Genomic DNA, 115,638 nt, shown 5'->3' with positions numbered 1-115,638 from the left:
TTGATATAATTCACCCTTCAACCAAAAGAAGATATTTGGTATTATTCATCCTTCAACCAACCAAAAGACGATAGAAGTATGTGCATAATAGTATTAGTATTGTTCTCTGAATCGCAGACTTTAGTTGCTAGGAAAAACAATAATGACATTATACTAAATATTTTTTTTAAAAAAATCATATGTTAATGCAATGCAAGAACTCTATACTTGTTGTGAGCTCTTCTTTGTACTCACAATTCCTTTTCAGAAGTTCTCCCTTGCAATGCTCTTGCAATCCTAGATTTTTTCAACTCTAAGGTAGCCTAAGCATAAAAAAGATTGCAATTATCCTCTTTAAACAACTAAAATATCATTTGTGGTGCTACAAGAAGCTTACAAATTGACTACAACAAACTGTGCTGTTGCATCCTATATATCCTTACCTTGCCAATTTATTTTCGTAGAGAAGAACCTGTTCTTGAACTGTGCTGTGTCCAATTCATACTTTTGGTTACATGGAATTGTTGCACTCCCTGCAGTAAGAACTCAGGTCCATATTAAGGCTAAGTACAAATGTCCCACCATCCCTATAGGTTGCCTCCTCTTGCAAAGATGGGAAAAAAAACTATTACCAGCTTATTGCAGTGCTTCAATTATCCCATTGCAATGCCATAGTACTAACTATGCCATCCGTCAGAACTTCAGAAAAAAAAGCTGAGAACTTGCTGTCTTCTCAAAACGAGAAACTAAGAATAAAACCCTCCCATCAGTAATAAACTATTTTATGTGAAAGTAACAATACTTCATGTAAAACTTTTGTTTGTTGAGAAAACCAGTAACGAGAAATAGAATCATCCTATCAGTAAATATAAACCGGTAAAATATGAGACACATGATTCGGTGAATTTACAGCCTACTCTTTGCAATACAAACTGCACCTGGCTATTCAGATAACATGGTTCAGTGTTTTATTGTATAGCATACTAAATGGAATCATACATCAATGAGGAAAGCAAGAAGAGGAACCTACCAACCTTGTGGACAACAGTGTCACTGAGGAAAAACTTCTCGGTGAATCGAATCTGCCAATGCTTACAACCATTGCCGATCCTGTAGAGTCATGAAATCCCTATCACCTATCACCAGATTAAATGATTTGTCACTAGACCCATATGTCATAGACACAAGAGGGACCACATATCATAGACATCGAGTGGCAAAACCTTAATTGCCACATCATAAATATAAAAAATCAACTGCATCAGAGCATGCATCTCTGCTTACATATAGTGCTATCTGTCTAGATCAGGTATTGGTAGAGTAATCATACACCAGCTTTTTGTTCACTCCTTTGCTTACAGCCCCATCGTTTGGCCTAAACAGCCAAAGAATAAGCCAAAATTTGAATTTTTGAACTTAATTTTGAAGTTGATTTTGAAATGTTTTTAACGTAATTTTTGTTAATTTTGGCTTTTAAGTCGCTACGAACAAATCTACAAAAGTTTTACTTATAAATTAATTTTAATTTTCTAATAAGCCAAATAAGCCATTTTAGTTAAAATGGCAACCGATGGGAGCCTTACATAGGAAACGAACATTAGAAATCCCATATATGTACGACGGATGGTATCATTTCACTTCAACAGTGGCAGCGTATGTCTAACATTAAAAGTTTCCTTTATCTCCCAGCAATATATCAAAAGAAGAAAAGTCAGAGAAAGTTATGAGTATCATCTTGCTGTGAGGCATTGTCACGAGCATCTCGTATGCAGCGGTCCTTCTCGTCGTGCTGCACTCCTGCATCCCTAATAAACCTGGAAGAAAACAGGAGTTACCTCATGGACTGCTGCAGAAAGATCAGGTTCATTCAGGAGCTGAAGTCGACACTCCAATCGATAAGAAATAGACTTCGAATCAGCTCGCAGGATCTCCATTACCTCCTGACCATGGCTGATCCAATACCTTACCTGCCCGTTTATCTCCATGAACTCCAAGAGAGGAATCAAAACATCAGTGTTCAAAGAAACAAAGAGTCAGAAAGCAACGGTTGATCAGCTAAAAAACTTGTTAACTTTTATGAATTAGAATTTGTTGAACAAGAGATCTTAAGAAACTGAAAAAAAAAACACTGCAATATATCTGTAGCAGGACGAGGATCACGCAGTGCCGTCTCCCCCTGCACTGGTTGGCTACTGTTGCCGTCGTCGTCGCTGCTGCGCTCTGGCGGCAGGGGATCAACAACGGCGCTTGAGACGACGATGATCTTCGTGGCGGAGAATGCGACGGCGCCTGATGGTGGAGAAGGGGATGTGATCTTCACTGCGGGGAGGAACGTCGATGGCGCACGGCAGGGAGTGCTGGGCGCGCGGATGAGCGCAGATTGGTAGGTGAAGGGAAATGGAAAGGGGAGGAGATCGCGCAGATTGGCGTGGAAGGAAAGATCGCGTCCGCGCGGAAGGAAAGGGAAAAGATCACGCGATTCCTTCGCCCGGGTTATCCCTACGCCGCAGCGATCATTTGATTTGGCCGGATGATTTTCGTCCGTCGGATTTGATGAATGAGTAATGTAGGTGTAAGAGTGAGTTGGTGAATTATGGGTAAAAGATTCGTAGAACCAAGCCACCCTAGTTTTAGGAGAAAATATAAAATCTTGACCACCCTATTGTCCAAAATAGCTAATGAGCGAATCGCTCGTGCTCACCACGCAAGATTAGATTTAAAGTTCCTTTTTTGGCACAACAAACTACATACGGGATTGTTTAGTTTCTCTTTTTGGCAAATACGAGCAACAATTTGATTAATCACAGGCTCTCACTTATTTTTTCTAGTTAGTGTTTTCTCTTTTTGCTTGCATGTTTTCCACGGAAGGCCCATCGAGCAGGCATGCCATGCATGTGGTCTGCCCCAGGTCCATCTGGATGTTTTATTTTTATTTGTTTTAATTTTATCTGCATAAATTTTGGTACGAAGATATTCCTATGTAAAGTTTCCATCTATAAAGTTTCTATATATAAAGTTTGAATGTATAAAGTCTCTCTCTATATATATTTTCTGGGCAAAACAACAGTACTATTTATGCCGAAAATGTGAATTTTGAATGGCCGGGAAAAAGTCTTGTGCTCGCCCCCGCGTCGCCCACGCGTGGGCGACCCGGGGGGAAACCCTAGCGCCTCCGCCGCCACTCTCTCCTCCTCTCCCTCCCCTCGCCGCCGCCGGAGCGCGCCGCCGGAGAACCGCGTGGCCAGTCGGGATGGCGGCGGCGAGGCCAACCCCCGACGGCGCCCCGTCTCCACGCGTGGATGGCGGGCCGGCGCGCGGTGTAAGGCTGACAACGCGGCGTGGAGACGGTGGATCCGACGCCGCTGCGGCCGGATCCGGCCTCCCCGCGGTTGGATCCGGCGGATCCACGCCGGATCTGGCCGGAGGCGGCGGCGGCTGGCGGCTGGCGGACGCCGGCGAAGGAGGCCGACGTGTGCTGAGGACGCGGTGGCGACGGCGAGGCCACGGTGGCGGAGGCGGTGGAGGATGGCGCGGGGAGACGCGGCTGGAGGCTGACGTGTGCGGAGGCCGCGAACGGCGATGCGACTGGAGGCTGCGGAGGCCGGCGTGCGTGGAGGCCGCGGTGGCGACCGCAGCGGAGGCTCGGCCGACAACGGCGGAGGGCGACGTGGCATAGCTCCCGACAGGGGATGGCTGCACGGCGCGATGGATCGGCGGTGGTGAAGGCCGTCGGCGGTGGTGACGGTGAGGCGATGGCTGCGGTGAGGAGGATGGAGGCGACGGCGATGCGACCAAGCAACCCGTTGACACAGGCGGTCTGGTCAAGGCGGCAACGACGGTCATGCTGTGAGGGTGGGTGTTCAAGCCTGTGGCGAGCTTCCTTCCAGGCGTCTGCCCTCTTGCGGTGGCGGCTTGCCGCCGAAAGATGGCCACAGTGGACGAGCGAGTGCGGGGGAGAGGGGATCCATTCTTCTCTCTCACCCTCTCCCTCTCCAACCCAACCACGTGGATGGATGTGAAGCACGGTGAAGGTTGGGACTCTTCTTCGATGGCTAGCCGGCGGCGAGGCGTCGGCGCGGTGGATGCGCGTCGAAGGGGATTAGATGGTGGTTCTGCTGAACTGGCATGCACTTTTTAACGCGGGAGAGTAGAACAACGGGCGAAAGCCTAGCCTTCGGGCCGGCAACGGCGACGCCTGCGGGCGCCGTTTTCCCCTTGGGGTGTTGCCGTGTTTTCTATTTTCCCAGTGGGTTCTTCAAGTGAAAACCTCGTCCTGGTTACCTAGGACGAACGGCGGCGGCGCTTTTGGCGTCGTTTTCCTTCTTGGAGACGTCATTTAGAAGTCCTATTCCTTTGAGGGTGTTGTGTGCTTGTTTTGTTTTAAACAATAGGATCAGACGTATAAGCGTGGTGTGGTTGTTTATTTTCTTTTTCCTGACTATAGTCTCCCAGGACTATAGGCTTGTATTTTATTCCTTCTTTATCAATAGAAACATCATACTATCTTATGCGGGTTGTTTCAAAAAAAAATGGCCGGGAAAACAAAACAAGGCTTTGCAGACAATTTTTTTCTAAACCACACGATAGTGTTCATTGAAGAAAACAAATGTGGGCTAAGAAAATGCCTGAGAAATAAAAATAGGCTAATATATGGGTTGTTAAATAGGAATGTCCAAACTGAAGTCCAACAAACACGCATCCGCACATGGGGTTGTAGGATCGTGTGATCGCGCGGGACGTTGGACTAGCGATCGATCGTGCAGTAGACTTATTACCCCTCTATTGCCCCTATTTATGTACTGTACATACTTGCATACAGTAGCAGTTTCGGAAGCATCTGCTGTGTACTCGTCATGCCACAGAACCGGTCGTCGGCGTCTTTCTTCCTATACACGCCAATGGCAGTGACAGTGGCCCCCACACGCAGTGCGCCAGTGCCTATATATAAGGCACACAGGCTCCTGGCACGCCGCGCCATGCACCGCAAAGCGACACACGCGACACGCCGCCTCCACCTGTATCCCTCAATCACCGATTCGTCGATCTCCCCTCCTCCTCCTCCTCCTCTCCCCGACGGCGGTGGCGGTGGCCTCCCCCAGCATGAGAGACAGATCAGAGTGCTCAGCTCCCCACTAGGTAGGTAGGTGTGTTGCCGCGTGCGCCGGCCGGCATGGACACGTACGAGAAGGTGCGGAGCATCGGGTCAGGCAACTTCGGGGTGACACGGCTGATGCGCAACCGCGACAACGGGGAGCTCGTCGCCGTCAAGACCATCCCGCGCGGCAATCACCGGGTCCGAGTCCTTCTACCCTCTTCACTAGCGTAATAGGGTTTTGGGGTTGTAGGCTGGGGTTTGGTGGGTCTTGCTCGTGTGGATCCGGTGGCCAACATTTGGTTGTTCTGATGGGGCTTTGGATTGGTTTTTGCGTAGATTAACAAGAGCGCGTACCGGGAGATCATCAACCACCGTTCGCTGCGGCACCCAAACATCATCCAGTTCATAGAGGTGTCAACCACCGTTCGCTGCGGCACCCAAACATCATCCAGTTCATAGAGGTGTATATCTATTGTTGTCTTGTTGATGAGGAGCAAACATTTTTGGTTTAGAAAAAATGGGAGCAGATAGTCAAGGATTGTTCACTCATTGTTTTGTTCGTCTGGGTTAATTGTCTGCTAAGCCATGATTTACTAGTTTCTTGAGCATGAATATTGAATGGGTAAGGATTCGATTTTGTATTTTTTTTTTCCTCCCTAGTTTGATGGGTTTTGGTGATGTGTTTTCTATTTGAAGGTGACAATTGTGGAATGTACCATGTTTCTTCTTCATTCTAATCACTTTATGGTTTAATCTCGGTTTTATGGGTGCATTTAAGTTTGATCTCCTTTTGATCTAACTCCTTTCTCTCATAATCCCATGCCGTGTGGAACAAAATAAACAATGCTTTGTTTTCAATTTGCACAGGCGATCCTAACTCATACACATCTTGCAATCGTGATGGAGTATGCATCTGGTGGAGAACTCTTTGATCGGATTGTCGATCTTGAGCGATTTAGTGAGGATGAGGTCACAATATATAATCTCTGGTTTTGATTTCAATAATATTTTTTAAAGTTTTATGCTTCTAAAGTTTGTTTCTTCTACTTAATGCAGGCCAGATATTTCTTCCAGCAATTGATTTGGGGTGTAAGCTATTGCCATCACATGGTATGGATAAACAATAAATTGGTCTTATCTTATCAGCACATTCAATAATCTAATGTTCCATGTTGCTCTGTAGTATGTGTAGTAGAAACTGCTAGTATGTTTTCTCAAATAACGTGAGTGGGACCTGAAAAAATGCTTAAATATTGCAACCATCTTCGCTACTTTCTAGAAAATATGCCATAGAGATTTGAAGCTGGAGAATGTTCTCTTGGATGGCAGCGCAGCTCCGCGCCTGAAGATATGTGATTTTGGGTACTCCAAGGTTGTCTCCAATTATTCAGAGTTTGCTCATGCTTTTAGTTCTTTTTTAGTTTGAACAGGAATAATTGTTTGCCATTTCTAACAGTCATCAATGTTGCATTCAAGGCCCAAATCAGCAGTTGGGACTCCGGCATATATTGCACCAGAGATACTAAACCTCCAGGAGTATGATGGGAAGGTGAGTTAAATAGCTTCTTGTTTACCTATGATATGTACTTTGATGTTTCTTTGGTAACATTTATCAGAAGCACGTCATTTATCTTGGTTCCATATATGGCTTATTTTCTTATTTTCCTTTCATTATGGCATGCATATTAATACTTTCCATGTCAGCAAAAACCTGGAACTGGAAGTACAAGTTGATTATTTAGATATAGAATTATTACTTTCTAAGCACTTTGGCATTGCCTAATTAACCTAGACTATTGCACAGATATGGTTTGATGTACCAAGAACCATCACATTAGCAAGCCATATGCGAATAATGGTATACGTTCATGTGCTTTCATCACAAGAATAGTTTTGACTTACAGAGTATGATATCGTTTCTAGTTTCAACACAGTTACTATTGATTGAATCATGGTACTAGTTACACTAACTAAAATTGACAAATTGTGGATGACCTTGTCATTGTTTTTTTTTTCCTTTGAGATAGGTTTAGTTCCTGTGTGTATAGCATGTTAGATTCTTCTTGAAGATGATTTTGGAGTAATGTTGTCAACAAGAGAGAAGTTCAACCAGCGTTAGTGTGCTATACTCTACTATGATCTCTTAATTCATAGTACAGTTACACAGTTTTGGAAAGATAAGCACTGCAGGGCTGAAATGAACTTTTAGTAATGATTGAACTGATTGGTTGCATACTTTGTTATCACCAATTGAAAACTCAGATAGAAGATATATCTCTTACTTTACAATGGTACTCCTGTGTCACACCCTGAAGTTCTTTTCCCAAGCCTAAATTGAATTTATAAATCGCCTTGAGAAAATATCGGTGTAAAAGCAAGAGAGAAACCCTAATAAATTAATGCAAATAATAATCGGAATTGGCATGTGGAATTTTTCTTGAGTTCTACATGTCGAAATATGCTAACAAGATTTTTAGTGGAATTTTCAAAGCTCTAGAAATAATTTTAACCAATTAAAAACGAGCACAAGCAGTATTTAATCCCAGGAAAATTCATTTCCTTCCTTTTTTTTTCTTTTTCCTTTTTCCCTCCTTTTTCCCAATGGGCCGCCAGCCCATATTCCTCCCCCTCCCCGCTGGGCCGGCCGAAGGCCACGGCCCAGCCGGCCGCCCAAGCCCCCCCTCCTCTCTCCCGGGGTCACCGACAAGTGGGGCCCACCTGTCGGGTCCTCCCCCAACCTCCAGCCGCCGCCGCGCATCCCGCAACCACCGCCGCCCCCTCGCTCCCGCGCCTCCTGGGCCACGTTGCCCACATCGCCGCCCGCGCCCGCCTTCCCCGCGCCCACTCCCTCTCTCTCCCGCCCGCGCCCGCGCTCGACACGTCCAGGATTCAATTTTTGAATCCCGCCTCTCTCTCCTCTCCCCCTCTCCCCACTCCGCTGGCGAAATCGCGGCCATCCCGGCCACGATCGACCCTTGCGAGCCTATATAAAGCACCCCCGCTCTCCCCTCTCTCTTTTTCTCTATTTCGCCGAGCTCTCCTGTGCCCTCTATCGCCCTAGCGCCGTCGCCCTCCTCTCCGCCGCCATCGCCGCCGCTCCGGTAGCCGCTAGCCGCCACGCCGAGCCGCGTCGTCGCCGCCGTCGGGTTCGCAAGCCCGAGGGCCACGCCGTCCGCCTCTCCGCCACCGCTTTCCGCCGCGGGAACCCCGTTCGCACCGCGCGCCGGTGAGCTCCGCCATGGCCACCGCCTTCGGCCGGCGTCCTCGCCCTCTTCCATCTTCCTCTCTCTCTCTAACCCCTTTCTTCGTGTTCGCTAGGTGGTTCCGGAGCTCGTCCCGCCGTCGCCATCGCCCTCCGTCGCTCGCCGTCGTCAATCGTCGTCGGTGAGGCCCCTCCTCCTCTTCCTCTCTCTCTCTCTCTCACCGCTTAGCCGCCGCTGTCGCCGTCCGCGTCGCCACGACACCGCCGCCAGCCGGTCGCCGCCTTGCGCCGCCGCCTTGCGCCGCCGCCGTGCGCTATGGCCGCCGGGCCGGCTTGAGCCGCCCGTGCGCGCTGGCCACGCGCTCCCGCCACCGTCCGATCTACCCTCGGGTAGATCGGGGCCATCCAACCCCGCCGCCCGCGTGGCCGCCACGTGTGCGCCGCGTCGACGCCACGTGTGCACCACGTGGTGCGCCGCTCCTTCCCCGGTCCACTGCGGACCGCCCCCCCCCCCCCCCCGAGTCACTGCCATGTGGGGCCCGCATGTCGGCGCCGCCCTCTCTCTCCCCGAGATTTTAATTATTGCGCAATAAATCAATTAAGGATTTTTCTGGTTATAGTAAAAACACAGCGAATCTTCTAAAATTCATATCTAATTCATCCGAGCTCCGTTTAAGCCCATTCAAGTCTCAGTAAATCAAGAAAAGTGCATAGAATCCACTAAAAATGGTTTTGTTCTCTGTTTTAGTAGTCTTATAGCCTGTTTGTATTGTTTGCTTTGTATGTCGCTTAGATTCCGGCTCTCCCGACGCTCCGGTGTACTTTGAAATAGTCGCCGAGGTTCCTCTAGCAGCAGAGAAGGCAAGTCATGCTTGTCACTTGAACATGTTGATCCTATATTGCAAATGCTCTACCGTTTTCCTTTAAATACTGCATTGTTTTATAATGATACTATGGGATGTTTACCTACTGTTACAGCCATGCTACTTTTGTACCATGCTCCTTTGTTAGCTTGGGATATAACATGACTAGAGATTGGACTAGGGATTGCTTAGCCATGCTTAGTTCAATTAGCACACCGTGGGGGAAATCACATTAATGCATAGACTTCAGGTTCTAGTGTTGGTGTTGGATTAAAGCCACCGTCCTGGTGTTAGTCAATTAAAATATACCTTATGGTGGGCTGTGGGTGCATGGTTTTGATGGTCGCGCCCATGGCACTTAAGGACCGGTTCACGGGAAACCCTGGAAGAATTCCTCGTACTTACCACAAGCCAGCGTGGGCAACGGCTGGGCTTGTAGTGTAGCTTTCCTTTAGTTGACGCATCCAAGCAAGGGTGTGCGTGATGGAGCGGGGCGGGCCCTGCGACGGCCTCTGTCGCTTCCGGATTCACCTAGGCACGAGAGGGGACTGCCCATTGCCCGCTGGGGACGGGAGTGAAACCTAAGGTGTGGTGTGCTTGGCTAGAGGGGGTTAGCGAAGGGTCCTGTCACGGCCTCTTTCCGGTATGTTGTGGTGGCATGTCAGCGCACGGAAACGTGTCGTGGGGCTGTGTCTTGTGGGTACAGTTGTACACCTCTGATCAGAGTGAAACTATTCGAATAGCCGTGCCTGCGGTTATGGGCGGTCAACCAGATTCACCATGATTAGCCTCACCCTAGTCTAGTCTAATGGAATTGATTAGTTCAGGTGGATGGTGGGGCCTGTTGCAACGTGGTGTAGCGTTGGACAGTGGATGGTTAATATTGAGTAATTATTACAACTGTTTTACTGCTTTCAACTACCGTCTTTAAATGCTCGCTTTATGCAAATGAACTGCTCAAGCTGTCCTTCGATTATATCCTGCATCATACCCTATATTCCGGTATGACTTGCTGAGTACGGTGGTTGTACTCAGTCTTGCTCTATTTTTCCCCAAACCCCCAGAGTTTGTGTGCGTGACAGATGGTGGGTTCTCCGAGGAGTAGGCTTCGTCCGTGCCGTCGAGGATGCATGTGGAGTGGTGTTCCCGCTGCAGTCCAAGTCAAGGCTTATCTCCATTTATCTTTTAATTTTCCGCTGCATTTATGTAAGACTTTTATAATGTTTGTAAGACGTGGATCTGTATGTCGACTTTGTCGTTTGTGTACCCCGGCCGGTCCTCGACGGGGGTTTTAATGCACATTCTGCTTGGAATTCTATTCGGGAATTTCTGGGCGTGACATCCTGTTTTTTAGACAGCACAGTTAATTAATTAGTGACAAGTGTATTTTTATATTGTAGCTTGCAGATGTATGGTCGTGTGGGGTTACTCTCTATGTCATGCTTGCGGGGGCCTACTCATTTGAAGACAAGGATGATCCCAAGAATATTATGAAGACCGTCAAGGTGATAGCTCAGTCCTATAATCTCATGGATATATTTCATTGGCATTTCTGTGAATATATTTGCGGTCTTGTTTACACTCATGAATTCCGGCGGCTTATCTTCGTTTGCAGCTAATAAAAGCAATTCAATATGAGATACCACAGCAAGTCCACATATCTACTGATTGCAGAGAACTCATATCACGAATCTTTGTCAGTGATCCATCGAAGGTAATGAACGCAAGTTAACATTTATCTCGGTTTCCATATTGATATCCATAAGTGACTTTATTTTCATGTGGTGATTAATTATGGCATGTGGTAAACCATACTAGTGAATGAGCCATATCGAGCTGTGGTCTTACTCTAGAACTCAAGTTCGATGAGCTCTTTTCTTTTCCTGTATAGAGAATCACCATGCAGGAAATAAAGAACCATCCATGGTTCTTGAAGAATTTCCCGAGGGAGCTGACAGAAGAGGCACAATCTATCTACTTCACAAAGAATGACTATTTCCCTACTTTCTCAGCCCAAACTAGTGGAGAAATCATGACTTTCATGGAAGAAGCGCAGAAAATACCCAAATCATTCGGCGATGGCTATATTGATTACAGATCAGATGAAGAGGAAATGCAGGAAGAGGAGGAGGGGCCAGAAGAGAACGAGGAAGAGGAAGATGAATGTGACAAGATTCCAAAGGGAGGTCCAAGAGAAGGAAACTCCGAATATGAAAGCACTTAGCATCGGCTAGATGGTGCTACTTGTAAGGTCGGGCATGTTGATAATTGCATCGCTATGTAGTTTGCGTTTGGTAGGTTGTATGCAATTCTGGCTGCAGATACAATGTAGTCTAAATTATACCTTTTTGCATCTTGGAACATAATTTTAGTCGAATATGTATGTGTGATCTTAAGATTCACTCTGAAGGAGAGATGATTTGTACATGAATCCATCCGATTGTCTTTTGGATAAAGAGATTTTCCATTGTGTGCGGCAAAGCATCTCTTAATAATCTGGATAATTTGGAGTGAAATTTTTCTATGCATACGACCCAATTGTCCGATTCACGTACGATTGGATTTGATCAATAGTTGTAAACGGCCACAGTGCATATGAAGATGCTCTCCTTTAATTGATCTATGGTTGCATGTCTCTCGTTGTACAACTAGGTCGTACGTATAGCAATACTCTTTGGAGTGCATCTGTGCATCAACATAGCTTTTGCTTGGTTAAAAGCCTAAAGAAGATAGATCGCTACCATGTTTTCAGGTCCATCCAAAATGGTCGGTGCCATGGTTGGCATGACCATGAACAGTAGGATCGACCTACTTCCTAGATTATTTTTTAAGAGAAAATCCATGAAATACCATCGACAAGCACCCTAATCCCAGAAATACCATCGACAAAAGCATCTTCCCAAAAATACCATTGCACAAACCTCTTTCTTCCAAAAATACCATCACAGTCAAACTGTTGTTAACATCTCTCTGTTAAGTTGTATGAAAAGACAATTTTACCCCTAGGCAACCATTTGCTCACACAACATCATTTGCATTGTTTGCTCACACAACATTATTTTGCATTGATCCATATTTCTGTTAGCATCTAAATTCAGACATCAATTTTGCTATCAATCAAATTATTTTAGAATTAAATTCACATAAATCAAATTCACAAACCAATTTCACACATTCGCCTCGTCCGGACGCGCTGCACCTCCACACGAGGAGGAGCAACTGGCAAACACCACTGCAGAGGCAGCAACTCAGTATTTCTGCATCGGAAGAGAAATCCAAAAGAAACTTAACCTACCACTGGACATCGGCGGGAAGCGAGCACAAAGAGAAAGAAGAAACCCCGAGGCCAATGTCATTGCTCCTGGTTCGTGAGGCGAGTACGGCGGCGGTGCCATCTCCACTCCGAGGTCCAGTGGCTATTCTCTGGGAGGAGGAGCAGGGACGGAGCCATCGGTGGGGGCTTCCGCCGCTAGAAACCCGCCTCTCCCTTGCGGCCGCTGTGGACCGTTGCGCCGCCGCCGTGGACCGTCGCCGAGCCCCGCGCCATCGCCGCTATGGATAGCCGCACCGCCGCCTGCGACCTCCTCGCCGCGTCCTGCCCCATCGCTGCTATGGACCGCCATGCCGCCACCGTGGACCGACGCCTCATCGCTGTCACCGAGCCCTGCACCGAGCTGCCGCTAGGAGAGCCGCCTGGATCAGGATCGTTCTAGGGTTAGGGTTAGAAATTTTCACTGTTTCATCTCTCTTTTTCTTTTACCATGAAAACTGGGTATATTCTGCACTGAGGGAAAAATGGTCATTGTTAAAAAAAATAACGGTTGTAATGGTGTTGAATTGACGGTGATAGTATTTTTGGGAGAAAGAGGCTTGTGCAATGGCATTTCTAGAAACTAGGAAGTTGCTTTTATCGATGGCATTAATATCTCGATGGACAACTAAACACCAGATGGAAATGGAAAATGCTTCGTGTCGCGCGTCCGACGGGAAGACAAACATCGGACGCCAGCTTCCTCCTCTATACTAGTCTAAAATTGATTCACCTTTCCTGATGTTTTTCCTGGTTTCTCTTTCTAAGTTACTTTTACTCAGCCGTATGCATGCACAACTTGCATGCAAGTATATAGGAACATGCAAATTGAGACATGATCTTTAAAACTATTTTTCTTCCAAACTAATTATGCGATTCATGATCCGATTATTGTGTTATATTTGTTGTTATTAAATCTTTACAATGAGATCTTGCATGATTATATTCTGACGAAAAAAATATATATGTTTCAACTGTTAAAATTCAGTGTTTCACTCAATGAGAAACAAATGTTTCAATTAGATATGGACTATATTGCACTTTAAAGGTTTTTTTTTGTTGCAATGGGTTTTTGAAATGTCACATATGGTACTACCTGTTGTTGCAATAAGCATTTCATGATGTTTTAGTAGTTTTTTATATCAACATATAGCCATGTGAGATCTTGTTATAAAGATTTTATTATAACAAATCCAATGATGTAATCAAATTACAGATCAAATATATATTTTAAGAGAAAAGAGTTCGAAGAATAAAAATATGTGTACATTATAATATAGTGCTAGTAGCCAATGTAGTGCTAGGTGCACTGCTACTAAGGGCTGTGAGAGGCGGCCGATATTTCGTTTTTTATTAGACGTCCGATGGTAACCTCCTCCGATGGAAATTGGAGACACTTGAACCAGCTAAGGAGTCTCTCTGTTGTGGTCTTTAACCAAAGCAGGATTATACCTCCTCGGTGCCCATGGCCCATGGCCCATGGGAAACCACGCAGCCACGCAGGTGGTTGCGAAGGTTGGTGGGGGTTCGGAATTTTCTTCTCCGACCCCCGTCAGTCGTAATCCGTTCGGCTACGAATCGAGATTTCGATGGCGAGTAAGTAGGATTGTTCTACGGCCCATGAAGCGGCCCAGATGGCTGGGCCCAAGCTGGGGCCTTCGCATAGACTTTTCACGCCTTAATCTGGGCCTGGGATAGTAGTGATCAAACGGTCATTTGATTGCCTCGGCTCGTAGCGGACGGCAGGATCATTCACACCCTGATTGAGTGATTGTGTTGCTTTCGTTGGGAGATGCAGAGCAGCAGAGGAGCACACTGTTCTACTCTTCTCGTATATGAACCTGGTTATACGAGGCTCTTCAAATTATTATTGGAATAAAATGATTTACAGGTTTAATGTTCTTGTTTCGTCATTCGGTAGTTTGGTTCTCTACGTACCCATTTGTTAGTACTTAGTAGCGTTAAAATCTTGGTAAAATTTGATATCAGAGTTCATAAAATATCATTTAAATCTTATTTGCATGTACTTTTCAGTGCAACATATTGGCTCCGATCATGGGTTATTCTACAAAAGTGTGATGATGGCACTAAATTAATAAAAGTTGCATGTCGCAAACTGGAGTCAACCGGCCTCATCTTTTCGCTTATGCTTATGCTTATCAACGAAAATTTAAATTTTCAATCTTAAATTTGAAGTTGATTTTTGGATTGTTTTTTCATCGAAGTTTATCTTTCAGCCTTAGCTTTTAGGTTGCTAAGAACATACTCCCTCTGTTCCATAATATAATGTATTTTGGAGGGATGTGACACTTCCTAGAACTATGAATCTGGACAGGCTCAGTGTCACATCCCTCTAAAATCTATTATATTATAGGACGGAGGGAGTATATAAAAGTTTTGTTTACAAATACTTCTCGTTTGCAAATATGCCGTTTGGCTTATTAAACAATGAGACTGAACGGTTGTGCAACTTTTCGCCAATTTTGGCTGGAGGTTCACAAATAGAATTCAATAAGTGTGTGTTTTATTTTTTTTCTATTGGTGTTAGTACCGGTGTGCGTCTCCATCAGTTTGGATGTGTCCCTATTATGTCTTCTTTTGAGGTGTGATTATGTTTGAAACTTTTTTTTAATAATTAGCTGTAATTCTGTGAGCAAAGATCAGGATTATATTTCATTATCTTAAAAAAAATAATGTCAAATTTCGTTCAATTGTGAAGAAATTTTGCCACATTTGCATTACCATTGGCTTCAAACAAAACCATTATATTTTCAATACTTGTGAATTGCCATCACACTACTTATCACAGATTGGAAAAAATATGAGAAATCATGCCATGTGTTTATCCCATTGAAAAAAGTTCTTCCTCTTGTGGTGACTCTGCCTACCTAATAAGCAAACAGATAATATGAAAGAGAATGAGGTGTACTCCGAGAAAAGCTTCATAATCATACAAGCTTCTTTTATTTTCCCCTTTTCTTATCCCAGAAGAAAACCTTTTTTTCCTCAATTAAATCTAACACAGAAAACCTTTTTATAGAATAAACCAAACCTTGTGAAGCCAAACTGCAAAAACTTGTGGGGGAGAAGAAGAAAAATAAAAACTTCGTCGAGAAGGCAAAGCAAATCAAGCCAAGATAACGCGGAAGGGAACGAGAATATCACGGCTATTAAGACCTCGGAATCCACGGGTGATGAAGACCAAATCCTCGAGCGTTCTCAGCAACTCCTTCCCAATCCTCCTCCTCATCTTCCTCGCGGCGGCAGCATCCGTTCCCCAGATCGCCATGTCGGCCGAGCAGCCGGAGCAGGCGGCCCCCGCGGCGCAGGAAGCGACCGTGCAGATCGTCTACCTGGACCGCCCCGCGGACGCCGACCCCGAGGAGTTCCACATCCGCACCCTCGCCCCCGTCCTCGGCAGGTATACTCGCGGAATTTGGATCCCCGGCCTGGTTGTTTCTACTATTTGTGCGATCTATGTTGCTCCGGTTGTAGGAGTTTGGATTCCGGTGGTTCGATTGAGATAGAAACTTGTGTCCTTCTGGGGGCTCGATTAGCTCCAATATGACCGTGGTGATACTGGGTAGGAATAGGGTTTTCTGAGAGGTGTGGATTGTATGGCGATTTGCTGATTTTGGGGTTGGTTGATTGCAGCGAGGAGAAGGCAAAGGAGGCGGTGCTCTACCACTACAAGCACGCCGCAAGCGGTTTCTCTGCAAAGCTTACTCCCCAGCAGGTCGAGGAGCTCAAGAGTGAGTACTCTATCCTATTTTTCTTTCAGAATTATGCCCGTTTACCGTTCTTCTATATCTGGAAAATGAAACGAGAGGAATAAATCTGGTTTTTGGCTGGCACCAAACCAATGGATGAACATCGGAGTCTCAAATTCTTATTGGAACATAAATGTATCATTTGTCAATCTGTAATACAGCGGCCGTACTGAATAACTTCCATCTTGTTGAGTAAAATTAAGTATGATCCTTAAGCTTTTAGATCTTTGGACTTAGGTGTGATTGATTGGTGATGTTCTGTGGTAATGTTGATGGTTATCAAAGTTTCTTTCACACTGTAGTCTTCCGTTGCAATAATTGCGAAAGCAATCATTCTTTTCTCTTACAAACCCAGGTTCAGGCTTAAGTGCACACTCACAAATCATAGGATTGTAAGCTACTAAGAACCTGTTCGGGGATTGTACATTATAACTATAACTAATTCTTCATTGCCCCATAATAATGTGCTTCAGTCATATTTGTCATGTAATATTTGGTACTTTGGAGACCAGGAAGTACAACATTTCCTTTGTAGACCAGGATGTATCAATTTACATCCTACTTATCCCATATAGTATGAACAATCCTATTGAAGGATATTTGTGAATTCTGATGCTCTTAGCTGTTATTGTAAGTATTTGCCAAACTGATAAGATATTTGCAAATAAAACCTATTCCTTATGAACTGGACTTGCATCTGTTCATTTTCTAGGATTATATATGCAAGGTTTTTCTTTTCACCGTGGATTTTATTAATACCATTTTAACTTATATTTCTAACATGATTCGATCTTACATATACGCTATCTATGACCAAGCAGCTACCGGATTTCTTAGTGTACTGTTTTTTTTATCATTAATCAAGTAAGACTTATCTAATGTACATGCCAGTGTCGTGTGGTTATAGATTACAATACAGCACATGATTTCTTTGGATTTTGGTAAAGTTTCTGAAGTATGTATGCTAAAGTCGCCAATAGTGCGAATCGTACTTGGGCCATTTGCACTTCTGTTTGTATCCTTACGTCTGATTTGGCTCCTGCCTCTTTTGTTGCAGAGCAACCAGGTGTTCTTCAGGTTGTACCAAGCCAGACATACCAGCTCCATGGACCCGGGGCTGGCACTGGCACAATGAACACCTTTAGTCTTGTGTAGTGTACCGGCCTAGCTGATAAGGTAGTGTAATGCAAGTGTTTCTGGTGTGTGCATCTCATGGCATGGTTGTAATACTATATGGTAGTAACAATAAGAGATGCAACACCTGTACATCCCCAGTGGATACAATGATCTTTTAGCTTGTATCCTAAGTTTGTAATGAGTATTAAAAAAAGGCTGTAATGCACTAATGTATAACAAGATCATTTGATACTATATATAACTATGTGTTGATCTAATGTTATTCTCTTTTAGAATTTTGGGTCTTCATGTTGCTGAGTTTGCACCTGTGGAAGACCTTCCCTGTCTTCGTATTTGCTTTGTTATTCACATTCGCAAAAGTAGTACTCCCTCCGTTTCACAATGTAAGACTTTTCTAGTATTATCCACATACATATAGATGTAATGAATCTAACACATACATATGTTTAGATTCATTAACATATAAATGAATGATGAATGTAGACAATGCTAGAAAGTTTTATATTGCGAAACGGAGGAAGTAGTAACAATAATCGTTTACGACAAAAATACGCATGGGCCCACTAGTCAGTGTCTTCCCAGCTCCGCACAGTGGGGAATACCTCTCGCAAGGTGGGCCCCACCAAGCGCCCATTTCTTAACCGACGAAACGGGCTCACGTGTCTGACCATCGCTCGCAATCGCAATTCGCAAGTTGGCATCCAACTCCGTCCCGTCCCTCCCTCCCCCCCAACCCGATGGGAAACGCGGCCGCCGGCGATTCGGCCGCCGAGCTGCTGCTCCGCGCGGCGGCGCTGGTGCCGCCGGCGCACTACGCCCTCGCCGCCCTCCTCCTCGCCTGCGCCTTCCTGTACCGCTTCCTCGAGCTCCACCTCATCGGCGACCTCCTCCGCGGCCTCCGCGGGGGCCGCGTCGCGCTCACCTTCCACCCCGCCTCCCACGTCTACCACCGCGTCGCATCCAAGTGCCGCTCCCTCCATGGCAGGTGAGATGAGAGAACTCCGAGTTGTGTGGATTCGTCGGAATATTTTTTTGCGATGTCACCGCTAACATCGGGAACGCTGGTCGGTCGCGTAGGTACTTGGCGACGCCGTGGCTTGCGAGCCCTCATTTGCAGACACTGTTCCTGAGCATCTCTGGGAGACCCCCTTCGTTCACGTATAGGAGGTAGGAGTAAATTCATGTCTTGGAATTGTGCATTTACTCGTTGCATTTGTCTACGGTCTCTCTGCACCAACGTGAGTATTTGTTTGATTGTACATTGGTATGAGATGTTAATGGACTGTTCTGATGGCTCAATGGCCTAACGGTATCACTTGAAACTTCTCAATATGGATATGCTTGTGCGGTTTTAGCTTCCTTTTTTCCCTATGAAGTTATGATTGTTGCGCACCATTTTGTATAAAAATAAGGGGCAATAAACTTTTGTGCGAAATCTGGTATATGCAGAATTGCGGCATGCTGTTCCTTTATTATTATATGATATATATTGGTATTTAGTATTCTCATGAGTTCCAGTTCCAAGTTCAGTAAGATCAGCTACTATAAGGTAGAGACTCATGTTCTGTTTTGGTTGGACATTACAAATTAAACTTGGAACGGTGCTGCAGCTAGTTATGACATTAGTTTGCCATATTTATTAAATTCTTAGTTATGAAATTAGTTTCCCATATTCATTAAACTCTATAACGCAGGCAGCTGTACACAGTTCGCGATGGTGGGACCATTGCTTTGGATTGGTTACTAGCCTCTGATTGTGAAGGTGCTGATGTTTTTGTTGGATAGCTTCAGATCAATAGGCTAGAGATGCCTGATAGTTAGTTCTATGTTGCAGAAGAAGATGTTGGTTTTTGTGATGGAGTTATCTCTAGGGATGATTCGACGCCTCTTGTTGTTGTGATACCTGGATTAACTAGTGATTCTACTGCTGCTGTAAGTCCCTATGATTTCTCTACCAAACTTTGGTTTAAACACAATCTGGAATTTTCCATAAAATCAATTTTAGGTATTTGGGCTACCTTCCCTAATTGTTCTAAACAAGATGCAGCTGTCTGTTGCAGTATGTGAAGCACTTGGTCTTTTCTATGGCAAGCAAAGGGTGGAATGTTGTTGTAGGCAATCATAGGGGTCTGGGTGGCATCTCCATAACTGTAAGTTTCCTCCTATTCTATAGTGATATGCAGCATTGAAAAATCGATGGTGTCATCTGCTTTAACTGATTGGTTTTAATAGCCATGCTTGTCTAAACTAAAGTCCAAAGACAAAAGGATGATAAAATGAACTACAGGGCAGAAGTTTCGAGAGAGGCATTGCTGAAGCTTACTGTCGATCTGCACCTTCCGTACGAGGACAAGCAATTAATTAACCAGTGTCATAAGATTAAATATGGTGGAAAGCACATTTGTTACTTGTGCTCCCTTAAATTCTGTTAGCTGAATGATTCATGTTTGTCTTATAAGGTAGATATTAGGATTGATAGCAAATGTAAAGACACTGCATATTCCTGTTTTGAACCACTTGAACATTTTTTTTATTAAGCTTTTGAACCATGTGGTCCATATTCCCAGTCTATTACATGATATGTGCATGAAAGTGAAAATGGGTGAAATGGTGTTAGGCCTAAACCATCAATCAATGATGCTGATGTGGAAATTAGAAAATCCTTGAATACATGTTCTGACTCCAGGAAAATTATGTCCCAGAATCATCAATTTGGTAGCAGTTGATGAAAAATGTTCAGGTGGTACTTGTTCCTCAACCTAGTATTTATTCTTGCAGTCTGATTGCTTCTACAATGCTGGATGGACAGAAGATTTCCGTGAGATTGTCAATTACCTTCATCAGAAGTATCCACAGGCTCCATTATTTGCTGTTGGGACAAGCATAGGTGCCAATATTCTGGTAGACTTTGTCTGTTCTTAAGATCTTCTGTTTTGTTTTGCATAATCTCTCTTGCTTGCTCTCACTCCACGCATGCACGCACTCTGCTATACACTGTAGTTAATATTGTAAAAGTGAGCTGCAATTTGTTTATGTTGTTTTCATCTGTTGCCCTTTTAGGTTAAGTATCTCGGAGAAGAAGGTGAGGGTACCCCTGTGGCTGGTGCTGTATCTATTTGCTCACCCTGGGATCTGCTGGTCAGCGTCTACAGTTTTTTTTTTTGAATTTTTTGTTTTATGGTTCTATAGATATTATTTTATGCATAAATAATTGTTTATTTGTTTTGAAACACAATTTTGCATTATGATACCTATATTTTTGTTTGCTAACAATTTCGCTGTGTCTCACTTAATGAAATAACAAATAGCAAATAATATCCTCTTCTAGTGTTTCATTTCACACCAATACTTCTTAATTGTTTTCTTACATCTATCCGTAATATTTTGTTATATCAATCAATATTGCAGGTGACCAACAGATTTATTCAGCGCAAGCTTGTGCAACGATGTTATGACAAAGCTCTTGCAATTGGTCTGAAAGGATATGCAAAACTGTATGTTCTCATTACGCTTCTTTACCAGCTAAGCATTTAAACAAGACTAACATTGTATACAACTTGCCACAACCTTTATTCATTGAATTGCTATAGTTTGTGCTAATCAAGGTTTAGTGATTATCAAATAAATCCTTTTTCAATTTATTTGATTTGCATTTCAAATAAAATACAATGGCAATGATGGTTTGCGTTTTGCACCTTTAGCTAAAGATCCAAGTTCTTGCCTATATCAATTGAAATGTGTGTTTATGATCTTTGTTAAAATTAATTTCATTGTGGACAAATCAAGATGAGACACTATTCTTGAGCTCATGGTATCAAGGGCCTGCATCCCATACAATCTTGTGGACAATTGTAGACTAGTATCCTGGGTTAGAGTTTATATGTTAGGTACAAGCAGTTTGATTAGTGTGGCTTTGTGATCATGTTGCTCATTGCGACAGAACCCACATAATGGTCTTACTCGTTGCCTATCGTCAAGTGCTGTCTTATGGGGATTTGGAGGGTCAAGAGGGCTTTTTGTTAAGTGGTAGGAGAGAAACCAGCACTAATTGACAAATATCAAATAAGAGAATGAGGAGAGGGTGGGACGTCCAGTAAAGAACTTCTGCTTGCAGTCAACCAAGAATGATTAAATTAGTAAATATGAAGTTTATGTTCCCTGAACAGTTGTTTTTTTGTATTTCTTCTGTCTTTACTCTCGAGAAATTTACTGTAGACCACATCTCCCTTATGGCTTTGCTTTGATGGTGACTGATGAGTTTCCAATCCCATGTGAACCCTAAGGAAATGTTTGGACCTTTCTGATGAATTGTTGCTTAAACTTGTGATCTGATACTTGAAGAGCAAATAGCTGTTGCTAGCTGAACTGTTAAGGCACTCGACTATTCTAGTGAGGTCCAGACTACATTGAAGGAATTTTCTCATAGTTATGTGATAGTTGGAGTAATCGGGGTATTTCATATTGTGATCTGTAACTGATCTGTGCCGTAAGAAGATACTAGGTCTTGTAGCAAATTCTTGCAGCACTAACTCTCGAGTAGTTACCATCTTCAGTTCTAGTACAAGTGCCACAACTGCAGAATGTACACTCCATTTACTGATAATCTGATTAGAGGACAATAACTTGAAGTACTACCTCCTTACTAGATTCATAGTATTAGGATATGTCCACATCTAGTAATAGATTAACTTATTCTGGGACGGAGGTAGTACATGTTTACATTCAGACCATTAAACCCATTTCCATCTGCATTAACTCTGATTTTTCTTACTTTTTGTAATTTCTAACAATGTTAATGAATTTAATTGATACATAATATACCGAATATGCAAATGTCCTGATAAAATGTTTAGGCTTAGCAGTCTCGCACCATCATCCAGAGCAACGGATGTAGTATAAGCCCGTGCTGCGTAATGACAACCAAAGATGGTGAATGCACTTTTTCTTCATACTCAACTACTGAGTTTTCTTCCCATTTTGTTTTTGCAGACACCAACCCGTCTTGGCAAGACTTGCTAACTGGGAAGATATTAGAAAGGTACATTGACTGACTGACCCTGTTGTTCTATTATCTCATGTGTATATAGTATGTACTGTACATTGGAACTTTCCCTGTGAACCATGACAAAGTATTGAGTGTTGTTTCAGTTTCCATAAAAAAGGGTTATATATTGTAGTTCACAGAGGCTACAGTAGATTACTTTTAAGGGTCAAAAGAGCAATTGTCCCTTTAAATTAATTGGCTGGTTACACAAATTTGTACTTATCCTATCATCTTCTATTTCATTTTTTCAGTCACGATCTATCAGGGAATTCGACCGTCATGCCACTTGTGTGGTTGCAAAATATGAGGTATTCTTTCTAATGCTAGTGTACCTGCTAAATATTTTAGCATTGCTTAATATCATGAGTTAGATACTTAGATCAAATCAAATAGCATTGTGCTGTTCCAATTACATTTGAAGGTAGAGGTGGACTGGCAAAGCAACATACAACTATTTGGTTCAAACATAAATGGACCAAATTAATTTACCACCTTTGATTTTCAAAGGGATGTGATCAGAATTGAACATAAGCTAGTGCATCAAATCCAATTTTGTAACAAATAAGCAAAATTCAAATTGAACTGCCAGTAAGCCTCTTAATCTACTTTTAACACCAGTAAGCCTCTAACTTGCATCAATATAAATTTGTCAGACAGTGGACACATTCTACCGTCGGTGCAGCAGTGCAAATTACATTAGTAATGTGTCAGTGCCCCTGCTTTGTATCAGTGCTCTTGATGACCCACTTTGCACAAGGGAGGCCATTCCCTGGGACGAATGCAGGTAAGCTTACTTTTCTTTCAAAAGATCACCATCCTAAAGTTTTATTGTGTATTGATGAGGTCCACATTGTGTGATTCAGGGCAAACAAAAACATTGTTTTGGCAACTGCACCTAACGGTGGCCATCTTGCCTTTTTTCAAGGGCTAACTGCTGGAAAGCTGTGGTATGTTGTTTGCCCCTATTATGAATAGTAGGGACAAAGTACCGTTACCTTTCTGTTCATGGTCTAAGAAACTTGAAAATAGATATTTGTAAGGAATTGCGATTACCGGGGAAAGCTTGTTTTAGTTGTAGTTGATAATTTGTAGGATATTTTAGATAAGTAGAAGTAATATACATTTATAAACACAAAAATTATGTATTTTGAGGTGCAAGCGGCTAAATTATACTATTTTGTGCGGGGATATAATTGGGCAGGGATGAAAAGACAATTCTTTAATCCGCTTTCCACTCACACCTCCATTTTTCACTTGTGATGTTTCTTCAATATACATTATTATCCAATAGCGATTAAGTCAGTGTGTTCCTTTATGAATATTTGGTAGGTGGGTGGGAGCTGTTTCTGAGTTTCTACTTGCTCTACATGATAGCCCCTGCATGCATCGGCAAAAGGTAGAGATTATTAAATCGCAAACTGGCGTACGATAGCATGAATACATGATATAACATGTAGTTGAATGCAGGCACAAGAACACAGCTTGCACACTTCGTTGGAATCATCCATTGATAAAAGCCCATATGTGAATTTCATGGAAGATGGGATGGTAACTGCGGTGACAAATGATGATGCCAACAATAGTGACTCAGATAATCCTATTTCCAATGAAATGGAACTCCGCAATGGCATGGTTGGTGTGCAACAGGATGGAATCGCCACAGAAATACAGAATGAGTGTGACGGTAATAGGTCACAAGAGAATGTGACGCCAGCCCAAGGTCCTGTAGGATCACAGGAACAGCCAAAACAAAACATAGATAAAATCCAGGATGCTATTGCTCCTGTAAAGATATCCATTAATCAGCTCATTCGATCGCACGGGAGATCTGTTTGGTTGCTTACTTACATTGCTTTTGTAACATCTTGGCCTTTCCTTGGTGCCCTGGGTTTTATCTTGTTTAGGAAAAAGTTCAGGAATTCTTTGCCTGCTAAACGGTTATGAAACTAAGGCAATTATGCTTACAGTACATACACATAATTGTTTCACGTGTAGTATGTAAAATGCTGGCAACAACAGTTCATATTTGTGTATCAGTTCCTAAGAAAATAAATTATATAGGTGTAACATGCTGTCATGCAATGATTCAATTCCTCTGTAATTTTCTGTAGTTGGAATTACTAAACATTTCCCAGTATTTTACTGGTTCTGCATTTCTTCTACTCTGCACTACTTTGTTATTCTAACTACATTTACAATGTTTATAGGGGATCAGTGAGGGATTTAGCTAATGTGAAACTTCTGTGGAGAGGTAGGGATGGAAGTGGATCCACCCACGGGTACCCCCACTAACTTGTCTCTATTTAGTTTATAACTATAAGAGGTCGCCATGTATAATTTCACGGTAAATACAGCTAGCACAAGGATGCAGTTTGCAATTTATCACAATCGATTTTAAATAAAATTACACATCCATGTTCGTGGCTACTGAACCAAAACATGATGAAATCAGATACTGGGTCTAGTATTTCTGTTTTTAGCTGTTACTAGAGTTCATGAACACCAGAATATAACCGACGCAGTAAGTTACTAGCAGCAAGCAACTGAAAAACATCAGGTGATTAAACACCAACAGTTACAATTCTAGAAGACGCATGTCTCTAATCATTTCTTCTACCAGACTAAGGAACCTTTCAGTCAATCCTGTTTGTCACGAGCAAGCTGAGCCCGATGCCTTAGTTCTGCTCTCTTCCATTTCACCATCAACCGACATAATGTAATAAGGGAGCTAACCTGGAATAGTAAAAAGTGTTCAATATGCATACAAGATGAACTGCAAATAGATAGAGAGCATAACACCAACTAATTAATAAGGACTTTAATAACAGGGAATGGAAGGTCTTTTACTAACCACAATGACCATAGATATGAAGATAAGGGGACCCGACCAGACGACAGAAACAAAAACTCCAGCGCGGTCGAAGTAATTTCGTGTGGCAATGCTCTTCCAGTGCTCTGCCATATAGCTATTTATCTTTTCAGCAAGATAAACTCCTGAATCTGCAGATAGGCAACCATGGAACCAATCAGACAATTAATCAAACCAAGCAGCCTACTCTGATCAATCAAACAACCAGGTTTTTATTCTAGATAATTTACTGCCACCTAACGTCCTGAGATATCCGTTGTCTCTTCCTAATATCAGAATTGAGAAGATACCAATTATAGAAACTCACAATAGCCACAAACTCAAGCTCTGTAGTAGACTTTGAGTGGCACACTAGCAGACACCAAGAATACTCTAATTCTACATTATTGACAGAATAATAAAATGTTGATCATTTATAGTGCACTCCCTCTGTTTCATATTACAAGTTTCAGCCTTATGCATTCCTTTCACATTACAAGTTTTAGCCTCCTGACATAATTTTATCACATTCTTTCCACTCAAACCCTTATCATAGTTCGCATTGCGATATCCTGAATATTTGTCTTGTGCCAACTGCCAAGGCATCACATCTTTAGAAAGGTTTAGTGGCCAATTCTGCTTTAACTTCTTTGTGCTCAAAGCAGCATCTAGGTGAGTGCTGTATGTGCTAAAGTTTAAGCAAATGCAGTAACTCGGTTAAACTGTTAGTTGCTATTGACCCAATTACTACGACAAGGTTCGGTTTATGCAAATGGAAGATTATACTACCAAAATATTATTATACCCTAGCCTCTCTTCTCCGACGACAATGTCTCAGTCCTAAACATACTGCAAAAATATGCAAAAAGAAACAAGAAAACTCACAGGCAAGAAACAGCATGAAGAGCTGGAAATTGGCATTCCTCCTCAACCCGACGGCCGTGAGCAACAGAGTCGCATGGAATACCATCAAGCAAATCAGCCATGGTTCCTGAAATAGCCTCAGTGCCACAAGCACAAGGCACGCGAATCATCAGCAAAAGAGAAAGGAGGCGGCGCGGCGCGGCGGCTGGAAATCGGTGATCTCCGCTAATCTGGGGATCGGGGAGTTAGTTACCGTCCAGTCGACGGCGCGGACGAAGGCGAGAAGGCTGTCGGCGGCGGGGCCGATCCCGCGGCGGAGCTCGGCGGAGAGCGCCTGGACGAGGCCCGAGACCTGGTCCAGGTGCGCCATCACGGCGGCCTGCGCCTCCTCCATCGGATGGCGCGTGCGGCGGAGGGCGGCAGATTGGCCCAGAGTACTCAGGAAGAAGAGGGGAGATGTGCTGCCGAGAGTTGTTGCGATGATGCGGTTGCCTGCATATTTGCAACGTTTACCTTCGCAAATTTTCTCCAAAATTTATCATAGAGATGTTGGATGACACATTGACACGCATAGTAAGGCTGAGTTCCCCGCACGAGAAACGGTGGGCCATTTTGGTTTGATGCTAAAATGATGCCCTATTAAATTGTTGGTATTTTGAATAGTAGTTTGGCTAGTGTTTGGTTTGCTATCAAAATGTGCCAATAAGACACATAAGTTGCCAAAACATTTGTTACTACCAAAATTTGCCTATGATTTGGTATTGCCAATATTTTGGCATGGTAGCAAACCAAACAAGCCCGGTGTTATTAAGTACTTAAATATAGATAATATGATTTTTTTAAACAACTTTCCTATAGAAAACTTTTGCAAAAAATACAGCCGTTTGAAAAGGCATGCTTAAGGAAAGAGGAAGATGAGCTGAGAAAGAAGGGGAAAGAACATATCTTAATAAGTAGACAAATCCAAGCGTGATTAACTAAGTATTAGTCTAAAAGAACTTGAAAATAGAGTAGTATGATTTTTTAAAGCAACTTTCATATTAAGAATTTTTTAAAAAAAACACACCGTTTAACAGTTTGAAAAGCGAAAACACACGTGCAAAAAAAGGAACTGTGAGGTAGCAAAGGGGAAAAACACAGCATAAGTAGGCAGATCTGTTATTTGACAATTGGTGACCAGGCTCTGTTTGGCAAGACTGCAACTCAAGAACTTTTGCAGAAAATAGAGTTTATTATGAATAAAGAAATCCAATAATCTGATTTTACACGAAAGTAAAGAACAGTGATGATCTTAATCTGGAGCTCCATAAAAACTCGAGTTAGAGCGGTGCCAAACAGCGGTGCATAACACAGTATACGACAATCCCAACAGTTATTACTGCTTCAACCAGTAGAAGACATGCATAGATGAGATTTACTCATAAATCCACTCAAATTATGTGATCTAGTCTTGAGTTTCTGGCAGCGTATCTATGAACGCATTACACAGCAAGTCATGGAGTTCTCTTACAAACGAGCTGCTGCATAACAACATTCAGATGAACTAAAATGAACGATCGTGGGGGCAAATCAAACTTGACGCCATTCCAGCCTGCGTATATTAATACAAGGAAAACAGCCTGCAGTAGGCATAGCTCAGCGTTTCAAATTAATCCCCCAACAAGCGACAAGCTGAAACAACAGCAAAAGATTATCTTCACCTATTTCCTTTCGCTTGTATCCCCCCATGGCAAAGAAAAGTTGATGGCCCAGAAGAACATAAAAGAGTCTGGCAGGCAACAATAAGCTAATCAGCAACTGAATAGCTAAAGCCAGTGCTGTGATATATCTTTGATGTTACTAGGAACGGAGCATTTTAACTTTGGGCATGGACTTCTTCATCTGACGAGCCCTTTCTTTTTCCTCTTTCTTGCGGAGTGCCTCGGCGCTCAATTTGGCCTCTGCCTCTTCCATAAGTTTTTTCTTCTCAGCCTTCTTCCTTTGAAGGGCTTCCTGCCTTAGACCCTGTTGCTCCCTGAAAGCCTCCTGGGCAGCTTTTGTTCTTGCAGCTTCAGTTTTGGAACGAGCCTGCAATTACCATGAATAAGAAGAATTAGACACTGTAACCGAAAAATGGTTGTGGCCTAAAACAAAGATAGAGGAGATACTCACATGGTTGCTGAGCTTGTAACGCCCCACCAAATCAATGTAGTATGGCACGAGAGCAACTAATCTTGTCATCTCAGCCATGTTGCTTGCATCTGGCAGTACAAACTTGAAAGAAAGGACTTTCTTGTAAGAGCCTGCCAGTTGATCTGAAAAATGAAGTGAGATGAACCATTTCCCAAATTTCTCAAAAGCTTTGTCACCAAGGACCTGCAGAGAAACAGGTTGTAAAACATTATATATGTATGCCACTGTATAGCATTGCTCAGTCTTACTAAAGACATGCGGATCATATTGAGCCAGCCCATAACAAAATTCTGAGCAAAGCTATGTCAATCCTTAATTACTAAACCTTCCATCTAATTTTCTTTATCATAGCATTAAGACAGGCTACTTCAGTCGTTAAAAAAAATATAGATGGCGACTTTGGTAGAACTCTAGCAGTCAAAAATTCAAGGTACTCCCTAAGTTCTTCACTATCCAAATGTGCAAAACATCAACAGCTAGGAACAGTACCCCGACTTTCCCAAGACAAATATGGCATGTTCAATATCAACACTGCCTTATGCAAAAGCCTGATGATATTATTAAATTACAAACATAATGAAATGATAATACAAGCCATCATCACATTACTTGATCCACAGTTACTGTTCTGGGAAAATCTTGGTACAAGAATAGTTATGAACATAATAGAATCCAATTGGTGCCAATTCACCCAAAAAGTAAGAAACTCAGATCAATTCACAATTTAATTCCTTTACACTTCATCCATATTGAAGTTAGTGATTAATGATATAATTGAAGGGAGTGAGATGTTTCTCGAATGTCGAATATTGCACCTTTCTCACTTCCAAATTATTCGATGATAATTTGTAATATATACCGTTTCGTTTTAGAAGGCACTTACCTATATTACTTTCATAAAAGAATCAACATCAACAGGACACCTCACTATATCATCTGTACAATCTTACCAGAAGAACCATTTACCCAGTACCACCGAAGCTAAAAACAGCAATTCTAAAAATAAGTAAGCAGGTTAAATCATCACCTGGTCCAGCACGGCTTCAGTAATCATATCCCCAGCAACCTCCTTTGACTCGGCCACTACCGCAAGCTCATCCGCAACCCATCTCCTCCCAGTGGGTGCCGAGATCAGAACCCCGGCAAATTTCTGCAGATCCCTCTCCTCCTTCTGCATCGTCTTGGCCGCCTTCTTCCTCGCCACGGCCAACATGACGTGGTCCATGGCTTCCTCGTTCATCACCACCTCGAACGTGATGGTGTCCTTCCTGGGGAACACCAGCTCCACCAGTTTGGACAGCAGGTCGTGCCGCGCGCGCATCTCCATGGTGGCGAGCATCCCCTGGCAGTACCGCCTCCCGCTCGCGTAGAACTTGAACACGTCCTGCCCTTCCTTCATCAGGAGCGGCGTGTCCTTGCCGTCGCCGGTGCCGAGGAGGCTGAAGTTCTTGTCGAAGATGGAGTCCCTGGTGGCGAACCTGGTGGCCCAGGCGAGCGCGATCGCCTCGTTCTGCCGCTTCCCGGTGAAGTAGTTGAGCAGGAAGCAGATCAGGAAGCTGACGCACGCGATCTCGACGGTGTACGCGCGGAGCAGCTCCGCGGGCCGCCGGGGCGGTGCCGGCGCCGCCTCGGCCGCGGCATCGGCCGCGGGATCTGACGGGGCGGCTTCCGCCGGCGTGGAGGATTCGTCGGAGGAGGCCGCTTCCGGGACAGGGATGCCCTCGAACTCGTCCTCGTCCCAGAGATCGAGCGTCGGGGTGGGGTTCGGCGGGGTCAGCGTCGGGTTGGGATCGGGGTTAGGGTTTGGAGCGGAGGTGGTGGTGGTGGTGGTGGTGACGGGAGGGGAAGGAGTTGAAGTGGAGAGGGAGATGCGCGGCGGCGGCGGGAGCTCGACGTCGAGCCCCTCGTCGTCTTCATCGTCTGCCGAGGCCGCGTCGGCGTGGGCGGAGTGGAGGTCGTCGGAGCCAAAGCCCTCGAAGTGGGCGGCGAGGGTGAGGGAGAAGGACAGCGCGAGCAGGAGGAGGACTAGCGCCGCGCGTGGCGGCCGGATCGAGCTCGCCGTCGCCATGGACGGGGAGGTTTGGACTCTGGAAGTGGGGATAATTCTCCTGTTCTTTTTTTTTTTTCTTTTTCGGGTGGACGCGTAGGGAAGACGAAGGAGATGTTTGCTACTACAGCGGCGGCCGGCTGCGATTTGCGAAAGGTGAGAGATAAAGGTAGGCACTCGATTTGGGCGCTGAAGGCTTGTAGCGGGAGGTGGAGTAGTTGATCGTTGGACTTGGATCTGATCGATCTGTGGTTTCTCGAAATTTAATGACACTTCGCTACTAAGTGCACTTCGAATGGTAGGATCGAAAAAAATAAAGGTATAAAAAACACATAATTCTGATAAAAAATAAATGTAAATCAGAGTTTTATAAAACACAGAAAAAACACAGGAATTGCCGTTTGAGTGAACCACATAAAAAACATAGAAATCGGATGAGAAAGATAGACTCGAAGAAAATTTTCTAAGAGGTTGTAGCTCTTGCTAAGATTCCTCCAAAATCCATATGCAATGAGCCATTCCATAGGAATTTCATAGAATTTGGAAACTTTCTTGAATCAAATGATCACACAGAAAAAATTCCTATAGGATTTGAATCCTATGAAATTCCTACATAAAATTCTTTGAATCAAATGGCCCTAAATAAATTGTGTGAATTCCAGCATGCAATTGGCAATTGCAGTTTTATGGTGCAGATCAAATTCTCAATGAGAAAAAATGAGTGAATTCCATAAAATTACTGTTTACTATAGTTAAAGTTAAAGAAAATATAAAGTTCGACATCTAACACATAAATCTAGAATCTACACCCTCCGTTCAAAAAACCAATTTATATGGATGAACATAATGCTTGCGCAGATTCATTCCTATAAGTTATTTTTTTTATACGAAAATAGGTACTACAGCTCACATAATCACACTGTTATCAATTATTTTTTGTATTCTCAACATTTACAAGTTTAAAAGTTACATTCCAATCACTTAAAGTATTTTCGCAGGCATCCCTCTCTCACTCAATCTCTCATTTCCTCTCTCGCCCTGCACCTCACTACAGTCGCATGTTTCACCCTTGTTCTCTAAACTGTTTAGGCCGAATAGGGGGGACGACATTTAACACCCCCCCACCCCTCTGCTTCAACAAGCTTAGTAATAAGTTCACTCTAGATCCCTCAGTTTGTCGCCTAGTCTGATTTTCATCCTTAGTCCAGAAAACCAGATACAACGCATCCATCAACTCACAAAACCGTGCAGAAGAGGTCCCTCAGCAGTATTATGCTCAGTTTTGGCTGACATGGCACCTATGTGGCTCCCTTTGACTAGATCCTCATCCCATGTGGCATTGACGTGGCGCTTACGTGTGTTAACGACCAAATTTGGCAAATCATAGATCGGATTCGAAGTTAAAATCGAAGAGGATTTGGAGAGAGTTTGCTTTTCAAAAGCAAAGTGTGTGTTTTTTGCATCAACAACGTGTCAATTGGATCCCAAAAAATAATAAAAACTATAGGACCCACATGTCAACCACACACAAAAAAGTTTAAAAAGGTGAGGCCCATGTAGTCCCACATGTCATCCTCCCTCTTCCCTCACCCCCCTCTCTCTCTTTCTCCCCTACACTGCAAAAGGCAAGCGGCGGCGCAAAGTAGTGGGCGGAGCAAAGGGGCAGCGAATGGAAGTGGAGTGGTGGGCGGAGCGATGGCGGGCGGCAGGGTGGAAGCGGAGCAACGGCGGGTGGAAGTGGAGCGGCGGAGGGCGGTGGGCAGAGTGACGGCAGGCGCCAAGCGGAGCAGAGGGGCGGTGGGTGGAAGCGGAGCGTTGGCGGGGCGGTGGGCGGAGCGACGGCGGGTGCCAGGCACCGAGTGGAACATAGGGGCAGTGGGCAGCGTCGGGTGAAGCGGTCATTCTCAACATCGAAGCTGCCATCTCCGCCCCTCCACCGCCGCCGCCGCCCCCTCCCCCCCTCCCCCCCCCCAAAAAAAAAAAAACCCGACCCTTCCCCGTCCACCAGGGCTTGCCCGCAGGCACTGCTAGCATTGACCCTGCTGCCCTCGCCGCCTTCCCCACCCGCGCCTTCTCCTCCTCCGTCGCCACTACTGGTGGTAGCCGCGTCGCCCCGATGCGGCTCGGCCTCCTCCTTCGGCTCATTGGCTCCCTCACCTCCATCCTTTTCTCCGCCGCCGGAACGCCGCAGCTCCCTCCTTGCTGCCTCGCAGGCCACTTCCGCCGCTGCTGCCTTGCGTCGCCATTGACCCCCATTGGGACCCATAGGGGATAGAGAGAGGGGTGAGGTGGAGGTAGTACGACCCACTTACATATTTTTATTTTGTTTGACTAATATATGGGCCTCACATCTTTTGTTGTAATTTTTTATTTTCCAATTTTATTTTTTCCGGATCAAACTGCCACATAAGTGCCACGTCAACGCCACGTAGGACGAAGACTTAGTCAAAAGATGCCACGTATCCACGTCAGTCAAAACCGAGGTCAATACCACATAGGAACCTCGTTTGCACTGGTTTTGTAAGTTGGGGGATGCAATGTACCGGTTTTTCGAACTGAGGATGAAAATCAGACTGGGCGACAAATTGAGGGACCTAAGGTGAACGTATTCCACAAGCAGCTTATTACCGCGTTCACTTCCGTTGCTAGCTGGGCCAGGCCCGATGGATTAGGCCTCTGTCTTTGTTAGTGCATTCTTGGGCCCTGCTACGCATGAGCACGCGACAGTTTACTTCTGCGCCGTCGTTTAAGTTGTGGTTAGTTTGGCTTAACACTGTCAGGCGTTTGGTAGATCGGTGGCTGACGACGCCGACCCGTGTTTTGGCTGCACCTACTCTTCTAGTGCCTCGTCTGCACCCAGATTTGCTGCCATATATTGGTCACATGCAGCGAAGTGCCAAAGCTACAATGCACCCGTGTGATCGAGAGTAGCTAGCGTACGTACGAGCAATCTTCCCTTGTAAGCCGTGCCAGTCATGATTTCTCTTGCTGAATAGCTGACACGCACGCACACGCACAAAATGGTTTTCGTGCATCGTTGCTAGTAATCGCGCTACTATACCCCAAGCTTTTCCCAACCATGCATAGCAAGGCAAAACTGAAAAGGTTGCTACGCAATTTAATCATAAAAGCAAATACTTCATTATATTACTTATTTGCTCGTACACGGTCGATCGATCGATCGATCACGACACGCCACATATATATGCACACACATCATACATATTCCAAGTAGCAAATACGCGATATAGCAAAGCTAGCATGCATATGCAAGCTACATGCATGCAGGCACGAAGTAGGTAGCACATCTAGCTAGCTAGGATCATCACAAGGTTGCCGCCATGTATCATCACCGGTCGGTTGGATAGCAAAGCGGCGGCGCGGTGATCGAGCGGTGATATATTGGTCGAGATGATCAAGGGCACTTGTGGCGGCCGTTGTGGGTGGTCATGTTGGCGTAGCAGGGGCAGACGTTCTCGTTGCCGGAGGTGCCCGGCGGCACGCAGCCGCAGCGCTGGCAGCAGGTGCCGCACGCCCTCAGGCACATCTTCGGCCGCCCCGACTTGCTGCACCGGTACCCGCACTTCGCCCCGCAATCTACACCAGATTACATACATTTGCATGCAACTCATCAGTTCATCACACTCACACAGATCAGAAAAAAAGGGAAAAGAAAAACTGAACTAGATCACGCATTGCTTACCGATGGCGTAAGCTTGTCCATGTGGAGCAGTAGTCTGAAGACCAAACAAGAAATAAACAGGATCGGATCAGTAACTGAAATATATACAATTCAGGAAACCGTTTCGTTTAGGTTAAAAGATCAGTTTGAAATATCTGATTAATTACCTCGACGAGGAGCAGGATGGCGACGAGCGAGATGCACAAGAGCGACTTGGCCATACTGGCCATGATGATCAAACGACTGAACCTGAACGAGCCGAATTCAACTGAATTTGCAAGGTGAAATTAAAGTACTGGTTCTGTTTGCGAGGTGGAGGTGATGAACAAAAGACGCCGGCCGGTAGCCCAATTTATAGGGCGAGAGGTCGGATGGGGCTGCCAGATCTATCACACGGTGTATCCCAGGAGGCACGCATACGCAGCAGCAGCACGCAGCACAGCAAGCTCTGCGTGCGCCCCCCTTCCCTGGTGGTTCCGTGTTGGGCTCTCCACGTCGCCACACCTTGCATGCATCAGTCGCTTCTGTGATCAGATCAGCGTGCAAACAATTTTAATTATGTCTTCGATGAGAAATCAGCGGCTGGTTATATTAGTGATTAGTTTTCTGACGAGCACTAAGCTTGCATGCGTGCTGTAATCTACACGCTCCCCGCTGCTGAACGGAGAAGAGTGAGTTCACTTTTTGGCCAAAGATATACCCCATCAACGCGATGGACTCCACTAAACCTGAAAATATGTGTCATGTGGTTTCACCATTTCAGCAAGTTTACCTTTGGTTTTAAGCATGCCAAACACCTGAACTTTTGTTACAGGTGTTGTTCTGCCCATCTTTTCTGGGTGTTATACACTTGTACTGTTAACATCACTAGCTGCCGTCAAAAGATTTAATAATCTCGGCCAAATCAATTCAGGAAGTAAGTACAAGCTCGCAAAGGGAAGGGCAGTACGTAGCCACTAGCCAGTAGGAGGAGAGTCTACTTAGAGCCTGAGGAGTGAGGCCCAAATAATTCCTAGCCGGACTTGCTATCGGAATATGGGCCTCATGCGCATATAGTACGTTGGAATTCATTTAGCTCCCTTAACTTGACAGCAAGTTCGGTCTTCTCCCCTCAATTGTTAAAACCAGTGCAAATAAGATCCCAAGACGGTTTGAATGACGGTTTTGATTGTCGTGGTATCTACGTGGCTAATTCGACTTGATCCTCGTCCTACGTGGCAGTGACATGGCACTAGAAGCAAAAAATAAAATAAAAATATGGGGCCCACATGTCAGTCAGACAAAAGATATCATCAACCGGCTACCGCTGCCGATGACCATCGCAATGAGGGAAATCATTGTCGGCATCCCAACGACGAGATCCACTTGAGGCCCAACGAATCCACTCTCCCTAGGGCCGGCCACTGCTCCAGCCGCCACCGCCACTAATGCATGAGGAGAGCGTCGACTGGTTGAGGATTCACTCGTGGCTGACATGTGGGGGCCCGCGTGGGTCTCACGCTAACTCAAACAGTTGATATGTGGGTCCCACATGGTCGCCACTGTTTATTATTTTTTTTTGTTGTAATTGATATGTGGGCTCCATGGGTTTAAATTTTTTTCCGAGATCAAACTGTCACGTAAGCGCCATATCAATATCATGTGAGATGAAGAACTAGTCAAAGTAGCCACGTAGGTGCCAAGTCAGCCAAACCCGGTAATAATACTGTTGAGGGATCTCATTTGCACTGGTTTTGTAAGTTGGGAGACTTGTTGTATCTGGTTTTTGGTTCAAGGTTGAAAATCGGACTTGGTGTCAAGTTAAGAGACCAAAAAATTAACTTATCTATACTATCTATATAGTTGATGCCTACTAACTTCTAAAGATCAATATGCAAGTGTGCCACATCATCACTCACTATTAATTATTATCTAAAGTATTTTAAATCACATACATACAAGTGTGCCACATCATCATCCACTAACAATTATTATCTAAAGTAGTTTAAATATAATGCAAACATGACAAATCATTTATAATTTTGTTATTTTTTAGAACTCAATATGCAAGCAATGTTAAATCATTATCTCCAGATCATTTTCACATTATTTAAACATATACATTATTTTCCATTCTATGCCATCGACAAAGCGCGGGTTCTACAATATGCCATTGACAATGCTCGGTTCTACAATATACCATTGAACGACTCATTTTCTTCCTTATATGCCATCGGTGTTAGTCAGTCGTTAGTCATACACCGTTAAGGGAGAAAAATGACAATTTTACCCCTAAGATAAAATTGAGATTTTGCACAATGTCATGACTCATTAAATAATCTTGGAGGATAAAAAGACAAGTGATTTCTATTTTTCATCAATGAGAAGAATTAGTGGATCGTGACCAATGAAATCTATGAGTACGCATGATACCCTAGGGGTAAAATGGACATTTTCTTCCTCTTAACGGAATTTGACTAGCTGTTGACTAGCGGTGATGGTATGTAAGGAAGAAAAATAGTTGTTCAATGGTATATTATAGAACTGAGCTTTGTCAGTGGTATATTGTAGAATCCGTGCTTTGTCTACGGCATAGAATGGATTATCTCTTTTTATAATGTATAACATGCATTTTATCTACATATTTTACAACAAAGTGCGGGGTATCAACTAGTTCCTACTATGTTCGTGGACCGGACCTAGCCATCTGGCCATGCCTTGAAAAGACATGTCTAGCCCTTTCACAATGCAAGTACGTGGCGTGTTACCTGGTCTACGTGGAGGAAAAAGCGAGTGGGCCCCATAGCTATGATTGGTTTTCGCATCTCTAGAGGAACGAGAGCCTGGCGCCTTGCTCTGCAAAAAGGCCGGTGCAGCCTTGGTGGTGAGCGTGGCCGTGGTCCTCCAAAGCCGGTGAAGCTGCTCAGCCGTCGGGGTTGCCGTCGCCAAGGGTGCCACAAGCAGATCAACCGTGCGCCACTGCCGCTCGAAACGAGGGCGCTCCAGACCGCCATCGCCGCCTCATCGGTTTGAAGTGCTGTCATGAAGGGAGAGGAGGGGCGCCGACCGGGGGAGCTCGTGAAGCTGGTGGAGTCGCCACCGGGGCCCGCCATGACTGTGCCACCGCCGCCGCCGATGACCACGCCTCCCTCCCGTTAGCCCGTCAACGACGCCACCGCCCGCCACGATCGCACCTCCCTCCTGTCATCCCGTCGACGACGCCACAACCGCTCGCCATGACTGCTCATGGTTGTCCTCCTCCTCGCTTTGAGAGGCGGCCTCGGTGGCGGATCTCTACATCGCCAGTTGCAGATCTCGAGTGGCGGTGGCGTCGTCCTAAGTCCCCGTGCTCCACTCCACTTCGCCGACCTCGGTGTCGCCCGGGAGCTCGTCGCCATGCTGCTGGGTAGCTCCCCAACCACCACCCTTCTCCGCCTCGAAACGGAGGCCCTAGTGAGCTCTTGCGCCGCTCCGATCCGCGCCGTCGAGGCTCCGCTCGGCGCTTCCTGGAGACGAGCATGAGGACACCGTCGCCGCTCCACTCTAGATCCGCGCTGCCGCTCCAGATCCGTGGCGCCGTCATCGCCCCTCCGCCGCTCGAAGCTGGGACGAGCCCGAGGATGTCGCCTCCTCTCTGCTGGGCGCCGGTAAATGGGGGAAGTGGGAGAGAGAATGCGAGGAAAGTGGGAGAGAGAAGCGCCGGTAAAAGGGAAAGGTAGCAGTAGTTGGGTTGGGGTGGTTGGCTTGGGGATCCCGTGAAAGTAACTTGCACTATGAGATGAGTGGATTCTATATGCATTTGTTCTACGTGACATCTAAGGTAACTCGAATTAGAGACTTGCATTGGTTAGATCGAAGCCGAGGGAACCCCGGCCTTGTCCGAGGATGTACACCGCAGTAGGACTGGAGTATCGTACGTCCTCTCAAAAGGAAAGGTACAACGTAGTACTGCTACTGTAGATTAGTGTGCACATACAGCCCAACTGACCTTCCTCTCGGTACAAAAACGTTCAAAACGAGAATAATCTGCCCGTCTGGCGTCTGCTCATTTTGACCAAAATTCGTGGTGGAGAACCGAGGCACCCAAGATGCGTACCGCAGCTGACGCTGACAGCGTACTGCCAGAGCTCGCGAGTCCTAAGCACGCAACGTCGCCAACACCAGCCAGCCAATGAGCCATGTCCGGCGCCCGCCAACACTAGCCATGCATGCATGTCCGGCGACCCACGGCCCCGTCACCGGCCACCGGGCCAACTGGCCGCTTTGCTTCACGCACCCGTGCGTATAACGGGCCGTTTTGGACATTAATTTTGACAATTTGACCCTTTGCAAAAACTAATTTTACAAATGAACCGCTGCCAAAACTTATTTTAAAAGTGACCCTTCTGTTCAGCGCCAAATCGTGTAGCGCTGAATTTAGACACCTCAACGCCAAATAGCACGGCGCTGAATATACGTTGGCACGCTGACTCAGCCTTCCATCCACGGTAGCACGGCATTCAGCGCCAGGTGACGTGGCGCTGAGGTGTCTAAGTTCAGCGCCACACCATTTGGCGTTGAAAAAAAGGGTTACTTTTGAAATAGGCGGCGGTTCATTTGTAAAATTAGTTTTTTAAAGAGTCAAATTGTCAAAATTAATGTGTTTTAGATTAGTGCTAAAAACTTGCCCTACCAACATTTTGGTAGTTTGAATAGTGTATTGGTGGTTTTGGTTAGAAGCCAAATCATTGGCAATGCCAATGTCCAATTTGATATTTTCTATATTCCACTCAAAGCTTAGTTTTTAAATTGGCCTTAAACCAAATACAACTCTACCCTACCAAAATATTGGTTGTGCCAATACCAGTATTTTGGTAGGGTATTGAACCAAACAAACCTAACATGCGCGACGCGTGACGAGTGCGACCCCTCGTTCCATAGTACTAGTAGTGAGAACTATTCCGTCTTGTTTAGCGCAATTTCAAATATCAGATCCACGATAGAATAGTGATTTAAAATTTTATTTAAAATAAACGCAAAATAATTATCCAAATATTATCAACATAATCGTATTCACATATCAACATAATCGTGTCCGACTCTATCCGATATGGCGCGGCGCGGCGCGGATCTTTATTTCTAATGCTGGCTGCTTCTGCCAGCAGTGATTGGTCCACGTGTCCTCTTTCACATGGCACATAAATCCGAAGAGCACAAAGAAAAAAAAAAGAACTGAACAGTTGTGCGTCTAGGAGTACGAAGGAAGTACAGGGTTGTGGCAGGCCAGTCCTCCTATGCCGATGAAAGGCTATTCTGGAAGGATCGATTAGGCAAAAGCAGCGAATGCCTATGTCAATAGAGCTCACATGCTCTACATATGTATAAGTACTGAGGTAGTACATTAGTATTACAAAAAAAATGTTGAATGCATATACAACTACTCAGTTTCATACATATCAGCATCTTTGAAAAATTGAGTTAGCATATCTCAAAATGAAAAAAAAATATTTTACTTCTCCGAACTAATTCGATGAATACTATTAAAAAATCTATTTTTTTCCTCATCTTACCTCCTAAACTGATAAAAATGGTTCACTTTACTCTTTAATAATATTTTGTAGTTTTCTTACTTTAAGCTGAAATTTGTTGGAGTCATACATTAGAATATTATCAAAGTTCAAAAATATTTTTCAAAATGTGGTTGTTTGCTTGAACTTAAAATTTTGATGTTTAAATCAGTCCTATGTACTTTCAACCTACATAAACGGTGGGAAAAAAATTAAAAAGAAATGTTGAGACTTATGTCGCAAATGCAACTACGTTCTACCAAATTAGAGTGCAAAATATGACTTACATAGAGAGATAAAAAAACAAGAGAAATAGCATTAGGAGAGTAAAGTGAAACATTTTCAATAGTTCGGGTTGTAAAATAAGAAAAAAACAATTTAGTATGTTAACTACTCCGGTGAAATAGTTCGGGAATTAAAATTAACTTCTTTTTCTTCTAAAATCAGCGAAATCACCACATGCAACTCATCATCAACGTATATGTCACCCATCACTAATTAGCCATCAATACAAACACCTATACAATGTTTATGATTTAAACCCAATTTAGTATTGTTATGTCATCAAAACAAATGATGAACATTGTGGCTCCTAACAAAACAAAAATCTGAAACACTTTTTTTAAAAAAAACAACACCAATTTTATCATTAGTAAATAATTTAATTATAATTTTAGAAAAACAATGGAATAATTAATAGTATGGATTGAAAAAAAGAGAAAATTTGACGATTTTCTCAACAATATGACCTGTTATGTTAAACTTAAACTCAAAAAATTCCATTCCTACGATTTTTTATGAGTTTCAAGGAAATTAAATTGATTTCTATATTTTTTTATGAACAATGTGCTAATTAATAACACAAAAATAATATAAATGGGATATAAATCGAGCGCGCCAACTGGCGCGCTTATTTTCTGTTGAGATCCATTCCCGGCCGATTCTCATGCTGCTTTGCTTATTTTAGCCGCCGCCAAGCCAAGGTGTGAGTGAGTAGGCATTGACTGCGAAAGTTTCGGCCGAGCTGCGGCTAGTTGTGTGCGTGAGAGAGAGATAGAGAGAGAAAGCGAGCTGCCCATATATATAGAGTGTCAAAGCCGGCCGGCGACGATGCCTTCCGGCTCCGACTCCGGCTCCTACGACCCGCTGCTCGCACTGGACGACGGCATGGCGGACGGGGATGTGGCCGCCGCCGCCGCCGCCCCCGTGGACCACCGCGGCCGCCCCGCCCTCCGCGGCGCCACCGGCGGCTGGAGGTCGGCGCTCTTCATCATAGGCAAGTAGTGCGCTCGATTGGCAGGCCAGAACTGAGAATCATCGATGCGTACGAGTTGTGTGGTGGTGAATTTGACATGGATTATTGGGGGATCTGCAGCGGTGGAGATCGCGGAGCGGTTCGCGTTCTACGGGGTGTCGGCGAACCTGATCACCTACCTGACGGGCTCGCTCGGGGAAGGGAACGCGGCGGCGGCGGCGGCCATCAACGCCTGGAACGGCGTCTCCCAGCTGCTGCCGCTGCTCGGCGGCGCCCTCGCCGACTCCTGGCTCGGCCGCTACCGCACCATTCTCCTCGCCTCGCTGCTCTACATCCTGGTAAATTAATACCACCAAAACGCCATTGTTTTTTTTCTCTTCTTTTCTCTCGTCTGTTTCTCTCCTAGATATAGAAAAAAAAAGAGAGAAAAAAAATTCCCGTTTGTTCGGCATGGGCGAGAGATCTCAGGAGTGCGCTAGCGCGGGGCCCACGTGTCAGCAGCACACCGGAGAGCTCTGAAAGCTATCCATGGCTTGGAATTGGTTCTTGGCTCGTGACTCGCGTGAGCATGTTTCTTCCATGAAGATATTTGTTAAGCCAGTAGCAGCTGTAGCACTGAGAGTTATTAGGAGCCAGATCGCAAAAATTATTCGAGTGGTTGGTGAGGTCTCGTCGGGGATCGACTAACCTACTCGTTTGATCGTGGAACACGACGAAGAGGGTCCCTTTCTATGACGAAGGCAAATCAAGCCATCAACTTTGATTTTTCTAGAGGGAAATGATCGATGATTCTATCCCAGGAGAGAGAGCACATCACTGATGAGTTTCTGGGCAAATACGGTTACGCACGCCCTGCACATTAAATTCGCAATAATACCAAAATTTCTACTTTCAATGTAAAAAAAACCAATCTAGCAGCCTCATCTTTTTACATATCCTTATGCTTATAGTAGCATACCCGTGCTAAAGCTACGGTAACATTTGGTAATGCACGTAGTCACGTTATATATATATATATATATATATATATATATATATATATATATATATATATATATATATATATGTAACAAATAATACATAATCATATTCGCAAATAAGTCGCGACCGAAATCGTTCATCAAAAATTTCGAAACATCTAGGAAACAACAAAATACAAAAAGTAATTATGCTAGCAAACAACTAAAAAGCAAAAATGCTTAGAGATGTTATATTAATTGATCCACTTCTTTTCTCCGACTCCGACCGCCTTACATGATGAGCACATGATATTTTGGCTGCTTGATACAATCTCTATAGCACATGCTGGCTGCAACGGAGGAAGTATTATTTTCATTTGGATGTATACAAATAAAACTCATTACAATTTGCAGCTGAGGTGAATCAAAAATACCATAGCTTGGCCTTAGAAAGAGAGAAAATCAGAATATTCTAGACCAAAAGCTTTCTAAATCAGCATACCTGATATTATTACTATATGAAAATAATAATCCATGACCATCGACAATTATATATAATCACTTCAATATACAATATATGTCCACACAAAAAGAAACAGTGGAGTTATTTTTATAGATATTCATATAATCTTCTTAGTTTTGACAAGTATAATTCAAGACCAGAATCTGGATAATTTTTCACACGATTTCCATGATCCGCATCAGAAAAACAAATAATCCTTACCCGAAAATCCTAGGCAACTTGGTAGTCCTACCAAAACCGATCCTTGTAAGTTGCAACCTGAAATTTATCGGATCTGAAAAATAAGAATGCTAATATTAGCCATAAAACAACATTTCCAATATGGCCCATGAAAATATATACAACGTTTGATGTAATTTGGTAGAAAAGCACTTGGTAAATTACCATCATTTTCTTGATTTACCATTGTCACAGTTGCCCAAAGGAATTTTACTGAAAACACCTTAGCAAACAAATGGTGTATGTAGAGCTTGGCAAACATCTTGGCAGATTCACATCTTCCAAAATTCGAACAGTGTATTCATATTTCTCATTCTAGTTGAGAATGCCAAAAAAATCTGGCGTTCTCTCTCATGCTCCTCCCTCTCAAAGAAACATGTATTCACAGACAGCACAACGCCACACTGCCCTGACATGTTTTCCAGTACAGAATCCTCAGTAGACAAACTACCAACAATCTGGCACAGGAATTGGCAATCTGGGAAGCTTGAGGTTACAAACAAAAGAATAAAAAATAATATTTCAGTCGATATAACACTCCATATACTGCAAACTCAAATTGTTGAAGAATCGTTGATTTGTTTCTTACCCAACAAAATATGAAGGCGATGGATCGACGGCAACCTGATGTCAGGGTGACGGAGACCCCAGCAAGCCAGCACCCTTGACCACATAGGAGAGATTCCCTACACTATTGACTGCATTTACACCAGAAAGGCTATATATATGATTTTATGATTGCAATTTTTTTTTCTGTTACCACACATACAAATTTTCATCATATATTTTCGCTAAACAAAAATGATATATGAGCAAAAGACGACGCTATAATTGGAAACATATCTACAGAAACTCTCCAATTGGAAACAATAAAATTGGGGAAATTTGACCTGATCTCAATGGAGACTAGCAGCACAACAGGGGAGCACAAAGATCGTTAGAGCTGCCACACAGATCGGTCGCCGGGGAGCGCCATGCTACTGTTCAAGCCGCCACTTGCCAACGAGGAGCACAATTGCCGATGGAAGATGGAGCAATGGCGCTGTGATGTTGCCGAAGATCCGCTGCAGTCCACGTCATGCCGGCGAGGCGCCTTTCGCTCCAGCCACTGCGCCACCTCGGACAGAAATGCCGCGCTGCGCGTCGATTTCAACGGAGATCACCGCGCCACCGCTTCACCATCGTCGAGGACTCACAGTAGGCGGCGACAGGGGAGAGATGAGGGCGGCGATGGAGACCACGGCGAGCCGGCGCCCTTGACCACGGAGGATTGAAGGCGGCCGCAGCAGGGGAGAGATGAGAACGGGTATGGAGATTGCGGCGAGCGGCGCGAGCGGGCGCCCTTGACGACGAAGGATCTAAGGCGGCGGCACGTGGCAGGCGGCGATTAGGGCGGCGGTGTGGTTAGGGGCGGAGAGGAGACGTGGATCTGGGAGAGCGAGAGAGAGAGTGGGGCGTGCGCGATTCAGGAGGTGGGAGGTGGAATCGGCGATTCCGGGAGGGGGGAGGTTGGATCGATCTCGATCGTTCGATTTTACATGGACGATCTGAACCGTTGAGTGATGAATGTAAGAGTGTAAGAGTGAAAGATGAGTAAAATGAGTTGGTGAATTATAGGGTAGATAAGTCAAAATTTGAATCATTTGCTTTTAGATCACTAAAAACATGTATATAAAAATTTTATTCATAAATCATTTCTTGTTTGCAATTATGTCATTTGGCTTTTTTCCTCAATAAGCCAAACAATGACCCTGTAGATTTGGATGGGACATCACCTAGTACTTTGTTGTACTCGGGCTATTTATATTCATCGTTTACATGATAGCATCTGGTAAGGTGTACACTGGCCCGTCGCGCCATTTGTGTCCCTCAACTAATGAATTGTTCACTTCACATCCCTCATCACCGATTAGGATTCCACATCAGCCAAAATTGCCCACAAACCACTAAGAGAGTCTATTTGCACTGGTTTCATCAGTTGAAACCCGTTATATCTGTTATTATGGTTCTAAGGATGTGATTTAAACTCAACCTCAAGATAAGGGATACAAAGTGAACTTATTCCTGTTTAATTACAGATGAAGTTGTGGGCCGATATGTGCATAAGTTGGGCCTTCAATTCTTTTGCATTCCTCGATAAAATTATAAAGGCGAAATTTGCTGTAGGACACCTAAAAAATGTGTAATTAGCTGTGGGACATCGCAAAAACGTGAATTGCCTAAGGACACTCTAAAGGTGTGGTAATTTGTTGTAGGACACTGCACGCATTAAAATATAATATCCACCTAATTGATGAGAGAGAAACCACATCAAATGACCATTTTGCCCTTATCTTTATCTTGCTTCTTCCGACGTTTCTAAAAAGAACAAAAACCAAATCACATCAGTGGGGTGTACCACTGTGACCTTGAGCTTGAGAACCTGCTGCTTAACTAGGCTGAGAACCTCCGACTTCGGGCTCAGCACAGTCTGCTACCATGCGCGCCCCGACGAGCTCCTCCACACCGCTTGTGGCACGCCGACGTACATTGTCCCCGAGGTGCTCGCCGGGTGGCTACGATAGCACCAAGGCCGACCTCTAGTCCTGTAGCATCATCCTCTATTGCTCGCCGGCACACTACTGTTCCAAGACGAGAACCTGGTGTGCATCTATCACAAGATGCGGCAGGGTGACTTCAGCTGCCCGACGTGGTTGACAACGGACGCACGGAAGCTCATCAAGATGTTGTTCGACCTCAACCCAGACACCTGCATCACCTTCACCGGCCTCCACAAGATGCAGTGGTTCCGGAAGATGGCACATGTTCTGTGACCCATCTCACCAAGCTCGCGCAGGAGCTAGTGGACATGCTTGGCAATGTCGACAACGACAAGGATGAATTGCGCAAGGTGCTGAACGCCTTCCACCTGATGTCCCTTGACTTGTCGCCGTTGCTCGTGCGTACGACCCTGCCGTGTCACAAGGGCGAGCCACGGCGCGCATGGGTGGCATGTGATTCACGACGCGCGAGCCGGCGAGCGGCGAAGTCACGCGATTGGAGGCGCTCGCGATGGGCAACACCATGCCCGTGCACGTAACGATGAGCAGCGTGTTCAGGGTGTGCCTCAAGTGTGAGGAGCCATGGGGCGGCTCGCCGGTGCATTTTATTTGGTTTGGTGTTTATTCTTTTCGGAAGCATCGGAAGAACAGCAGGAAGAGGGGAAGAAGATAAGGGCAAAACGGTCATTTGATGTGGTTTCTCTCTCATCAATTAGGTGGATATTATATTTTAATACGTCTAGTGTCCTGCAGCAAATTACCACACTTTTGAAGTGTCCTTGGGCAAATTCACGTTTTTGCAATGTCTCATAGCTAATTACATATTTTTTAAGTGTACTGTAGCAAATTTTGCCAATTATAAAATGCTTTACTATTGTTCCCTTTCCAACTTCGCCGCCATCTGCGCGCGCGTATGGCAACGTACTACATCACTGATCACTCAGCGCGATACTGCGTGCAGGGCTTGGCCATGTTAGCTTTCTCGACCTTTATCTCCACCGGCGGCAACCAATGCAGCAGCGCCGCCGTCGCCGGCGGCAAGACCTGCCCACCGTCGACTCTGCGGGTGGCGTTCTTCTACATCTCCCTCTACATGGTGGCCGTCGCGCAGGGCGGCCACAAGCCGTGCGTGCAGGCGTTCGGCGCCGACCAGTTCGACCCGAGCGACCCCGAGGAGTCGGTCTCCAGGAGCTCCTTCTTCAACTGGTGGTACTTCGGCATGTGCGGCGGCACCGCCGTCACGCTGGTGTTCCTCAGCTACGTCCAGGACAACATCGGCTGGGGCCTCGGCTTCGGCATCCCCTGCGTCGTCATGGCGTGCGCCCTCGCCGTGTTCCTGCTCGGCACCAGGACGTACCGCTACTACGTCTCCGGCAGCAAGAAGGGCGTGGTCGCTCGCGCCGGCGAGGCACTCGCGGCGTGGCGAAACAGGGCGAAGTCGATCCCCCTTCTTCCGCCGGCTTCGCAGGAGTGCCATCCAACGGCGACATCGGCGCCGGAGTTCAGGTAAACCAGTAATGCTCGCTGCAATGCGTCTTCACGCATCTGGTAATCTTGCACATATGGTGTTCGATAACATGATTTTTTTTGTCTGCAATTTTGTAGCACGGGAGTAGAGGAGGACGAACAGGTGGTGGGCAAGGCGGGCCTCGTGGAGCAAGCGAAGGGCATCGTCCGGCTGTTCCCGATCTGGGCGACGTGCCTGATCTACGCCGTGGCGTTAGCGCAGTCGTCGACGTTCTTCACGAAGCAGGCGGGGACGCTGGACCGGCGCATCGGCGACCATATACAGGTCCCACCGGCGGCGCTGCAGAGCTTCATCAGCATCACCATCGTGGCCATCATCCCGGTCTACGACCGCGTCATCGTGCCGGTGGCGCGCCGCTACACGGGCGTCCCCTCGGGCATCACCATGCTGCAGCGGATCGGCGCCGGGATGGTGCTGTCCCTGGTGTCCATGGTGATCGCGGCGCTCGTCGAGACCCGCCGGCTGCGGGCGGCGCGGGACGCCGGGCTCGTCGACAAGGCGGGCGTCCCCGTGCCGATGAGCCTGTGGTGGATGGTGCCGCAGTACGTGCTGTTCGGCGCGGCGGACGTGTTCACCATGGTGGGGCTCCAGGAGTTCTTCTACGACCAGGTGCCCGACAAGCTGCGCAGCCTCGGGCTGGCGCTCTACCTCAGCATCTTCGGCGTCGGCAGCTTCATCAGCAGCGCGCTCGTGTCCGGGATCGACCGGGCGACGGCGGCGAGGGGCGGCAGCTGGTTCTCCAACAACCTCAACCGCGCCCACCTCGACTACTTCTACTGGCTGATCGCCGCGCTCAGCGCGCTCGAGCTGCTCGCCTACGGCTACTTCGCCGTCACGTTCAAGTACAAGAACAAGAACAAGGGAGCTCTCCTCGCAACTTCTACGTCCTGTTGATGATGCACACAAATTGTGCTTTAGGTATGTACATGAATCAGCTGGGTACATATCTACATATTTAAACTTTGGGGAGATGTTCTTAATTATGTTATTAGTGTTTTCCGAATATCAGCCTTTGATCTATCACAGTAAAGATGAACATATTGTTTTTTTTATGGGAGGGGAATGTGGTTTTATTTTCGCGAGCTTTTGAATGGGAATGGGGCCGTACCACTTCGAAAATCCTCCACGTCGGGCGCCGGCGCGGCTGCAAAAAATCGGGCGCCGGGCGCCAGCCCTGGCGCCTCCCACCGCGCGCGCGCCCCGCCCCGCCACCTGTCCTCTGCCGCCCTCGTCACGTGTCCCTACATATACTCTGTTACAACAAATTACCCATATATTTTCGAAACTCTCAATTAAAGGAATTCGTTTCATTTTTTTTTCCACAAAAAATATTTCACCTAGTGTACTTATAATGTTTTACTATGTATAGATCTAATGTTACAGTGAATTGAAACATTCTTTTACAACAAATCACCCACATATTTTAGAAACCCTCTATTAAGGGAATTCGTTTTATTTTTTGTTCCACAAAAAATATTTCACCTAATGTATTTATAATGTTTCACTACGTATAGCTCAAAATGTTACAGTGAACTGAAACATTTTTTCGCTATTTGCTGAAATATTGTTTTTATATAAAGTGAAATAACGCCCAATTTTTTGAGAAACTGTTGTTTCATACGTTGTAGCAAAATGTTTCACGAGGTGATCTGGTTGTGTTTCAACTTTTTAAATGATTGAAACATTTTTGATCTACTAGTGAAATAATTACTATCTACTTAGTGGAACAATTTCTATATACTTGACGGAACAGCGTGCAACATTTAAAAATAATTCAATAATAAGCTAAATTTTTTTCATCGGATTATATTAATGTGTGGTCTTGTTTTAAAGATTTAATTGCAACGAGTTTAGTGGTGCAATCGGATCGTGAATTGGATAAGTAATTTGAGAGAAAAAGTAGTTTAAAGTTTATTTAAAAAACTTGACACATGCATGGCTGCACGTTCTGTGCATGCAGTGACTAAAAATAATATCTCTGTGCATGCGTGTAGTAGTTTTGGGGCCTGTGATTTTTTTTCTCCCGGATCGGATGGCTGGGACGGCCGGACGGCCGCCCGATTTTTTGTCTCCCCGGATCGGGCGCCCGATCTCTAGTGCCCTCCGTACCACTTCGTCGGTCAGATTGCATTTTTTTTTCCTTTACTAGCAATTAGCAGAGTGGCCCGCATAAATCAGGTGGCTAGCATCGTTTTATTTTTTTTTATAATACTCTGCATAAAACGTGTGGCTAGCATCGTTTTATTTTTTTCTAGTATAATAGCTTAAATATTTTCACGTTTTATGATTAAAATATATTAAAACTAGCAACATAACTTTAAATTATGTACTAACTTAACCAAACTAACCAATCACGAACTAACTAATGCGTGATATTCATATTGTATTGTATATATGTGACAGTTATTAATTATTTTTAAATTTTGAATTTTAGATATTTCTAAAATATACTTTTTATGGATTCTAGATTAAAACTAGCTAGGTGGCCTGCGCTATTGTACGGCTAGCACCCATACAAAATTATCTTTTTTTACATATGATTTTATTAAATAACTATCTTATGTTAGAACTTTAAAAGACCGACTTTATCATTCCCGTGTTTTTAATAGTCATGCCAATCACTACGTCTTATTTCGTTTTCATCGCTTTATTTGCTTTCTCGATCTACCATTGTTTTCATTCATCCTCGTTGGAACCTTTACTGTTGGTGATATGGGCCCGGGGGTATCAGGTTTAGAGGGAGGAGGCTGCCCCCCGATGCCACGTGGCCCTCCCCCAAGGGGAGTCAGGCTCGAGGTGGGGTGGCGGCCACTCCTTCCCCAGAGACTAGTCGGAGGAGGCTGCCCCCCGATGCCACGTGGCCCTCCCCCGAGGGGAGTCAGGCCCGAGGTAGGGCAACGGCCACTCCTTCCCAGAGACTGGATGGAGGAGGCTGTCCTCCAATGCCACGTGGCCCTCCCCCGAGGGGGGTCGGGCCTGAGGTAGGGCGGCGACCACTCCCTGGCCGAGACTAGAGGGAGAAGGCCGCCCCAGGCGCCACGTGGCTCCCCCCGAGGGGGGATCGGGCCCGAGGTCGGGCGGCGGCCGCCCCCTCCCATGACCAGGGGTCAGGCTCCCCCGACCCCCTCTCTAGGTCACCACGTACGGTGGGTTAGGTGTCCGTCTCCAGGTGCCCACCTACCCGTATTTATGGCGTCCCGAGCAGTCGTGCCACGCCGCGTTTAATGCGGTGTGCAGTGCACTCAACCGGTCTGTGACCGGTCGAATGACTGATGGGACCCTAGATGTCAGGCGCACCATCGCGTGTGTCAGGCGACGTGCAGCCCGATATATCCCATCAAATAATGATAGTGAGAGGTTCTCATCCTCTTATCCCAGCCGGAGTCGGTCCTCCCGCTCTAGTCAAAGCAAGGCTCCCGTTTCCCAGTGTAATAGGAGCCCAGAAGTCTTCACCCGTTAAATGGTGACTGACAGGGGCACCCCCCGTGTCAGGCGGCAAGATTTGACAGGCCCCATCATCAAGACGACGTGTGCTTGGCTTCCCAAGTCAAGAGACAAGACATGCATTTAATGTAAAGATTATAATACTTCTCTACCGGAGCTAGGTTAGGTTGTTGGGCCCATGTGGTAACCCCTTGAGGTATAAAAGGAGGTCCAAACCTAGTGGTGGAGGGGGGATTTCCGAGCGAACTGGCGCTTGGGTCTCGCAACCCCAAGCACTTGTGTTCTACATTCAATCAATCATGCACAGGAGTAGGGTATTACGCATCTCAGCGGCCCGAACCTGTATAAACATCTTTTGTCTCATCGTCTTGGAGGGGCCTAACCCCCTCAAGATCACACAGCTCCGCTCACCAAGCCCTCGAATCTCACCCGCTGCCCCCGGCCGAACTCACAAAGGGGGGCCTCACGGTTCCCTGGTGGTGGAGTTCATTCTCCGTCATTTACAAATTTGACCTTGTGGTTTTAGAGTTCATTGTATCGTTGGGTTTCATTTTTATAATTTTTAGAAGTCTCACCAAACGCCACCATGTACTCCTCTACGGCCCACCCGCTGCCTCTCATTTTTATTATCGTTGAGATTTGAATATCGAACATAATTATCATTGAGGTTTTTTTATTACTTTCTAGAAATCCCGCCAATCATCGAGACCGTGCTGCTTAACGAACTGCTCGTCGTCCCTCCTCTTAATTATCATTGAAATTCTATTTTGAGATTTTGTTTATAGTTTTTATATGTTCCATCTACCTACGCCACTCTATTTTCTTATGGGTCTATTGTTTCTCTCATATGTATTATAACTAGCATGGTGGCTCGCGTAGATTACGCGGCTAGCATCATTATATTTTCTCTCATATAATAGCATATATGTTTTCTTAATTTATTATTAAAATATATTAAAATAACAACGTAATTTTAAATTTTGTACTAACTTTACGAAACTACTAATGCGTACTATTCATATTCATATTGTATTTTATATACGTGTTAATTATTAATTATTTTTAATATTATATATACACACACACACAAATAACTAAAATTTGATATTAAAAATAATTAATAAATAACACGTATATAAAATACAATGTGAATATCACACATTAGTAGTTTCGTAAAGTTAGTATAAACTTTAAAATTATGTTGTCATTTTAATATATTTGAATAATATATTGAGAAAACATATATGCTATTATATGAGAGATACTATAATTATGCTAGCCACGCAATCTGCGCGGGCCACCATGCTAGTTTGATGTATTAAATGTAGACTAATAACAAAACAAATTACAGATTCCGCTTGTAAACTGCGAGATAAATTTATTAAGCCTAATTATTCGTCATTAGCAAATGTTTACTGTAGCACCACATTGTCAAATCATGAAGTAATTAGGCTGAAAAGATTCGTCTCGTAATTTACATGCAAATTGTGCAATTAGTTTTTTTCTACAATTAATACTCTATGCATGTGTCCAAACATTTGATGTGATGGATTTTTTGAAGTTTGAAGGGAATTAAACACATCCTTAGTTTTAAGTTACGAAGCTCACTTCTTTCATATGCGGCAGCGCGTTTTGCTTTTGTCGACTAAATCTACCATATAATTCACCAACTCATTTTACTTATCATTCACTCCTACTCTTACATTCATCACTCAACGGTTCAGATCGTCCGTGTAAAATCGAACGATGGAGATCGATCCAACCTCCCCCCCTCCCGGAATCGTCGATTCCACCTCCCACCTCCTGAATCGCGCACGCCCCACTCTCTCTCTCGCTCTCCCAGATCCACGTCTCCTCTCCGCCCCTAACCACGCCGCTGCCCTAATCGCCGCCTGCCGCGTGCCGCCGCCTTAGATCCTTCGTCGTCAAGGGCGCCCGCTCGCGCCGCTCGCCGCAATCTCCATACCCGTTCTCATCTCTCCCCTGCTGCGGCCGCCTTCAATCCTCCGTGGTCAAGGGCGCCGGCTCGCCGTGGTCTCCATCGCCGCCCTCATCTCTCCCCTGTCGCCGCCTACTGTGAGTCCTCGACGATGGTGAAGCGGTGGCGCGGTGATCTCCGTTGAAATCGACGCGCAGCGCGGCATTTCTGTCCGAGGTGGCGCAGTGGCTGGAGCGAAAGGCGCCTCGCCGGCATGACGTGGACTGCAGCGGATCTTCGGCAACATCACAGCGCCATTGCTCCATCTTCCATCGGCAATTGTGCTCCTCGTTGGCAAGTGGCGGCTTGAACAGTAGCATGGCGCTCCCCGGCGACCGATCTGTGTGGCAGCTCTAACGATCTTTGTGCTCCCCTGTTGTGCTGCTAGTCTCCATTGAGATCAGGTCAAATTTCCCCAATTTTGTTGTTTCCAATTGGAGAGTTTCTGTAGATATGTTTCCAATTATAGCGTCGTCTTTTGCTCATATATCATTTTTGTTTAGCGAAAATATATGATGAAAATTTGTATGTGTGGTAACAGAAAAAAAAATTGCAATCATAAAATCATATATATAGCCTTTCTGGTGTAAATGCAGTCAATAGTGTAGGGAATCTCTCCTATGTGGTCAAGGGTGCTGGCTTGCTGGGGTCTCCGTCACCCTGACATCAGGTTGCCGTCGATCCATCGCCTTCATATTTTGTTGGGTAAGAAACAAATCAACGATTCTTCAACAATTTGAGTTTGCAGTATATGGAGTGTTATATCGACTGAAATATTATTTTTTATTCTTTTGTTTGTAACCTCAAGCTTCCCAGATTGCCAATTCCTGTGCCAGATTGTTGGTAGTTTGTCTACTGAGGATTCTGTACTGGAAAACATGTCAGGGCAGTGTGGCGTTGTGCTGTCTGTGAATACATGTTTCTTTGAGAGGGAGGAGCATGAGAGAGAACGCCAGATTTTTTTGGCATTCTCAACTAGAATGAGAAATATGAATACACTGTTCGAATTTTGGAAGATGTGAATCTGCCAAGATGTTTGCCAAGCTCTACATACACCATTTGTTTGCTAAGGTGTTTTCAGTAAAATTCCTTTGGGCAACTGTGACAATGGTAAATCAAGAAAATGATGGTAATTTACCAAGTGCTTTTCTACCAAATTACATCAAACGTTGTATATATTTTCATGGGCCATATTGGAAATGTTGTTTTATGGCTAATATTAGCATTCTTATTTTTCAGATCCGATAAATTTCAGGTTGCAACTTACAAGGATCGGTTTTGGTAGGACTACCAAGTTGCCTAGGATTTTCGGGTAAGGATTATTTGTTTTTCTGATGCGGATCATGGAAATCGTGTGAAAAATTATCCAGATTCTGGTCTTGAATTATACTTGTCAAAACTAAGAAGATTATATGAATATCTATAAAAATAACTCCACTGTTTCTTTTTGTGTGGACATATATTGTATATTGAAGTGATTATATATAATTGTCGATGGTCATGGATTATTATTTTCATATAGTAATAATATCAGGTATGCTGATTTAGAAAGCTTTTGGTCTAGAATATTCTGATTTTCTCTCTTTCTAAGGCCAAGCTATGGTATTTTTGATTCACCTCAGCTGCAAATTGTAATGAGTTTTATTTGTATACATCCAAATGAAAATAATACTTCCTCCGTTGCAGCCAGCATGTGCTATAGAGATTGTATCAAGCAGCCAAAATATCATGTGCTCATCATGTAAGGCGGTCGGAGTCGGAGAAAAGAAGTGGATCAATTAATATAACATCTCTAAGCATTTTTGCTTTTTAGTTGTTTGCTAGCATAATTACTTTTTGTATTTTGTTGTTTCCTAGATGTTTCGAAATTTTTGATGAACGATTTCGGTCGCGACTTATTTGCGAATATGATTATGTATTATTTGTTACATATATATATGCTTGAAAAACATGACTACGTGCATTACCAAATGTTACCGTAGCGTTAGCACGGGCATGCTACTAGTATGGATAGGTTCTGAAGAATAATCTACACTATAGTTTAACAAATACTTTTACTTATTCATCATGTAACACATCCAACGATCTAAATTCATCTATGGGGTAAGATCTGATGGCTCCGCACCTCCCTCTGATCGCGCCTCTCTCTCCCGCATCCCCTCTCCCCTTCTCTCTCTCGCAGTCTCGCGCTGTCGTGCACGGTACACCCGGAAATCCTCACTCATCCCTTCAATCACGCGCTCCTCCCGCACGCCGCATTCATGCCTTCGCCGGTTCGCCCTTGCGTTGCATCCCTCCCCGTCGCCTCGTTGTCCCACTCCCATGCCAGGAACCGCGCCTCACCGCCGAACCCCATGATTCGCCGTCGCCGCAGATCCGCCACGCGCGCCAGGAACCGCCTCGGAGCCTCATCGGCTGCCGCACCGACCCCACTCCTCCATTCCTTCGCCGCGGTCGACGAATTATGAACTACTATAATTACGAGGACAGCCGACGGTGGGGTCGCCTCGTCGCATGGCCCGCACCCCCCACCGTCGGCTGCGCCACCAACGCCGGTCTGCGACGCGCCCGCTCCGCGATGACCCCACTCCTTTGCCGCGCTCGGCGCCTTCCTCGTCGCACGGCGCGCCCAACCGTCAGCTGCACCGTGAACGCTTGTCCGCCACGCCGCCGGTATCCCCATCTCGGATCCCCACTGCGAACACCTGTCCTCTCCGGTCGTCGTCGACTACTTCTAGCATCCGCCGCAATCGGCTTCGCCCCTGCCGCACAGGGCTGAGCCCCCGTTCGCCACTGCTCGATTTCTCCTCTCCCACGCGGCCCCTCCATCGTCGTCGCATCCCATCACGTCGATCCGGCGGCGGCGTAGGTGGAGTGGCGGCTCAGGGAGCGGTCGGCACGGCGATATGCTGCTCCCGTCGATCCGGCGGCAGCGCAGGAAGCGGTCGGCGGAGGGAGCGGTGTCTTGCCAATATCTCAGGTGCCACCTGACTACCCTCAAGCACCGCTGCCGCCACGCCACGGGTGGACAGGTACTTCTCCGCCTCGCCGGCGCCACCGTCTACCACGCCTCCGCTGTTCGTCGCATCGGCTGGCACATGGAGGTAGTGGACACTGCTGCTGGTGTTGCCATTATATCTTGTAATCTACCCTCGATTTTTTTTTTTTTTTTTGCTTTTTTACACTTGTGCCTGCCCCAATTCAGTTGGTGATGTACTGTTAAAGATTGCCTTGAAATGCTATTACATCACAAATTTGAGAAGTGAGGTGACTTGTACTTACATGCAGGAGCTGAAGCCAAATCCTAGCTGCCGCTTCAGTTAGCATCAACGCTATTGTATTTCTTCCAAGATGATCCCGGAGCTCAATGCTAAGGTGAGCGTTAATGTCATTTACCAGATCTCATGTTGGGCTATGCTTGTACTATCATATTTGCTAATGGTTTCTTGATAAGCTAGCAGGCGGCTGCAGGAGGTGATGTGGGAGGCAGTTAAGCAAAGAAAGAATGTGTTCAGAAGCTGCTCAATCTGAAAATGGAGGTATGATCGATTTATTCAGCAGTCATCTTTGATGTCCCTGACTTTTTCTCTGATCATGAATTAGTGAATTGCATTATTGGTAATTCAGGAAAGAAATCTTCAAGAAGACTTGGGAGTGTGGTAGGTTGCAGGTGAAGAACCACATGTTGGCGAATGAGCTTGCACTGTTGAATGTGTATGTTTGTGCATCCAACCTGAAAGATGCAAATTCTTGCCTATGATAAGTGGAATGCATTTAGTTGTTTTTTGTCCGTTGGATTGACATATATGAACATTCAGCAGTAGTAAGAGATCCTTAAGTTGACCACTTGATAAATATATATGTGAACTGTTAGAATGTTGCATACTAAATAATTACACCATATTGTTCCCCCTGCTGAAACTAGATGAGCACTATCTGAATGTTGCCTTTTTATATGTGATATTTCTCTAAAACTGAATGTGAATCCCTTATTGCAGAATTATGTCAGTTCCATTTTACAAAGCTTAGATTTAATATGATCCAAACTGAAACTCGATTCACCTCAGTTGCAAATTGTGACGAGTTTTATTGTATACACATCCAAATGAAAAAAAATTTACTCCCGCTGTTCCAGTTTAGAGGGTGTACAAGTATTTTGCCGCTGTCCTGCAATACACGGCACACATTTGGATTAACAACTCTTTTCATATTTATACAATTTGTGTTTTATTTGAGGGATAGTGATCAGGTGATTATATTGGCCTTTATTTATTGTTCATGCAAGCACTGCAGATAAGAGGAAGCTATAATGTAATTATTACTAGCTGAAATGGTAATGTACGCTCAGCTAACATTGTTCAAATTATCCCATCAATTTTAAGTGCATAGAAAGCAATTCAATCCTGATAAACATCATGGGTATTCATCTGTTTATTTACATGCGCAGCAGGGACATAAGGACATGTATCAATCATCAATCTGCGATGTAATAATATAGATTATTTATCATGTCATTCAATTGCTTAACAAAAATCTGTGTATGTACTTATCACAGGAGATATAGTAGTGAGTGATCAACAATGCACTTGTTCTCAGAGTAACTTTGGATTGTTATCTCTAACACAGAATATCATTTTGCTGATAATAACTGCATTCTGTATGCTTGATTTCCTACGTGGCCACCCTGTTGACTTGTTGTATGATATTCTGTTAGCAATAGTTTTTTACTAGCCCAAAAGTCAAGAACGACTTATTATGTAAAACTGAATCGTTTCTAGCTTTGTTTTTCAGTGCTAAACACGGTGATTAATGTGATCCACAACTTTGGGCACGTTGCAATGTAATATACTCCCTCCGTTTCATATTGTTTGACTTTTTTTTCTTAATTATGATTCTTAAAGTTTGATCAAGTTTGAAGAAAAATATACTAACATTTTCGATACAAAGCGAACATATTATCAAAATATATTCAATATTAAATTTAATAAAACTAATTTGGTGTTGTAAATGTTGCTAATTTTTCACTAAACTTAAATAAGCCTAAAGAATTTTGACTAAGAAAAAAGCTAAACGACTTATAATATGACTATAACTGACAACTAATCAGTATGGCAATCTTGCTAAAAAAATTCATAATAGCAACCCTGAAGTAAATTAACTGTATATTTTTTAATCAAATGATTTTTTTCTTTTAAACATGGGTTTTACTATATATTGCCGTAGCGTTAGCACGGGCAAATTACTAATCTATTCTTGGTATGATTTATTTATGGTGTTAATACATAGGAGGCTTGGTATCAACCATAGTGAGCAGTGAGGACCGGAATTACACTGTGAGTTCGCTGGTTCTGTTCCCATCCAGCACACAGTGAGCACGGAAAACAGAGCGATCCATTAGTGTGTGATTAATTAAGTATTAGCTAACTTTTTTTCAAAAATAGATTAATTTGATTTTTTTAAGCAGCTTTCGTATAGAAACTTTTTTGAAAAAACACATCGTATCAGTTTGAAAAGCGTGTGCACAAAAAACAAGGAAGAAGGGTTGGGAAAAGGGATATCCGTGCACATATGAGTAGAAACACATACGGCAAACGGATGCTATGTGAAATTATTGATGTGATGGGTTCATAAGTTGATTTCAGTTTCTAACTTTCTATGAGCACACAAAATCATGAAGAAAATATTTAGAGAAATGAAAATAGAAGAGTAGAAGAAATCCATTTGTCAATTCAAAAGGGAATTTGTGCTGCGTGGGCTACTGGTTCGTAAAACCGTGAAATTTTTACTGTACGTCACGCATGCCACAGTTGACAAGCTGCATGTATGGCTTGTTTTCCGTAGGCCCATCTGGCCTAGGTAAGGAATTAGGAAAAAGTACAACGAACGTCCCTCAACTTTGTCGTCGAGTTACAAAATCATCCCCAACCACAAAATCAGGTATCCAACGTCCCTTAACTAACGAAAACCGGTCATAATAGGTCTTTTGGTAGTTTTGACCTCGGTTTTATTCTACGTGATGCTGAGTCAGCATGGGACCCACATGTCAGGCTGTCACCTCAGCCAATTCTCTCTCTTTTCCCCTTCTCTCCCTCCTTCATCTCTATCCCTTCTCTCACTCAGCCGGCGGGAGGAGGAGGGCGTCGGCGGACGGACGCGGCGGCGGTGATGGCGGCAACGGGCGACGCGGCGGCGGTGGGGGGAGGGGCGGCGCGCGGGCGGCGGGGGGAGGAGCAGCGCGCGGGCTCCCCCACCGGCCGCCGCCCACGAGTCCGAGGGAGAGGAGCGGCGCCCGACGGAGTGTAGTTGGGCGGCCCCTCCGTCCCCGCCCCCGCCGCCAACGTGGCGCTCCCCTTCCCGTCCCGGTCTCCCCTGCCGCCCTCGATTCGCTCCCCTCCCCTTTCCCCGCCGACCGCCGCTCCCATCCCCACCCCCGCCGCCGCCGCTCTGAAACGAGCCGGTGTTCCTGAGGATGAAATGGCTAACCTAAAAAGGCAACTAGCGCCAGGACCTTCCACAGCTCCACCAGCTCCAAGCACTGCTACTGCTCCTGCTAACCGGATGATGAACTTTGTCAGTGCTGGAGTGCAGGCATAGGCTGAGAGCAGTAGCAGGCAACAACAGGCTGCTGCTGCTAACAATGAGGATATCGAGCTGCCTGATGAGAGCGACGAGGAGGAAGACGATGACCAAATTGCGAAGAAGAGTGTTCCCGCTGCGGTGTTTGGAGAGCTTGGCAATAGAGCTGCAGAGAACAGGGAGGAGGAAAGCTCTGGTGCCCAGGAGAATGGGCAGCTTGGCGCCCTTGAGAGGATCAAGCGAAGGCGTCAATGATCTGCCACTGTCAAGATGCCCACAGAGCTGGTGCCCTTGTAACAACTTGTAAACATGATTTTGAGTGGTGTTTTTGCTCTTGTACAAGAATTTACAGGAGTTATTAATCCGTTATTGATCTGCAACCATTTTTTCGTGTACTAACTATTGGGTACATTCCCCGCTTTTTATTCTCTCTTCTAGCCTAGAAGGCAATCATGCATTATTCAATTCTTTTTCATTTTTGCGAGGAAACATTATTTGATTTCGAGAGTGTACACTGCTACTGGAGTGTTGAAACCTGAAAAATGGAACTAGGAGACTTCATTTCTGTTACTGTCTCATGTGGTTTAGCTTTTCATTTGCAAAGTTATTGGTTGAGCTACGGTTTTATAAACCGAGTAATATAATGATGGTGATATGTAAACAAAACTAGAAATTTCGTTAACTCGGATTATTCGAAGTGAACCAAAATAGTGTATTCCTTTGATCACAAAATAACCATCACAAAACTGTCAGAAATTTTGAACATATATTTGCAATTTGAGCTCTGAAGGTAATGAATAGTGGAAAAGAAAACATGTAGTGAAGAAGGCCAGAATAGAGGAAAGCATGTACAATTTGATCACAAGGTCTCTCATTCGTCGATGGGCCGGAACACCTCGAGCGACTCGCGCAGCAGTTCGTCGCCAATGGTGCTCACCACCTTAGCCGTGCCGATGGCCACCGGAAACGTGAAGCCGCCGGAGCTCACGACCTGAGCCGGAGCCAGGCTTCTTGCCGCGGAAAGCGCTTGCGGTGGCGGCGGCGACGACGCCAATGGCACCACCCATCTGGAGCTTAGTAGTAGCCACCGATGCGGCAGACTAGGCGTGGCCGGAGAGCGGCTGGTCCAGCTCGCCTCCGACGAGCACACCACGGTGCACCCGTTCTGGCTAGCCGCGTCCACGACCATCTCCTGCCGCGGCTGCCTCTTGTCACACTCCTTCTTGACGACGTCGTCCTGCGTGTCGTTGACGGCGCCGCCTCCTCCCTCTCCCCAGCGTTGGCGTCGGCTTGGCGGTGGTGGCGAGGCGGGAGGACCGTGTCGGCGTCGGCGCTGGGAGCTAGAGTGGCAGGAGGCAAGGACAGACTGCCTCTCGTTGCACTCCAGCTCCAGCCCCGGCCCCGCCCGCCGCCGAACCCGATCCCCTGCTGCTTCTGCTGCGTTGTCGGCGGCGGCGTGAGGATCGTCGACGGCAGCTGCATGGCGAGACGTGGCCCCACCGCCATCGGCATCCCCCGCGTCGAGCCCGGCGGCGCGCGGTGGAGGAAACCACCGCCAGCGACTCCGCTCAGCGGCCGGAAAGAGGCGAAGAAGAAGGCGGCGGCAACGAGGACGGCGGCGTTGCCTCCCCGGCCGCCGGACCCCCCGCGCCACGTGGCGGCTTCGTCCCCACTCGTCGGTCGCCCTACCGCTTGCCCTGAGAAGAGAGAGAGGATGGGAAATAAGAGAGAGATGATGACATGGCATCTTACATGTGGGGCCCACACGCTGACTCAGCCGTCATGTCGAATAAAACCGGGGTCAAAACCACTGAAGGACCTCAAGCAAACGGTTTTCTTAGTTGAGGGACGTCCGATATCTGATTTTATGGTTGGAGGATGATTTTGTAACTCGATGACAAGTTGAGGACCTTCGGTGTACTTTTTCCAAGGAATTACCTTAGGAGACATCCAGGTGGTGGCAATGGGCAGAAGGCCCATCCGACCTAGGAAGAAGCGGAATTTTTTTCATTTTTAGATTTTTTTTTTAAATATTTACAGAAATAATCTATCGGCCAAAAAAAATTACAAAAATAGACCCTGCTACCCACCACTTGGGCGGCAAGCTGACGTGGCAAACGGGGGAGGGACGGGCGGTGACGGAGGGAGGGTTTTTTTGCAGGAAAACCCTTGCCGCCCTCTGTTGGGGCGGCAAGGGGCCCCAATGCAAAAAAGCCAGCTGGGGCCGGCCATTTTCCAGGCGGCCCCTTGCTGCCCTCTGGTCGGGCGGCAGGCCTCGCTGCCTATAAAAGGCATGCCGCCCAGCCCCCAGCCCTCATTCCTCCCCCCACAAATCCAGTAAAAAAAAAGAAAGGGGAGGAGAAGAGAAGAAGGGGCGAAGCCTTGCCGGATTCACACGCCGATTTCAGGTAATATTCATAGATCCTATATGTGACTATTGAGTTAAATATTGTGTATTTTTTAAAACTTTGTTTGAATAAATGCATTATATTTTTAGGGTTTTAGTTGTACTAATCTAGAAGTGCGTATTGTAGATATCGGTAACTACGTAGATCTACTAGTTTGGAATCAATACTTTACCGTTGCATTAGCATACATAAGGAGATATTACGTTGTAGGTGTTTATTGCATGAAAGAATAATATGATCTAGTTATTTCGTTGAAAGATATGTCGAACAAACAAATATTCCAAGTTTACCATGGCCCATGAAACGTCCGTTACGGGCCAACTGGGGTAGATCTGTCAGAATTTATTGTATCAGAAAGGGGAATTGATAGACCGGCTGAGAGGAGTGTACCTTCTATAAAAGGATGGTTAATGAGGGGCTTGAGAGTTGATCCACAGACAAGTGACATAACAATCAATGTTATAGTAAGTCGGGCAACTGAGGGTTTTTATTGGGAACTAATGCCAGTTCAAAACTCTCGAGTGTGGAGATGGTATGTGGAAAATGCATTGCAACGTGGGTGGTCTCTAGCTATGGTTCCGTTTGTTCACCCGAAGGATCCAGGTGTGCAGATGAACATGAATGATGGCGAGGGACCAAGTGCTGAAGTAAATGAGACTTCTGTGGAAGAGGTCAACGCATGAGAGGACGGGGGCGTAGTAGCTCCAGTGGGCATTCAACCAAGTGGAGTGGTCGACGAGGGGGAGACTGTCGGTGCCATTGTGGATGAAATGGAGAGGGAGGATTCTGACAACGAGCGTGTAGAGGAAGGTGATTCGTCAGATGATGAGACGGATAATGAATACGTTGTTGTTATATGTGCACGATACCTTTCGAAGCATGCATGATACCTTTCGGCGCATGCACGACTACTTTCTGCCGCACCGATGCAGCCTCCTTTATTCGCGTGCGATACGAGTATTTGCCCGCCATTTGCCGCATACGACCAATGTAACTTTCGGCGCCAATCAGGCGTACCCACCATGCCCCGCCACATTCACATGTCAGGGATATCACTCGATTTTTGGTGCCTATATAAATCGCCTTAACGAGCGAGGCCTCACAATCTTTTAGAACTCAGTCACATTCAGTACTTTCTTCCCCACTTGCTTCATTACAAATCCTACCGGCTTTTGTCAATGGCTAGACGCCTGGGCGTTGAGGATCCGAACTGGCGTAGCGATCCTTATGTATACCTACTACCACCTTGGTGCCAGCGTCCTCTCTGCCTATGCGGTGATCGATGCCAACTAATGGCTTCGAGGAATCCTGATATTCGAGGAAGGTGCTTTTTTAGGTGCCCTAACTATGACCGTGAGGTATTTTATTATCTGCATATGCTTATTCATTTCGTATGGGCAATCGTTTTATTCTTCTTAACACTACTCTATTCGGCAGACCCGTACTATGGCTTGCGCATATATCAAGTGGGTCGATACAGAAAATTCCGTTCTCGACCTAACCACTTGTTTACAAGAAGGTCGCTGGTATTTCACATCCGAAAGTACTGAGCAATACTTGCAGAGAAAAGCGGCTTATGAACGACAATATCGTGAACAACAGTGCGACTGGCGGGTGCTAACTACGGCACTCCCTCCATGGGAAGCCCGTCCAAGATGCAGGTGTGGTGATCGTTGTCAGGTTCTTCGTTCCATAAAGCCTACAACATTGGGTCGAAGGTTTTTTGTTTGTCCAAATATTCTTGACGACGATTTCATGGTAAGAATATTTTGATTACATGAATCCTTATTTTCTCACAACATTTACTAACTTTGCTCGCTTCATATCTATTCTTTCCTCCCAGGAACCACCAAGGAGATGTCAATACAGAGAATGGATAGACACCAGAAGGGTTCTAACTCCACCTAGCCGTGTTGTGCAGCTTGAACTACCAGAGCAATACAGGGTTACTAAAGTGCGGTTTGAGAGAGGAGAGGGATCCTCACGTAGGGGTTAGCTATTATCGGACAACTTGGCATACTGAAATTTCTACTGTCAGGCTTCCTTGTCCCATTACTACATCGTCATTGTGTTCAACTATTGCACTACCTCCCTCCTAGTTCGAATCTAATATCATCTATGTAACCGCAATGGAAATAGTTATATCATGTTCAAATTGTATTACTATTTCTTCATGTTACATAATTCTCCTTGTTTAAATCCATATAATGTTTCTACGACCGAGACTGCGATAGGACTATATCAATTCTCCGAGTACTAATACGTCGAATAAGTTACAAAATAAATATCTTACTTAACATATGAAATTGCGAAACAACCAACTTCAATACATTTTTATAACAATATTAACAAGTTTTACCAATAAATACTTCTTTAATTATTATTAACATAACATAGAAAAATCATTTGGCAGTACTTTTTGCATTTGGGTCCCTTGCCGCCCTCTAGGGGTCCAAATGCAAAAAGTACGAGCCCCAAGCTCTTTATGGGCTGCCAAAATTGCATTTAAATGCAATTTTGGCCGACGGCGGCAGACGACGCGGTCGACCCGCCGTCTGCCACATCGGCTTGCCGCTCACCTCTAGGGCGGCAGGGTCTATTTTTGTAATTTTTTTTGCCGATAGATTATTTCTGTAAAAATTTAAACAAAATCTAAAAATGAAAAAACTTCGGTAGAGGCGAGGCTCCCTCGCACTGTCGCACAACACATGCTCATGCCTGATCTAGCGGGCATGTGGAATATACGAGATTGACATGATTATGGCTGACATACCAAAATTTTTGATAGAGGACGTGCACGGCATGCGCTTGCGCGCGGATAGTGGATGGACGAAATTCCCACCGACAACCTTACGTATATTTTAAGTAGGTATAGCTAGATAAGGGACCAGCTCGAGGGATGATTTCAAAAAATCCATCTCTTTCCATATTCATGGAGGATGAGAACCCTTTTGCTGTCGATCTCGCAGAGCACAACGACGGCAAGCTCGTTGTCGCCAAAGGAAAGCAACTAATTAATCAGACACGGAGGCACCCACCGAACACCTTGATGACGATGACGACGTGCTAGTGTGTGGGTAGAAAGATTTAGTTTGGTGGCACTCTGTGACCAGGATGACAGACACGGTAGCTGGTGTTGATGGCATCGACATATATATACTGACGTACTGTAACGACATTGTGATGCATGGTCTTGTTGGATATAGGGGCATTTTGCCCAAATTGTGAAGATCTAACAAGATCAGTGTAACACGCCAGTACCCACATTCCCGGAGTGCTACTCCTTGAAAGTCTCCACCGCACTTACGGACATCCATATGTTAGGAAACCTATGGGCTTAGGCCCATGAAGGCCCAGCCCATATACACTAATTGGGCCCACACCAAAACCTTTCATATATAGATGAAAGCTACATGAGGAGATGGATGCTCATTTGTACACACTTGTGCTTGAGGTGAATATAGGAATGAATGAAAAGAAAGTCTCGCCCCTACATCTTGTGTCTTTATTTTTGTATAATTACAGTCTTATAGGACCCTCTTGGATTACTTCATGTAGCAGTAGCAGGAGAGAAAGAAGAAGGTAGAGAAATCTCTTGAATCCTCTTGCACCTTGAACGTTGAATTGCAAAAGAGAATTCCTCGCATCCGTACTCGCGTCGTCCGCCCGGCCGCGCCGTCTTGGCTGCCGCCCCGCCGGCCGTTGAGGCTTCGCCCGCACTAGGTTGCGTCTGCACCGACGCCGCCGCGTCCGCCGCATCGGCCGGTTGCACAAGGAAGGAGAAGGAATCGAAGAAAAGGAGAAGAAGCAAAGGAAGGAGAGGAGCATCGCCGGCCGCGCCATGGAGGCTGCGACGGCGACGCCGTCCTTACCAACTCCATGCCAGATCACTGCGCCTCGTCGGCTGCGATATGAAATAGTATACAAGGAAGAACGATGAGAAATTGGGGGAGGGAGAGTCGATGGCACCATCGTCCGCCCCTCGTCGGCCACCGCAGGTCATCCCGCGTCGCCGCCGCACGGCCGCACCCAGTCGCCGCCTGACCTCACCGCCCCCGCGCCACCCCGCACGGCGTCGTGCCATGAGCCGTCGGCTCGCCGCGCCTCGCATGTACGCATGGCCGCCGACGCCGAGCCCGCGCGCAGCCCGTGCGCCGACGCCACCTGGCCGTGGCGCCGCCGAGGCTAGCCGCCGCTCCACCATGACGCCGCCGAGGCTGGCCGCCGCATCGCCGCCGCCACGCCGGCCGTCCGCCTCACTGCACCGCGCCCCGACCCGTCGCCGCACGACAGGTCCGCGCCGTACCCCTACACGCCGCCGCGCTCCGCCGCCGGACGCGCTCTGCCCTGCGCCGCCCGCACGGCCGCTGCCACCGCTCCCTCGCCGCCGCGCGCCGCTGCCGGACACGCCCTGCACGGCGCCGCCCGCACGGTCGTTCCCGTCGCGCCCCCGCCAAGCAGCGCAGCCGCGGCCCCGCATGGCCTCGCCGCACCGCCACCGCAGCCCGGCCGCCGCGCCGCAGCCACCCTACCGCAGCCCGGCCGCGGAGCTGCCCAGACCGGCCACTGCCACACTGCCGGTTGCACCGTTGGCCACTGTGCGCCGGCGCCGCCTGGCCGCCGCGCCTCCCGCACAAGGCAACTGCGGAGTCAACGGGAAGAGAAGAAGGAAAGAGGAGGAGAAAAGGAAAGAAAAAAGAAAAATGGAAAGATTCCCGTGATTTTGCATGAAAGCCCCTGAAGTTTTGGGAAACTAGGTGCATCCTCCTCTGCATAAGAAATCTTGCCTTTTAAACCCTTAACTTTTCAGGAAACTCACAAATAGCCCTCTGTATTTGGGATATTTGCTTGAATGGCATTCGGAATTTGCAAATATCACCGGAAATCATATTCTCGCATAAAAAGAGACCACGGACATTGACCTTTGACCTCGACTTTGCATGTACCTTTTATTGCTGATGTTTATGGTTATGAAATTTATTTATCGTATTTACGATTATTGATTATTTGTGATGCTTTTATTACTTTTAGTTAATATCGTTGCAATAAAATGTATAGAATTGCATAGTATATATTAGATTATTTGCGGGAATTTTGTGTACCATTATATTGCAACACATGTGCATTTTATCGGCATTTAATTTGCGCATATTTTTTAATAACGAAAGATGACAGGCATCACGAATTAGAAAATTTGCAAAAACTAGAATATCTCTGACATATTTATTTAATGTCGAAATTACGATAGAGCGAGAAACTCTATGGTACCATTAATCTAATCGCGACATGTGCATTGACTCGATGAGTTTGATCTAGCATTTCAAATCTCTCGTCAGTGCCTCCAAGCTACTCTCATGAATGAGTACGAATGAGCGCGTTAGAAGATTATGGACCCTATCTCTCGTAAAGCAAGTACTATGAGCAAGAGTGGGTATTTTTCGACTATAGTTCATTGAGTAAATGACCCAGAGAGTACGGTAATACGGTGCACCGAATACTGTAGAAACTCTTAATGTTCTACCCGAACGCAACAAAAGTCGCACGCAAACATCACTAGTGTACATACAAAGAAGTATGCCTAACTAGTCGATAATAGAATTGCGTAACGTTTAGGATAATGTTCACTAGAAGAGCATTATCTTCCAAAACCAACTAGCACAGTTGATAATGAATTCAACACGAGCAGCTAGCCCGGTGCACTTACCTCAATGAGAAAAGAGGACAAGGGGGGAGTAAAACACATGTCAAGGTGAATAATCTATGAACATGAAAAAGAAAAGGACAATCCTAATAGCACACTCATCATGAATTGAGGGGGAGAGCTCCTAGCCTATTTTCATGACTATGGGCATAGAATCTCCTATGCTAGATAGGATAAGCCCTGAAATTTATGTCAGAGTGCCATAGCTGTTGAGCAAGAAGCTCGCTATGAAGTTAATTGAATCCGATGTACCGGAATACTTTGTTGAATCAATACATTTCGTCATCAATTGTTGCAATTTTTGAATAGAGCATTGCATCGAATAAATGGTTCTTGCCCAAGCAGAGCACACATTTTCCCTGCAATAGAGAATTATTTCCAGTATAAAATAGCATATTTAAGGCATTTACTATTTTGTTGCTCCTTTCTAGCACATAGTTATAATGCTTTGAATTTTGTGTAGTGTCCAAACATAAAAGAAAAATGAATTGTGGTCTGCATAACCACAAATAACACTTTAAGAGAAAGAGTTATTTCCAGACCCATAGAACTGGAAATATTATGACTGTTGCTAGCAACAAGAACTGAATTTGTCGGCCTAGAATGTGCCACAGTCATATTACCTATGGAACAATCATGCACTTTATAGAAGCATCTATTGTCCGTCAACCCCTTTGAACTCTCTAAAAAGTGTGATGATTTGGGCTACACCCTTTTAGCAATGGATTTTCAGCTATTTTCGGTCTTAGAATTATAAGAATAAATATTACAACTCGTATGGTCATAGCACATATATGCATAATTTTTCTAAATCATGAAGATTTGTGTGCAAGAATGCACCGACAGGAGATCAATGCATAAACTGCATATAGTTCTAACATCCTTGAACCGTATTGCGAAGAATATATGTGGCTCCCATTTGGTACTATATGGATAAATGCGCTTCCGAAGCAGCAAACATCCAGTGTCTCTTAGACACCGTGTCTTTGCCAAAACTGATCCGGCAAGATCACGTGAACTCCAATAGAACTCACTAAATCATCTTCAGAAGTCCGCGAGAACAATGCTAGCATTGCATTTGATGATTGGTGAATTGGCAACACGAAGTACCAAATATTCGCATAAGCGGACTAAGTATAAGCTATGAATCACAATATTTGCTATATCATTGTTGTAATACCTGCAGTAGAAAAGGACATGTAGTCCTGAAAGCAGCGGACACGTATTCAGACCATCGGCATGAACATCCATCCTGCAACTAGTGCTATCGCATCTGTTTGGTTTATGTGCATATCTCACTATCATAATACGTTGCAAAAGGCTCTCTCCGAAAGTCGGAAACCTTTTACGGAGATAGTTATGAAGCCTAAATTCCTTGACAAATAAGTATAATTTCCAGTCATTTAGGGGGAGAGAATGAACCCCTAGATAGGAAATGTCAGGAAATATGATAGTAGAAAGGGACTAATGCATGTTACACCGCACTAGTGAATGCAGTTTGCATAAAGAATTAAAACTGCCAAATCACTTTGTAAATACTTTTGTGATTTCGGAGAGTTTGACTAAGTTGCATGAATGAAATGCACCAGAGGAGGGTGATACCGAAGAAAGTAAAGGTACCCCTCATCTTGTCTAGAAGCCTCGAACAAAGAATTGGACAAGAAACTTCGGATCCTCACACCCCTAAAGTAACCGGAGACGTCTGGTGAAAACAAGGCAAAAGGGACTATCGTACTCAAAGTCACAAAAGGTACCCTACCAAATAGAAGGGGAGCCAGTTGAGATCTGGCAAACGGTACGGAACCTCCGAATAGGCATACCGCACCTTCCCATCAAGGAAGAAAACTAGCTGTTGGAGTGCACACTAACGTTGGTACATGCCCACATCAAAAAGTATTAAGCAAGAAGAAGAAGAAGCATATGAAAAATGCATCTCCTTGTATATCCATGGATATTTGCATAGAGTCTCATGCAACCAATAGAAGTTGGTAATGAGATTGATTATGGGCAATGTCTCCTTTAGACAACAAAATTCAATGGTAGTCAACCAGGAGTTGAATAAATGAACTAGAAGTTGAAAAGAAGAACTCAACCTGAATATTAACAAGCATTGAAGATGTTGAAGATAGAATCAATGAATGCATTTCAGGAGTTTTGATTGGACACTTGCATAATAATACATGAAGAAGTGTTAGGTCCCGAACCAACATAAAAGAATAGAATAAACCAGAAAAGAATTGAAGAAAACAAACTCGTTCGTTTTGAATTTGAGTTTGATTTGAAATATTTGGCTGAATCCAAATCATGCTGACGCTTGCAGCTAAAGGCATGCGATAGATGGAAGTCTAGTACATCAGTCCAACTGCACTTAGAAATGTTCATGGTGCATGGCTTTGGAATAGTCAATTATCGCCAAAAATGGGACGGAATTCCTAAACATGAGTGTCATAGCAGCACATGAATACTTGGCTAATTGAACTAAACCGAACTAAGCATCATTGAACTACTCAGAGCCTCAACATGGCTTTGAGAGATGGTTACCCGCGACAGCAATCGTGATTTGAAAACTATCTTAACCCCCACCATTTATGAAATTAAAGTAGCATATGTCGCACATATGAGTTATGTGAGAAGCAAACTCACTAAGCATATGAGCCCCCAAACTCTTCTATGTACATGAATTGCATAGAAGCAACGAACTAAGTCATGTGGAAGTCTTGCAAATTCATCCACTAACTCATTATTTACATCTTCCCTTGAATAGGTGTGCCCGAGAAATCGGAATAATGAAACTTAGAGAAATGCAAAATTCAGGGGGAGAATTTCACTAACTCATTTCAGAATCTTGATATAGAAAATCAAGTACCCAAAATCAATCTAGAATGATTGAATGAAGAATTGGGTGAATTGTACTCTTTTTCCCTTGGATAAGTTTTCCCAGCAGTTTCTTATCAAGGTTTTTAACGAGGCAATTCGTGCAACATTGCAAGCATATGCTATGTACTCTTTCTCCAATTTTTTCCCACTGGGTTTTTGTGGAGTTTTAATGAGGCATAGACATCACGCGGTGAGTATCCAAGGGGGAGTGTTAGGAAACCTATGGGCTTGGGCCCATGAAGGCCCAGCCCATATACACTAATTGGGTCCACACCGAAACCTTCCATATATGGAGGAAGGCTATATAAGGAGGAGAGGGGTGCTCATTTGTACACACTTGTGCTTGAGGTGAATAGAGGAATGAATGAAAAGAGAGTCTCGCCCCTACATTTTGTGTCTCCTTTTTGTAGAATTACGGGACCATCTTGGACTACTTCGTGTAGCAGGAGGGTTGCGTAATACCATAAACATCAACGATAATATTCAGGAAAGACCATATGGACTATCAGTCTATCACAGTAGCAGAAAACAACTTATGATAAATCTAAACACGATGTGAGCTAGTCTAATACTAATGCGAAACTAAGATTAATTTTAGGGGTTGCTATATGATGGGATGATACCAATCACAGAATCACATTATATATGGTACTTCATAGATATCAACTTGTGCCTACACTACTACAAACCCCTCATAGGTAGTGGCTTATAGATATTGCTTCATTTACACGTATTGACATTTTTTCACCTTCGTGTGGTGAAAAAATATAGAATGGGTAGATGCTGGTTCTAAGAAAAAAAAGTACCAATATTATTTATACCAATTTTTTTTAAAAAAAACGGACACCTATAATATACTATAGGTGCCATTCAGTTAAAAAACTGGCACCAAAAATATATTATGTCTCGGTTTATAAAAAAAATAGGCACTAATATAACCGAGCCGAGCCATCCACAGGGCAGAGGTTTTTTTTTTAGCCCAAGTCAACAATCGTTCTTATCGTTTCGCCCATTTTCCCCTTCGCTCTCACCCCTTCTCTCGTTTTTTTCTCGCCCGCACCCCTTTGCTCTTGGTCTCACCCTGCCACCCCCTTCACTCTCCACTGTCCTCCTCGACTTGCAGTGTCACCCCTACCCCAAATCGCGTCGGTGCGCCTTAGATCTAGTTGGACAAGCGAGGAGAAGGACACACCAGATGGTGAGGAGGTTGAGGAAGTTGGCGAAGGCGAAAGCAATGAGCACGACGGCATCGGAACGGCACCCTACATCTCATAATATAACAACCTATAACCGGATGAGACAAATCTTAGTATTACGAAACTAGATAGACACTCAAAGTTTATGGTCTTTAGGACATTCAAAGAATGTGTATTTGCTATAGGATTACCACGAAAACATAGTGAATAGCTATAAGAAAGTGTGTTAGGGTTATGGATAAGGCATACTTCCTATTCTTAGGGTCGTGAGATATACGGATACGTTATACCCTCAAGTATACGGGAAGGTACCTCTGAATTGAGGAAATCGGATGATCTATAAGGAAATCGTCTCTCCGGATAGAAGGTGTTAGAGTTCTATTCAGAGAATATAAGGATTTTTGTGATATCGTGTGAGGACAGGTATCTCCGAGCTATACTTGAAGAACAAGATAATATACGGTATAAATAGAGAATCCCCGGAAGGGGTAAGGCATAGAATCTTAGTGCAAGACACCCACCATATCAGAAGCAATCCAGAGGACTTGAAGCCAACTCGCCGATAGGTCTCGTCAAGCCGTTCTCGACAGGGATCTCGTCGGTGATCTCATGATTATGTTGTTCTCTATTATACTCTATGGTTTTCTTCATAATCCCATATAAACTGGATTAGGGCTATTATCTCACGAGGGGTCTGAACTCGTATATTCTTTGTTCCTTGTGTGCTTGATGTCGTATCATGTGGATCCCCATATCAACGTACCCCAATACCCTCAGAATACGGTCAGTGGGTACCACCCCCCCCCTCGACGCCGTGAACGTGTTATTTTTATTATCTACTTTTTGAAAAGACAAGTTTGTCCAAAGGAGTGAGAATGGACCGGATCGATCAGGGGGGAGATAAGGGTAGGGCAATTAGGGCTTGCGCTTTAGGCTGATGACCAAATTCCCATTAAAATCTTATGCAAAATACTGTAAAAAGCTGAAGATATAAAGAGTTTTGCTAAGAACACATCAACTCAGCTCTGCTCGGCCCTAGACGTGATCAATTGTTGGCTCCGCCACTGAGATCGATCATGGGAGTAAGAATCATCTAGATCTGGTTCGAACAAGACCCAATCACCTTACAAACCGATGGACGCATGAGCAAATTGGTACTTTCCAAGCTATTTCTTTCTTCATTTATATCGGATATAAAATAATGTGTTTGATGTTCAGCAGCTAATTACCATATTTTCATGGTATCCCGTAACACATATTCCCTCCATCCCAAAATATAAGCATTTTTAGAATAGTGACAAGTCAAACATTTTTAACTTTGATTATTAATAGAAAAAATAAATAAAATCAATAATGTAAAATTGATGTTATTAGATTTATAATTAAAAATATATCATAATATGCAACTCTTTTTATTTAAAACATCTTACTTTTATAGATATTATTAATTAAAATAGCATCTTTAAAACTATGTAGAAGTTAAATATTGTTTATATTTTGGGACGGAAGGAGTACGTGTTTTTATATCTTGCAGTAAATATCACGGATTTTAAGTGTCTTCGCAAATTTTTCCAAAGACTTATAAATCAATACTCGAAATAAATACAGAGATTACGCCAGGGTGCTAATCGCGTACAACCGCGCACCTACAGTTGTGGCCAGAAAACGTTTCGCGCGCCCACGAGGCACGTGTTTCAGTTGATACTGTTGGACGTAAACCCGTCGGCCCAACAACCAGACAAGAACCAATCAAAACCACTGCAAAATAAAGCAGTAGAAAGCGCCAAACGCCTCCGAATCAGTACCCCTTCCACTACTACTGCTCGTGCTCGATCGGCCAACCATGGCGTCGGGCTCCACCGATCTCCTCCTCCCCCGCGCCGGCGCCGCACGCCGCCGCCCCGCCACCGGCGGCTGGAGGTCCGCGCTGTTCATAATCTGTAAGCACAGCTGCCACCCCAGATCGCGTCTCCTCGATCGAAAGCTTTGCTTGAATCGTCTCCGCTGGTTTTTAGGGGTGGAGGTGGCGGAGCGGTTCGCCTACTACGGCGTCTCGTCCAACCTGATCAGCTACCTGACCGGCCCTTTCGGGGAGACCACCGCGGCGGCGGCGGCGGCCGTGAACGCGTGGTCCGGCGCCGCGTCGATGCTGCCGCTGCTCGGCGCCGCCGTCGCCGACTCGTGGCTCGGCCGGTACCGCACCATCGTCGCCTCCTCCGTGCTCTACATCACGGTCAGTTGAGTTTCAGATGCTAACCGAACAGCACCGTACCCTCCAGCCTTATCCATTCCGTTCTCGATCTCATCGATGCGTTTTCTTTGGGGATTTTGTTCAACCTGCTCAATTCCCTCCGTACATTTGCTACTTCTACATTTTAACCTATTGTTTTATTTGTTCAACCTGCTCAATTCCTCCGTACATTTGCTACTTCTGCAGTGATCCTTGCCATAATTTATCAGTTTATTCTAAAAAAATATTTATTAGCCATCTTGCGCAGAGTTCGATATAGTATCAAGGATAGCCTAGTGACCTGAGTAGTATTTCAAAGTTTTAAGTTCAAATCTTCTATGCAGCTAATTTTAAATTGGGTTATTTATGGGGCTAAGTTTTTTATTTCAATAGCCGTATATATCCGATTGGACGTAGAGGCCGGGTAAAAAATACCCTTCTCTTAAAAAAAATTAAAAAATCAAGGATTTGACAGATCTCCCACGCAATGGCATTATCCGCATAGTTGGAAGCATTTTCCGTTTACGCTGCGCTGCGGATGGAAAGTGACTTTACACGCAAGTCCAAGCGAACCCGTTCTGAATTGTGATTTACTGAATTTAACAAGACTTTGCGTGCAGCTGCTATCTTATTACGTCCAAGTCAAATGGGCATGGTTTTTCAGTTGATATTGTTGCACGTAAACAGCATTTCCTGACGTCCCGGGAGAAGTTTCAGTTTCAATTGGTTAATTTAATTGTCCCTTAATTTATAGCCTGGGTCGTGTAGTTTCCAGTGGCCGGTAGTGATCATGCTCAACACGTTCAGTGGAGTGAGAGGACGTATCAGGCATGTGTTTATTTGCATACTAGTCTCCAAATATTGTTTTCTACCAATAATAGGGTTGTTGCTTTCAATTTAGCTAGTAGTCTATTTTCGAAGGAACAGGGTAGTAGAGCCAGCCACATCAATAATCTTTCATGCCATTGTGTTTACTGTTTAGTGATAGGATCACACCGCGTCTTGCAGAAAATATTTATGTACCTGCCCATTGCAATTGAAGTTCTTCAGCTCAGTGTCTGTTTGGAACACATTAATTTCACATGGATCAGTGTCTGTTTAGATCCCACCCTAAAATTTTACACCCTGTCACATCGAACGTTTGAACACATGTATAAAGTATTAAATATAGGATAAAAAATAACTAATTGCACAAATTGCGACTAATTTGCAAGACAAATCTTTTTAGCCTAATTGCTACATGATTTGACAATGTACTGTTACAGTAAACATGTGCTAATGATGAATTAATTAGGCTTAATAAATTCGTCTCGCAGTTTACCGACATACTATAATTAGTTTTTTTATTAGTGCTCAAACATCCCATGTGACACCCTATATAATACCTGATGTGATACGCTAAAACTTTGCATCCCAGTTCAATTCTTGTTTGAATCCGGTAAAATACCGACGTTACAATTACGGTTTTGCATGAGAAAATTCCTCCGAACAGGACCTAAATATATTTGATCTCGCAAACTGCGCTCACCTATTCACCATGGCCAAACAACGGCAGGGACTGGGCTTGCTAGCGTTGTCGTCCACGTTCTCGTCGCCTCAGAGCCAACAATGCAGCTCCTCCGGCGATGGCCGGCAAGTTTGCCGGTCTTCCTCCGTGCAGAGGGCCTTCTTCTACGTCTCTCTCTATTTGGTGGCCATCGCCCAGAGCGGCCACAAGCCGTGCGTCCAGGCGTTCGGCGCCGACCAGTTCGACGCGACGGACCCCGGCGAGTCGTCGTCGCGGAGCACCTTCTTCAACTGGTGGTACCTCGGGCTCTGCGCCAGCGCGACCGTCACGGCGGCGGTGATGAGCTACGTGCAGGACAACGTCGGCTGGGGCCTCGGCTTCGGCGTGCCGGGCATGGTGATGCTGCTCGGGCTCCTGGTGTTCCTGCTCGGGACGAGGACGTACCGGTTCTACGACGGCGGCGGCTCCGGCGCGTTCTCCGGCGTCGGCGAGGCCGTCAGGGCGTGGAGGAAGAGCCGGCGGCGAGGAGAAGGCGGCGGCGGCGCCACGGTTGAGGCGGAGCACGGCGAGCTCGCGGAGGAGGTGAGGGGGATGGCGAGGCTGTTCCCGATATGGGCGACGTGCCTGCTCTACGGCGTGCTGTTCGCGCAGCCGCCGACGCTGTTCACGAAGCAGGCGGCGACGCTGGACCGGAGGATCGGGCCGTCGTCGTCGTTCCAGGTGCCACCCGCGGCGCTGCAGAGCTTCCTCGGCGTCAGCATCATCCCCTGCGTGCTGCTCTACGAGCACGTCCTGGTGCCCGCGGCGCGCAGGGCCACCGGCGTCGCCACCGGGATCACCATGCTGCAGCGGATCGGCGCGGGCATAGCGATGTGCGCGGTGACGCTGCTGGTCGCCGCGCTCGTCGAGATGAGGCGGCTGAGCGCGGCGAGGGACGCCGACCCCGGCGCGGCGGTGCCGATGAGCCTGTGGTGGATGGTGCCGCAGTACGTGCTGTTCGGCGCGGCGGACGTGTTCGCCATGGTCGGGATGCAGGAGTTCTTCTACGACCAGGTGCCCGGCGCGCTCAAGAGCCTCGGCCTCGCGCTCTACCTGAGCGTCCTCGGCGTCGGCAGCTTCATCAGCAGCTTCCTCATCTCGGCCATCGACGTCGTCACGAGGAGGGACGGCGGCACCAGCTGGTTCGACGACGACCTCAACCGGGGACATCTCGACTACTTCTACCTGCTTCTTGCCGCGCTCACCGTGCTGGATCTTCTTGCTTACGTATATTTTTCGATGTCTTATATTTACAGGAGAAAGGTTGTCGATGTTCAATGATCCATGGATCGATGCACGCAATGCGCTTGTATAGATGTATATTAACCTGCTGAATTCAGCATGGTTATAACAGTATAATGGCAATGCCAGGGGTAAAATATTGGTGCAAAATTCCCTCTTTACCTTTATTTTCCTTCTAGTTACAAATAAAGAAGTGAGAATCGAAATTCATTGCCTGCACTCTTGGTGGTCCGCCCTTTAAACCGTAGTACAAGCACATCTTCTATCCCTTGGATTGGTCCGGAGATAAAAAAAACCATTCAGATAATTATGTTGAACAACTAATCGGCCTAATTTGACCAATGCATTTGTGCCCTCGCCATGTGACAGTTTTAGTGGTGAAAAGTTGCAGCGAACCACCAAACTAGGTGATGATTCTCGTAAAGCATGGCCATGGGCAGAGCATGGTGTCACCACGTTCAAGCAAATACCGAGGAACGTGATATAGCCCGTCTTAGGGGAAAAAAGAAGTATATATGGACAAGCAAGTCCAATGGCTACAAACTAAAAAACACGGGCACACAACATGAATCTTGATTCTTGGATTTGATGGCATTTTCTTTTCTACTATCTGCGAAGTGGTGCAGCAGAATCCCTCGAGTTCGTCAATGTCTTCCCTCAAGTGTGCTTTTTTAAAGTTAGAACGAACACTAGCGTGGCGCCTCCTGGGAGTCATGGACCATCGGAAAAGCCTCTGAAACATTCGTGGCACCAATTTACTTGTTACTGGCATCAAATATGTCCTAACATTTTTATCTTGAAACTATCTTATTCCCAGTTCGATGATACGATGAATTGCTCTCGCAGCAGCAACAGAAGGGATCTACTAGCAGGAATGCAGGACAACAGAAGTGGTCTCTGCCTCTCTCATCTGAGAGAACAGGATCCGGCAGGAAGCATAAAGCACGAAAAGAACTCTTTTGGCTGAAAGCTGTGTCCCAAACAAATTGTTCATGGGTCAAAAGAAGTCTTAAATCGTGGAAAGTTCAGCATTAGTAAGATTTTAAAAATCGCGTGGAGACTCCTTCAATCATGGCAAAGTTGCTTCAATCATGGCAAAGTCTCAGAAATTGATGGGATAATAACTGCCAGTAGCTCAAGGCACACAAGCATCTGATGTTCTCGACTCTGAAGCCACCACAGCATAAAACGTGTAAAGCACTGGAGCTAAACATACACTCAAACAGGGATTTGGATCCTCTGATGCCTACAAAGGCAGAGGAGCCGGATCCCTCAAACAGACACTGGAGCTTTATCCCTTTATCCCCTCTCGAAATAGTAATTCAACACCGGATAAAAATTGCCCTGATCAAATATACTGAAGTAGTAGTAGCACCAAAATTCCATGTCCATACAAATTCTGATCCATTGCCTAACATTACGACGGATGCAGAGGAGCCGTAGAGCATAGCAGAGCAGAGCTGACCTACTCGATCACTCAACTCACTCACCAGTGTGACCAGTTCACTCCTCAAGCTCTACGACCGGCTCGGGCAGCGTGGGCAGCACGGGGTAGTTGCGCGAGAAGCAGGCGTCGCAGTAGCCCTCCGCCTCGGCGCCGTAGATGCTGTGGAGCTTGCCGAGCGAGAGGAAGGCGAGCGAGTCGCTGCCGATCTCGCGGCGGACGCCCTCGAGGTCCATCCGGTTGGAGATGAGCTCCCCCTCGCTGGGCGTGTCGATGCCGTACAGGCACGAGCCCACCACCGGCGGGCTCGCGATCCGCATGTGCACCTCGCGCGCGCCGGCGTCGCGGAGCAGCCGCACGATCTTGCTCGAGGTGGTGCCGCGCACCAGGGAGTCGTCCACCACCACCACGCTCTTCCCGCGGATCACGCCGTGGACCGGTGCCAGCTTGAGCTTCACGGCGAGGTCGCGGATCGCCTGCGTCGGCTGGATGAAGCTGCGGCCGCTGTAGTGCCACCGGATGAGGCCCTGCTGGAACTCCAGCCCCGACGCGCGCGCGAACCCGAGCGCGGCGTAGAACCCCGAGTCGGGAACCGGGATGACCACGTCGGCGCCCGCGGCGGGGGACTCCTCCGCGAGCGCGCGGCCGAAGGCGGTGCGGCGCTCGTGGACGGCGTGCGAGAAGACGACGGAGTTTGGGAGGGCGAAGTAGATGTGCTCGAAGACGCAGGAGCGGCGGGGGCGGTGCGGGACGAGGCACGCTGAGGAGACGGACATGTCGCGGCGGTCGACGACGACCACCTCCCCGGGCTCCACCTCGCGCTCGTAGGTCGCCTCGATGAGGTCCAGCGCGCAGGTCTCCGACGCGAACGCGACGGCGCCGTTGCGGCGGCGGCCGAGCACCAGCGGGCGGAACCCGTGCGGGTCGCGCACGGCGAACATCTTGTCGGCCGTCAAGAACAGCAGCGAGTAGGCCCCCGCGAGGCGCTCGCACGCGTCGCAGATGCGGGACAGCAGCGGCCGCGACAGCGACGTCGCGATGAGGTGGAGGATGACCTCCGTGTCCGACGAGGTGTTGAAGATGGAGCCCCTCGCCTCCAGCTTGTTCCGCAGCGCCTGGTAGTTGACGAGGTTGCCGTTGTGCGCGACGGCGACCTGCCCGAACCTGTACCCGGCCAGGAACGGCTGCACGTTCCGCAGCGACGCGGCGGCGCCGGCGGTGGAGTACCTCACGTGCCCGATGGCGGCTGGCCCGGGGAGCGACGCCAGCCGTGCGGGGTCACCGAACACGTCGGCGACGAGGCCGAGCCCGGTGACCGACTTGAGCTTCCCGTCACCCCCGACGGCGACAATCCCGGCACCCTCCTCCCCGCGGTGCTGCAGCTTCTGCAGCCCGAGGTAGCAGAGCGACGACGCGTCGGGGTCCCCCACGACCCCGACCAGCCCGCACTCCTCGCGCGGGTGGTCGTCGGACTCGTCGTCCTCCTCGTAGGAGAACGGGGTGACCCGGTCGGGCAGCAGCGCCCCGGCCGCCGGCAAAAGGCGCAGCCGGGGCAGAGCGAGAGAAGACGGCTTGGAGGAATACCTGAGCTGCTGCTGCTGCTTCGACCCGTCGGCGGCGGCGTGGTGGTGGTGGCGGAGGAGGAGGAGGCGCGACGTTGACGCGGCGGCGGCGGCGGCGGCCATTGGTGAGTGGGGGAAGGGGAGCGGCGCGAGGGATTGGGGGGGAATGGATGGGTTTCCCCTCCGAGGGCGAGGTCAAGGGGCGGGATTTAAAGAGGGTTTTGCTCGTCGCCGTCTCTCCGCCGTAGGATGCGATGTACGGTGCTGAATACATACCATCGGTATCCGTATCGTATCTCGTACGTGTACCGGCTGCTGTTGCGTTAGAAAAAAAAAAGGAATTCTGAGTGCGTAGTGACCGAGCTCGAGGCTCGAGGAGAATGGGCCACTGATGGGTGGGCCCTGCTATGGTGGAGTAGTAGTAGCCGCCTCGAGCGCTAGTGGATTTGACCAGGCCGTGTGCAGGTCGGCATATGCCGGCGGCTGGTCCATTTCCGGTCCAGGGTTGGGGTCCCACGTGTGGGTACTGTGTCGGTTTCAGACTTTTCAGTGGACACACACGGGTGTGGGCTGTCATGCGATCTCCTTTTTGGGCTGGAGTTACTGTGGGCTGCCATGAGACCTCCTTTTGGGCCGGAGTTACTGTGGGCTGGATAGGCGGCCTTGTCGGAGACAGTCACGGCTCGGCCCGTCCCATTTGTTTGATGGACCCGAATACTGTCGCATATTGCTGATTTGCAGTTCCCCTCTGGTAAAGTGCAAGATGACGCTGAGGAGGTGGATGCGAAGATGCCCGTCAGCACACACCATCACTTTTCACCTTATCACATCACTAACCACCGCTAACTAAAACTCTGAAAACACACTAAAGCATAGAAACACATAATAACACTCCAGTCCAAGGAATCAGTCGTTAGCACGGAGGAACAAACACCACGTTAGCAAATACGGGGAAAAAAAACCCTCCAGTACAGCGAAGAAGATGAATGACAAAAGAAAAAAAAAAGGACGCACGAGACAGCAAGATGCAGAGACGAACACAAAGCACCAGCAACTAATAAAGCAACTACTGTTAATTCATATACGGAGTATACCCCGAACACGACTTGAAGAGTGACGACCAATCGGCATTCGAGCGACCGGCTCTCACAAGTGACAAAACCGGGAGCAAAAAAAAACAATGGAAAAACACAAGGCGGCCACGCGGGAGAGGAGTCCATCGGCCATCGCAATTGAAGCACGGCGATGGGGGTATCTGCAGGTTGTCCCGCCCCGCAGGGGGGTGGGGCCTACGACTACGATGAATTGGGATCTGGATCGCGGCAGAGGCGGGGGAGCGCAGGAGGCGGCATGTGAGGGGGCGTGCGTGCGTGCGCTGTCGCGGTGGTGGAGCCGTCCGCGAGATCGTGCCATCGGTCCTTCACCGTGGATGCTAACCACGCTGCATTTATATTTGCTGGGTAAAACTCCTCTCTGCTTCCCGGCTCCCTGCTACGCGCACCCGACCGTGTGATTGATATTGATACTGATAAGCAGTGTAGCAGCCCTGGCACACTGACATCCGTCTGTAAAACATACACACTCCGTCACATAAAAAACCCAATCTTATTTACGAACCTGGATATATACGTGCCCAGGTTAATAGCTGGGGTTTGTCTTTTTTTTTTGATATAGTAGTATTTTTTTCAACAAAATACGTACTAACACGTAAAAGAAAAACAGAATATGTAGGGTGACAACTTTCATGTCTACCGAAATTCCACCGAGTGTATTTAATGGTATCGCGTGATCTCTCTTTACATGAGAACCTAGCCATAGTACATTCTCATTTTACCGTCGTCACCTTTTCTACCCTAGTGCGTGTCGTGCATCTAGGGGTGGGCAGAATAAGACCGAACCGAAGAGACCGGGACCGAGACCGAAAAATTCGGTCTCAACTATTGAAAGACCGAAATATATTCGGTTTATTCGGTCATGGGCCTCAATTAACCGAATTGACCGAAATAACCGAATTAGGCTCAATAGATCTAGTTGGCCCAATAAACCCACTAATAAGAAACCCTAGGGGCAGGTGTGTCACAGCCTCACAGGCATCGACACATCGTTTCATCCCCATCCATCCTGGAGCGGCGCCGTCCCGACTCCCGTCTCCATCCCATCCGCATCCTCCTTCGCTCCATTGTCGGGCGCCGCTTCCGCCTCCACCGCTGGGCGCCGCCTCCGCCTCCACCCGCCGGGCGCCGCCTCTAGCCGGCGTGCCTTCGCCTCCACCGCTTGGCATCGCCCCTAGCCGGCCCGGCGCCGCCTCCACTAATTGTTGATTTGCTTTGCTTTTGCTGTTTTTACATATAGTTTTGTTGATTTGCTTTGTTTTTGCTGTTTTTACGGTTAATTCGGTCTATGACCAAGACCGAACCAAACTAACCGAAGACCGATTTGCTCGGTCCTGAGATTTGTTGGAGACCGATTGGTCTTGAGATTACAAAGACCGAATTTTCAAAAAGACCAAGAAACCGAACCGAATTTTTCGGTTAGACCGAATGCCCACCCCTACGTGCACCCGACGCTATTGGTTCAATGGCACACACTTCCGTTAACAAACTCTATGGACAATTGTAGGTTGGACATTTGAAATGTTGAGTAAAAATTCAAGATCAACATATCTTTAATTCAACCCAATGGCCTACTCCCTCAATCCCAAAAAAAGCCAATCTCCCCTCCTAGACAACGAATTTGGATAGCCCTTTGTCACATCTCCTCCTAGGTTGTTTTTTTTTGGACGAACATTATTTAAAAGTCTGAACTTTTTTTATTTAAAAGTGTTGTGGCAGGTTTGTTCTAAACAACCCGGTTACCTCCGGCATTTCTGTCCTTGGTGCCCATTGTGAGTACACCAAGCAAAATGTCCATGCAAATTGAAGAATAAGATACTCATTTCCACCTCTTCCTCTCAAGTTATTACACTTGTTTCCCCCCATTTCCCTCCAACCCCGGACACCCCACACACGTACGAACAGGCCACAAATCCTCAAATATCGGACAGCGCAGGGATCGAACGCAGAGGAAATCCAAAATCCGAAATCCGATCCCCTCGAACCAAAGAATTCGAAGCGCGCAGGCGGGCACACGCCCCAAATGCGCCGGCGGACGACGCGCGCCGCCGCAGAAGCAGCACGGCGCCGATGAGTCGCGCCCCTCCGGACGCCGCCGGCGACCTCTTCGCCGCCAACCTCAAGGGCTCCCTCCTCGCCGTCGCCTCCTCCGCGTTCATCGGGGTCAGCTTCATTGTCAAGAAGAAGGGGCTCCGCCGCGCCGGCGCCGCCGGCCCCCGCGCAGGTCCGCCGGCCTTATATTTTTCTTGGTTCTCCTGGTTTGCAGCCTATGGGCAGCGCCTCTCGCGTTCTTTTGGTTTCTTGGGCGTTGTTATGAGGTCATGTGGCGAGGAATGTCCTAAAGGCGCCCCATTTTATGGCCAATCTGGTGCTCTTCGTCAACGATGCGCTGTAATCATTGTTTGTTCATGGTGAATTTCAGGTGTTGGAGGCTATGGATACCTCTTGGAGCCTCTCTGGTGGGTTGGAATGATTACAAGTAAGTTCTTGCTTTCTTAGGTTGCTTATTTCTTGAGGGGCTAGTGCAAAATTATTCGAAATTCTTGATATTTTTTTTTCCGAATTTCGTAGTGCTCATTGGTGAGATTGCAAATTTCGTGGCTTACATGTTCGCACCGGCTGTTCTGGTTACTCCCCTCGGCGCTCTCAGCATAATTGTTAGGTACAACTGGGATGTGTTCCCTTTGCTTGTAAAATTTCCTGGTTAGAACCCATGGTTTGAATTAGTTTTAATCTGTCCATGCAATGCGTGGTGAATGCGTAATATTTGTGGAGCAGTGCTGTTCTAGCCCATTTCATCCTGAATGAGAAGCTGCAACGGATGGGAGTGCTGGGCTGCGTGCTCTGTATAGTCGGATCAACAGTGATCATCCTTCATGCTCCTGAAGAGGAGACACCGAGCTCAGTGGAGCAGATTTGGCACCTGGCGACACAACCTGGTATATCCTTGTAGTTTCCCTTTGTACTTTATTATCGTCAGTCATCACAGTTGTACTTTGTATTTTCTGCAGCCTTTCTTTGCTATGTGGCCTTTGCACTGGTGGTCTCACTGATCTTGATGGCGCATTGTGCTCCCCGCTATGGGCAGACCAACATAGCAGTGTATATAGGAATATGCTCTGTGATTGGATCTCTGACGGTAAGTGATCTCTATGGACTATGAAAATGCCTTTGTTGTTAGCTTGGTCTGGTGTTTAATAGGTTTGTTTATCTTATTTTTGTTATGCTAGGTAATGAGCATAAAGGCAGTTGGTATTGCAATCAAGCTTACAATTGAGGGCATAAACCAGGCTGGCTATTTCCAAACTTGGTTATTTGCAACTGTTTCAGCTATATGCATAATTATTCAGTTAATTTACCTGAACAAGGTACACCTGTAGTCATTTTGTTTAGGTAACAGAAATATTGATGTTAATTTGCATGTTCACATCATGATAAACTTTCAGGCACTGGACACTTTCAATACCGCAGTTGTGTCCCCCATCTATTATGCGATGTTTACATCCCTCACTATTTTAGCAAGTGCCATAATGTTCAAGGTATGCGGGTTTTAGTAAGTTCCACAAATGCCAGTTAGTTTAAGTCCATTTACTAGAACAAAAATTTGAGAATATGTTTTATGGTTTCCAGGATTGGTCTGGACAGAGTATAAGCAGTATTGCTTCTGAGATCTGTGGATTTCTTACTGTGCTTTCTGGTACCGTTGTATTGCATTCTACAAGAGAATATGATCAAACTATTTCTCCAGGTAATTATTTCTGAGTTTTAGTCAATCAATGCTTGGCTATTCTTATATGAGAAGATGAATATTTGTTCTGTGGTACATCATGCTGATAATATTATTCATGCAAACATAAATAAGTGGTTTTCCCAAAGTTGAAGTTATTTAGTCACTGCAGTTTGAGTTTCCAATCTCCTTTTGCTAGCCTTGTGGTAACAAAGCTGGTGTAAGTTGTGGTTGTTGAGAGTTGGTGCTTTACTTTAGTATTAAAATCACTACCAATTTGATAATTCCTACTGAAAATTGTTTGGTTTCTTTTAGCAGTGAAGTTACTTTAATCAAAAGTCAATAGTATTTTGCCTCAAGGAGATAGACTTCGTTCTGTTAACAGTAGTTGTCATAGGCTTACTCATTGCCTTCATAGTTATGGATCAAGAAAGAAATGGCCTGTGGATTGAAAAGTATTAATCAGGCCTACTATTTATGATGTCTTGGCATATCTGTCCTTTTCAACTGATTTAAGGCTTGCCTCTAGATAGTTATACAATGCCAGGAATCCCTCACTTTTTTTAGTGCATGTTCTTTAAAAAAAAGGAAAAGTAACGGCAATGGGATTTCTCCAAGATATTACTAGCACTTCACAATGTCTATGATATTATAGGTTACCCAATACTGTTATCATATATATAGAGTGGTACTGTAATAATTTCCTGTTTTTATTTTTTTACTACAGACCTTTATACTCCTCTTCCCCCAATATACTGGCATATCCAAGGGAACGGTGAGACGGTGAAACAAAAAGAGGATGATTCACTCTCTGCTGACTTCATCACCGTGGTGCGACAAGATTACTTTGTCTAAAGAATAGAGACCGTCCTGAATGCTCGGTAATCTCCTCAATATCGTCTTTCAGCAGTGACAAGACCAAATCAACTGCAAATTGTAGGATTGTAGGATTAGCTCGTGCATGATCATGCTGCATCCAAGCCAACACCCTCCAAAGGAGCATCGAAGCAGCCTGGCTTTTTTTTGCCCATTTGCACGAAACAAGGTCTTCTGCTTGTTTATCAAGGTGGTGTGACATGATCTGTTATGTGTATCTGTTCCTTTGATTCGAGGAGCAAGTTTATGAGGCTGCTCTTGCTAGTTTGACGGATGTTTTTTTGGCTTTTAGTTTTTGAGGTTTGTCTGTTGATGCATGTATATTGTACAGTCTAAATGAATGTAAGAAGCTAGATCTACCCTCTTTCGGTGAGGTTGAAACCATTCATGTAGCCTACTAGCGGTTGCTCACCATATTAGCGCTGCAGAGTGTGAAACTCTGCTGTTACAGTTCACATTGGCATAGCATTGAGAGTCTTGGTATTTACTTACAGTGCACATTAGCTCTTTAAACTTTTCTGCTGCTGTCCTATTCAACTCGTGACATGTAATAATTACTGTTCCCGTGCAAATATTGCTGAAACTTGAAATGGTTATTGCTGCTGTGTGCTGTCCAGGAAAGCACAATTTTGCTCATCTATTATATACTAAAAGTCCATTAAACTTCTTACTAACGTTCTCAAACTGCCACATGGCATCCTACAAACGTTCCTAAGTCGCCACATGACATTCTAATAAATAATAGAAATTCCTAGAAATTCTAAGAAAAAAACAAAACATCTGTCCATCCGTTTTCATTAAAATCGGTGGACCCAATGTTTCAAGCCGTCAGATTTATCTATAAAAAAAAAAGCTTTCCACCTCCACCTCCTTCCTCCCACACGTAACATCACTTTCCCTTTATATGTAGTCACGTATAATAAATATATAACAATTGATTTACACATGTACAGGTGTAGAATAGATTAGATCAAATCATATTAAAGTAATTAATCCCTCTCTTCTAATCTCATGATGTGTATTTGCGAGAGAGAAATAAATATATACTATTCATCCGGAGAAAATATATGTATGTATATATGCATGTACATGAGACTATTATTTGAAAAAAAAAAAAAGAAAACATGCATATGTCCGTACATAAAAAAACCATATTTTTCCTACAAATACTCATAAACCACCACGTGTACTCCTAAAAACACTTCTAAACCGTCATGTGGCACTCCAATTAACCGGTGGACCCACTATTTTAGATTTTTCAGCTATTAGATTTACAATTATATAGTGGACCTGATATTATACGTCATTAGATCTATTTTTCAAAAAAAAAGAAAAAGAAAATAGCATCGATCCCCTCCCGTCCCGCTTAAGTACATTTTCATTTACGTGAACTCCATCTGTGTACGCCCTCCCCTCTGTTCCTTTTCTCTCCTATTTTCATAATTTTCATGCTATTTTAGTTAGATGGAAATCAGAATTTATAATAATATTTTTTTAAAAAAATAAAACTAAATCACTGTCCTATACACTTTTATAGAAACGGACGTATGCCTCCTCCTTCGTGTTCCAAGGCCGGTGTCCACCCTCCTTTTTTATATATTATTTAAATTCAAACTAGACCGAATATTTTTAACCATTAAATTATTAAATTATTATTATTATATCAAATAGATTTTTAAACCTTTTGATTAACAAAATGCACTAAAATTAGAATAATTTAAGTAGTTTAATTAGAAAATACAGCACCCAAAGTATTATAAATTAGATCTAATATTAAATGTATTTATAAAAATAGATAACTCTAAATTATACTGCACATTCGATCTATTTTAAAAACAGTAATCTCCTCCCATCATCCTGTCTTTCGTAATACCACTCTCCTCCCACTCTGGCTCTCGCATCCTCTCCTCTCCAATGCAATTATCGCCTCTTTTATTTTTTTTCTAACTAACATAATATAAAAATAGTCATAACTATTATTTTATTTATAATTAAACATTCATTAGCTATATTTTGCTATATAAAAGTTAAAATATATCATTTGAAGGTAGACCCTATCGTTTGCATGAACACTAAATAAACACGAAAATTAATTGAAAATATGTATCGTGTTACACTAAATCATTGTACACAATCAAAATCAATTAAATGCCCTCAAGAGTGTTCGTAAGTCACCAACTACATAATTAAAGCAACCATAAGCTACATATATGGAATACTCCTATGCTTTTTAAATCCATGAAACCATTATTTCTAACCATTAGATCTATCTCATGTATAAAAAAACAAGCGTGTATTCATGGTACATCACATTTTAAAAATATTACTGTGTAGTTATATTTCGTCGTTATCGTATTCATGTTAGATTGCGTGGAGCCTCTCACTCACTCTACATGAAATAAATGTTCAATGGATCATCTTTCAAACTACATCAATCATTTTAGGCTATATAAACCCATACATTTACTAGAGCTTCATGTCCCACCCAATTCATCCTTTAGTAAACTATGATAATATATATGCAACTAAAAAAAGAAAACCAACTTACTTTTACTGACATGTTTTCTAAAGAAAATAAGTCTACCTTCTTTCCAAATGATGAAGAAGATTATAAATAATTGCTTATAGATATTACTTAAATATGATTTAACATAAAGCTAATAGGTTATAAACTTATAAAAGCAATTAATGCCATGAAAACAATTTATAGAGAAATCATGAGAGGTGTTCTCCGGTTAATATTTCACTTTTATAAGTATCTTAAACTTAGCGTACGACACATGCCCGCGCAAATGCGCGGGCTACCTTCCTAGTTCAAATTTAAAACACATAATTTTTCTACAGTGATGTGCAATTGCCATGGTTTTATTGTAGAACTCCATATAATCGTGTGCACAGAACACTGATAACCATTTCATTCTCCTCAAATATGACCAGATAATTGTTCAGAAGCTTTATTTAACCCTTTCATTCCACTCAATTAGGAACAAACCAATCAAAAAATTTACATCAAACTGCTTATATAAGTACTTGTAACCTACAACGTTATTACCAAAATTTTTTCTACTACAACTTATCAAATCAGATGCTACTCTACATTGTACCCTATGAGAATGTGTTCTATCTTGATGCGGTTCCTTTCAAGGCTCCTCTCGTGTCGTCCTCCGCCATGGGTGGCACGGGAGGCAACGACCCGGCCATCCCTTCTCCCTCACCTCCCTCCTCCGCCTCGCCACCGCCCGAGTGGCCGCCAGCAAAGCCGCACGTTAACAAGGACAGCGGCTACGGGGCCCTTCTCTCCTCGCGCTCCGGTGACCTGGGGAGTCATCCAGGGAGGCGGCGGCGATAACCGCCAGATCCCCGCCGCTCCGGCCGGATCTGGCGGGGACAGGGACGACGTCGACGGCGGTGGGGATGGCGATGGCGGTGGGGATGGTGATGGCGGCGGGGATGGCGATGGCGGTGGCGGAGTTTGCGGATCCGGCGACGGTGCGGCGTCCGACAGTGGAAGGATCATGCGGCGCCGGTGGCCTGTCCATCGCCCGATGCTGCCGCTTGTGGCGTCTGCTGGCGATGGTGATGCAAGGAGGACAGCCGGATTTGGCTCCTCTAGGTCCAGATCTGGCGCGTCCTCAGTCGGAGGTCGGGTGGTGTGGAGTCCGGTGTCATGCAGGTGGTGTGAATAGTGCCGGTACCTTTCGGTGTGCAGTTGGCATTTGGGAGCTTCCGCTATGGATGCTTTGGTTGACAGGGTCTCCGAGGTGAAAACCTTGCTCCGCTTCCAGTGCTAGCAACGGTGACTCCCTCGAGCGCCGTTCTCCTTCTTTAAGGCGTTGCTTTTGGAGCCCTCGTTTCAACTCCACTTCAAGGGAATTCTCCGGGTGAAAACCTTAGATTCGTTAGGATCGGACATTGCCGTCGTTCTGTCGGCGTTACCTTCTTGAAGGCTTCGTTTTAGGAGTTTCTTCCCTTTGTTGGACTACTGTTCTTTGGTTCAGTTTGTCAATGCCGGGTTTTCGCCGGTTTTCCTGAAATTAACCGTGCTATTGTAAGATTTTTGGGTCCAGTTTTCCTTATAAACTGGATCAACTATCTTCTTCTATAGTGAAATTGCAGGAGCTCCCTGCATGTCCCCTCGAAAAAAAAGAATGTGTTTGACCATGAAAAATCTACGGAACCCTAACTTCAGACGACCCATCTACAGATATGCACCCTGCTCAATAGAGATTGCTTGCGTCCGATCTATCGAGCCCCATCAAGAACATAGGCAATGGAAGCATGCTTGGCTCCGGCGAAACGAAGGACGGTCCAGTGAACTCTGGCGAGCGAAACGAAGCATGCTCATATAGTCCTTTTGCTCCCGCCAGGGCCCAAGTCTTGGCCTTCTCCTTGATCTTGGTCACCACGTTTGCCGCTAAGAGTTCTTTGTGCCTAAAGACTCTCTGGTTTTGTTCCTTCAAGACTTCCCAGGCCGTTAGGAGGATCAGGGTACGTAATCCTTTTTTCGGCACCCCCTTGGTGGTCTCTAGCCCTATCCACCATTCGTGTACCGTTGCAGCTGGGCCCCAACTTTCCGGTATGATATGTTCACGGGAGGTCCAAGCCAACAACGTTCTCCAAATTCTCGTCATGTACCTTCATTCCATGAGAAGGTAGAAGATCGTCTCTGGGGTATGCCTACAAAGCGGGCAATAGGTGTTGTTCGGCCATTCGTGAGTTGCCAGTCAGTCAGATGTCCAATTCTATTTTGCACCACCAGCCAGGCAAAAATTTTACACTTTTTAGGTGCCCAAGGCTTCCAAATGATCACTCTATAGTTTGTACTGGTTGAAGTTTTGTACGCCAATGCCGCCGTGTATTTCCCGTGGTTTGTGAGGTTCCAAGTGACGTGATCTATCTCGCCGTCGGTGAGCTGCATTCCTTGAATTGCATTCCATACAACTGACATAATGCCACTAGCTGAGAGGTTGAGGTCTTGTAATGGCAAATAGTTGCTTTGAAGTCCATGTGTGTAAATAGAGCCATTTTTTTTTTTTGAAAATTTTGCACAGCCATAGTTGACATGAAAAAAAGGAAGGACGTTCACCCCAGTGCTTAAAAGAGTTCCCCCCATTTTATTGTTGTACAGTAGAATTGTGAATCGGAGTCAGTGCTTCATTCAACATACCATTTTACATTTCTTTCTCAAGTATAGCATCTCAATTGATAAGAAACTATTTTTGACTTCACCCCAGTGCTTAAAAGAGTTCCCCCCATTTTATGGTTGTACAGTAGAATTGTGAATCGGAGTCAGTGCTTCATTCAGCATACCATTTTACCAACTGTAGCATCTCAATTGATCAGAAACTATTTTTGACTTCTTTTCAGTAAATAAGAAACAAATCAGTAGGTGAACTTACATCAAACTGCTTACAGAACTGCATTACAAAAAACCTACTGTCCATGCAACTCAGATGCTACTGCTGAACTGCATTACAACCTGAAGACTCTTTTCGAACATATACAGAATTAGGGATAAAGGACTTGACAATGTGATTGAGCACAACTGCACAAGAACCCTATTAAGTCCTAATGATCTATCTACAGACATGAACCCTGCTCAGCTCGGGAGCTAGCTTTCCTCCATTGCTTGCGTCTGATCGGTTGCATGCTAGCGAGCCATCAAGAACTTTGGGAGAGGAAGCATGCACGGCTCCGGCGCGACGAAGGACGGTCCGGCGAACACCGCGTGCCGTGGCTTGCTGATCTCCTTGTTCGTCGTCAGCCTCATGGTCATGGCGGCGTTGCGGTCCTCCTCGCCGTGGAGCGCGTCCGCCTGCAGCCACGGCTTCTTCTGGATGTCCCAGCGCTCGTCGGAGGACGCGCGGCTCGACGACGTACGACCGCACGGCGTCGGGAGCAGCGCAGGGAGAGCGGCGGCGGCCACGAACTGCGCCGAGCGCGCCATCTCTCGCGGCGAAGCGCGGGAGCCGTGAAAGAACGAACGACACAGAGCCCGAGCTTGCGGAGAAGAAGGTGCAGTTCGTTGTGGGCTCGGAATACGACGGCCCACTCGGCCCAGTACGGGCCCATACAGGCCCATCTAGGACGAGGAGTAAATCCACATCTCGGCGGAGATCCAACGGCCAGGATGGGAGCAAATATCCACTACACTGTTTTAATTGGAGCCCACCCGTTTCGGCTATCTCCTCCACTATCCCCCCCTCGCCATGGCAGCCGCTTCCTTGGCTCCGCCCACCGCCTCCTTCTCGCCGGCGCCGGCGCCGGGGAGGGTTAAGGCGGCGGCGCCTTTGCTCTCCAGGAGGCCTCCCGGGCGGTTCCTTCTCAGGGTGGCCAGCGAATCCTCCTCGGTTCGTAGACCACTCCAAGCTCCCGATTGTTTTACAACCGCTGTTTCCAGTGGTTCTTGTCTTGTTTCTGGTTTCCACTCTGCTGCGTGGATTTGGTTCCTATGCCGGCATTGGGGTTGGTTCGATATCTACTGTGTGGATAAATCCCTAGCTCCGGGGTCCGGGGTCTTGTCCCGCTTCCATTTACCCTTTATTTTACTAATTTGCGTCTGTTTATGGCAATTCTTGGTTTGGAGCAAAGCTCATTTGTGAGTAGTACCATCCTGACATTTCGCTGCTTTGATCGTCTTATGCTTGTATGATTAGATTTCTGGTGACACGCTGCTGGGATTGTATGAGAAAGAGAGGTTAAGCCACTCGCTATATGCTAACGAAGATTACGACAAAGAGATGTTCTGGGAAAACTTGGATGCGGATTTGCGCTACTGGACCAGATCCCTGCGCCCAGTGCAGGTATATATAAGGTGTGCTTTAGTGGAATTTAACAAGCATATGTGCGGAATCTTGTACTAGCTCTAATGTTTAATATATGATCTCACTTTTTTCTCCATTTTTTTTGCTACCATTCAGTGGTATCCTGGTCATATTGCGAAAACGGAGAAGGAACTGAAAGAACAGCTAAAGCTTATGGATGTTGTCATAGAGGTCCGCGACGCAAGGATTCCCTTGGCAACCAGCCATCCTAAGGTTATGGTTTGCTCTTGTTTATGTCTGTGAAATGGGTGACATGGGATGGTGCTGATGAGTGTTGTTTCGTATGATCAGATGGATGCCTGGCTAGGCAATCGGAAAAGGATCATAGTCATGAATCGCGAAGACATGGTGTCAAATGAGGACAGAAATGCATGGGCCTCTTACTTTGCTAATCAGGGTACCAAAGTTGTTTACTCAAACGGGCAGCTGGGCATGGTAAGATAACCCTTATGTAGCTTTTGTTGTCCATTGGCCAGGTCGGTTCTGGATTATGACATGATATATATTGCTTTCTCCGATTTATTTCTTGGTCAGGGTACAATGAAATTAGGTAGGATGGCAAAATCACTAGCATCTACTGTGAACACAAAGCGAAGAGAGAAGGGGTTACTTCCTCGTGCGGTACTTCGTTTAGTTCCTTGTTATGTCTTGTATTGCTTCATTTCGTTTTGTTGTTTCATGTGTGCAAATTAGCTTGATCTGGAAATATTTCTAAAACAATGCATTCTTCAACTTGCTTGTGATACCACAGACATAATGTTTGCATGTGTTCTTTTTGAATGATTAATATAAAATTCTAATTTTCTGATAAATTTTAATTGAATCAGGCAGTTGGTAGCACATCTGCTTCCTGAAATGAATGGTTCAGTAGCAGTATGTTGGTGCTTTCTGTTATAATACATATTTTTCAACAATTGCATAAAATCCAAAACAAAAAAAAAATGATTCTTTTTGTTAAGTGATCACGTACAACTTGTTTATTTTGTTTTGTTGTTTATAAGTTTCCCTTGTATGAAGGTTCGAGCTGGAATAGTTGGATATCCAAATGTTGGCAAATCTTCCTTAATTAATCGCTTGCTAAAACGAAGAATGTGTCCAGCAGCGCCTAGACCAGGTGTTACAAGAGAGCTGAAGTAAGCTACTCAGTTGCATAGATGTATATAATTCTTAGTTTCTTTTTTTGCAGAAATTCAATATTATATAAATGTCCATCCTGCAAATAATATGGTTCCAGTTCTACATTTCTGACATTAGAATTACTAACAGGTGGGTTCGTTTTGGAAGTGATTTAGAGCTATTAGATTCACCTGGCATTTTGCCAATGCGAATAAGTGACCAGACAGCTGCAATCAAACTTGCTATATGTGATGATATAGGAGAAAGGTCGTATGACTTTGCTGATGTGGCAGCGATTCTCGTACAGTTATTAGTGAGACATCCAGCTGTAGGTCAGTGCTCTGACAAGCTAATGACTCCTGTGCATATATGTTTTGATTATAATGCATTCTAAAGATCATTGTTTAGTTTCAAAGAACAAAAGTATGTCATCATGATATATATTTTTCTGAATGGCTCTGACACAGGCCCTGAAGCGTTTCGAAGACGCTATAGGCTTGACATGGACAGCGATTGTGGTAAAATGTACGGTTCCATCCTCTTCTAGTTTTTTCAATGATATTAGAAGTTGGGACAATATTCTGATGGAATGCTTGACAAGTTTCAGGTTTGTGACAAAGCTCTCTGTTCACTTGTTCAATGGAGATGCCAGCCAAGCAGCCTTCCGCATCTTGTCTGACTACCGGAAAGGCAAATTTGGCTGCGTGGCCCTGGAGAGACCCCCAACATGAGCAATGGAGATCTCAGATATTCTTAGATGTTAATAGCTGCTCTTTGTTCATAGTACCACACACAACAATTACAGTGCCCTTTGTAGCAACCGTCACAGCACGAACTTTCAGATGTAGGAGGATGCAAAATGAATTGGCAATATGGCCCCCTCTGTCTAGAGGAAATGTAGTGTGGTAGTAGGTAGTTATTTGAATGTAAACGAACTGAGCTGATTTGTACCAAGATCTTTGTAGGTTGCTACAATATCATGTGTGGATCTCTAGTTTAAAGCGTCCTTGACATTTCCTGTATAAACCATTGGTACCTGTGGAGTGAAATTTGTTCGGTGATGTGCAGTTTACCATACGCTTTACACCAGAGTTGATCAGACATCCTATATCTTGTTAAAACAAAGAACAAACTTGCATTTCTTGTACAGGCAGAATCAACTAAAGAAATGTTTTGTACATCAATTCCTTTTCTTCAGTACAAGGTATATGATACAATTTTTAGCTACAACTGATTACTCACAGCGCCAAGACGGGCGTACTGCTTGTTGGCAATTGGCATACTGCTTGTTCTTCACCTCAGACGGGCGGCATTGCTGCAGTTTAACGCCAATTTTCGACATCTTTGCTGGGGCTATGGATTTCAAGATAGACAAACGACTGCCCATTTTCAGGTTCATGTTCTTAAACAGCTTCATGATTCCTCATTGTTTTTTCAGACCATCAAGCCGGTCGATTAAGTCCAAAGCTTTGGTCCTATCCATCTGGAAGTCGATGACAGGAAGCATGGATGATCTCCTGAGTGAAAGCAAGTCTTTCCTACTGCCACTGGTTGGAGATTGACTGTTGCTCTTTATCAGTCTAATCTGTTTGCTATGTCTTGACTTTGTGTCAAACTCTTGACTCTTGCTTATTCCAGGGACGAATTTCCGGAACTTAACATTCTTCAGCATATCCTTATCCTCTTGTGTGAGGATTGGCGATGAACTGTTCGACTTGTCTGGCATCAAGGTGATACCCTTTTGTGTTGGTGAACGGACGGGAGACTTGATGGGAGACCTTACACCTCCATTGGCATTTTTGGATTTACTGATGAGATGATGGAGCCACACGACAAGCTCAAGGATATGGCCATCAACCTTTTCCTTCTCAGCATGATATAGTGTTTCGATTCGGGTTAAGTCCATCTGCCCTGATAGCTTGCAGTTCAGCTCAGATCTGCATAGAACAATCAGATTTTCACTGAGAAGTAATAGTTTCTTCATTTTTATTCAAAACGTTTGTAGTCAGACACAAACCCTGTATTTGCCCACTCTCCAACCCAACCGAAGCCATGGTGTGCTCTGGGGTGAACAGACAATCATATTCTCAGTAAGAAATGGATAGTTTTTGCAATTGTAAGTAATGAGGTCACAGGCATGCAAGGATAGGATATATTACTTCGTTGTATTATTTGCAATAGGGACAAGCCATCGCAAAGTCTTCTCCATTTCAGCTTTGATTTGAGAAGCTGTAAGCTGCATCCATTTAGCACAACCATGTTATCATGTCAGACATATATGTACACTCATAATAATAGCAATCTGCAAGTGTTAACCTGCCTAGCATACCTCTTCTTTGACTTCAAAGGATTGTAGCTTCGAACGGAGAGCTGATTTGATAGTCAGCGGCAAACCTTGGTATAGTGTATCCCTTGTAGTGGGAGGGATCAAACTTGATCGAGAAACCTGCCAGTTGATCAATCCTCGTTAAGATATTGTTTGCCAACAGGCAATAACCACATGAAGTTGGTATACATGGTTGAGATTGAAATATTGCAAATTGCTATTGATTATATTTCATAAGAAAATTACAATTGATTTACGATCATCGTAAAAGTAAGGCTCAATTCTCTAACAGAATCTATACTCATACATGGGACTTGTCATGTATATTTGCATTGGCAACTCATGACATTGCTGGTGTTGAAATATTGGTTGATTTATCTTCTAGATGACAAAATAGTAATTAAAAATTTAGAATGTTAAGCAGATTTTGTGAACTTACAAGAGTATCAATCTGATTGATGATATTTGCATAATGCAATGCAAGGCCTGCTGGTCCCAATCTATTGTGGTGTTTAGCTGGTTCTTGTGGCGCTTCACTGTCTGCAGTCAGATAGTAGCAAGAGCTTCTATATCATTGTCACAACAAATATAATTATGTAATGCTAATAATTATGAAGCCTTTTGCGAAGAACGTGACAATAAAATTATACCAGCGAGGCCAAAGGCATTATTGATCTCCAAATGTAAGAAATGAACAATGTCTACGAGCTTTTCCATCACCTGTGGAAAAGCATAATATTTTTCAGCATTTAAAGAATGGTTTTTTTTTACTAAAAATTTAAAGAATGATATGACAATAGAATATGTGCGTAGTGCGGTCGGTGTGTTCAAACATGTACTCGTTGTAGTACCCAATGCCTTCCTTGAACCAACATTTTATAAACAAAGAAACTACTACAAACCTCTTCCAAATTCTTGGACCAAAGTGACCTCTTCTTCAGACTTTTAACATGCTTAGTTTGACTCTTGACATCCTGCTTTAGCATATGCAGACTATCACCTGAAAATGAACAGAAATTTCTACCTTAGTTCATTAGAAACGAAGTCAAAATATCAATTTATCCATACAGTCATTACAAGTAAGGTAATTCTAATTCTACTTACAAATCCTTGACGTGCATGGTAAGTTCTATGTTTTAACTTTTATTCATCAAAACGAAAAATTAAAGGACTACCATGGGGATAATATTTTGAGGAAAGGAACAGTAATCTGATAGATGACAACATAAGAATTACTGAACTAGAAAACTATAACTGTATATTCACAAAAGGGAGCATAAATATATAACCGCCTTGCTCCTCAAATAACTAAAGAACTGGAGCTGAGTGTTTCATATGACACACAAAGTTGTTTATAGTGCAGTCAGGCCACATGAGTTTAAGTACAGTTCATAAAACAGAAACAAAACTGACCTCTTGAACCCAAACCATCCAGTTCTTGCTGTTTACGACGACAGTCTTGTTCAAATCTATCCAAAGTATGCAATTCATGATATAATTCCTAGGAGAAAAGAAAGAAAGAGAAGCGAGTCAGTGATGTGAAATCTATAACCAGAAGTCCAGAAATAACACGAATCAGTGCACAGAAGGCAAACGGTGCTAAATACCAACAAATCTCAATCTTATTAAGGATGTTAGGATCCAAATAAAAGTATACTACTGCCTCTACTTTGTCATTTCCAACATCGACCGTCTCAAATAGCCATGCTTGGAGGTCATTTTTGTTTATAATTAAATGGAAGCACACTGAAATTTAAGGATATGATGCTAACAAAGAAATATGGTGACAAATCTATCAGTATCATTTTCTTGTGACATGAATGAATGAACTAGTGTATGTTACTATTACTAATATTAGTGGTCCAAGTTAAAAATACCCACTGTACCCATTGTTAGGATGTAAAACAAAAAAGAATGCAGATACTACTAATGAGTGCTATTTTCCACCATAATGTTCTGTTGCAAACTCAAAAGTTATTTAATAAACGTGTATTTCATGATGCATAAAACCGTATATTTCATAATGGATAAAACCAAAAGGTTTTCTTCATCTGTTCTAGCCTTCTAGGATTAATGGCGTTTAGAATCAGAGGACTGTAGCAGTAAAATACCAAACCTATTGCAAAAACTCTGAGCTATGGAACAAATATAAGTGTTAACAACTACAAAGACCCACAGATTCTCAGCCAAAAAGAAAAAAAAATCTGGCAGAGAATGCTACAAAGTTTTTTTTTGTTACTTTAGAGCTAAAAAATTACTTTGGGGCTGCAAAATTTGAATTGAGACTGCCTAAATGTGAGCATATGCAATCTTTCTAATGGGTTTGTTAATCCTTACAGCTGTATATTGCACACAAATAATCAATTGCTGCATCACTGATTCTGCATCTTCTTTCAGGCGATGCTGAGGAGTTCGTTCCGATGCCAATCTAGTATAATCAATACAAAAAATAAATTAGTGCCTTAAAATAAACCTTCATTAAATACAAGGCAGAAATCAAACTGCACTTTTCAAAGTAGCGGTCCAAGCTGTGCCATTGAGGATTCTTGCAACGATTTCCAAATCGAACAACTTCTTTTGAAAAGATTTCTAACTCTTCCCTGTTAGAACCAAACAATTAGCACTTGATACAACTTACAACATTAAAAGAAAGGTTATAGTACAGTAACCTGGATACATATCTGGTAGGATAATATTTATAATGGGCATGATAGAAAAGATTGGGGAGCACAAAACCATTATTAACCTTTTGTCAGTTGCTGCAATCTTGTGTAATTCATCCATATCTTTGGATATAAGGTGTTGAACACCTTCTGAATAAAGCACCACTTCTTTGAGGTGCTTTATGTTGGTCTTTGAGAGTGCACGCATTAGATTGGAACCTTTAACAATAGTATTTGCCACCTCGAAAGCCAAAATAGATATTTTATCTCCCTTTGCTGCCGATATAAAACCACTGCTAGTATTTAAACTTGACATGCTACTACCAAGAGTATCTAGAACCTCCACTGCTTTTCCAAGACCAACAGTGCCAGCCCTGCCTAAAAGGGAGCTCACTTCTGAAACCTGTTTAGCAAGTAGGCATTAAGACTGATTTTTTTCTAGATTAAAACCATTAAGAATGATAGATTGAAAAATTAATAATGGTAGATAAAAAATCTGTCATCGAATCAAGGTTCAAAGCACTTGAAGGGAAATGTACAATAAGGAATAGTCTGTCAAATTACATAACAAGAACAGGATTATTAAAACTGCATCTTTTCTGGATATATATACAATAGCCATTGTCAAAACAATAGCTGGATTGTTTTCATTGAAACATATGCAGACTAGAAAAGTAATCCCAATAGACCATTCAAAGTTCAAATAAGGGAAAATTAAGAACAGTTTTGGGACAGTGTGGGAACAATGAACAGATTCTGCATGAAGCAATGCAGATCGCTGTTGAGTTTACTGTATGAGATGACATGAAAGTTGTTTTTGGTACTTACATGCAGGATATGCTGAGATGGTATTTAGCTAGTAAGTGAGATCTTTTTATGGTTGTAATGAAAATTGCAACTAATTGCCACTTTGCCAGTAATTACCACTAGTCACAACTCACAATCATGGTTGGTCAATGAGTGCTCCAACTTCAGAAGGAGAGGCATACAGAGATTAAAAATGGTCAAAGGATAGTTATATACCAACTGAAACGATAACGATTCTGTTGATATCTCTATAACACCATAGGAATAACAAATATCACTGCGACCTAACACACTGGCAGTTAACAATATGTGCTACATTGCGGACTAATTCATCGTAAGTTAAATAAATGGCATAAGAATATCCTTCCAACCTTTGCAGCACCGGCCTTAGTCTTGCCCAAACCAGCCTTCTGCGACAGAGTCCGGGCCAGTTGTGGTGTCCTAGACCCGGCCTGACCGGCATCTGCACCATTGTAAACAGCAAGCCCGGGAACAACGCTCTCCAAGAATGCAAAAGACTGCTGCTGGTCTTCCACCCGCTTCGCCGTTGCCTCTTCAACCACAGGCGACTTAGCCCGCTTTGTCAAGGCAGGCTCAGGATCAACTATCTGGTCCCGAACAAGCGTGGTGTCGCTCGGGGACTTGTCTACCGCTGAAACCTTTGAGCAGAGGCCACCCATCCCCTTCCCTAACAATAATCCTGATCTCCACCTAGTCCTAACCAAAATTCTCACCTTATGTGCACCAAATTAGTACCTAAAAGAATTGTCTTCACCTCTATTTACAGCAATCTAGATAATCCCATTCCTACAACCTCCCAGGATTCCCCAATCACAGCCTACAAACAAGAACCACCCGCAAAGGGACTCAAAGTCCACCAAAAACTAAGACCCAAATCAACCACGCCCAAACGAATCAGGTCAGCACGAGGGTTCCCACGAAGAGCCGTCCCAGCAACTCCAATCCATGAAACCAGCGCCCCTGCAGAAGCCAAGCCGCACAATTCGTCATCAGCAAAAGATGTGAGATCTTTTCCCTGTAATTTGAGCGTCAAAAGCTGCAGCAACGAACCTGGCGCGGACCGATCGGGGATCGCGCGAACCGCGGAAGCGCCAGAGATCGCGCCTTGCTGCCGGGATTTGGTGGATTTTGGGAATGAGAAGGGGAGGAGGAGGAGACGAACGAGGAGAGCTTCTTTTTTTTTTCTGGGTGCTGTTGCGATGAGCCGGTGAAGCAAGTAGTAGCAGAGTCTACTCAACTCCACCAGCGGCGCAGCAGGTCAAGCCGGAATAATGCTACTGCCACCCAAACACCAAGTACACGCAACTGACTGCGAGCCCGAGCTCAGGAGTTCGAGGTGGAGCTCGGTGCAGACTCGAGCCTAGTATTCGAGCTCGGGTCGTCTGGATATCGGGCCGGGCCCGAACCAAGCCTAGCGCGAGATCTACTCGTGTAGCTCGCGAGGGTCGAGCTTCTTTTTCTATTGACAAAATTTACAAAATATATTTTGACTAAACTATTACTCCTATTCCTACATATTTAAAAAATATGTAGCACAAAGCTACAGATTTAAAATATCGTATCACAAAACTACATATTTAAAATATCGTATCACAAAACTACAGATTTAGTGATGAAGTTATCAAATAACTATAAATTTTAGAGTTGATATCATAGTACTGTCAAGGTTATAAAAGTTGTAGTTATGTGATAAAGCTGATATAAATCTATAGTTTTTTCATATGATATTTTAAATATGTAGTTTTGTGAAAAAGAAATGATGTTAAATATGTTGTTTTTTGATACACGTTCTTAAATATTTACTTTTATAATAAATGGATCAAAATACCTATAGTTCTGTAAAAATTACTTCTTATTTTATTTTTTTTGACAGCCCCTACACGCCGCTCAACAGTAAGCATTCTCTTTTATTCTTCTTTTTGTCTTAAGAATAAAATCCCAAGCCTTCAATCTTCACCATCTTCAGGCTAGTATAAACTACTCCCTTAGATTTTTAATCTACAAGACCGTTGAATGTTGGAAATAGATTTGACTGTTCGTTTTATTTAAAAATTTGTATAAATATAAAAAACTATATTTATAATAGTAGAGTAAATTGTATCGGCATTACACGAATATATCAAGTGGGTGCAATCTAGTGTATGAACTTGTAAAATGTTCATTTTGGTACATAAACTTATCTTGCGCGTGTGAATTAAAGTCAAAAGGACATTACATGACTAATTTTGTTGATTTAGGTGCTGATTAGGATACTACGTAAACATATATATATATATATATATATATATATATATATATATATATATATATATATATATATATATATATATATATATATATATATATATGTATATGTATATATATATATATATATATATATGAGAAGGATATGAGAAGGTTGCTACTTAGACATACACCTGTTCAATAAAAAGATAAAATGAGATATAGTGATTCTAGAGAAAAATATAAAAAACCGAGCAATGATACAAGGGTTAGAAACATACGAAAATTCAAGATAAAGTAGAGAAGAAATTTATAAATATAGCATGTGTTATGCATACTCACTATATTAATGCACGCCGCATCCTAATCAACATCAACTAGATAAAATTAACCTTGCCAAGCCATTTTGGACCTAGTTCCCACGGATTAGATAAGTTCGTGTACCAAAACGACCATTTTACAGGTTCATGCACTAAATTATACCCATCTAACAAGTTTACGTACCACTAATGCAATTTACTCTTTATAGTATATTTAATAATAAAACAAATCACTACAAAATAAATAATTATTATGCTATATTTTAATTAAACGAATCGTTAAAGAAATAATTAACTATTTGCTACTCTTATAAGTGGTGATAAAGGATTTACTACTGGACCTACATGTCATATACACATGAGAGCCCACATGTTATAGATAGCGAGCGACAAATCCTTAATTGCCACATTTTAAAAGTTAAAAAAAATTAAATGTCCCACGGTTAAACATGTGCGGCTAAAATAGAGTGCATATTCCCAGGACCTGTTAGCTGGTTTTCCAAGCTTCTGATTTCTAGTTTATTTTCTGGATTCTACACCTATTTGTTTTTAAAACCTAGACTCTAAGAGAAAGTGTAGCAGCTAAAAACTTTTCCAAACATGCCCTCAAACTCCCAGCACAAACTAGACAGACTAATGCAAGTTAAGGTTGCCATTAATTTAAGTTGTACAGCTACTAAATGTGATCTCATGTCTCTCTCGTCGGGCTGAATGCCCTTAATTAGTCTTCAATTGGCGCTTTGATCCACAATGCTTGGCACATGGCTGCGAAGGAGATGGCCATGAAGAGCTAGCAATGCTTTGCACATGTCGACTAAACAATCGCTTTCCCTAAACGAACGTGATTAGCACGTGCCACTGCGTTTAATCGACTTGAAATATGGAGAAAACGTGCTGCATGCGTGCAGACCGACCTGAGAACATTTTATAAAGGAGAAGAGATCTCGAGGTAGAAAGCAGGGACATTGTAGAAGAATATTCACCTTTCGAGGAGAAAAAGGCGCGAAATTAGTATTAGTTCTAGCTTGCATTGACCGGCTCCATGATCACTGTTCTGAACATTCGGTCGCATGGTCAGCGACTGTCAACAATGGTCGGGTGCTCTTGGTCACCATATCTTTTCTTTTTCTCCTTTATCTTTTACAATTTGAGCTTTGCGACCGATGAGCTCGCTTGGTTAGGTGAAGATTAAGACAACTAGTGGTTGTTGTAGATCCTGTTTGAAGAAGTTTAAGATTTTAACAAGCGGTAGGTTGATAATTTAAAAGGTTGTGAAACTTAACTTTTAACTTCTGGTTTATTTTCTAAATTATAATTTATCAAAAGGTTGATAACTACAGGTTATCAAAATTTAAATGAAAAGTTAAACTGTCTGGAAAAAAAAATTGATTCCAAAAGAAAATACAGCTGTCAAAAGCTCTCCAAACATATCCGTGTGCACTTTCTAAAAAGCTAGCCGTTCATGTCCAAATCAGCTGTAAACTGCATGCAAAAGCAATGGGGTAATTGGATTAGCGTACGTACGTAGAGGAAGCAAATAAAGCGATGACGGCATCGGATTTCTGGCCGTTGCCGTTGCCGTGTTTTGGGGGGGTTTTGCCGGTCGTTTTCTCCGGCTGCTTTCTACCCTCCATTGAACGGACAAGGTGATGGAGGAATTGAAGGACACCATTCTGTACGTTAACTGGTACGACCAGCCGGAAGCCCGGAATCAAAGCATGTGTCTGACCGGTGAAGTTGAGACCAACGATGTGGAACATTCCTACATACCCATGGACACAAGGGGCATGTTGGTTCTGGAGTGAAGTTGTGTAGCAGCATCAATCCAGCTTCACCTCTCTGGTCTATTTTGTAAAAGCGCTCATATTTTAGGTGGAGCTGAAAAAATTTGGTTGGGCTCAGCTCCAAAAACTCTGCCAAACAGACCATAGACCAGGAGGTGAATGAGATTAGGAGCCAGGGCCATTTTTTCACAGGAATGTCACCAACCCAAGCACAGTAAAATAGATGATTATGGCTTTGGGCCAATCACCAAAGCAACATTTTAGGATAGCCCAGATAATTTCCAAGTGATAGGCCTTCCCAAATTGGCCTGAGCCCATGGTGCAGCGATGTTCATTCGTCGTCTTCCTTTTTCTTCCTTTCAAATCCATTGTTTCCCAAAGTTAAAACCAACCTCTCTGTTCTTGAGAAGAAATAAAGCCAGCAAGAGGAACAAATGCATGACCAATCATGGCAACCTTGATGACAAACAAACGGCAAGTACTGAAGCATCTTTCCCAGAAATGTCAAAGAGTTCCGGATCATCTAACAGAATGTAGTCAGCAACCAACATAACGATACAGATACCAGAACTCAGACAAACGGAAGCTGACGCTACTACAAAACATGGAACTCGGAAAGGGTGGAAGATGATCATTTACAAAAGATGGAGATGCGGTGGCAGACTATCTTACATCAGTGGCTAGCATACCTAGGTTTAACTTAACGCATAGGCCCATTTACAAGGTCAGTGAGTGGGTTTTGTAAGATCCTACGTTCATTCTGGAGCTGAAATCCTATGTCGAGAGATAGGAAGACATGGCTCTTCTGAAGTTCAGATTCATAGCAGATCCTGAGAAAGGGTTTCTTCCATCAGGAACCCACAATCCGCCTTTGTGAGGAAGCATGATCTGTGGATTGATACGGTTCTTGTCAGTGCTTGTTTGTTCAGATGGAGCTTCCTTCTTTTTCTTCACAAATTGAAAGAATTCTGCAACTTGCTGAGCATATCTGTGTAGGCAAACAATGCAATGAGTCAATGAGAATGCTAAAAATTTTCAGATGAATATGCAAGGCCTTACACGACCTACTTTTTGATGTTGGCATCCAATAACTGATAAATAAAACTGCATTATAAGGGTAAAAAGAAGCTCCATCTCGTAAACAAGTAGGCAGAGCCTCCCAAAGCAAGTACTTAAAAGATAAAAATCAATGTTATGGACAAAAGTTAAGATAAAAGAAGGTTTGCAAACTTACTGCCGTTTAGCTTCTATATCTTTGTTGAAATCAATGTCAGGTTCACAATCCAAGACCAGAGCAGGGACCTACATAGCAAAAAGGGCACCATTATGTAACTATGATGCTTGATACTGGAGCTTTCAGAGCAAGCTAAGGTCAGCAAAAATACCTTCTGGATGCTTGAGTGCATGTGATCTCCTTCCAAGTAAAAGACACGATCTCGAATTGCTGGAGGCAAGGAACCTTCCAAATGTGTGGGCAGCTGACTGACAGATAACACACCAGTACCTCCTTTTGAAGGAAGCAACCAGCTCTCGTGTTTCTCATGCAAACCTTGCAAGTAGTCAAGAGTAACACCACCTTCCTCTGCTCTTTTCCGGAGCATCATTCTTTTGTGGCAAGTATCTGGGCTAGCTCTTAGATAGATAAATCCATCAGGGATAAGACCTGGAAGCGATGACACAACAGGATCAAACCATGAGTCGTAAATGCTGATCTCCATCTCATTCATCCAGTTAGCTTCATGAACAGCACGAACAAATACCTAGTGCATAATGAAAGAATAGTTTAGTCACACAAAAGAGGAAAAAAAATTGCACCAGAAGGAAACTACAGTGTTCTGTTCAATTGCTGAACTAGTATTTGCAAGTACGATAAACTCACCATCCTATCACTGAAAACACTTCTTTCCATCAGTCTGAGAGGTTTTATTCCACCTGAAGATTCCCTTTCTTGCATGACCCTTGTCACAAACACATAATTTTGAAAGGTATAGGCATACCTATGTGGCTCAGCATAGAAAGCATCCAATATATTGAAGTGGTCAGGGCCAATATCCTGCCACTTAGCAACAGGTTCAGGCACTATTTCTACAAGATCACGCAGTTCGATGGTCTCATTAGCTATTCTTTGGAGAAAGGTAGACTTCCCAACACTAATATTCCCTTCCACGCAAAAGGTGAGCCTCTTCTTCTGAGAAGCCTTAGATGAGTCTGCATCCTTCAGCTCCTCATCAACACTCTCCTTAATGAAAGAAGTTATACTCTCAGCATGGTTCTTATGAATGATGCCAACCGAGCTCTGTAAAAACTCAACCATCTTCTCGCTATATTTTCCAAAGAACTGCACATGCACCAGGAAAAAAATGGTCAGGAAAATATACTACAAACTTCGATTGGATACTTGTACCATCAATCAATAGTTATAGTGTTTTGCAACTAAACCCAAAACAAGAAAAAATGAATCTCCGGTGTCACAGCATCTAACACAGACTTAATATACAGAGACGTAGATCGACTGGCAATATCATAATTGGAGAAAACTGTCATAGACTGAATGAGCATCGTGGACTCGTGGCATCATGCATAGCATAGCCGCATAGGCGATTCATGAATGGGCTACAGGAAAATAAGACCAAATTGGATATCATGGGCTACCTTTTTTAAAAAAATACATCAGATCATAAATGCTTTCAAGACACATTCCTTTCCAGCTGCCTTTATGTTTCACATTTGCTTTAGAGAAACAAGCCAGTACTCCGTATATACAAGTCCCTTTCTAACACTGCATCAGTTGGTTTAATCTTCTACTATGATGGTCAACTAAAGCTTTGAAACAGTAAACAGGCACAGCATAGGATTCTTTTTTTTTTTTGCGGTATATATAAAAAATGAACTTATTATAAATATGACAAGCATACTACAGGAGCTGTCAATATAAATGGTAAAAAAAAATGCATACTGTTTTTTTTTTTGAAAATTCACCAGGGGGGAGAGTTTCCCCACCTGAATATATTAAAGAAGAAATAAAGGGGGAAGGAGTGCAGTGTTCAGTTACACAATTAAGGAGCGAATACAAGTTGAGAAAAGGGATTTCTAAGAGGAGATTACATGTCGATCATCTATTTTAATTCTTTCAGCCCACAGGGAAGCATCATCAATGCATTTCGTGAGCAACCGACGGAGCGAAATTTCTTCTCTTCTAAAGACCACATCATGTTGATGAATCCATAAATTCCAGAAACATAGAAGATAGAAAACCCAAAAGTGTTTAGTTGGGATAGATGATGGGGGGGTGAGAGTTGAGATGCTGGCAATAGATAGGATGTTAAGAGTGATCCCAAGGCTCGCCCAAAACTGCAGGGAAACAGGGCAGTGAAGGCATAGATGTGAGGCCGTTTCTTCAGTAAGGTGGCAGAGATCACACTCTGGAGACGGCACAATAGTTTTTTTGTGTAGATTCTTCTTAGTAGGGAGGCGATCCCTAACCAGTAGCCATGCAAAGAATTGGATCTTCCGGGGGGCCTTGTTTTCCCAGACAAATTTCCAATTGGGACAGGGAGGCTGTGAATCAAACTCAGCGAGATACAGGCGCTTAGTTGTGAGGAGACCACTTGATCCATGAGCATATCTCTCATCTGGCTGGCCGACGTTCACATCCCATCCCGAGATAGTTTGACATAGACTGAGGTATTGTTCTTCTGCAACTGATGAGAGGCGAGGAGCAAAGTGCTGCCGGATGTCGGAGGATAGAACCTGACGAACAGAAGCATTTTTCACCAAGGAGTGCGTGTATAGTGGCTGCATTTTGTCGGAGAGGGTATAATCTCCACACCAGCGATCATGCCAGAAGGAGGTGCGACTTCCATCTCCAACAACCACCGAGGTGCGTGTCTGAAGGAGAGGGAGCAGGGTCATCAAAGAGTCCCAATGGGGGCCCAAAGGCAGATGATCCGCAAGGGCAGAATTTGAATGCTCTTCCCAGATCCATGATGCCCAGGGGGAGCAAACTGAGTGTAGATGATGAAGTCGTTTCACTAATAAAGCCTCATTTTGTTTGCCAATATTCTTGACTCCCAGCCCTCCCGCTTGCTTTGGAGGACAGACTGTGTCCCATGCGACAAGGCATCTCGCGCCACTGCAGGTGTCTTCCCCAGTCCAAAGGAATGCGCGCCTTTTCTTGTTAAGATCTTCAATAACACCCCTTTCGGGAGCATAAGTGCAGACATGGCATATACCGGAACAGCATCAAGAACTGTGTTAACCAAGATCAATCTTTCTGCATATGTGAGAAGGTGGGCTTGCCAGCATGAGAGGTATTTATCCGCACAAGATATCATCGGCTGGAGTTCACATCTTCTCACCTTAGATGGGGTAAGAGGCAATCCAAGATATGGCATTGGGAAACTATCGATCTTGCATTGGAGGATCTGGGCTAAAGCAGTAGTATCTTCATCACAGGTATGCATAGTGATGAGTGTGCTCTTTGAGAAGTTGATCTTTAATCAAAAATCATACTGTTGGACGAGTTTATTAAGTTCATTCAGTGTTTGTGCACACAAACTCAAATGCTAGACTTACTGCATTACAGTCGTGTGGTTTTTATGCAGAATAACCAAACAATACAGCGATTCCACTGTTCCAGTTGGCTATAGAACAGATCAATGCAGTACAAAATACACGCAGAGCACGCACCTTATCCCGATAGAGCTGCTTAAGCTGCGCGACGCCCTCGAATCCGTTGTCCACGAGCTTCCTCTGGTTGCGAGGCCCCACGCCGGGGATGGAGAGGAGCTCCCCGCTCCCCGCCGCCGCCGCCGCGGCGCTCCCGCCGACTCTGAGCCTCCTCTCCCCCGCCCTGCCCCTCCGCTTCTCCTCCTCCTCCTCATTCTCCGACTCCGACTCGCCGCCCCCACCGCGCCTCGCCAAGGCCTCCACGGAGCACGCCATCCCCCTCCGCGCCACTCCCACTCCCCCTCCCCCTCCCCCGACACCGCCGCCGCCGCACCGCAGCCACCGCGGCGGGCGGCGCGCGGCGAGGAGCGCGGCGGGGGAGCCGAGCCGCAGCGCCGGCACGGTGGCCATGGAGGCGGAGGAGAGGAGCAGCGGCGCGTCAATGATGGTGGCCTGGAGGAAGGAGAGCCTGTGCATCTACGGCGGTGGCGGCGGAGGTCATCAATGGGGGACTAGGGTTTGGAGGGGGGAGGGTTTTGGTGTTATCCCCTTGCGAGGCGAGGCGTCGTCGGGACTCGGGAAGCGGGAGCGGGAGGCAGAGCCGAGGCGAGGTTGCGAGGTGGGGAGTGCGTGCCTGTGACAGGTGGGCCCGGTCGTGGCCGTGGACCACGGAGTACGGGCCGTCGGATTGTTTATTACTTCTCTCGTGGTGGGCTTGTCGCTGGATTGGCGCACCGGGTTTTCGGGAGGGGGCGTCCGTGGAATCGGTGCATGGGCTGTCTCCGGCGTGGATGGCGGCCTTTTCCAACCAGGCTTCACGAGCGGCTTCGTAGTGGTGCGCCGGTGGCCGGACGGGGCGCTGTAACCTCACCGGAAAAAGGCAGCAGCAACGGTATGGTCGGCATTGTGCCGTTGTCTGCATGTGTGGATGGGGGAGAAAGAAAGTGAATCCCCGGTATGCGTGCGCCATACTCGCAACTTGTGTACCATCATCAGAACCGAGCTACGCCAAAATACTACTACTCCACAGTTGGGATTCACCGGAATGCTACTTTGGGGTTTCGCCCGAACTGCCATTTTCTTTCAATTCTGAAAAATAAAAATAGTTTCTTTTTTGTCCCTTTCGTTCTATCTTTGTTGATCAAAATGCCCTTAGTTGAATCAAAGAAGATTAAATCATCAAAATATCCCCATCATCTATTCTAGCAAGGTAGCAGCTGCTTGGGAGGCTAGAGTTCCCGTCGCCGCTCTGCTACTCGCGCTCGTTGGCCTGCCTCCCCGCCATCTCCACCCGCCTCCCGTGCTGCCCCCTCGGAGGCGTCGCTCCTTCACCGCCATGCATGTCAAGACATTTGGGAAATATGTACTATGTAATCTACATTTTTGAACTAATTGAATTGATTCAACCAGGGGGATTTTGGTCAACAAAGACGAGAGAAAAGGGACAAAACTATTTTTATCTTTCAGAATTGGAAGAAAATGGTATTTGGGTGAAGCCCACAATTAAGAGTAGCATTCTGACGAATCCCAACTATGGTGTGGTATTTTTGATGAATCCTTGTTTCAATGATAGTAGAATGTTGATTTTCTCGGGTTTGTGAGGAGGAGAATGAGAAGATTGAGGCATTGTTTAGTTCTCAAAACAAACTTTTCACACGTCACAACAAATGTTTGGACACATGTATGGAGTATTAAATGTGGACGAAAAAAACCAATTACACAGTTTGAGCGTAAATTGCGAGACGAATCTTTTAAACCTAATTGTGCCAAGATTTGACAATGTAATGCTACAGTAAATATTCACTAATGACGGATTAATTAGGCTTAATAAATTTATCTCGTTGTTTCCTGGCAGAATTTATATTTTGTTTTGTTATTAGACTACGTTTAATACTTCAAATGTGTGTCCGTATATCTGATGTGACAATCAAATCTAAAAATTTTCCCCAACTAAACAAGGCATGAGAATATACAACTAGTTGAGTCATTAGTGTATGATTAATAGAGTATCAACTTTTATATAGAATTTTTTTTTAAAAAAAAACACGTCGTTTAGAAAAAAAAAACTCCGTTATTGTGCTTGTCTCAAACATAGCATTCGGTGGGTGCAGACAGCCCACAAAGCCACAACCGTCGGTATTTAGAAGGAGACTATACTACTAGCCCAAATGTGCAATTGGCCCATCAAGATCAGCAATTTTGGCGAATGGCAATGCAGCTTGAGATAACAGTGCAAACATGTAATCTCTACAGCATATAGTTTTTGCGGTAGATTATGTACTAAATCTGTATAGTATTTATGATAGTACCATGGATTAAAACTATATAGTCTTTTTTAATAAACTTACCGTAGTTTTGAGGAAATATATTTTTCGAAATTAAGAAAAGGCACAATGTACGATTTGACCATGGCAAAGGAAACGGAAAGAAGACAAACAATGTTTTTTCGTCTGATCTGGACGGTTTGTCGCTGAGCAAGAATCACCAGAAATGTGTTCTGTCACATTGTGATCATGAAGCGCTGTGCAAAGCAACAAAAATTGTTCAGCTCCGCGTCAGAGAGGAGAGAGGACCAGAGCTCTCAGCTCTGACTGTAGATCCGTGATCGCAAGCGTACGTGGACTTGGAACTCAATTTTGAGACGAAGTAATGTAATTTCGCCCATTCACACAAGAAGCACAATTTTTTTTAAAAAAACATCAGGCTTCTAATATGATAAGCACATAATCATTCGGTACTAACAAACATTCCAAATTTGCAAATGGCGACGGTTGGTTTATGATTTGTAAACCATTAAGACAGATATTATAATAAGGAGGCACTGGAAGAAGACTTGTGGCCAAAGAATAATTAATCAAACTCAAACTATATCTCCACTAGCAATTTCTCTCAAGCTGAAGAATTCTCTGGAAAGCAATATATATACTAATCCTAACTGATCACACAAGACCAATGCAAATGATTCCACACGACAGTACATGGCATTATCCTGTCATGATGATTTGGTCGGACACCAGACACCTCACACCCACAGATACATCCATCCTCCAAATGCTGCAAAACAACAAGATCGAACAGGTCGACGGCCGCAACGGATCAGGTTGGCATTAGCAAAACACAGTCATCATCATCAGCAATTGCAAGCTGGTTGGTAGGCAGTAGGCAGAGGCTATATGTTCGGTACTGTTTTCTGGTAAGCCCCAATAAAAGAGGCTCATATGCCGTGAACCACCACATAGTTTAGTAGCACTAAATGTTAATGAAATACACTATAGTCTATAGTATACCTAGCTTCAATCTATCCATCCAACTGTATATCTGCCTGCATTGTGCAGTACTTGCCGTCCTCGAGCACTCAGCCATCTTCATAGCAAGTGGATGCTAATGTAGCAATATATATACTCTCTTCTCTTCTCCCGTACGTGTGTGTGCGGTTGTGAGTAGTGTTTCTCTCTGGTTGTTGTGCAGTCATCAATCGCCATGATTCTTCTGCTCTCGTTTTCTGCAGCTCAGCAAACATGCATCCATCCACCTGCAAGGGGGCGGCAACGGCAACTACAAACCCTACAAGACGAGAGAGCTCGGGAGCCAATTGCAATGCAGTGCATGATGCTCGATCGGGCCAGCAGTTTGACCCGTCACCAACTGCAGAATTATGTAATGCGTCGATATGATCGAGCGCGAAACCGACCAACCGGCACCTACCTCTCTCTCGACCGATCGGTGGCTAGCTAGCTACTAGCTGCATTGCAGGCGGAGGATGGGATGGGTGGACGGACGGCCGGCCGGACGCGCGCGGGACGACGGCGATGGCTGGTGTGCGGCGCTTCCCGCCATTTATTGGGCACGCGCGCGCGCGCATGCGTTGCGTTTCGTTGGCCTGCTTTGCTTGGTTTGAATTGGTTGGCTGTTTGACAGTTTGAGAGAGCGACTGCTGCAGATGGAGTCATGTGTTGTTACTGCATGCCGATTGATTAAACTTCAGTAAATTCAGTCAAGAACTCAGAAGATAGTGTGTTTGTGCTGTGTTAATTTGATCGCAAGAAGACAACCAACCTGATTGCAGTGATCGTTTTCATTGCGCGCGGGCGTGCTGTAATTAAGCCTGTAACTGCTGTTAGGTAAACCTAAAACTTGGGTTCAAACATGCATGCATATATTGACCACTAGTAAGGCAGTAACCTACCGTAGATTTTTCTGTTGTTCAAGTTCAACAGAAAGGAGCCCTTTTGGCTTTTGGTGTGACTGTTGGCAATGCATGCATATATTGTTCACTATATTAATTATGTGCTACCAGTAATGTTCTATAACCATCGAAAAAAAACAAAAGGAATGTTTAGTCGATCACGCGCACAAGTAAGAACACTTGTTATTTGAAGGTAAATTATGAAGTACAAACTGATAGTATGTTCACAAACGGTGAATGTTTATTTTAAATCAACATTTTCGTATTTATCACATCTGATTTTTTTCCTATTTATGTTTTAAGAGTAAATTAAACCAAACTGAGAAAAAAGAACTCCTCTACAGACCGTCCCTTTTGGTTCGGCTCACATCTGACAGCCGAGATGCATGAACGAACAAGCTATGGATTAACAGCTCACTCTTGGTTCGGCTCCAAGCAGATGCAATGGATGAGCCCGAGTGAGCCTTGTGTTCTCATTGCACCTGGCTGAAGCCGAGACGAGTGAGCCATTGGATCTATAACTTGTCCACACGTCAATCATATCTGGGACGTGGCTGCAGAGGAAGTTGTTTGCATCCCGACTATACCAATTATTTAAACCAAACTTGCTTTATGAACGTACTCCCTCTTCAAAAAATAATAATAATAAACCGTTCAGATTTATAGCTAGGATTTATTTAGATTCATAGTTAGTATTTGATTCTTTTTGAATGGAGAGAGTAATATTTTCCCACAAGCATTGTCGGATCCACGACGATCCTGTTCATAGAGTTATTCACATATAATTTTTCTTTTAAAGATAAAGTTGATGTTTATACTGTAAGAAAGTATACAAAACAAGAAAACTCCCTCCATCCTAAAATACATATGACTTATGAAGTTCTACACGGTGGTTCAGTAAGCAACTAGGTGGAATTAAATAGAGAATGTACTCCTACATTAAGAAATTAAGTTAATGAGAGACAATTATAACTGATTGAGTTAAAAGAAGTAGATGGATACTATATATTGTAATCAAGATTTGAACGCTATAAATTGTTACCTATATATTTTGGATTTTGGGACGGATAGAGTATTCATCTCCACCAGTTGTCTCTCTTTGCAATGGTCCAAATTCTAATCTGCTTGCACGCGCACTCATTCAATTGGTCGTTAAGCTCTTGTACTACCATTTTAATAGTGCAGTGACAATAGATATGTGATTTAACTAAAAATATTTAGAGGTACGTCTCTCACACCAAATCTTGTTTTATTAAGCTCTTGTGTTATCTTGACGACGCCGGACCCACGCTACCCATGCATCATTGCTGGTGGCCAAGCTCGCTGGGAATAGCTCATTTTGATCCCAATATTGTCTTAAAATTTATCTTTGGGTGGGTAACTGATGAAGTACGTACGTGTTGAAAACCTCGTTCAGATATTGTTATCCATGGTGGAAATTAGTTGTGCTATCTTGATGTTGATGATATTCCTTCTTGGCTTCTTGCCGGTGATAAGCACGCGGCCACGCAACGGTAGGTTTTGGCCGCAAGCTCAACAGTACGTACATAATTACCACATGCATGCACCTACCCGGCCGGACAACTGATCTCTCCGAGCAAGTTGCAGAGGTTGAGCTTAACTGTCGAAGACTTCTGGGTAAGGATCGGATAGCTATCTAACGCAGACTATTTCTCTCTTCTAGGTGGTGTTTTTTTTTTCTCAAGATGAAGATTAAAATTTTTACGTAAAATAAGGTGATATTAACGTATAATTGATTGAGTTTTAATTATTATAAACTTGAAAAATAGATTAATATGATATTTTAAAGTAACTTTTATATAGAAAGTTTTTACACAAAACACACCATTTAACAGTTTGAGTTTAAAAAGTACGTCACAAAAATCTTAATTTTTAAGAACGGGACCTTAATTTGCATGCCATTGCTTTCGCCAATGATGCAAACCCTCCTCTAATTCCTTGTGAAAAAGGTATAGTAGGGGATTTTGCAGAATAATATTAATTCCCAACCGCTGACTCGCCAGCTTACGTACCTCTCGTCGATCGGCTCGTCGCGCGCTGTCTACTTGTTGTCTAGTAGCAGGCCACCACTGGATCGGAGGCCAGTCCATGACACGAACTGATCATCACGAAGAAGCCTGCGCCTGCGTTGCCGGAATCTCCCGTGATATCTCTTCGACGCTTCGTGATCGAGCTCGTTTTTTTTTTGCTAGCGTTTGATCGTTTCAGAGCTCGATCGGCGGCGGCGCGGCCGACGTACGTACTCGCCGTCGGTGTCGCACTGTACGTACACAGTTGTTAGGAATTCAGACACGCGAGCTCGATAATCCATCACTTGATCAGATTTTTCTTTTGTTTTATTAATTAATTGCGTCTTGTGATGCCATGTCGATCGGGCAGATCGATTACTATTATTCTACGTCCAAATTTGCGACTGCACGTAATTAACCCATTGTCTAATTTGTTTTAGAGCAGGTACAACAGCAGACTATAAACCAGCTATATAAATATATTTTAAAGAGATAGAGAGAGAGAAGAGCAGCGGGCTACATATATGTAGCCAGCTGCAGCACGGATTTTAAGACATAATATGTGTATGACAGGTGAGATCAGGTATTAATAGTATAGTAAACAACTATTATATATGAATTGGTTATTATATTGGTCATATATGATTTGAAACTAATAGTTAGCTTATACTATTGAACTGGCTCTTAATATTAAGCTCTATCCCGTTCTTCTGCACGAGCAACGAAGCTGCATGCATGATGCAGGGAGTACGCTAGCTAGTACGGGCAAGACGCATGGCCGATTGCGTATCATTGTTAATTGGTTGACCAAGAAAACGGTGGTACTTACTTCAGTTATCCACGGTGTTTTGTTCTTGTCTTGTTGCTGCCGCTGCTCAGAGTCAACGCGAGAGAAACGTTCTACGTGTTCATATCGTATAATTAACCAATTAGCGGCAACGTGTGCACCGTAACGTACCAGTCGTCTGCTGCAGAGTTGTTGCAGGCATCTGCTGCCTGCCTGCAGATGCAGGTTGGTCGCCGGAACCGGAAGATTTCGTCTCATGAGATATGTGGTCGCTGAGACTTCCAAATTCATTCACGACTCCGTTGACCGAGCAATGCCAATGAAGAATACAGTAATTGAAAAGACAGACGCGGAGCGCTAGGACTGTAAAACGTTGCTTTTTTGCAAGGAGCAATTGAAATGTCGGATATCACAGTGATTATCTCTAAACCCTAAACCCTAAACCCTAAACCCTAAAGTAGCATAAGAAAAAACCCGGTACCAAAAAATAGCACAACAAATTTTTCACTTCGACTAAAAGCACAGGGCACCAATTTTCTTGCCATTCATAGCACTTCCGTCACATTTGCCATCCAAACATGTGAGTTGACATAAAAAAAAAGACTCATTTGCCCTTCTTCCCCGAGCTAGCGCTCTTCTCCCTCAGTGGCGTTGCCGCGCCTGTGTCGCCGACGCTCGGTGAGCTGACGGAGCTGCGCTTACCGCCCGCCCGCCCGCTCAGCCACTCCCGATCGGCGCCCGCCACCACGCCTCCCACCGTTGCCCGCGCCAGATCCGCCGCGCTGCCGCTGGATTCACGCGCGTGGGGTGGAGCACCGTCCAGATCCGCATGGGAGGAAGGCAGTCGAGACGTCGCGCTTCCGGCCCGCCGGCTCCTGGCTGCCTACTCGTTGGCGGCGGTGCCGCCCGAGGTCATGAAGCCAACAAAGCCCGCCGCCCGCCCGCTCGCGAATCATCCCAACATCCGCCAGCGCACGCCACAGCCCTGTCTGCAGGTCATCATCCCCGTCGCCGCCGTCCCCGTCACTTTCATCGTCGTCGTCGTTGTCATGTGGAAGTAGCGGCAAGCCAGCGCCGCGCGGCGTGGTGGCGAGGGAGAGGTTGTTCTGCGGCACCATGGGCCACATCCATCCATGCCGAAGCTAGGGGCACCCACGTCATCGTCGTCGTCCTCGTTGTCAAGCTGCCACCGGCGTGGGAGGCTTGCCCTCGATCAGCAGCGTAGAGTGCCAGACAAGGTCCACCTCGCCGTCGGCGGCGACGGTGAGCCACGCGCCCACGTTGTTGAAGAGCACGCTCGCAGCTCGCTCGGTGGTGGCGGGGAGGCGAGGCGGTCTCCAGGCAAGCCGATGGCCGCCGCGTCGCCGTCCACGAGGGTGGGGAACGTGGGGAACGAAGGGCA

At 44.9% G+C, this 115,638-nt stretch overlaps 12 protein-coding genes, 3 long non-coding RNA genes and 2 pseudogenes across 15 annotated transcripts; 10 read left to right on the top strand and 7 right to left on the bottom strand.

The window, feature by feature from the left end:
* The first annotated feature begins 2,862 nt into the window (after positions 1-2,862).
* On the top strand, positions 2,863-3,702 carry LOC127774231 (uncharacterized; annotated as a pseudogene).
* A 1,438-nt stretch (positions 3,703-5,140) lies between these two features.
* Positions 5,141-11,548, top strand: LOC127775129 (serine/threonine-protein kinase SAPK4-like; annotated as a pseudogene).
* Positions 11,549-15,511: 3,963 nt separating this feature from the next.
* On the top strand, positions 15,512-17,631 carry LOC127773589 (subtilisin-like protease SBT3.17). Its single transcript, XM_052299711.1, has 3 exons — positions 15,512-15,870; positions 16,104-16,201; positions 17,277-17,631. The coding sequence occupies exons 1-3, from the start codon at positions 15,644-15,646 to the stop codon at positions 17,372-17,374; spliced, it is 423 nt and encodes a 140-aa protein (XP_052155671.1). The 5' UTR covers positions 15,512-15,643; the 3' UTR covers positions 17,375-17,631.
* Positions 17,632-18,037: 406 nt separating this feature from the next.
* LOC127773587 (embryogenesis-associated protein EMB8-like) lies at positions 18,038-24,556 on the top strand. The gene is made up of 14 exons (XM_052299708.1): positions 18,038-18,341; positions 18,434-18,523; positions 19,051-19,118; positions 19,191-19,288; positions 19,417-19,506; positions 20,135-20,257; positions 20,417-20,494; positions 20,765-20,850; positions 22,346-22,394; positions 22,652-22,708; positions 23,054-23,184; positions 23,264-23,347; positions 23,730-23,796; positions 23,868-24,556. The coding sequence occupies exons 1-14, from the start codon at positions 18,094-18,096 to the stop codon at positions 24,342-24,344; spliced, it is 1,746 nt and encodes a 581-aa protein (XP_052155668.1). The 5' UTR covers positions 18,038-18,093; the 3' UTR covers positions 24,345-24,556.
* A 201-nt stretch (positions 24,557-24,757) lies between these two features.
* Positions 24,758-26,663, bottom strand: LOC127773588 (uncharacterized). The gene is made up of 4 exons (XM_052299710.1): positions 26,366-26,663; positions 26,134-26,239; positions 25,252-25,400; positions 24,758-25,133 (listed from the first exon to the last, which is right to left on the bottom strand). Exons 1-4 carry the CDS (start codon positions 26,504-26,506, stop codon positions 25,038-25,040), a joined length of 492 nt encoding a protein of 163 aa, XP_052155670.1. The 5' UTR covers positions 26,507-26,663; the 3' UTR covers positions 24,758-25,037.
* An 804-nt stretch (positions 26,664-27,467) lies between these two features.
* Positions 27,468-30,537, bottom strand: LOC127774036 (uncharacterized protein At5g49945-like). Its single transcript, XM_052300306.1, has 3 exons — positions 29,312-30,537; positions 28,264-28,467; positions 27,468-28,179 (listed from the first exon to the last, which is right to left on the bottom strand). The coding sequence occupies exons 1-3, from the start codon at positions 30,350-30,352 to the stop codon at positions 27,952-27,954; spliced, it is 1,473 nt and encodes a 490-aa protein (XP_052156266.1). The 5' UTR covers positions 30,353-30,537; the 3' UTR covers positions 27,468-27,951.
* Positions 30,538-33,448: 2,911 nt separating this feature from the next.
* Positions 33,449-34,354, bottom strand: LOC127773675 (gibberellin-regulated protein 2-like). The gene is made up of 3 exons (XM_052299814.1): positions 34,181-34,354; positions 34,035-34,068; positions 33,449-33,928 (listed from the first exon to the last, which is right to left on the bottom strand). The coding sequence occupies exons 1-3, from the start codon at positions 34,241-34,243 to the stop codon at positions 33,747-33,749; spliced, it is 279 nt and encodes a 92-aa protein (XP_052155774.1). The 5' UTR covers positions 34,244-34,354; the 3' UTR covers positions 33,449-33,746.
* A 6,100-nt stretch (positions 34,355-40,454) lies between these two features.
* On the top strand, positions 40,455-47,639 carry LOC127773671 (protein NRT1/ PTR FAMILY 5.10-like). The gene is made up of 4 exons (XM_052299810.1): positions 40,455-40,814; positions 40,914-41,131; positions 45,996-46,540; positions 46,640-47,639. Exons 1-4 carry the CDS (start codon positions 40,649-40,651, stop codon positions 47,454-47,456), a joined length of 1,746 nt encoding a protein of 581 aa, XP_052155770.1. The 5' UTR covers positions 40,455-40,648; the 3' UTR covers positions 47,457-47,639.
* Positions 41,893-43,007, bottom strand: LOC127773679 (uncharacterized). The gene is made up of 3 exons (XR_008017613.1): positions 42,660-43,007; positions 42,477-42,549; positions 41,893-42,102 (listed from the first exon to the last, which is right to left on the bottom strand). It is a non-coding gene; the product is annotated as an uncharacterized LOC127773679 (long non-coding RNA).
* Positions 47,640-52,765: 5,126 nt separating the features above from the next.
* LOC127773678 (uncharacterized) lies at positions 52,766-53,928 on the top strand. Its single transcript, XR_008017612.1, has 3 exons — positions 52,766-53,113; positions 53,224-53,296; positions 53,671-53,928. It is a non-coding gene; the product is annotated as an uncharacterized LOC127773678 (long non-coding RNA).
* A 278-nt stretch (positions 53,929-54,206) lies between these two features.
* LOC127773676 (uncharacterized) lies at positions 54,207-56,830 on the top strand. The gene is made up of 4 exons (XR_008017611.1): positions 54,207-55,088; positions 55,273-55,359; positions 55,446-55,523; positions 55,612-56,830. It is a non-coding gene; the product is annotated as an uncharacterized LOC127773676 (long non-coding RNA).
* Positions 56,831-72,508: 15,678 nt separating this feature from the next.
* LOC127773673 (protein NRT1/ PTR FAMILY 5.10-like) lies at positions 72,509-75,970 on the top strand. Its single transcript, XM_052299812.1, has 3 exons — positions 72,509-72,682; positions 72,758-72,975; positions 74,528-75,970. The coding sequence occupies exons 1-3, from the start codon at positions 72,586-72,588 to the stop codon at positions 75,797-75,799; spliced, it is 1,587 nt and encodes a 528-aa protein (XP_052155772.1). The 5' UTR covers positions 72,509-72,585; the 3' UTR covers positions 75,800-75,970.
* An 874-nt stretch (positions 75,971-76,844) lies between these two features.
* Positions 76,845-78,958, bottom strand: LOC127773672 (amidophosphoribosyltransferase, chloroplastic-like). The gene has a single exon (XM_052299811.1). It carries the CDS (start codon positions 78,887-78,889, stop codon positions 77,264-77,266), a length of 1,626 nt encoding a protein of 541 aa, XP_052155771.1. The 5' UTR covers positions 78,890-78,958; the 3' UTR covers positions 76,845-77,263.
* Positions 78,959-81,729: 2,771 nt separating this feature from the next.
* On the top strand, positions 81,730-85,053 carry LOC127773674 (probable magnesium transporter NIPA6). Its single transcript, XM_052299813.1, has 9 exons — positions 81,730-82,102; positions 82,301-82,357; positions 82,450-82,540; positions 82,657-82,817; positions 82,890-83,017; positions 83,109-83,246; positions 83,325-83,417; positions 83,509-83,626; positions 84,333-85,053. The coding sequence occupies exons 1-9, from the start codon at positions 81,949-81,951 to the stop codon at positions 84,458-84,460; spliced, it is 1,068 nt and encodes a 355-aa protein (XP_052155773.1). The 5' UTR covers positions 81,730-81,948; the 3' UTR covers positions 84,461-85,053.
* Positions 85,054-90,664: 5,611 nt separating this feature from the next.
* On the top strand, positions 90,665-93,498 carry LOC127774057 (DAR GTPase 3, chloroplastic). Its single transcript, XM_052300329.1, has 9 exons — positions 90,665-90,831; positions 91,138-91,284; positions 91,402-91,518; positions 91,597-91,740; positions 91,840-91,926; positions 92,323-92,438; positions 92,572-92,753; positions 92,889-92,946; positions 93,029-93,498. Exons 1-9 carry the CDS (start codon positions 90,691-90,693, stop codon positions 93,150-93,152), a joined length of 1,116 nt encoding a protein of 371 aa, XP_052156289.1. The 5' UTR covers positions 90,665-90,690; the 3' UTR covers positions 93,153-93,498.
* A 61-nt stretch (positions 93,499-93,559) lies between these two features.
* Positions 93,560-99,489, bottom strand: LOC127774053 (protein PSK SIMULATOR 1-like). The gene is made up of 13 exons (XM_052300324.1): positions 99,289-99,489; positions 98,589-99,198; positions 97,494-97,813; positions 97,255-97,347; positions 97,085-97,175; positions 96,161-96,248; positions 95,650-95,747; positions 95,398-95,467; positions 95,187-95,287; positions 94,751-94,867; positions 94,581-94,657; positions 94,439-94,483; positions 93,560-94,358 (listed from the first exon to the last, which is right to left on the bottom strand). The coding sequence occupies exons 2-13, from the start codon at positions 98,895-98,897 to the stop codon at positions 93,845-93,847; spliced, it is 1,923 nt and encodes a 640-aa protein (XP_052156284.1). The 5' UTR covers positions 98,898-99,198; positions 99,289-99,489; the 3' UTR covers positions 93,560-93,844.
* A 3,555-nt stretch (positions 99,490-103,044) lies between these two features.
* On the bottom strand, positions 103,045-107,829 carry LOC127774056 (uncharacterized). Its single transcript, XM_052300327.1, has 5 exons — positions 107,255-107,829; positions 104,445-104,903; positions 103,951-104,325; positions 103,800-103,867; positions 103,045-103,553 (listed from the first exon to the last, which is right to left on the bottom strand). Exons 1-5 carry the CDS (start codon positions 107,708-107,710, stop codon positions 103,340-103,342), a joined length of 1,572 nt encoding a protein of 523 aa, XP_052156287.1. The 5' UTR covers positions 107,711-107,829; the 3' UTR covers positions 103,045-103,339.
* Positions 107,830-115,638: the final 7,809 nt, after the last annotated feature.

Source organism: Oryza glaberrima, chromosome 5 (assembly GCF_000147395.1).
Source record: "Oryza glaberrima chromosome 5, OglaRS2, whole genome shotgun sequence".
NCBI lineage: Eukaryota > Viridiplantae > Streptophyta > Magnoliopsida > Poales > Poaceae > Oryza > Oryza glaberrima.
This window is presented reverse-complemented; position numbering and strand designations above follow the sequence as displayed.

What these genes read in the sequence shown, in the direction of transcription:
- LOC127773589 (XM_052299711.1), top strand. Translation starts at nt 15,644, where the DNA reads ATGAAGACCAAATCCTCGAGCGTTCTCAGCAACTCCTTCCCAATCCTC. An exon ending in CTCGCCCCCGTCCTCGGCAG is followed by an intron (nt 15,871 to 16,103) that starts GTATACTCGCGG and finishes GGTTGATTGCAG; the next exon opens with CGAGGAGAAGGCAAAGGAGG. An exon ending in GCAGGTCGAGGAGCTCAAGA is followed by an intron (nt 16,202 to 17,276) that starts GTGAGTACTCTA and finishes CTTTTGTTGCAG; the next exon opens with AGCAACCAGGTGTTCTTCAG.
- LOC127773587 (XM_052299708.1), top strand. Translation starts at nt 18,094, where the DNA reads ATGGGAAACGCGGCCGCCGGCGATTCGGCCGCCGAGCTGCTGCTCCGC. An exon ending in CTAACTGCTGGAAAGCTGTG is followed by an intron (nt 23,348 to 23,729) that starts GTATGTTGTTTG and finishes AATATTTGGTAG; the next exon opens with GTGGGTGGGAGCTGTTTCTG. An exon ending in CCTGCATGCATCGGCAAAAG is followed by an intron (nt 23,797 to 23,867) that starts GTAGAGATTATT and finishes AGTTGAATGCAG; the next exon opens with GCACAAGAACACAGCTTGCA.
- LOC127773588 (XM_052299710.1), bottom strand. Translation starts at nt 26,506, where the DNA reads ATGGAGGAGGCGCAGGCCGCCGTGATGGCGCACCTGGACCAGGTCTCG. An exon ending in CTTCATGCTGTTTCTTGCCT is followed by an intron (nt 25,401 to 26,133) that starts GTGAGTTTTCTT and finishes GCCTATCTGCAG; the next exon opens with ATTCAGGAGTTTATCTTGCT. An exon ending in TCATATCTATGGTCATTGTG is followed by an intron (nt 25,134 to 25,251) that starts GTTAGTAAAAGA and finishes TTACTATTCCAG; the next exon opens with GTTAGCTCCCTTATTACATT.
- LOC127774036 (XM_052300306.1), bottom strand. Translation starts at nt 30,352, where the DNA reads ATGGCGACGGCGAGCTCGATCCGGCCGCCACGCGCGGCGCTAGTCCTC. An exon ending in CTGAAGCCGTGCTGGACCAG is followed by an intron (nt 28,468 to 29,311) that starts GTGATGATTTAA and finishes GTTTCTCTGCAG; the next exon opens with GTCCTTGGTGACAAAGCTTT. An exon ending in GTTACAAGCTCAGCAACCAT is followed by an intron (nt 28,180 to 28,263) that starts GTGAGTATCTCC and finishes TGGTAATTGCAG; the next exon opens with GCTCGTTCCAAAACTGAAGC.
- LOC127773675 (XM_052299814.1), bottom strand. Translation starts at nt 34,243, where the DNA reads ATGGCCAGTATGGCCAAGTCGCTCTTGTGCATCTCGCTCGTCGCCATC. An exon ending in CCATCCTGCTCCTCGTCGAG is followed by an intron (nt 34,069 to 34,180) that starts GTAATTAATCAG and finishes TTTGGTCTTCAG; the next exon opens with ACTACTGCTCCACATGGACA. An exon ending in TGGACAAGCTTACGCCATCG is followed by an intron (nt 33,929 to 34,034) that starts GTAAGCAATGCG and finishes AATCTGGTGTAG; the next exon opens with ATTGCGGGGCGAAGTGCGGG.
- LOC127773671 (XM_052299810.1), top strand. Translation starts at nt 40,649, where the DNA reads ATGCCTTCCGGCTCCGACTCCGGCTCCTACGACCCGCTGCTCGCACTG. An exon ending in GTCGGCGCTCTTCATCATAG is followed by an intron (nt 40,815 to 40,913) that starts GCAAGTAGTGCG and finishes GGGGATCTGCAG; the next exon opens with CGGTGGAGATCGCGGAGCGG. An exon ending in CCTCGCTGCTCTACATCCTG is followed by an intron (nt 41,132 to 45,995) that starts GTAAATTAATAC and finishes TACTGCGTGCAG; the next exon opens with GGCTTGGCCATGTTAGCTTT.
- LOC127773673 (XM_052299812.1), top strand. Translation starts at nt 72,586, where the DNA reads ATGGCGTCGGGCTCCACCGATCTCCTCCTCCCCCGCGCCGGCGCCGCA. An exon ending in GTCCGCGCTGTTCATAATCT is followed by an intron (nt 72,683 to 72,757) that starts GTAAGCACAGCT and finishes GCTGGTTTTTAG; the next exon opens with GGGTGGAGGTGGCGGAGCGG. An exon ending in CCTCCGTGCTCTACATCACG is followed by an intron (nt 72,976 to 74,527) that starts GTCAGTTGAGTT and finishes AAACAACGGCAG; the next exon opens with GGACTGGGCTTGCTAGCGTT.
- LOC127773672 (XM_052299811.1), bottom strand. Translation starts at nt 78,889, where the DNA reads ATGGCCGCCGCCGCCGCCGCCGCGTCAACGTCGCGCCTCCTCCTCCTC.
- LOC127773674 (XM_052299813.1), top strand. Translation starts at nt 81,949, where the DNA reads ATGAGTCGCGCCCCTCCGGACGCCGCCGGCGACCTCTTCGCCGCCAAC. An exon ending in GCTCTCAGCATAATTGTTAG is followed by an intron (nt 82,541 to 82,656) that starts GTACAACTGGGA and finishes TTTGTGGAGCAG; the next exon opens with TGCTGTTCTAGCCCATTTCA. An exon ending in CTGTGATTGGATCTCTGACG is followed by an intron (nt 83,018 to 83,108) that starts GTAAGTGATCTC and finishes TTGTTATGCTAG; the next exon opens with GTAATGAGCATAAAGGCAGT.
- LOC127774057 (XM_052300329.1), top strand. Translation starts at nt 90,691, where the DNA reads ATGGCAGCCGCTTCCTTGGCTCCGCCCACCGCCTCCTTCTCGCCGGCG. An exon ending in TGGCCAGCGAATCCTCCTCG is followed by an intron (nt 90,832 to 91,137) that starts GTTCGTAGACCA and finishes TTGTATGATTAG; the next exon opens with ATTTCTGGTGACACGCTGCT. An exon ending in GATCCCTGCGCCCAGTGCAG is followed by an intron (nt 91,285 to 91,401) that starts GTATATATAAGG and finishes GCTACCATTCAG; the next exon opens with TGGTATCCTGGTCATATTGC.
- LOC127774053 (XM_052300324.1), bottom strand. Translation starts at nt 98,897, where the DNA reads ATGGGTGGCCTCTGCTCAAAGGTTTCAGCGGTAGACAAGTCCCCGAGC. An exon ending in GGATGGTTTGGGTTCAAGAG is followed by an intron (nt 95,748 to 96,160) that starts GTCAGTTTTGTT and finishes GTTCATTTTCAG; the next exon opens with GTGATAGTCTGCATATGCTA. An exon ending in ATTGCAAATAATACAACGAA is followed by an intron (nt 94,484 to 94,580) that starts GTAATATATCCT and finishes TGTTCACCCCAG; the next exon opens with AGCACACCATGGCTTCGGTT.
- LOC127774056 (XM_052300327.1), bottom strand. Translation starts at nt 107,710, where the DNA reads ATGCACAGGCTCTCCTTCCTCCAGGCCACCATCATTGACGCGCCGCTG. An exon ending in GTGTTTTCAGTGATAGGATG is followed by an intron (nt 104,326 to 104,444) that starts GTGAGTTTATCG and finishes ATTATGCACTAG; the next exon opens with GTATTTGTTCGTGCTGTTCA. An exon ending in GATATAGAAGCTAAACGGCA is followed by an intron (nt 103,554 to 103,799) that starts GTAAGTTTGCAA and finishes TTGCCTACACAG; the next exon opens with ATATGCTCAGCAAGTTGCAG.